At 34.5% G+C, this 123,327-nt stretch overlaps 5 protein-coding genes, 1 long non-coding RNA gene and 1 pseudogene across 10 annotated transcripts in view; 3 read left to right on the plus strand and 4 right to left on the minus strand.

The window, feature by feature from the left end:
• The window catches only part of LOC117217637 (SET domain-containing protein SmydA-8), a 6,843-nt gene extending 4,026 nt beyond the window's left edge, over window positions 1-2,817 (minus strand). The window contains exons 1-2 of the mRNA XM_076521799.1: window positions 2,076-2,817; window positions 1,374-1,625 (exon numbers count right to left, since the gene is read on the minus strand). Coding sequence (XP_076377914.1) covers window positions 1,374-1,625; window positions 2,076-2,273 — 450 coding nt within the window. The 5' untranslated portion in view covers window positions 2,274-2,817. The remainder of the gene's footprint in view (window positions 1-1,373; window positions 1,626-2,075) is intronic.
• Window positions 2,818-42,605: 39,788 nt separating this feature from the next.
• LOC143259462 (uncharacterized) lies at window positions 42,606-70,468 on the plus strand. Of its 2 annotated transcripts, XM_076521796.1 has the most exons (3): window positions 42,606-42,796; window positions 51,474-52,112; window positions 56,369-70,468. In XM_076521796.1, exon 3 carries the CDS (start codon window positions 56,555-56,557, stop codon window positions 69,548-69,550), a length of 12,996 nt encoding a protein of 4,331 aa, XP_076377911.1. In that variant the 5' UTR covers window positions 42,606-42,796; window positions 51,474-52,112; window positions 56,369-56,554; the 3' UTR covers window positions 69,551-70,468. The 2 variants fall into 2 exon arrangements, with proteins under 2 accessions (XP_076377911.1, XP_076377910.1); XM_076521795.1 differs by lacking the exon at window positions 51,474-52,112 and having other exon boundaries at window positions 42,607-42,796.
• Window positions 52,404-78,998, minus strand: LOC117228272 (uncharacterized). Its single transcript, XM_076521803.1, is given in 18 exon segments — window positions 52,404-53,340; window positions 53,805-55,998; window positions 71,100-72,292; window positions 72,866-73,017; window positions 73,096-73,472; window positions 73,557-73,797; window positions 74,203-74,286; window positions 74,348-74,392; window positions 74,476-74,768; window positions 74,839-75,246; window positions 75,318-75,453; window positions 75,533-75,907; window positions 75,985-76,408; window positions 76,519-76,720; window positions 76,786-77,216; window positions 77,291-77,912; window positions 78,021-78,525; window positions 78,849-78,998. Coding segments are annotated over 15 exon segments (4,338 nt in total). The 5' UTR covers window positions 78,849-78,998; the 3' UTR covers window positions 52,404-53,340; window positions 53,805-55,998; window positions 71,100-72,249.
• Window positions 78,999-81,408: 2,410 nt separating this feature from the next.
• Window positions 81,409-99,134, minus strand: LOC143259465 (SET domain-containing protein SmydA-8-like). Of its 2 annotated transcripts, XR_013033385.1 has the most exons (4): window positions 98,967-99,134; window positions 83,422-83,673; window positions 81,925-82,040; window positions 81,409-81,766 (listed from the first exon to the last, which is right to left on the minus strand). XR_013033385.1 is itself a non-coding variant. In XM_076521802.1 (3 exons), exons 1-3 carry the CDS (start codon window positions 98,985-98,987, stop codon window positions 81,993-81,995), a joined length of 321 nt encoding a protein of 106 aa, XP_076377917.1. In that variant the 5' UTR covers window positions 98,988-99,134; the 3' UTR covers window positions 81,409-81,992. The 2 variants fall into 2 exon arrangements, 1 of the variants encoding a protein (XP_076377917.1); XM_076521802.1 differs by having other exon boundaries at window positions 81,409-82,040.
• On the plus strand, window positions 86,549-92,040 carry LOC143259433 (uncharacterized; annotated as a pseudogene). The gene is made up of 12 exons (XR_013033339.1): window positions 86,549-87,535; window positions 87,644-87,954; window positions 88,042-88,416; window positions 88,496-88,631; window positions 88,703-89,105; window positions 89,179-89,430; window positions 89,938-90,063; window positions 90,471-90,712; window positions 90,797-91,173; window positions 91,252-91,403; window positions 91,714-91,840; window positions 91,905-92,040. The product of XR_013033339.1 is annotated as an uncharacterized LOC143259433 (transcript).
• Window positions 99,135-99,718: 584 nt separating the features above from the next.
• LOC143259463 (uncharacterized) lies at window positions 99,719-117,308 on the minus strand. Of its 2 annotated transcripts, none has more exons than XM_076521797.1 (2): window positions 117,110-117,308; window positions 99,719-107,909 (listed from the first exon to the last, which is right to left on the minus strand). In XM_076521797.1, the coding sequence occupies exon 2, from the start codon at window positions 107,721-107,723 to the stop codon at window positions 100,407-100,409; it is 7,317 nt and encodes a 2,438-aa protein (XP_076377912.1). In that variant the 5' UTR covers window positions 107,724-107,909; window positions 117,110-117,308; the 3' UTR covers window positions 99,719-100,406. The 2 variants fall into 2 exon arrangements, with proteins under 2 accessions (XP_076377912.1, XP_076377913.1); XM_076521798.1 differs by lacking the exon at window positions 117,110-117,308 and adding an exon at window positions 113,780-113,957.
• Window positions 117,309-117,678: 370 nt separating this feature from the next.
• On the plus strand, window positions 117,679-120,110 carry LOC143259507 (uncharacterized). Its single transcript, XR_013033464.1, has 2 exons — window positions 117,679-119,339; window positions 119,435-120,110. It is a non-coding gene; the product is annotated as an uncharacterized LOC143259507 (long non-coding RNA).
• The last annotated feature ends 3,217 nt before the right edge of the window (window positions 120,111-123,327 follow it).

The raw sequence follows: 123,327 nt of genomic DNA on the forward strand, positions 1-123,327 counted from the left end.
TGTAAATAATCTGATAAACACATGATAAATTTTGTTCTATTCTACTTCTAGAAAAAGTATTAGAGTAATTTCTTCTTAATATGTATATTCGCGCCCAGATTGCGCACAAAAATGAGCAATTTAGGAAGAGGAGATACGATTATTCGAGCCTTGCGGCTCGTTTTTATAGTTACTGGTTGCCAACAGCTATAAAAACGAGTCGCGCGAATTAGGAAGAAGTTACTGTATATACAAATTGCCGTACAGGTTTCTGTACAAGTTCTGTTAGTATACCAAATGAACCAAAATGCCAGAAAATCCATTAGAGCTTCGTTTAAAAGTTGTAACAAAAGTATCAAGTACGTATTTCTCGTTGTCTGATACAAAGTATATAAGACAGTATACTTACAAACGTACACTACTATTAATTACAAGAATTACAATTTTATGTAAGTAATTTAAACAAAACCGCGATAGAATCCGATTTAAAATAAATTCGATATTACGTCGATGTTGACGTTTGTGTAGATAATGGCCGATAACATTTCGAAATGTAAATATAATATGTGCTCTTATGTTTTTTATTTATAATTTTCTAATGTAGCATTTCTTATCTTTTATTATACAACATTTTGATCGTATTTTTGGCTATAGTTTCACAATTCCCTATGCTTCGAATTTACTAAATCTTTTGGTTATTTTTGACAAAAATGACTGGAAGAAGGAGTATTGGCGACTTGAACAAACACGTTTCACCATTTTAGCGTCACACCCTATGTAGGCAGATTTAAAGGATTAGATCTGATTGACGCCTGCTTTACTTATTCTATTGCATTGTGCTGGTACACCGGCTATCATTAGATTCAGTTTTACGAGCTCTACCGCTGTGCAAAATCTCAACAGAAAGTGAGAGTCGCTTCTAGGGTCCTCTGTTTTTTAGAAATCAAAATGCAAACGATGAAGCGTCATTGAATACGAGGAAGCCTATTCAATTAATCTATGAGTATCTAATTGTGAGATGTGGTTTTATTACAAAAACGAAAAAAAAACAGTTATTTAAAAGAAATCAATGTTTAACCAAAAAATGTCTAATCGTAAACAAAAGTTTTACTGGTTCATTCAATTCCATTACAGATATCCTATTTACAATTAGCTCGAAAATACAGGGAAAGTGGAAAATCGTCGATTTCATATCCATTCACATACCGAGCAGTTCAGAGTAAAACTTTTCAACATATTTGTTCTATCAGGCTTATCGTTTCAACCACTACACGCCTGGTTGGTAGCAATGGAAATCAATATTGATAAATAGGCTACTTGAAAAATCGCTACGAACTTTCGAAACAACCCGATAACAGTGTGCCAGGATTTTAATTTCTCAATATGATAGTCACCTCTCCAATCCTGCGAGAAGAAATGAAATCACATTCCGGTCCATGCTGCTTGCAGCTCAGACAAAGAAGACATCCGCATTTTGTGCAAGGTATAGCACTACCTTCATGTAGTGCCCTCAAGCATCCCAGACAGACGAGATCGGAATTATATAGGGAACCAGAAAACAGTGGTGCCTCTTTGATAAGGATTTCTCCAACCTTGATGTTCCTTGTTGCCACATAGTGACGGCCCAATATCGGATTCTCTGTTAACTTTGAAACCAAATTTTCTGGTTTTTCTAACAAGTTAATAGTTGATACCTAGGATTTGGTAAAGCAATGATTTCCAACGAAAAATATGTATCAAAAAATGTTACAGAAACTGTTATAAAAATAATCATTCTTATTGTGGGCTATTGTACGTCTTTATTTTAACGTCGAGTTCGCCGTCAGGCTCGCTACGTCGTCAACGACGGTCCTTTAATGATTGTTTATTCCTTTGACGGGTTGACGATTCACGATTATTTATGCCTTAGAATGGTAATATATTGTTAACATTCGAACTAAAAGTGGGATCTAGATTTTTGGTTTAAGAATTGAGTAAAATTACAGGAAACGAACTCTTATACTTGGAATAGAAAATTAACAATCGAGCCTTATAATTTTGATGCTGGTTAAATCTAGGATCAGTACTCTGAAATCCAATTTTTAATGATGTCTCACCTTGTATGGCCTGCAGATCTTAACGTGTTTGCTCCAATCCTTCTTCTGATGGTCTTTACAACAGTAATAAACACTTTTGCATGCAGAGCACGTAAGAGTCGTAACCTTACCACAAATCTCACAAACGGATTTAGATTCCATTGCTCGAGTCGCTGAAAACTCGTTTTCAGAGAAAGGAAAATTAAACAAAAGTTTCATATGTTCAATGTGAAGGATCGCATGTAACAGACTTTAATGGGAAAGACGATTAGTTATGTCAGCACGTAGTAGTGAGACCCTATTACTTATTACGGCGATAGAGGTATTAATTTTGAATTGCTTATGAATTTTGAGATTACCGGTTTTAACATATTTAATACAACAATGAAACCGAATGTAACAATAAAGTATAATACATAACTAGTGTAACGGATACTAAGTCGAATTCAGTGTTTCTTTGCGAGTTTTTTACAGATTGCGGTTAGTTCGGGCGCTGAACTGTAGTTCCTTGTTGTGTAAAAAAACGTAATGAGTTGCATTTTTCGATTGAATTTTATACCGTATAATCGACAAGTTTTAATCCAAGTTTTCGCTGTATCGACGATGAATAAGGCTAATTAGTAAGTTCAGTAAATTCTCCCCAATTGTCCTTCAGCTTGTAAACATGAATGAACAATTTAGCAAGAGGAGATACGATTATTCGAATCTTGCGCCTCGTTTTTATAATTGTTGACAATCGGCAACTATATAAGGTGCTCCAAAATTATTGTTCAAGCGGGAAGCGAGGGGTTCCTGAGGTCATTTGAAGTAACTTTTTCCTTAGCGAAAATTCAATCCGCGGCTTAGTTTACGAGTTATTAACACTTCCACGACCGCGCTAGAGACCTCGAAAATTTTCATAAAATTAAAACATTTTATTCTATTGAACAAAAATTACTAAGCAAACTTATATGGCGTCAATTACTTCTTCAGCATTCGTATCTCATACAAATCTTAATAAAATTAAGCAATCAGTTTTAATTTTTCATTAATCATCTCCCCATTCGGTTGGCTAAGTGTTAACGAAAAACTGTGATCATTGAAAGGCGAGATTAGCTGGCGCGAGGCGGCCGAGCCAATGAGCGGAACTGGACTTCGACCGCTCGTTGGCTCGGCCGCTTCGTGCCGATTGATCTCGCCTTTTCGTTAATAACTCGTAAACTAAGCCGTCGATTGCATTTTCACTAAGGAAAAAGTTACTTCAAATGATCTCAGGAACCCCTCATTTCTCGTTTGTATAATAATTTTAGGCACCTTGTTTATGCGAGGGTCGAATAGTCGTATCTCCTCTTCCGACATTGTCCATTTATGTGTACAAGTTGAAGGACAATTGAGGAGAATTTACTGTACGTAGAAAAGGCCATACCCCACCGATTTTTATGAATTTGGACTACACTATCAGGCATACGATTCTCTCTCTCTCTCTCTCTCTCTCTCTCTCTCTCTCTGATTAACCTTTCTTTTGTATGTTATAATCACTCGCGAAAAACTTTTACTACCGCTGCAATGAATCCCGCCTATACCTGTATCTTCATGTACGTGACGACGGCGTCAAAATGGGAACATTACTCGTCTTCCTTCACAGGTGATCCAAAACTGAAACCGAGCTAAATTGCTAAAAGATAAATTTCTTCCTACCGATGTTTATCAAACGTTTAGTGCTTTTTATATGTCCATCGCATTAGAAAATAATGATTGTAATCGTCACGGTTTTCCGATTAAAACAACACCAACCACGATGTAATTAGGGTTACAATTAGTCGTGTGACAACCGATTAGACAAAGATTTCCGACTTCAGCGTCTCACGTATTAGTACGGCATAAAAGTTTCATCGACAAAAGGTAACAAATAAGGATGATATTTATAAATGTAAATAATTCTATTTTTCAGATTAGCTATAAATTCAGTGAATCAAGACTTTTCTCATTTATAGTATGATTCCGTAGCACATTCGCGAACAGGAGGTTTCCAGAATAATGGTCTTGTTAATACATTTCAAGTTCAAAATAGAAGATGCGACACCTTTTCTATTTGTATAATTACCTTTGAAGAACGTACACCGGATTGTTGTTCGATCTACAGACAAATAATCGATTAGTGCAATGGTGTCCAATTTTATATTCCTGGAGTTATCTTTCCATATCTCATTTATCTAAACACACTCTGCGTAAACTCTTTTATTATAAACCCTTATAAACATAAGAGTATTATATTAAATAATGTTGCTGAGGCATCGTTCACATATATATATATATGTAAGAAATGTCGGACCTTGTCGGTAAACGATGACGACCCCATCTTCCAAGACACGGTGGGAGGTGGATAAATGTAGGAGATTATGATCTTCGACGCAAGCTTTCTGGAAAGTACCGCCTTTTGAAGTAACAATTACTTCGCAACCTTGGAATTCTCATCCCAAATCATTCCAGTGAATCAGCAGATAGCTACCGATAATATTCAGAATATTGTCTGACACATTTATCCACCTCCCACCATGTCTTGGAAGATGGGGTCGTCATCGTTTACCGACAAGGTCCGACATTTCTTACTGCAAATAACGGAAGAGCTTACAAACTCGAGTCGAAGTTACTTAATTATATCTCAAGTTTGTAACTGTACTGTCATAGAAGCCAGATCAAAGATTCAGATCATAGACCATAGATTGCCAACCCTTTCCAGCTATGCCAAAAATGAAATACTATCTGCCAGAAAAATTTCCAAGCACATATTACCACATTTAGATGTTCAATTCTGAGTTTGTGGATACACTAATGTAGAGAGTGAAGTGCATGCGCGTTGAGAATGCGCGTGCGCGTGTGTATGTGTGTGTGTCACGAGTGCTGAGCAAAGCGGGACAACGGCCCGAAAATATGTAGATATCGATTAAGAAGAAACAACTAAGTGCAGCGCCTTGTGCAAGAAAATAAAGAAGGAAGAAGGGCGAAAAGCAGTCAACGTCCAGTCTCGAAGCATTGTATGTACATTGAACTTTGCACTAGAATATATATTTCTTTTTTTTAATTTTTTAAAAAATGATTCTTTAATCGAGATATCCGTTCAGAAGACTCGCGATAAGGAATCCCACAGTAATGTCTCCCGGAAATGTCAAATTTCGGATTGCTGTGAATATCCCTGAGCTAGTCCTACACCTATGTAATTTATTGCTACGTCGATACTAAGGGTCAACGGAGTCGATCGAGTGTATTTTGTGTGCGAGTCAGATAAGAAAAACCGTGGAGCTGAAAGGTATGTGGTAGGTACGTGCATACTAGGTACGTGATCGTCGAATCTTGGCGTGTGATCTCGCAAATATCGTGATGGGATGGAAGTTTTTCTCAAGGTAATATTTTTTTTTCGAGACTTCAAGGTCATCGGAGTTTTTTCATATGCAACTTCGTATTTCCACTATCGCGGTGCGATATAACTGTTGTCAAGATGCATTCAGCCACCTATTATACCATGACATTCGCGTAACTTTGAGTACGAAAAATGAAAATAATCATAAACACTAGGTAATTGACGGAAATAGCAAAAGAAATCTGATAGAAAGACCAATGAGGATTTTATGGAGCTTCTACGACGGATCAGTTACTCCAGAACTCCAATTCACATCGTTATTTATTCCTGCCGCACTCATTCGCCCACCATATTCACTTTCGATATCTCGAAAAAGCACCATTGTGTCATTTTTATGAACAATATTTCTATTCTTTATCATACCTGATATGGACGTCTCCATTTGTTGAATGGGACCTTCGCGTGTTTTTTTCCATTTTTTGTTATTTTGCAAGGAAATGTTATTTATTTGAATAAGTAAAAAGATACATTTGATACTGAATAGGAGAAGTTGATCGTTTTAACATCTGCTATTGTCTTATTAAAACAATATACATGATATCTTGTTAATGTGACTCATTTAAGCTGACGGTGATCACACCAGACATGAACTTACGTCAACAAAATTATCTTCAAACATCAGCATGAACTAATCAATCGATTAAATACTTGTCCTTACTGAGAAATTTCTACAATTGTACTTTATAACTGTCGATAACATGTTTCGATAAAACAGATGTGCTTCTATCGATCAAGATCCGATCTATCTAGCGCATACTTTTGCCATTTCGCGTTTGCAAAAGTATTATTTCAATGTGAAATATGTCCATTCTCTTTTTGTTCAACAAAATAACTTCCTGGTATAGATTTTCTTGTTTGTTTATTAATTTATGCAAATACGCGGGCATGCAGGACGTATCAAAATTATTCTCACATTTAAATGGAGGAGAACGATTACTCGACACGTTGTTATCAACACGCAATACATATAATATGTGGACTAGGCAAGCATTGGTTTTCCTAAATGATATCATGAAAATTATTATAACGAAACGAAAGAAAAAATATACATATCGGGGTAGCACCAACATTACACTTTTTTGTTTGTTTTTTTTTTATGTGGGGGAAATCTGCTGGCCAGACACCCCTGCCCCGCCCGGGGGGTGCGGGACAGGGGTAGTGCGAGGTTTGACCCGCTAAAACCCCCACGGCGGCCCAGGGCGCTGGCGATTAACGGGGGAGCCACGGGAACTCTTAAGAACACTACCGCGAACATTACACTTCCTTATTTAATTAAGTTTACAAGGTGTCGTAATCCTGATTGGACATTTATAGTTATTTAAATGATTGTTATGTACAGAGTGTGAGAAAAGGTTATGTCATGGCTATTGTAGACGTATTCTACACCTCTAGAATGACGGAGATCTATTAACACGTTGGGCGCGAAACCGATTTTACTGGGTTTTCCGTTGAGGCGGCAGGCTGGTATTATTTGTAATCCTTAATACTTCCGGTCTCATGCGTCGATGCTGTCCAAACGATTGGTTCGCTGTCAGTCCGACCATACCACTCCCCCAAAAAGTACATTGTCTCTCTGTCCAAGAGAACTGAAACCGCCTAACGGAAACTCCACTGTCAGCTCCAGGAGGCTGACGTCGCGCTCAACGTGTTAAAACTTTCCGCAAAAGCGACCTTGACTATATTTTTCAAGATCAAATTTTGTTATGATTACATCCTATTCTACTCATCGAGAGGGGCAAACTTTCAAAAGGAACCGTATATCCCAAAGCAACCATTTTATTGTAAGTTAATGTTGAATAATTGCTGATTGAATTCCATTTATAGTAACTTATATAGTGTGTGGCACATAACTGCCGATAGATTTCACAATCACTTTCGACAGTCTAACAATTAGTATGTAGTCGGCTACATACTGAAAAATAACAAATTTCAAAAACTATTGCTTTTCTACTAAAAACCATGGTCACCTTGACTGTTTCAAACGACACCCTGTATTTTTGACTTTGTGAAGTTGTTGTTGATGAAAAAAATGATTTCCACGAACTGCTATACAGGTGCTGCTATACACGATCTTTAGATGACCCCGACTTGAGCAAATTCAGCGGCATAAGTTTTTGCTTACGCGGATGCGTCCTGGCGTCCGACCATGATGCTAGCCATCTGGAGTTTTGTATAATTATACTAAGTCTAATATTTTAGCTACACACGTACATATAATTTAATTAAGTAATAACAATAGTTGAATTAAAATCATTAACATAATTCATTCACTTACAAAAAATGTTTGGGAACTCGAAAATTCAAAATCCACAACGCATGTCTATACATATATATATTTTCCGTTCGTGCAATAATTCACTTTTAAGAGTGAGACATCCTATACACTTAAAACATGATATATTAGGATGTGCTTGAATATTTTGAAACAATTTGCAAGAGACAGACATAAATTTATACACATGCAATGAAACGCTTTATTTATTTATAAAAAGACATATAAAAAATAAACTATTTACAAAAATGAATAAGAGATACCGAAAAGTACTTCAACCTCAATTTTAAAAAATCAAAAAATCAAATTTAAGAAATGGTGAAAGGGGTAACTCGAAAGATATCGATTTTTTGAAAAATTTGTTTACACATTCTTGCAAAGATAAAAATAACATCCAACTTTTGTTTACACCTTTTTCAATATCTCAAACCGTTCTCGAGATATTCAATGAAAAAGATAATTTTGCATTCTCTTTGCGGAGCGAAATCACCACTTAAAAGTGAATTATGGTGAGAGAACTCTACTTGAATACGGAGTTTGATATTTTTTGAATTTCCGTGTTCCCGAACTTTCCTTGTTAATCAATATTAACAAATGTCGATAAAATCAGAAATGTTAGTTATCTATATCTGCTCTTAAAGGCGAAGCAGACCAGCAGGTTTATGTGCCACTTTGTTATTTGCATTGTATAGACATGTGATGGTTATTAATTTACATCTGCCACAGCTATTGAGCCAGGCATTCTCACATGGAAGTGGTGGCTGGGATGTCACATACATACCACTTGTAAAAAAATGCAGATACAGTAACCTCTCCCCAAACTACAAAATGTTGCTATGCCGTGAATGTTGCTGTGCTATTGTTACGGCCCTATGATTTATTGATACGTCGATGTTTAGGTTCGACAAAGTGGTTAGGTTCGACATCTCGTAATACAATGACACAACTTTCTTTAATTTTAACATTTTAAAACTGATTTTTTTTTACATATTGCTGATAATTTTCTATTAAAATGGGACCAAACACGATATAGTTTGGACAGACATTTCTGATTACAATAAAATCCAAGACGATATAATTTCGATTACATTTACTTACTTAATACTTAATATGTAATTAATTGTATTCTATTATCGCTGTGATTATGTAAGTAAAATACATTGTTATACATATTAATAATAACTGTACATTAAAAGACTACATTAATGTTATACATAATTATGCATATTTGAACTAATTAGATAAGTGAAGAGTTCTATTCTATATTAAATTGTTTTGTGCCGTGTCATCTTTGGAGTTATGTAGTATTATGGCGTGGCCTGCGGCGATGATTTCCCTCTATTTCGTAATAACAGATAGTGTAAAAAAAATTAATTTGTACTTATTTAATTCTCCCTGCCTAAGAAAAATATTTTTATTCCCTGCATCATGCATTGTACGAAAGCCGGTGCTTTTGCACTCTAAAATGTCAATCTCTCAAATATTACACATAATTCATTGTTCCCAATTTCGTTTTTGCTCCATTCATAAATTTCTTGCGGTTCTACTTGAAGTTCTGCCGTTTCTTCTTTTATTTCTGTCTCCGACCTCCTTTTCTGCTTTCTCACAATTTAATCAAAATTGTGTAACATTTGTTCTCCTGTGATCTCACTTATCATGCCTTGCCAATCAGGTTCAACCTCTCTTGTTTTCGACTGAATGGAACTACTAGTAGGATTTATAATTTTATTCGATGCATTTTTAATATCTCTTTGCGCAATTTTCGACCAGAATTCGGATAAAATGTTAATGCAGTCTGTTATTGTGTAGTCGGCATGAAATTCATTTATTCCACCATCATACGTTAAAACACGTTGCAGGAGTTTCTGGCAAAAAACTGTTTTTGTTTTCTCTATGATCCCTTGATCGATTGGTTGAAGAATAGATGTTGTATTGGGTGGCAAATATATGTATAATTTAATAATCTTCATCTTCTTGTAGCGTAACTTTATGGGCTTTACGATTATTTAACAATAAAATTACTTTCCCTGATATTTGTCTTTCCTCCTGATATTGTTTTACAGATGGTTTGGAATGGTTTTCAAACCAATCTAAAAATAATGGTTTGTCCATCCATGCATTTGTCTGTGATTTAAAAATTACAGGTAATGAAACTTCGTGTTTCAAAGCTCTTGGGTTTTTATATTTGTAAATTACAATAGGCATAATCTTATGTGTGCCTAACGCATTTGCATATAAGCCAATTGTAATTCTATCTTTTCTCGCCTTATGTCCGCTAAGATTTTTTCTTATTCTCCAGCCAGTGTTTTCGTCGAAAGAGCTTTCCATACAAGTCCACTTTCGTCCATATTGTAAACATTTTCCACACTTATATTTTCTTCTTCTGTTATTTTTTAAAAATTAACTACAAAAGCATCTGCTTCATCCTGATCAACACCAGCTTTCTCCTCGTACGTCTTTCCTAAGCGCATGCCATGACTTTTTCTTAATTTTGTTAACCAGCCACGACTCACTTTAAATTGCGAATATAACGGCAAATGTTCTTTTACTTCCGTCGCCTTTTGTAATATGAGATTATCATAGTAGAGAGATTATGAGATGAGATTATCAATATACGCTCATCAAGTGTTTTTCTTTGTACGAACCATGCCAATAATTGTTTATCTACTTCATTATATATATTATCATTATTATTATATATATTCAAACCAATAATTAATTTTGGTATTCAAACCAAACTCATTAATTTTTGTAGCATTTTTACGAATGTCTTGGATTGTTCTGATACCAACGCCATATTTATTTGCAATTTTTTAGAAGAACGATTATTAATAACGATATTAATTACCACAATTTATATGTCACTAATTATTAATATCATCACTTGACACTACAGATTAATAATAATAGTAATATAAATTAGAATAACACAAAATAATATCTGTTTCGGTGTGAGTCAGATCAGCGTATGTAATCAGTGTTGATGGTCAAATGCATGCATTTCTTTTTTGAGTCGCCTTTTTTACTGATTTGGTGGCCGAAGTACGCACCAACTAACGATGAACCGAGTCTGTAGTTTCCCCGGGAACTCGGGCAAGCGTCGCGTCGGATGGCAAAGTGCTACTCTTTATTTGATTCTTTACCTGTTTTCTATAGCCTATTGTCACATGTTTTCGTGGAATTTGGTGAATAAACTTGACTTTTACTTTGGTAATGTTTTCGTTGTTTTATGAATATTGCCATTGTTACGTCGTAAAAACGATTCGGTCAAGAGTGACGAGTCGCCTCTTGTCCGCACAGGAAAACATGGCTACGGTTCCAGCCCTTGTCCTTCGTCGCCACATCTGCAACCCATCCATCCAATTTCGAGGACCTCATATCGAAACTGTGTCGTTCTTCCTGAACATTCGACGACCCTTACTCCAAGAACTCTTAAAATTTCATGGTCGATGGAAAAAATAGCATAAACAATTCTCATACATTTTCCGTCAAACGCGTAGGCCCATTCCACCGAATCTCCGTCGAATCATGGCATAGAATTGTAGTTGAATCCTCACTGGCTCCCCAGAATTAGGATTGAATCGAAAGAGGCCCAAATAGAGTAACACCACTGATATTTTCTTTTGAACGACATATATACATACCTTCTTTGACGTTCCTTTAATATCTTTCTAATGCTTTTTTTGTTATAATAATGAAATGTAATAAGTTACTTGCTATGTGTATAGTCTAAAGCATGGCGTGTTTGGTGTCAATTTAATTGGAAAAATCTGACCAATATATTGAAAAAATATTTATGTATAAAAAAATTAGAAATAAGAAAGTTAAGAAGCCCGGTTGCCGCACACTATGACGACCCACACATAGAAGAAAAGCTATATACGTATATTAGTTTTAGAGGTTTATATCAAGTAAATCTGACGCTTTAATATCGAAATGTGCAGTTCGTAAGTGGAAAATTTAGATTCCCAAAAGACTAAACTGGGGTGCTTCGGATGTAGAAATATCCGTTTTGCAGTTATTGCGGAGATATTTGCAATATTCCGCCAGAGTGGTGTCAATTCACGAGCAAGACGACACAAGATGGCCGCCGCTAACAGTTTTTCGTAAATATCGAGAGATATAGAGCTCGAATCGAAAATTCGCATCCGAAGACCCCGAGATAAGGCATGTACAAAGGCAGTGGAGTGTATTTTCAGTAGATTACTTAGTTAATTAAGACACACGATTACTTGATGTGAATTGTGTATCGGAAACACCATCTCGAGCTTCCGACATTCTTCACTACTAGCGTCACAGTTCTCTTCCAACCAAAAGATGCACCACAGCGAGCTTGCCGGTAACTATAGTTACTTACAGTCGATAATACAGATCGACAAATTACATAGTTTTATACTTCCATCCAAAATATTTTGAATCAAAAGACGACTAAACATGGTTGCCACATTTCATTCCTCGCCGCAATGTTGCCATGTCGTCAAAACCGTTTCACAAACTGAGTTTCATGAAACTGATTCCTGCTTCATGAGCCCGTTCTGCCGCGCGCTAGGTTACTAGACCAGGGGAAGGTGGCGTGCGGAAGTAAAATAAATAACAGGAATGATAAAAATGATTTTTTATTTATTCAGTACCATTTAAAATTAACCCCAGAAACGTATTAACACGGGCGTGCAAAACCGGCCAAAATGTGCAGACCCGTATATATACGGTCGGCGTCGCAACTTATGTCGCTAAAATGTTCAGATTCGAATATATCCGGGCATTAAAAATAACTTAATAAAAACCAAGGAAAACATTCAATTTATTGATATTCATCGTGTAATTCTGTATTGTAAGCTGTAAAGTTTGTTTATTTGGGATTATAAAATATGGCCTTTTAGGGTGACACTTATAAGCATCTCTGACCTGGTAATTGTTTCTATCTATCTATATCCATTATTGCGTATCTAATTAGCGTTGGCACTTTTGTGAGTTTTGTTATGACTAATTTATTTATTACTCTCCACTTATCTCCGATCTCTTTCTATTTTTTGCTTATTCAGGAATAAAATATGCACTTTTAGGATGGCACTTATGAACATTTAGTGTATTATTCGTGAGCAAGTCGTGAAGTAAAGTAGACGTTATCAAAGTGAATTTATTCAAAGACAATTATTTTTTATTTTTTACAAATATTATTAGTGTCAACATATAAAAACGTTTTGTTTTATGTTATACGTAAAATAAATAACAGGAATGATAAAAATGATGTTTTATTTATTCAGTACCATTTAAAATTAATAAAAGTTAACAATATATTTGTTTCGATTCAGAAAAGTCTAAGCTGGGGGGCTTCGGATGTAGAAAGGACCATTTCTTTATTATTGTTCAGATATTTACAGTATTCGACGAGCGTTTTTGCTGCAACTGCCGCGCCGCTCACGACTGCCCCGCACGCCACCTTCCCCTGGTCAAGTAAAGTAGCGCGCGGCAGAATATCTTCGTGACAACTGTTCGGATCAAGTAAGATGGACGTGCCAATATTCGAGTGAGCAGTTCGGGAGTTGGATATTTCGATTCAGAAAAGTCTAAGCTGGGGGGCTTCGGTTGTAGAAATGTCCATTTCTTTATTATTGTTCAGATATTTACAGTATTCGACGAGCGTTCTTGCTGCAACTGCCGCGCCGCTCACGACTGCCCCGCACGCCACTTTCCCCTGGTCTAGTAACCTAGCGCGCGGCAGAACGGGCTCATGAAGCAGGAATCAGTTTCATGAAACTCAGTTTGTGAAACGGTTTTGACGACATGGCAACATTGCGGCGAGGAATGAAATGTGGCAACCATGTTTAGTCGCTATCCTTCTCTTTTAGCTTGCTTTCTCTCTTCCGTTACATTTTTACCGATACCCGTGATCACAGAAACATATGCGTGTGCCACCTGCCGGTCGAAAATATTTCTAATTTGGTTTGTCTAATGTCCGTTCGCACAACTGCAGCGCGACGATCCGCGTGATTTACTTGAATATACGTATATGGCTTTTCTTCTATGTGTGGGTCGTCATAGTGTGCGAAATCCCAGCCCCTTAAGTCATCGTTTTTATTCTAGCATTACAATGTATTCATAGTAATGTACACCGGCATGCTGGCCGCTACCTTAATTAACAGGTAGTTTCGTTCTCTCTCTCTCTCTCTCTCTCTCTCTCTCTCTCTCTCTCTCTCTCTCTCCCTCTCACGAGGTGTCGGAAACTATAAAGGGGAGCCGCGAGATTCGAGGTTCGAGAATCATGCTTTAGTATTCTCAGATCAGCGGATTTCGATTCCTACTAAAAATATTTCTGGGAGAAAATTACTGTATGTTTATAAACCCTAATATAATATAAGTAATAAGCCACACACACACACACACACAATATAATATAATACATATATAAACCCTAGAAATAAATAAAAGAATGTCTTTTTCAGAACCTCTTCATCTAGTCTAACGTATACAATAACGTTTATATTCATATTTGGTCTCTGAATCAGGTAGTTTGATTATGGATACATCTGATGTAGGAGAATATTTCCTTGGTGGCCGCTGTTAGATTTATCTAGCCGATATACAAAAATTCTTCTATATTACTATGTACTTTGTATTCGGAAGAGAAGGTTACTTTGTAATATCTATACTTCAACTGTTTATATTAGGACAGACAGGATCTGTAGACGCATAATGCGATTTCGTTTTAGACTCGTCACTCTGGATCTTCTAGTCATACAATAAAAACATGACTTACTCCTTCTTTATGTCGGGTAGAGATACATTTCTGTATTTTTCAATCGCTTCCCTCTCGCGTTATTTGAGGTCCCGCACAAACAAACTTTGGCTGCTGTACGGTGTTATGTCTTATGATCGCTGGCAGTAATCGATATTGATCGAAGATGGTGACAAAGATCAACGACGGATAGTAGCGAGACCGAGTGAGAGAGAATAATGACAGTATGTATACCAACGTTCGGCTTTTCGAGCTGTTCGGCATCGGCCGTGACCAAAATCCAAGTGATCATTGCGTTGACATGCTGCGCGGTATGGCCGATCGGCAAAACCCCAGGAAACGAGGCTTTAGATGGCTAAATTTACAGCGTCGCCAGCTTCTAAAAGTACATTGTTGCCGCATTATATTCCTACGAAAACTATCGATGCTTGCGATCAGTGTTGACAGGAAATGTATGGAGTCAAAGGATATATTTGTTTGCAATTGCATGGCACAGCGAAAGGGAAAGGACAAAGAGATTTACCCTCGCGGGATACACCTCCTGGCAATACTGCCTGCGATGATAGTAGCGTACAAGCGATTTATTCCCTGCTTGTCGGCGCTCGGCACAATCTTGGGACCAGAGCTATCAGATGACCAGTCTTCTTACGACCTTCTTTCAGGAAAGTAGTAGTGGGAGAATTACCCATATCTTCGCCCGGTACATGCATGAAAGCAAAGCGTGGCATCGGGGATTCTTAGGAGAAATCCATTGATATAAATTCATAACAGAAATTAATTAATTTAAATTTATAGTAAAAATAGGAATGTGCTATAAAACGGTAAAGGGGATGATCTCACAAATGGGATTAGATGATGCCAATGGATTTTATTGGAATCGTCCAATCCCATTTGTAAGGTTTTCCATTCCGCCTTACTATTTCGTGTCGCATCCAGCGTTACCGTTAGTTCATCCATTTAGTGCTGAATATTATTTGGAGGCAATAAGTATATACCGTGCGACATTTAAATGATGGAAATAGTATTTATGAAACATTTACTGTAGAAATATGATATGAAGTGTAATTATTTTTATAGACAGTCGAGCTATTATTTCTAATAATTATATAATTAGAGATGATATAACAGGAATAGTTTTATACATTTTTTCTTGCAGGGAGGTATTTACAACGTTAATAAATTTATGAACTTTGCAGTAATAGTATTCCTTTTAGTTTTTGATGAATATTAGTTCAAAATATTTTGTTTGATTTTTATTTTTACTTTTATGTATCTTTCATTTTATAATATCATCTTTCAATAGTGTTTGCGTTAAATTTGATCAGCATTTCTCTCGCAAACGGTAAGTGTATGAAAAAAACGAAAAGAGGGAAAGGTTTTAATATTTTTTCTTCGTAACAAGATGATTGATATTGATTTTTTATATATGCAATAATTCTCGAGAAACGTGTTACAAGCCAAAGGCCAGGCAGTTTGGGTGGCCGGAGGTTGCATGCAATTGGAATTTTTGGATGAGGTGCGTAGAACAGCCGATGTTTATTTAGACACGGGTGACTACCTTTGAGGTTAGGATGAGGTGCGTAGGCCAGCCGATGTTTATTTCGACACGGGTGGCTACCTTTAAAGTTAGGATAAGGTGCTTGGAGAAAATTGATATCAGGGTGCCTCGTAACTTTGTTAGAAAAGAAATAAAGATATACCTCGAGCGGTTAAGGTATATCTTGGTGGGTTATATCAACTATTGGTTAGAAACAGGAGATGGAAATGATTAAACTTGAAACCAAAGAAAACTGGTAAAAACTAATTTATTACGCATTGGGTTTTACAACTGCTCGAAGGAGAATTGAACTCGATCTTATTAACGTTTACGCGTCGACGAATGACTCGAAACTAGCCCGTTTCCCGGTCGCAATTGGGCCCTTTATATAGTCAGATTTCTGTGGGAAAATGGTAGTGGGGGTGTTCCTATGTGGTCCGATTCCAGAAACGTTCGTCGTCGTACCCCCTCGGAGGTACTTGACTCGCGATATACAAATGAACCCCCGGCCGGTTGGCGCCAGCCTGGCGAATGCCTTCAGAAAGGAATATAAAAAATTCGTGGGAAGATTCTCCGTACGTTACAAACGCAAGATCACGCATGGTCCAGAATGAAGCAAATAAATTAAAAAATATTGAATATTGTGCTTATTACTGTGTTGTATTGATTATATTGACAACTATTTTATTTTGTTTCTTTAAATGGAAATCTATAGCTTTATTTACAGCTATAGACTTCCATTTTTATTCTACGCGAAAAAAATAAACTTTTGTTTGCAACATTTTTTAATCAGATTTCATTTTCCAATGATATTTAATAAAATGAAAAATTTGTTGGTTTATTATTATGTCGCCACAACACAACGGAGGATCTTTCCCAAGAAGTGTAAGGGTTCTTTCTCTGATCGTAGAATTTACCAAGACTCGTTCTGGGTTAAACGTCCTCGACCCGAGTGTCGTTCTCTCTCTCTCTCTCTCTCTCTCTCTCTCTCTCTCTCTTTCTCTCTTTCACGCGGTGTTGGCAACTATAAATGCGAGCCGCGAGACTCCAAGAATGACAACCTCGGATTCTAGATCTGACAGCTTATAATTCAGCCCTGGCGATAATCGGAGAGATTTTACTGTGCATATTGTTACGAGCCGAGGGTCAGGCAGCTTGGGTGGCCGGAGGTTGCATGCAATTGGGATTTTTTCTAAGGGTGCGTAGACCAGTCGATGCTTATTTCGGCACAGGCTTTAAGGTAAGGATAGTATTTGGGGAAATTGGTATTAGGCTGCCTCGTAACTTTTTGCAAGAGAAGAGAAATAAAGATATACCTTGAGCGGTAAAGATATATCTTTGTGGGTTGTACCAGCTACTGCTTCGAAATAGGAAATTGGAAGTAATTGAACTTGTAACTAAATAAAACTAGTAAAAGCTAGTTTATTGCGCGTTTTGGTTTTTTACAAACGTATCTAAGTGTTCGCGGACTCTATCGCGCTCTCAGCTTTTCGCACTGAATCGGCGGGGGCTTCTGATCTGATATCTATTACCTACTAGATTGTTTGCTCGAAGGAGAATTAAGACTCGATCTCGCTAGAATTTCCACGTCGACGAATGACTCGAAATTAGCCCGATTTCTGGTCGCGTTTGGACCCTTCATATAGCCAGATTTTCTCTGGGAAAAATGGTAGTGAGGTCCTATGTGGTCCGATTCCAGAAACGTTCGTCGTCGTACCCCGTTGGAGGTACTTGACTCGCGATATACAAATGAACCCCCTGGCCAGCGCCAATCTGACGTATGCCTTCAGAAAGGAATATAAAAAATTCGTGGGGGAAGATTCTCCGTACGTTACAATATGTAGAAGAGGAATGATCGTGGGATATGGAGGAAAGAAGGGGATGGTCCCGGATTCGTCCTGGTCCCGCTAAATGACTCGTCGGTAAGGTTTTTCTAGCGGGCCTTGCCTTAGAGGCGGGGATGTCGGACGAAGGGACGAAGACAGTACATGCACAAACTGAGACGGATCCAGCTCATTGCGAGGAAGGAGAATCTACTTGGTGGTGAACGCCAGAGGTAACTCCCACAATTGTCATCCCTTACTGGAAGATATCCATCTGATGACGAGCGCAGGAGGCAGGAATGTCACAAAAGCCCTACTAACGAGTCCTCTAGGGAGACCAGGACGAAATGCTTCCCTTTTCCTCAATATTCCATGTTCATTCCATCTCTAGATATACATATACAACAGTAAATCATACAAGAGACAGTCTTCCGTATTGAGTAGTACGTGTGACAAATGCTTTTGATTATTAATTGAATATCAGCGAGAGTCTATCCTGCCACCATTCATCGCATTAGCAATCAATTTTTTAATAAACTCATTATACGTTCGACCTAACCATTTGCTCTGCTATTGCCTGTTTATATGAAATGTAACTCGATATGGTTTTCCTCACAGAAATCTAGAAATATTCCACTTGAAAATGAAGTTTCTTGATCTGAAAAAATACGATTTGGCATACCTAAAATGGAAATGGTTGATGTTGTTATAAGTTATAACAAATTAACGATCCCAAAAATCGCAGTTTTGTCATGATTTTGGATACTTTTGACCAAAAAATGTAAGAAATCTGCAGTTTTTGAAATCTCTCAACGCTTATCGCTTGACTCTGGATTAACAATTTTGGTGAAATTTTCAGCAGGCATATAAGTTATAGAGATCTACAAAGGGCATTTTTTATATTTTTGTTATAATCTCACATAAAAAAGTTAAAAACGAGAGTTTTTACCAACTTTCACCAACAAAAAAAACATTGCGTTTAATTTCATCATTAAAGAGGAACAGAAGGACCATACAATTTCATTAGCAAATAGATTTAGTACCGCAAAAGCCATTAAGAGCACGAAAAACTGCTATAGCTTTGTATCGATTTCCGATAAGCTGCAAAAATAGTATCTAATGACACAAATATTTTTATTTTTTGAAACAATTTTTTCAGATATGTATATCTTTCAAAATTAGCAAAAAACCTTTAATAGTTTCGGAAATATAAATTCAAACTCAAAGGCAGTTTTTGTAAAAATCGTCAAAAACTGGTAACTCTGAGGTCTCATGACTCTTAAAAAATTTTCAAATTAGAATGTTAATAATATTTGTTGATGCCCACAGGTGTCGACGTGCAAGATGCTACATATATGAAGATGACAATATAAGGTAGAGAATGTCAATGAAGTTGCAAGAGGAACAACCTTGGAAGTACACATTCCTTTTGAAATAAATCGAGTAAATTCTTAGTTGGAAAATGTCGAGATTCGATTCAGAAAAACAACGCTGCGACCGATGCACCTGTGAACGACGACGATCACGACGACGGCAACGACAACATCGACGTCAATGGACACGTGTACCGTACCGTACCGTACCGTAATGTACCGAGCGATGCGATCGCGTGCACGTGTGCAGCTATTTGCACGAGCTTATCGTGCGGTTCGAGTATCGATTGTGTGCGAAAACCAAATCGAATGACACGCGGAAAAAATGGTCCCGCTCGAGACTGGCTGAGCTACCACTACCACCATAGGCGACTTTTCTATGGAAACAACTCGTCCTGCGACGATACGGACGGACAGCTCTGACAGGAGGCGGACACGCGCACCTCTGGCTCTGGCGCAGCCGCCTTTCGCCTATTAGGCAGGCGCGCCTACTGCGACAACGGGAATATTACGAGTGTCGAGCAGCTTTTGTAAACAAACGGGTCGCGGAGGACACCGTCACTACGTTAGACCGTCGGACTGTTCTGACGATAGACCGTCGAACTGTTCGGACGTTAGATCGTTAGATCGTTACACCGTAAGACCACTAGACCATTTAACCTTTAGATCGATAGACCGCTAGATTGTTTAACCCTTAGACCGTTAGACTGTTAGGCTATTGGATCCTTAGACTGTTAGATTGTTAGGCTATTGGGCCGTTAGACTGTTAGATTCTTAGGCTGTTAGATTCTTAGGCTATTGTACTGTTAGACTGTTAGAATATTAAATTGTTAGGCTATTGGACTGTTAGATTGTTAGACTATTAGACTGTTGGACTCTTAGGCCGTTGGATTATTAGGCTGTTGGACTGTTAGGCTGTTGGACTATTAGACTGTTAGATTGTTAGACGGTTAGGCTATTGGACTGTTTGACTATTAGATTGTTAGGCTATTGAATTTTTAGACTGCTAGATTGTTAGGTTATTAGACTGTTAGGCTACTGAACTGTTAGGCTGTCAAACCGTTAGACCGTCAGATCATTCGAGCGTTGCTGTGTAGTCTAGGTGCTCCCTTTTTGTGGCCTAAATTACTTTAGGGTTGTTTCAAAGTTTATGTTTATAGCATACTAGGTCATTGAATTCGTTGCGGAATTTTGAATTTCGAGATCTTATAAAGTCCTTATTTTTTTAGAGAAAAAGATTTTATACATATATGAAAATCTCAAAGTTGAGTTTTCCTCTAAATTACCGCTTTCCAGAACATCGTACGGCTGGACGGTTAGACTATTAGACTGTTAGAATGTTTTACTATTATGCTCTCAGACCGTTAGACCGTTATGTCGTTAAACTGTTCGTCATTCAGACAAGTTTCGAATCGATTTTCAAATTCAACCATTCTCTAGGCAAATTGGTTAATCTTTTCATTAATTTTTAAATTTCTCGGACGACTTGTTAATTTTTAAATCAAATCGTCATTCCGTCAATATTTTGGGCAGTTGTACATTTTTGTTTGCGACTTTATTAATTTTTTGAACAATTTGCCAATTTTTTAATATAGGTGTCAATTTGTTTTAACGATTCATCAATTTGTCTGCGATTTTGTCAATTCGTCGATTCATCAACTTGTCGGTTCTTCGATTCGTTAATTTGTCAATTCATCATTTTAATAATTCATCTGTGTATGAAACTATCAATTCTTCATTTTCTCGATCTACCAAATCATCAACTCCTGAATTTATCAAACCATTAATTCCTAAATTGGCCCATTTATTAGGATTATTAGCACTTGCTTGTATGCACTTTTGCCAGCGTGTTTCTCAAAAATATATTTTATATACAATACATATGTAATAATACATAATAACATACATAATAATAATTTATAACAATATATAAAAATATCATAATATATTATAGTGTTACGGCGACTTGTTCAAATCAAGTCGCTGTAATGTGAAACTGCCCTGTTGTGAACAACTCCTTAAAGAATAATAGAAGAGAGGGGTGTGCCACGGAGGTGTGTTATCAACGGACAATCGAAGAATCGAGATCGGACCGTCGAACAATCAACATCCTACTTCTGAAAGATCTGAATTGTTATTGTATCGAATTGTGTTATAGTTAATATTCTTTATTGTAGATAATATGCCGCGACGCGAGAGAAATGGTGTAATTCGCACCAATAGTATATGTATATTATATTTTATTCCAATTCCTGTCATTTCCTGTGACACAATCCAATAGAATCATCAGTTGACTACTTCTACTATGATTTCAGAAGCATTTTATACAGAGTGGGTGAAAAATCGTGATATGTCCGACCAGGGGATACTTCTGAATGCAGAAATGAGTCCAGAAAAAGATGACATTTTTCCATTCAAGGCTCCGTTTTCGAGGAAAAATAGCTTGAAAAAATAATACTATTGAATCGGAATCAAGTGACGCGTCTGGTCATCACACACCAATTCTACTTCTCGTCATACTACAAGCAATACGAACCTGGCGAATCTTTAAATTTATTTTTCTCGAAAACGCAGTATGAAATAAAAAAATGTTACTCTACTTTTTCGTCTTATTTCTCCATGAAATGAAGAATGGAAATTCTCCCCTGGCCGGTTGCGCCACGATTTTTCACTCACCCTTTATAAGACGTGTTTAGAGCCAATATACACTGGTTTTGTTGTACAGTGAACGAATCTACGTAAAAAGAGATAAATTGAAAATGTAAAACAATAACCGTATTTGAAAATTCGTCGAGTGCGCGATGTACTGAATAGAAATCGGCTGACACGTTTGTTCATAAACTGCCAGTTCTACTTGCGAACACATTCGGTGCAGCCAGGGTGCTCGAAAACTTCAAATTGAAATATCTCGAAAATGTTACATTTAATTAAAATGTTAGATACAAAAGTTTCATTGTTTCAAAGTAGAAATATAACTGTCCTATTTATATATATATCGATTGTTAGGAATTTTCAAGGTTATCGAGAGGTTAACATTCTTTTCCCAAACAAAAACGAAGTTTTCTTCACACATTTTTTATTCTACAAGCTAGATAAGTGAAGCTATCGTACAAAATAGTATCTTTTATTAGACTTTATCTCCGATACTTATTTAATTAAATATAAATTTTGTTCTTTGTCACTTCTAAAACAAAGGATGGAATACTGACTGGTAGCAATGAAACTTATTTTACTATTGTGTTACTATTGTCAGATGATTAAAAGTGGAATTTCTTTATAGAACCTATCGTAAGCATATTAGAGCACTTAATTATGCAGTATGAACAGTGATGTAGAAAAGTATTCATACGCGAAATTAAAAATTATCCAATTGATTTTTCTTGCTCGTTTGATAACTTACTATGGTTACAGTAATATACCTAATCATCAAAGTTTCCGGCTAATTTTACTTCAGCCATATCTTATTTTAATCAAATCTTTGACCGTATAAAAATTGTAATGAAATACAATGTAATTAAACCAGTGTAAGCCAGTGTAGACGTGCAAAAATTTTGATCAGCTTTATCAGTAGAAATATTAAATGAATCGATAATTCTGGATAAAAGAATGAAATTCACCCTTTAATACGGGCGGTAAACTGACAAAACCGTTCTGTATGTTATTCTAGAAAATTTTGACTACGTAGAAGTATTCAGTCAATTTGACTTTGATGTTTGTTATCTTGTTAATTTTTTTTTTAATCATTTCGGCAATTTTTATCAAATCATCAATCCGTCAATTATTTAGACACTTTTCGAAATGACTTGTTAATGCGTAAATTTTGTAGTCAATTAGTAAATTTTTTTAATGACTTTTCAATTCGTCAAGACATCAATGTTTTTAGGCAATTCGTCAACCCGTCAATTATTTAGACACATTTTTCGATGACTTGCAATTTGTCAAATTTTTAGTCAACTTGTAAATTTTTTGAATGACTTTTCAATTCATCAAGCTGTCAATTTTTTAGACAATTCGTCAATCCGTTAATCTAAGAAATTTCTCAATCTGGGCAATTTGTCAATTTTTTTATGGAATCTGTCAATTTCATAGGAATACTTTTGTGGTCCTTTATTCATGTGTCAAATTTAAATCAGTTTATTCAGTAAATATTTCAAACGATTCGATAATTCTGAATAAAAGGGATGAATTCACCCCTTAATACAGACGTGTGCATCACGGTAACGTAAAATAAACTGTGCCCGTGATATCTCGATCTGGTGGGTTGGGATATTCGTATCAATCCCACAATATCAAACTACGATATCAAACAAGTATCGAAATAACATGTCATGTTTCTTGAATAGGTCGACATCGATAACGAAGAGTGTCGAGCACACGAGGAAATAGAAACTCGGGATTTAGGGGCTTATGCTTTTTCATACAGAAAGAGTGGACATTAGGCTCATCCGATTTAGTGTGGACTTAAACACCCACTTCAATAAATTAATTTATGGAAATTTAAATAAGAAAGCAATTGATACCTCTGCATAATAATAAATAAAAAATATATGTAAAGCATAATATGAAACTGAAAATGACTTTTTAATTTATTCCCAACTCAATTTCTAATACGTTTGAACGTTAAATTGACATCAGATTTAATTTTCAATACATTTAAATTTGCTTTTGAAGCGATAGAATTGCCTAAAAGACGATGTCAGACTTTATAACACTCTTTTGTATGCTGATTGTAACTTTTTTTTAAATAGAAAAGAAAAAACAAAATTGAAGAAAGGATTTAAGTTTGTCGTAAGTAAATCATATATGTTGGTTGTTATTTATAATTGTATATGTATCTGTTATTCGAAACTCATTCAATTTATTGCAATATCAATCATGTGTCTTTTGTAACACAGTTACATTAGAAAATTTCGTGATAATTTTTATACATAGTTTAAGCTTTGTGTATGAGTGTACGTACAGAATCTTTTTATTTTCTCAATAATTTAAATATGTTGAAAAAATGCAATAATATTTTTAAGTTCGTTAAATGTTTTCAATGTTTTGAAATTTTCGAATATTTCAAGCGAATAAAATTAACAATCTAATGATAAAAAAAAACGAATCAATTATTATCAGTATTTACAGAACATATTAGTAGTAACACGAAACTAGGAAAAATTTCTTAAAACTCCAATGGAATTTATGATTCAAATTCAAATGTGCAACTATGTGCAACAATAATACAAAACTGCTTTCACATGATTAATTTTCGAGATTCTAATAAAAACTGGACAAATTGCTTTTCCTTTTTCAAATATGCAACTATGTTAGTATCCAAGTTATTCAATCGAATTAAATGTTCTAATGCAACAATGATACAAAAGTGCTTTCAAATGATAAATTGTTGGAGGTTCTAGCCGAAAAGGAACGAATTACTTTTTCTTTTTCAAACATGCAACTATGTTAGTATCGAAATTATCCAATTGAATTAAACATTCTGATGCAACAATGATACAAAAATGATGGAGATTCTGCCCACAAAGGAATAAATTGTTTTTGCTCTTTCAAACATGCAACTATGTTAGTATTGACGCTATCAAATCGAATGAAACGTTCTGATGCAATAATCATACAAAAGTGCTTTGACATGATAAATTTTGGAGAGTCTACCCAAAAGGGTACAAATTGCTCTTTGTCTATCAATAACTAAATTCTTTCTTATGTCGCTGTTGGAACAAATGAACGATGTATCTTGAAGATCAACGATCTGAACAACTTTTCCAATATAAGAAATTATGGCTGACCTTCACTTCTAGTGAAAAAGACAGGCAAGAATATTTCCAGTATGTTTTATTATATTGTTTGACAGTTTAGAATTGATTTGAATTGGATCATTGATAGTGCATGGTTATACTATCAATTTTACAATAATAAATTGCTTTATCTATCCGTGGTATTATTTCCGCAGGTACATATGTCAACTGACTAAAGGTACAATCATTCAAAAAAATTCGCACGTATATCGGTAAAATGTAAAAACTTCGAAAATACTGCAAAGATTTTGGGCGTTTTATTGACGTCGATTCACTTGTCCAGTAGAATCTAGTTTAACATAAGTGAATGTTAATAAAAATGTGCAAAATTCTTGTTGTTTTATTCTTCTTTCCAGTAATAATAATTGGTAATTGTGAACGTAATGATAATTATATTTTTGTTAAACACACAATTAGATTATGGCAATTGTATTATATGAAACAGATTATAATAACTTACCGAGCTCTCTCTCTCTCTCTCTCTCTCTCTCTCAATTTATCACAAGAATTCACACAATTCAAGATGACAAACCAACGAGCACACTTAAAAGTAAATATATAAATCATTGTAATTTATATTGTAAATATATCATATTAGGAAAAAATATATTTATTTTCATCTTATTAAAATTACTGAGTGGTGAAAAAAAATTTTAATTTGAAAATATTTGGCCATTTAACATTGAACACCATGTATTCTTCGTTGGATAGAAATCCACAGAGACCAGAAGTTAAAATCACGATCCGAAGAAATTTCGGAACTTTTTCACAGGCTACATTGGAATTTATTGCATGCGGTACTTTCGGAAAAAGGTTCTCGTATTATAAATTTCAAAGGAAGCAGATATAGAAGACGTCTTGAGATGAACAATTTTGCTTTCACTGGAATTAATGAAATCTAAAAATACAACCTTTTCTCCTATAACAGGAACAGATATTTGTTAATTAATATAAAAAGAAATTCTCGAACTTTCTTACACGTGTCGAATATTACTTAATGAATAATATTACAACAATATTAAAATATTAAAAATATTACTACAATATTCTTGATGATAAACCAAAAATGATTCTCTTTGGAAAATAATTTTTTAGATTATTATTATATTGTAGATTTATATATCTTCACAAAAGAGAGTCCATACTTATTATTCATGGCTACTCTGTTTTATATACATATAAGCGTTGAACGTTTCAACACTGAAGTTTATACCGAATGATTATACAAATAATTTAATTTAATTTAATTTAATTTAATTTAATTCATAATTTCTTGTGAAATTTTTATTGACGTTTTTTATTCAATATTTCTAATAAAATTATAATGTATATACTTTGTTTTTTCTTACCGTTACTTTAATGTCCAAATCATATTAGTAATAAATTACTAATCATATTAGTAAAGTAAAAATTTACTAATCATATTAGTAAAGTAAAATAAATCGATAATTATTCGGAACAGAGTCCAGAAATACCGATTTCAGTGACCTTGAAATATATTGTCAAGGTCATCAATCTGAACAACTTTACATTCGTTTTGATCTTAGCTATCGTGGCATGATCTCGAGAAATATGACATTTTTAAGAAAAAAACTATTTCTACCGAAATATGTCTGTTTTATTTTAATTTTTAACAATATGATTTTTTTTAAATTTTAGTTTTTCTAATAAATTAGATTTTTATTTGAAAGAAATTAAAAAATATTATATAAGTTTATAAAGGTTATAGTTGTATGGCGGCTACCTCCAGACCCGCCAGCAGATGGCTCGTCTTCCCGCAAGTAACTGATCCGTCTCAATTTGTATATACAGGGTGTCCCACAATTATTTTAACAGCCGAAAATGAGGGGTAGCTGAGGTCATTTGAAGTAACTTTTTCCTTTGCGAAAATGCAATCCGCGGCTTTGTTTACGAGTTATTAACGAAAAACACTGGCCAATGAGAGGTGACGGTGCGAGAGAGAGGGTCCGCGAGAGAGTCCGCAGCACGAGACTTTGACAGAAGGTCGGGACGGACTCGAGCCGCGTTCGAAGTATTGAACAAGTCACGAAGCGAGAACTTTCCGGATTTTTTTAACTACATAACAGTGATATTTTTAAGAAAAACGCTGTTCACCTTTACTTTAGAACGTCTGAAGAATATTTACTAATTTTTCGGACCCGAAATAATATGAAGTTTAACCGTGACAGCAGTTTTAATTTTCTGGTGTGCATGACACCTCGTGTGTACCATATGAAATTTTTATGCAAGGTGTACAGTGAAGATTAACGAATGATTTGCAAAGCTGATTTAATAATAAATAAGGGACGTAAAGGATTTGTTTATTAGAGAGATATGAAAAATATTATCAGTAAGAAACTCACCCATTTAGTTGAGGATGCATTTGCTGGCTGAAATTCATGATGTCGAAGGGCACTGACCTTGTACAACGTACAGCTGATCTTTCACTGCACTGTCACTAAACACTGATCACTTAATTAATCACTGATAATCCGAATCACTTGTGGATATTTAAGAAAGATCACTGAGACTCGTTCGCGGATAATCGTTTATTCGACGCGTTCGTTCGGAAGTCGACGTTTCACTGCCAAAAAATCGAGGCCTCGACCGTGGGCCCTTGTCGTTCGTCTTTCGGCCGTCCGAGGAAATAACACCCGATACTATTTTCTTCGAAGCGCAGGGTAACGCCGAATGAAATAAACAAGATATGCCGAGACGTAAACTGTGTCCGACCCGCTGTCACCCTGCGCTCTTAGAACGTAATTAATGGCCGTGCGAAGAAAATGGTATCGAGTGTCATTTCCTCGGACGGCCGAACGAAGAACAACAAGGACCCACAGTCAAGGCCTGAATTTTTCGGCAGTGAAACGTCGACTTCCGAACGAACGCGTCGAATAAACGATTATCCGCGAACGAGTCTCAGTGATCTTTCTTAAATATCCACAAGTGATTCGGATTATCAGTGATTAAATAACTGATCAGTGTTTGGTGACAGTGCAGTGTAAGTGAACTTCGCAAATAACCATACCAGAGGTTCCACCGACAGTATCCCTCGAATGTTGCGGTCATCGACCTGGGATCAGCTGTTCGTTGTACGAGGTCAGTACGTACGAGTCAGCAAATGCATCCTCAACTAAATGGGTGAGTTTCTTATCGATAATATTTTTCATATTTCTCTAAAAAACAAATCCTTTACGTACCTTAACGCGATTATTTATTATTAAATCAGCTTTGCGAATCATTCGTTGAATTCTGTTCGTACACGGAATTATTTAAATTAAAATATCATTTACGAACTTTGTTAATCTTCACTGTACACCTTGCATAAAAATTTCATATGGTACACATAAGGTGTCATGCACACCAGAAAATTAAAACGACTGTCACGGTTAAACTACATATTATTTCGAGTCCGAAAAATTAGTGAATATTCTTCAGACGTTCTAAAGTAAAGGTGAACAGCGTTTTTCTTAAAAATATCACTGTTATGTAGTTAAAAAAATCCGGAAAGTTCTCGCTTCGTGACTTGTTCAATACTTCGAACGCGGCTCGTGTCCGTCCCGACCTTCTGTCAAAGTCTCGTGCTGCGGACTCTCTCGCGGACCCTCTCTCTCGCACCGTCACCTCTCATTGGCCAGTGTTTTTCGTTAATAACTCGTAAACAAAGCTGCAGATTGCATTTTCGCAAAGGAAAAAGTTACTTCAAATGACCTCAGCTACCCCTCATTTTCGGCTGTTAAAATAATTGTGGGACACCCTGTATACAGACTTCGTCCTTCCTACCGACATCCCAACGTCTAAGGCAAGGGCCCGCTAGGATAGCCATACTGATTAACACGGTCACATTCGCCACCGCCAAAGTTGATTACAAATAAATTCTAATTATTATTCGAATTTTATTAGTTTCAAAACTAAATAAAAATTTCAGTAAATGTTGCGTTATACTGTACAAATTAATAACAAAATCAAATCAATATACATCACAATCAAATATTTTCAAGAATATATTATAATATATCACACATTGTGTTTATACCATTATGTTATGTATAATTTGATTGGTTCCTTTCCATATGAACTATATCATTATGTTTGAATATTATAGCTATATTCGATTATATTATTTTATTTGGAACAATAAATTCTTTCAAATGATTGTTTGTTAATTTATTTGAAACAATGACTTCTTTCAAAATACTATTTGTTAATTTATTTGAAACAATGGTTTCTTTCGAACGATTATTTGTTAATTTATTGGAGCAATACATTCTTTCAAATGATTGTTTGTTAATTTATTTGAAACTATTGGGATTATGGCTTGGATTCTTTCTCAAAAAAATATGTTATTAATTCTTTTACTTGAAAAGGTTTATTTTACTTTTATTTGAGAGAAGGTATATGTGCGAAAATGACTGAGCAACCAAATTCAACTGAGAGACCGGCAACTGAAAATCGCCTGCTTATATATCCTTTTTGGTGTCGTCTTCTCCACCAATCATAGACGGTCATTCATCGCGTCTTACATTGTATACGCGGTACTGCGATCACTAACAGTCAGAGCGCGGTGTGTTCTCACGACACCGGCGGTGGTATATCGCGGTATCTTAGATATACAGTTTACATTACCGTCGGTGCGCGCTGACGGAACCGGCGGAAACGTAATCTGATATTTTCGAATTAATTTTTGTCCGAGGCTAAAGTTTCTTTTTCAACAGAAACAATGATTTCATTGAAATTATTATTTGTTAATTTATTGGAGCAATGCATTCCTTCAAATGATTATTTTTTATTTTATTTGGAACAATGAATTCTTCCAAATGATTATTCATTGCTTCATTTCAAATAATATACCTCCGAACTTTGCTAGAAAAAAATCAACACGAGAATAATCGACGCAATCAAGCTGCCCGCAACAGATTCTTCGCCGAACAAGTTTCCAACGTGTTCCGCGAATAGCTTATGAGCGAGGGCAAGCATTAGCCTCGCCGTAACACTACATATTTAGATCGGTCGCACGTACCGATAGCTTTTAAATTATCGATCGGCGACCGCGTGAACCAAAAACACGGACAGCGGCCCACTCACTGCACCTGCACGACCTCACTGACTCTGCAAGGGAAAACTTATGTTCCTGCAACGTCGCCCAGGGCACGAGAACTTTTGCCATGCGATCGCGGAGGTGCCAACGCCGGTGCAGCTATATATTTTAGAAAACAACGCGGCCAAAAGCGAGGAGGTATTTAACGAAATTGAAAAGAAACGGAGAACAAGGAATTTCGGAGGCAATTAGGACGGCTCAGAAAGAGCTGCAACGGAATATAAACTTCTATTAAAGAATAAACTAAATAAAGCAGTAGCTTTAATGAATATATATATATATTGGATTTCTCTCGTTCTCTCTCTCTCTCTCTCTCTCTCTCTCTCTCTCTCTCTCTCTCTTCTGTACAACGATCCGTCTTAGCCAACGGTCCGATTTTCTCTCCATCGGCCCGGCTCGTTCTTGCACAAGGCCAGCCTCCACTAAACAGCCAGCGCTTATCTCTAAACCTAAACATCTTGCGTTCTTCGAACCCGAATCGAACAAACCCCTCTCTGCGTTCCGTTACAGGAACAAACAGAAAATTAATTATCCGCTCGATTTATGGCCCGTTTCAATCGGCACGAATTTCCATGAATTTTATTCGAGCATGCGAAGAACTTTTGTTGGTATAACTAACTTTTTGTTGGTATATTTTTCGTTGACGATTATTTCAATTTATCCTTAAAAATTATTTTGAAAATCGTTTTAAACTGTTCAAATGGTGAATTAGAAACGGGCGGGTGTTTAAACAGTTTAAACAAATAAGAAAGCTATTAACTGAACATTTAAACAGTAAAGAAAACTGTTATGTGGATATTCAAACAGTTGACGAAATCTGTTAAGTGGCGATATCGAAACAATTAACAAAAATTGTTATGCGAATAGTCAAGTTTAATTGTTATGTTAAATAGTTACGAAAAATTGTTAAATAGAAATTTAAACAGTAAAGAATGATATTTAAACAATGGCGAAAGCTGTTAAGTGGATATTTAGGAAGTTAATAAAAATTTTTAACAGGACATACATATGAACAGTTAAGAAAACTATTAAATAGATATCTAAACATTTCACAATAATTATTAAGTGGACAGTTGAACAATGAATTGAAATGAAATGAAAATTTGAAAATTACTTATATTAAGAGCTGAAAATGAAAAATTTACAGTACGAATACTTTGGTAAAGTATTAAGTAAATACAACTAAATTTAGTTAATATTTTCGGAACATGTTGAATCTAAAAATCACTCGAATTTACAGGATAATAATGCATAATAATACTTTCACTAAAGAAACTTTGTTTATATAATAAATAGTATCTGTTAATTGCTAGTTAATCGAAAATCTGTAGAGAAGTGCAATGTGCCTACAACCGTCATTTAAAAAATCATCGTATCCATAAGTAATATAACAAAAATAATTTAAAAAGTCTCGTTTTTTAACTTTTTTATCTGAGTCTATAACAAGGCATTTTATTCATTGTCTAGTATACCAGTCCCTCTATCATTTAAAAAAAATTCAAGTCATTTAGTTGAGTTTTAAAAAAGTCATTACGTTTCAGAAGGTGTGCGAACATTTTTGTGGTCCACTGTATATTGTTCGAAGATTCGCTTGCGCGAAATATTCGAACCGATGGAATTGGTGCGCGCGAGGTGATATTTGACAGGATTGGTTTCAATTTCGTGCGAATGAAACAATAAATTATTTTATTGCACGAAGATACTGCTGGAGAAAGTGGACGCGATATGCCAGTCAACGACGATAAAAACTGCACGTCGATGGATCGATTTCGTGACTCACTACGACCGTAGCAAATTGCTGCTTTGTCATCTATTGAAAGTGGAGTAGCTTTGCTGGAATGCCGCTAAACTATTACCAAAATCCATTTCGAATACTAGATTGGCCCCCACACCAATTCTGACCGGTCTGAAGTACTTCAGACCGAAGACGGAATAATACCTGCAGAAGTACTATAATTACTAAACCCTTATCCGAAAGTTTATTTTTATAATATCCTGATACCGAAACATTCTGTTATCAAATAATTTCATCCAACTTTTCTATTAAGCTACAATGTATCTAAATAATGCAATAATTAGATAATAGAACATTTGGACACCGGACTATTGTCAAAATAAATATTCGGATAAGGGTGTCTCCACTGTAATATCTTCACTTTTCGTGAATTATTTGATAAACATTAGAAGGAAGATTAAATTCGAGTTATCAAGATTAGGGATGTGCCTAGCCATCTGAGATGCTTCTAAGAAGTCCGCTTTTTCTTAACGATAGTAATTGTCGTATCATAAAATTCTAGTATAAATGGATGTATACTAAACTATTTTTGTGTGCATTTTGACTTAAATATATTTTTCAAATATAAAAAAAAATATTTCTAAAACATTAAAACAGTATTTTTAAAATCACGCGAATAAACTATGTAATATGAAATTGGAAAAATATAAAGTGTGATTTATGGAAAAGAAATTCTCTCCAATGGGATTCGAACCCCAGCGGAGCATATAGTAGTCGGAAAACTTAACCATTCAACAAACACATTTAGGTATACAAGATGTCTCAAAACTGTCTTACAATCCGGAAATGAGGGGGGGGGATACTGGGATCATTTGAAGCAACTTTTTCCTTAGCGAAAATGCAATCTGCGACTTTGTTTACGAGTTATTCAGGAAAACGAGTGACCAATGAGAGGCGAGATCAGCTGGCGCGAGACAGCCGATCCGTCTGTCAATCAGACAGCAATATGTTTAATCGATTTCCTAAAGGAAATTTTTGTTTCGAAGATCGAGCACGTTCTAGAAGTCCAACTGACGATATATCTGAAATTTTGATTATCCTAAAATTTGCATTTATTGCAGCAATTGCAAGAATCAAGAGTCAAATTACTTTCCTTTTGTTTAATACGTCTGTTTAGTTGGAAAGAATATATTTATTTCCTTATACCGTTTCAATTACTCGACTTGGAGAAATGTTAACTCTCGCTTTTTATCATGAACGCATAAAACCAGGGCTCGGAATTAACCTGCACGCAACATGATGACCGCGACGGCTACGCTTTCCGAGTTCCGTCGCACGTCTTGCTTCCTGATAATCGCCTAAATAAATGAAATGATCGCCCGATAATCGCCTAAATAAAATGAGGTGATCCGTGCCGAAAGAGGCGACCACAATGGTGGGAGACGGAAGGCGTAGATGGGCGCGATGGGAGTCAGAAGGCGTAGCCCTCGCGACCTGAATGTTGCGTGCTGGTTAATTCCGAGTCCTGAAATAGACAATCTAATAGTTAGATAATATCGTGAAAGGTGTTTTGAAAGTTTGTGCGATCTTTACACGAAGATAGAAATTAGTTTGCAACAATCAACGTTCAAATTCTATCTACACTTGACAGTTTTAATAAATTGAAAATAATACGTTCATATTCTGTTACCCTTTTAATTGTTCTAGTTTTTACAATTCCATCTCCTGATTTCCATAATAACTGCATAAAAACTGCAGTCTAATAAGTAGCTAATGTTTTGAAAAGTTTTCAGTTTGAAATGAATGATCGAACGAATTCTTCGCTCTCTCATTGCTTTTTAACTCTTGCTTTTTTATCATAAATGCATAAAATGTGCAGTATCATAATTAGCTAGTATATTGCATAGCACAGTTATTGTGAACAACTACACTTGAACTATATATATTTCAACTTTTCTCGGACTACTAACTTAGAACAGACGTCACAGTAACTGTGGTGCTCAACAATAACGCATTTGCTAGTTGTTCGGCCAGTATTAATCTACGTTTACCTTGAAATGAGCCGTTTATTTTGAAAGTGGCATAAGTCACTTTTTCAAAAAAATCGAGTTAATGGTAACACTAATTACAATTGAACGGTATCTTTTCATTTTTTTTAAATTTGCAATCAAGTCGCTGTACTCAGGAAATTAATTGCGGGGCTTAGTGTAAAAGAAATAGAAACGTGTGATAAGTGTGTGTGAAGTATTGTTTTGAATTATCTTCAGTATTTTTAAAAAAGTTGTGATCACTGGACTTATTTTTATAAGTTAAAAACGAAAAAAATTTTATTTTATAGAATTTTAATTTTAGTTTTTTAATTTTTTAAATTTTATTTTTTCCAAAACGAAGTTAATTGGCTAAAAATTCAATGGATACGATTTTACCATGATATTCCCTATAGATGAAAAAGATGAATTTCTAACTTTGGATTTGTCACCAAAAAGAGGAAGACCTAGGCGTTATTCACAAATAGAAATAGATCCGTTATACGGTGGATCTCGTCCTGTTTCTTCAGCAAAATACAAAGACATGATGGACTTGCTTAATCATATACCCCCAATATACCACAGTTATTTTAAAAATTTGAAACAAAACACGATTTCCGAGGACTTAATCACTCCTATTGATGACGAAAATTAAATCGAACTGATGTATTTTCATATAAATTACTTATACTTATGTTTCAAAATGTACTAATTATTTTTGTATTTTATGAATATTAAAAAAGGAAATACTTCAATCAAACCTTTATATTAAATATATTCATGGTATAAATTATTACTATATGAGCCGTTTATTTTGAAAGTGGCATGAGTCACTTTTTCAAAAAAATCGTGTTAATGGTAACACTAATTACAATTGAAAGAAAGGTGACTTATGCCACTTTCAAAATAAACGGCACATATATGTGTAATTAATTCAACAATTTTAGTAAATCACTGTCCTTCCAAAACATCACTTCAGTAAAATACGAAATTATTTATACTAAGAAAAATATCAGTATCCTGAGATAACAAATATAAGTAAATCTTCTTGAAAGTTAGCATCCATATTTTTAAACGTGTTAAAACGCAAACCCTTAAATATATCGACTTAAAAACAAAGTGTCTTATACCACTTTCAAAATAAACGGCTCAAATATAACAAGTTCTAAAAATAAAAGTAGATTTGTCCTGTGCGTGATATGTTGTTATAAAAAGATAAAATAAAAAGATAAAAATAAAAAATATAACGTAATAATCAATTATTTGAAATTGCCGTTATCTCAAATGGCACGGTGTTATATTCATTTTTAAACAACCACATTGAAAATGACGGTTCAAAATGCATTATTTGAGATGCTTAATAAGTAGGTAGAAATTTCATTTGTTATAAAATGTATAATGGAATAACGATATTTATACTCCGGGTCAATATACTTCATCAATCTTAAGTTAATCCACTTCAACAATTTTAACCTTTGACAATGAGGCCAAGCTTATTTGTTGGTCGCAATACGATACTTTGTTCAAAAAGTAATTAGACTCACCCGAATTTACCCTAAATATACTCATCTACACAACAAATGTCCGCATTAGGTTCTAATAATTAAAATATGATCCTATTTGTATCACGCAAGCTTCTTAATAATATTACAAATAATGCAAATATTCAAGACGTACGTAGTTTTTGTCCCACCCTGTATATAATAGAAGATTAAATGAACAAATACTACATTAAATTTTACTGTAAACGAAATTGGTATTTTGGAAAAGATAACAAGATGTAAATATTTCAGGAATATCCTAATTTTTATATTTAATATTCAGTTGCCAGCAACTTAATTGGTTATTTTGGTTTTATTAATTTATTTAAGGTTGTTTCATCCTTTAGGTTATCAGCAACCAGATTATTTTATTATAATTTTCAAGCGACAATTTCAGGAAAATGATCAGTAATGTAAAATGTAACGAAATACTAAAATATTTAAACAGACTTTTGTTTGTTTTATTGAAGTCTCATTTAAATTCATTTTTTTTTAATGGAATGCCTATTTTTATTTTGTTATTCGTGTTATGAAATTCATTCATAAAGTTTCCTTATGAATACATATTTAACTTGTGAAATTACAAAAAGGAACAAATTCAAGTCCTTGAAATGATCTTGAAGCAACTAAATCTATGTCTAAAATGACGTATCTTCTTGAAATGTCCTCGAGGCAACTAATGAAATACGAGCTTGAAAAATTGAAGATGAAAAGATCTGTTTATCGCAGTGACATTTCACACAAAATTTTTGTCCTACCACTTATTGTTTAATAATTATAACAAATTGCACTTACTGTGCGAATGACATAATTGAAAGTTAATACATGAATAATTAATAATAATTATAAGCATTATTATTTTACACTGAATGCTAGTGTTAAAAACGACGCAACTCAGAATGATGAATAATATTCCTATCAAAAACGTGAAAATTCTTTGAAAAACAAAGCGCGACCATAACGGATCCGATCTGTGTCGATGTCAAGATCGCCGATGATAAAAATAGTGGCGTGTAATGCGATCGAATCGAGTTCTGCTGTCGAGATGCGAATTCGAGATAGTTCCGTGAGCGACGAATCATTTCTCGATAAAACAAAATCATCTGTGGCGATCTCGTCGCGCCCAACATGATCACCCGGAATCAATAAGGACCTTGAATATTAGTGGCGTGACTGAACAGAACTCCGTACGTTTCATATTGTATTATTTTTCTTTGAATTATTCCAAGAAAAATGTATACTTGTCGATCTGATTTTACATCGGTTCAATAAATAATGATATAATTCGCGACTTTGTCCAAAAGGAGCGCCGTAATTATTGACATTTACACGAAAATTGTAAATAATAAATCCCAAAATTATTTACAAATCTGTCTGGAAACCCCCAAATTTCTATTACTCCCAATACTACTAATTGTATGCGGTTACATTAATTTCCTCAAATTACGTATACAAAAGTCAACTTTCTAAAATTGAGATAAATACATCGGAAAGAATGCCAGAACAAAAACTAGTAAAAATAACTAACTTTATGGAAAGTATTTAAATTAATGTGTCAGTCACGGGGAGAAGCTTTTAGGTATCTTTAATTATAAAATACGACATATTAAATTGTATAATATTTTTTGCTTGAGTAAACTCGTATAAATATAAATATTTAAAGTCAAGAATAATGAAGGCTGTAATTTAAAAATATTTTGAGCTATAAAATATATAAAACAATATATAAAAATATATTTAAAATAAATTTGTAACGTAGGAAGATGTTACATTTAAATAAACATAATTATATGCGAATAAATATGAGCTTAATGGTAAAATAAATTTGTAACAAAATTTTTACAGTAATGCAAAAATTATTGGAGAATGAATTTAGTAACTAGCTAAAAGCTATTAATATCCTTCTTTATGTTTATTCCGAGAAAGCCAACTTTTAAAGAAGATATATTATAAAGCTAACCCCATCTGCTACAAATGGAATGTGAATGGTAACCCTTTGCCCATAAATATTTCCGAATGAGAAATTAAACGACTATAATGTAATCATTAATTATTTGAAACACAACTTACGCTCGCAAGTTTATTTCTTTATATTTTTTTAACTTTTAATATAACAATTCAGTCCTGCTTTACTTTCTATTGCAAAAGTTTCGAATACAATTAATATATAAGACAATTCGTCTTTTCTTGTTGTCTATTCTTCATGAATATACATACATTTAATAAATAAATTATATCTTTTTGATATAAACTTCCTTTCGGAATATTTTCATTTTTTGTGTATTAGTATATTCACAAACTTATGATCCGTACAGACATTGCATGCAATGCTTTTTCCTGGTTTCAGGGTCTGAATTACCGACTCTGTAGAAAATGCTATGGTACGATCGCACATCCGGTAGAACACGGGTAACGCGTGATTGGATTTGTAACGAGTGGGGTTTAATTGTGATTAAAAATGTAGAAACTATGTTGAATCGATTAAACTTGGGTATATGAGGTTAGGGATATTCCCTAAGCTCCCTATCATGAAAAAAGTAAACGCACGAAGCAGCCGGTAGAAGCCGAACAGACCGAGCATGGTAGTCCCTTCCGGGAGAGAATGAAACCCAGAGGTATGCTAGTACTGAACCGATCTGCGGAAAGAATGGTCGAAGACCAATCAGAGCTAGAACACAGAACAGGGAGACGTGCAACTATAGGAAATAATGGAAGGGCCAATAGAACGAACAGGAAGACAAACAAAAGGATAAGATTGAAGGAGGAACCTCAAGAGGGAGAAGAAGTAATAAAAATAATATGCAAGGGAAGGCCCTTAACGACTAACGATACTAGTACAAATATAGAAGAAGAAGAAAGTTTAGACGCGAAAACAATAGTAGATGTTGAAACGAACAAAGACAAAAAGATAAAACAGAAAGGGACCGAGACTACGAAGGGAGATAATAAATTGAAAATTGTGGATTGGGGTGGGCTCATCTCTTAGCTGGTGTATGACGTGAACCTGGCCAAAGGAACTTCGCAGTTGAAAGACTTACGAAAAGGGTTAAGAGACAGGAGGAATACGTGTGGGAAAAACACAGACAACCTCTTAATAAAGGTCGAGAGATATTCACTCCCAAAAAAACTACTTATTTGCCAAGGATTATTCGCATTAGATGTAAAGCCATATACAATAAAGACATCAATATATGCTAAAAATGCCTAAGATACGGTCATAGGCCCAGTGCAGGACGGAAAGCCAGCTACGCCTCGTATGTGGACAGACGTACCACAGTAAATGCGAAAAGAAGCCACACTGCATTAACTGCAGCAAGGACTATATGATAGCAAATAAAAAATACGTTAACTACCAGATAGAGTATACGATCAACAAAATAGTGGCCTATAAATACAAGTCCGTTATAGAGTCAAGAAAAATGGCCACTAACGAGTTGGATCTAGAAGGCAGGTTGGATAAAGATAAATTCCCAAAATTAGGATCACAGAAAAAAAGACGATCAAAGTGGAAAAGACTAACTAGACAGACGATGTCATGGAATACAAACAAAGAAGAAGAGTCATGGGAAGAGAATAGAAAACAGAGAAAGACAAAAAGAGCATAGAGAATGTCAATAGAGTAGGAGAAAGGGAAAGAAGAATACAATATAGATTGAATCCGCACTGAAAAAATATACAAGAAGAAGAGAAAGAAGTACAAGTTGAAGTAGGAAGAATAGGCAAAGGGAAGACAAAACATAAAATATTGAGAAGAAGAAGAAATATTGAGAACCGTAAAAGAGCATGACATCATGGAAAAACTAAAAAAGAAATTATAGTAAATTATAAGTATAAACAAGAATATATTGATAAAGAAGATAAAAGAACAAAGTCACAAAACAGAAATGGAGAACAGGAAGGGCAATAGAATCTGGATAAACAAACTGGAAGAAATAAAAAACAAAATCCAAGAAAGACCTATAGTTATGAGTTACATAAAAACCCTTCACCCTAAATATAATATAATAATATAATACGGGAAAGCCAAAAGAAAGAGATTACAGAAAGGGAACACAACTACCAGAAGCCGTTGGGATGAGGATGAAACAGAAATAAAAATAAATCAGAGGAATCATTGGCCATCTCATCGGATTGTGGAAGCAACAAATCATCACACAATAAAAATAGAACACAAAATAGTCTACCCAGTCAAGATAGAAAAGAAAAAATCAAAAATGCGGTAACACAAAGACTGGAAGGTATGGAAAGAACAAGGATGAACATATAAGAAGTAATACGGAAAGAAAAAGGAGAAATAATTTGGGAAAGGTGATTGGAGAAACAAGCAAGAGAGATGGACAATAAGCTAAGGAAATAAATTAGACAATGCGCTAATAGGAGAACACAAAAGGAAGAAAAGAGTAAAGAAAAAAGAAGGAAAATGAAAGCCAACACAGGAGCAATAAAACTAAAAGAACAGAAATACAAAAAGATACTAGGAACATGACGGAAGAAAAAACCAAGAACGTGAAAGAAGAAGGAAATGACGAAAGCGGAAATGAAAGCTTTACATCAATGGAGAACGTGGCCGCACGATACTGACACACGTGGCCATTAGTTTCTACCCCACAAATAATAAAAAAAGAATTAACTCGATTAAAAAAAAAAGAGGGGAAACGGGAACCTCTACGGTAATTTCTCCGGGAATTGCCGAATTTTAGTATTCTAAGATTTGCACTGTGATATTGCTACGACCCTGTAATTTATATATTCCAATTTAATTCCAATTTTATTTCCGATTCTAATTTATCAAATTCCCGGAAGCAGGTCATAATTCAATGACATAATTTTTTTAATTTTAAGGTTTTAAAAATGTTTTTTTTTAACATATTGCTGATAGTTTTCTTATTAAATTGGGACCAAACATGATATAGTTTGGACAAATATTTCTGATTTAAATAAAATCAAACACAATATAACTTCGATTACATTTATTTATTTAATATTTATTGTGAAAATTTATATTCTATATTGAATGTTTTATGGCGTATCATCCTTGGAATCGTGTAGTATCGTGGCCTACTGTGATGGTTTTCCTCTATTTCCTAATAACAAATACAAATGTAAAAAAGATTGATTTATAAATAATTCATATTCAAATCGGCTGCAAATTTTTACCGTTGTATGAATACGTACTTACTTATTTAATTTTCCTTGCCCAAGAAATACAATTTTAATGCCTTCACCATGTATTGCATGTGAGGTGATCCTCTTGCACTATGTGGCAATGTAACCATACGTAATTTATTGTTCTCATACGGTTCTTCCTGAAGTCTTTCCGTTTCTACTTCTGTCTCTTCATTTTCGTCCCTCCTTTCTTCTCCCTCGCAGTTCAATAAAAATTGTGTAAAACACAATTGCTAGAGTGTATTGCTCTCTTGTGATAACACTTACTATGTGTAGCTCAAATCTGGTTCAAGCACTGACATGTCTGACTGAATGGGAGGACTAGCAGGATCAGTAATTTTATTCCATGAAATTTTAATATTACTTTCTGTAATTTCCAACCAGGAATTCGGTAAAGTGTCAATGCAATGGAAAAAATACAATAAACTGTTTTTTCACACTCTCCGTCAAACGTATAGGCTCGTCGAATATACGTCGAATGGAGGTGTTACGCGATTTTGGAGTTTTGATAAGGGGGAAACGTGAACTAGCCGATGTAATGTAATGTAATGTCAACGCGGACCGTCGCTATAGGGATTGGGGGTTTAGTTGCCTTGTAACTTTTTACAAGAAAAATTAAAGATATACCTCGAGCGGTAAAGGTATATCTCTGTGGGTTTGTACCAACTACTGCTTCGAATCAGAAAATGGAATAAATGAATTTTACATTCAAATTGACTGGTAACAGATAATATATTACAAGCTTTTTAGTTCAATACAAGATCGCGGTTCCAGTTTATCGCACTGATAAGTCACGCTGGCGGGGGCTTATAACCTTGCAACGATATACGTATGCATTCGGTTGAAATGCTCGAAAGAGAATCAGACTCAATCTCGCTAACATTCCTCTTCGTCAGTAATTGACTTGAAACTGGGCCCAGTTTTAGTCGCGGTTGGGCCCTTTATATACCCAAATCTTCTTGAATAACAGTAGTGGAAATGTCCATACGTGTCCTAATCCCAGAAAAATTCGTCGTCGTATCCCTTTGAAGGTACATGACTCGAAATATATAGAGTGTCCCAAAAATGAATCGCAATTCGGAAAAGGGAGATTCCTGGGGCCATTTGAAATAACTTTCTCCTTAGCAAAAATGCGATCCGCGGCTTTGTTTACGAGTTATTAACGAAAAACAGTGACCAATGAATGACGAGATCAGCTGGTGAGAGACGGTCGAGCCAATGAGCGAAACTGGGCTTTGTGCGCTCGTTGGCTGGGCCGCTTCGCGCCAGCCGAGCTCGCCATTAAAATAATTATTTTTTTTATTATTTTTAGTGAAAATTTCATTGCAATATCTCCAATTGTTCAATTTGAATTGAGTTTCTTTTACATTCCTAATAGAAAACGCCGGTTATAATATCATTTTTGTAACGAAATCTGTACAGCAGATCCCGATCTGCTGAATCCGTAAAGTCACGCGACTATCCTAACCCCTTAATAGAATGTAAATATATTTGTTTTCTCATGTGTGTAGTTACATATTGTAATAGTATCGTGAAATAAGTATTTTATTAAAATATAGAATAATAATATTTCATCAAACAGTATTTAGAATAATGGTATTGCAATAGTATTGCAGACAAGAATTGTATCCTTCAGCTTTTTATAGTACCATGTACTAAAACACAACACAAGAACTGCATGTAAACATGTACTACACACCTGCAAGAAATATTTATTCGAATAGAAGATAGCGTGTGACAGTTGCGAAATATGTTTAATTTTTAAATTTTCGTGTCTAATTTTCAGTTCTTTATTTTCTACATTTGAATCTAAGTATAAGTATTAAATAGCATTTTCTGATGTTTTAAATATTTAACGAAATACATTCCAAATAGTATTTCATTTAAGCATTAAACGAAATAGTATTTACTTATGCAAATATTTCAATTTTACTACGTTTTGTCAAATTATTTCAAATCTTCACCACCCCTGATTCTGGCTCTAGAATCCAGAATTTGAATTACCGCTTCTAAACCGCCATATTGAATTTTAGTTCGTTCAAGTTCGCAGCTAATTCCAAGTGACAATCAAGACAGTGCTTGAAAAATTGACTGTAGAGTCGAGGCTCCCTGCTGCCATTCGAGCATAAGTCGCTGAACGACTCGTTACTTATTGTGTATCGTGAGCGAGAAGAGTAGTGAAGAGAAGCGTTTCAGAAAAGACCCGTGTATTATTGAAAGCTGACGATCTGCTGGATCCGTGGTAAGTCGCTCTTCGTTATTTTTTGTGATTTTCTTTTCGTGAGGTGGCTGGGAAAGTTGGTGTGAGCACGAACCGCTTCACGCTCTTGTTTGTCGCGTCCGGAAAGTTAGGAAATCGCGAGTACGCTTCAATGCGTACAGCGACTGTTCCTCCGCACGCGGAAGCAGTCTGTTCGCATTCGTGTCTTTAAAAGTAGTTTCTCGTGCAGTCAATTTTATTCGCGCCTTACATCGTACCTCACATACGTACTTAGCGATTTCGCGTGTATTTGAGGAAGAATATATTGTCATTATCACGCAAAAAAACTAACGCTATCCTACGCTTCTTGAATAAATCTGCAGTTTAGTGACTTTGCACTAAATGTTCTTATCTTTACCAGTTTTTTCAAAAAATGTGCTATTGCTATTTTTTTAACAAAAAAATTATAAAAACTACAGAATGCCTTAACCAACGACGATCATATTTCAGTATATTATAGAGGACGAGATTCTGAACAACTTTTATTTGAAAAATAATTGCCGATCGGCCTTAGTTTTTGAAATATTTGCTGAAATAATTGATACTACCACAATGAGTTCGCCTTATGTATACCGCAACGCGTTGCGGCTGCGAAGGATCGCCGCTCGTCTAGTGTTTCTATAAACATATGAGCCGTTCAGTGCACACATCGCTTAATTCCATAAAAAAAAAAGTTGAGAAACGCGATGAAACGATGTACATTGTTTTTTAAAATTCCTGTTATAATATAGATTCACACATATAATGTAGAATGCATAAATACAAATATAGCTTTCATCTGACGCTGTATAAAATTAATAAGAAAGAATAGCCAAAAAATAATCGTCAGTAATGTTACAGCTTTTATGTGACTGGTGGAGTTAATCAATTTGGCAACTGAAAAAAAGTAGTAAAGTTAAATCCAGTCTTTAAATTTTTAAGTTTTTTATTACAGAAAAAGTTAGTTATTATATATTTTTATTACAGCTTTTGCATAATAATGAATATTGACAGTTCTGTTATATTATATTATTTGTAATTAATCCATCAGAAATATTATAAATAATGTCTTCTTCATCAGCTGGATGTGAGGATTCGTCATTTCGATTTGTTGTCAAGTTTTCATAATAATCATGTTCAACAGGAGGAATGTATTTTAGCAGGTCCATCATGTCTCTCCATTTTTCCCTTGTCACAGTTCTGCCTTTAGGATATAATAAAGGCTGATATATATTTGTCAAACTTTGCGGTCTACCTGATACAAATTTTCTTAAATTAATGGCTTTAAATTCTGTATCTTCATTATAATCACATTTGAATTGTATGAGATGGGGTTTGGACCTTTCTAACTTCATCCAGCGTATTTTAAGCCAATTTACTGGAAAGCCTGTGACGGTTACTTTTCTGTTAATGATTGATTGTTCTAAAGCTTTTGTTGAAAAAAAATCTTGGTGGGTCATTTGGATTAAATGAAATGGAGCTTTCTTTTTACATGTTTTGTTTATATTGTACCAATCATCTGGTGAAAAAATGTTTTGATTTTTTTCGCACGTGACTCAATAATGGCAAAATCTGAGTCATTAGGCAAATAGCTGTGCCCAGTTACCAAAAATTTCATTTCAATTGACTCGGCTCTTATTTCCGTACTCTGAACAAGTTTCAATAAACTTAAGACAGTTTTAATATTTCTGTTTTGTCCGGTACACGAATCCGAATATGTTATTATTTTTTCAAAGTTTGTAGCGTAAGTCTTTATGTACTTTATTAGACAAGATGAAATTTCTTGAGACCCACGAGATCCTTCAGTGTCTGGCCAAACAAACATGTGGCTTATATTTTTACTGAATTCATGATATCCGAAATTATAAACATATAAATTACGCTTATAATAAGCTACGGATGTGGTCAGCTTGGGAAAGGCCAAAGCTTTTTCCAAGTCGAAAGAAAATACGAAAACTTTTTCTGATGTTGCCATTCGGTCGGCAGCCATTTGACTGCGAGCCCGTTTAGCCTCTTCTAAGTGAGTTTCCTTTTCACAATTTCTGCCATCTTCTTTCCCTCACCGTCTGAGGATTGAATTTTTATTTGCAAAGCATCACAATTTTGACACGTATCCTTTGATGGTTCTTTGAAATGTAAATTAAATTTTGTAGAGAACACATTATAGTAATACTTTTCTTTCACTGGTACTACATTTTCCTTTTCACATTCTGTGACGTATAGTTCATACATCTTCTTAATATTTAAGTCAGGATCTAAATATTGTCGTCTTGGATTATGAGCTCTAGTGTAGTGACTACGGTAGGCTGGAAATAACTTTATATGTTTTATAACACTTGTGTCATCTATTTTATTGCTTGCAACATGGCCTTTGCGCAGATCAACCAAAGATGTAACTTGTTCTTTAGAACAACATTTGTATATCCGCCCATCGCTCACCTGATAAGTGTCTCTAAAATATTTTTTGCAAACGGGAATATCACGTGTGTCTTTTCGAAAGTAATATGTAAAAGAATGTGATCTTCGTTCTTTAGTTTCATTCGTGAGGCGCCTTCTTTTTATATTTCGTTGACTTTAATACAACCTCTTAAGAAAATATTTTGGTCAAGCTGACTATGTAAACTATAAAATGCCTTCATGGCAGTCTCTCTCTCATTCGAAAAAATTTGTTGGTTGCACTTTTGTCGGCATCTGCATTTTATATAGACAAATGTTTTTGCAGGTATTAAATTTCCTCCCCTATTCCTATATGCCAAACCATTTATTCTGTTATGCTTTTGTAAAGTTCGTGTCCATTTATCAGGATTACAACTTCTTTTCCTCCCAATCAATGTGTTTGTTGCGAAATTTGTGTACTGTTGCAATCAGATGAATCCGAGGAAAACGATAAACGTCTTCTTGAACCACACTTTCTGTTAATAAATCGTATTGAAGAACCATCACTGTTTTTTCGTCATCCACGTTGTTATTAGTCTCACTCATCTTGGTTATAACAGTATAATATTTATTTCTTTAAAAACAATCTGGGAGTAATGATGAAAAGACCAAGAAAATATGTAGGTCGTGCAATATATATATATATACAGTAACATTCAGTGTGCGAGATCACTGTTATACTAACTACCGTTTGCGTTGCGCTTTTTTTTAATCTGTTTGTCGATGCGATTTTATTACCAATATTATTGAGAGGGGGGAAAGCATCTTCGGCTGTTTAAAACAAAGCGTTGATGCATGACAATAAAGCAACGATTACATTAGGGTATGGAGTTAATCAAAATGACTTCTGAAATAAATTACTTATTTTTCAATGGCCAAAAAAATGTTGCCGTTTAATGGTGTTAATTTTTATTATTCAGGGAAGTTATTATAAATATAAAAAGTTATGACTATAGCAAGTGCTTTGACACATAAATTTAAGATTTTTCAAAAAGTGGAGTTAATCGATGTGTGCACTGAACGGCTCATATGATAACCGCCAGTCGAGCATCGGTAGTTGGAAACGGTTGACGGGTAGAAAAGATTTAATTTCAATTATATTTGAATCTAAATATGTATATGCGGTGTGTCAAAGAACTAACGCTAACTCAAATCTATTAATTAACCCTGCAAGGACGACGCGCATTTCCCGTTTTCTTACCTTGCGACCATCGGTATTCTGCGTAAGATATGTACAGTAGCTCACGAAAGTATTCGAACGCCTTTTGAAAGGCAATAACTGTTTTAAAACTGGACTAAGGGACTTGAATTTTGTTCAGATAATAGCGGGACAAGTTTAGCAGACGATGACCAAAATGCTTTTTTAAATTTTGCTATTACTTGGAATGACAAAAAAAAAGGTAAAAAACTCTAGTTTTTTTAAGTTTTTTCTATCCGAGCCTATAACGAAAATTTAAAAAATGCCTCTCGTAGATCTCGATAACTTATATACGTGTTGAAAATTTTATCGAAATCGGTTAATCCAGAGTCGAGCTAGAAGCGTTGAAAGATGTAAGAAACTGCAGATTTTTTCCAGTTTTTGGTCAAAATCGTGATGAAACTGCGATTTTTGCCATCTTTAATTTCTTATAACTCATATCAACGTGAACCGATTTCGATAAAAATTTTCAGCACGCATATGTGTAAGTTACCGAGATCCACGAGAGGCATTTTTTAAATTTTCGTTATAGGCTCAGATACTAATAACAAAATTTAAAAAAAGCATTTTGGTCATCATCTGGTAAACTAATCCCGCTATCATCTGAAAAAATTCAAATCCCTTAGTCCAGTTTTAAAAAAGTTATTGCGTTTTAAAAGGCGTTCGAATACTTCCGTGAGCTATTCTGAATGTTTCCATACCATTTATTGATTATTGTAACTTTTTACATATCTGTCATAGCTACATTTAATTAATGAAATTACGTAAATCCTAATTTAAAAAAATACTAGTTTCTCACCATAATAATTTAATATCGTGTTATAAATTTTGAAACACTTTTCTAAACAAAGTCCTATGTGACAAACAAAGTAAAAATGTACAGTATCTTTTTTCTTTCGTGTTTTGAGGATACCACGCATCTTCTTTGTGGTCTTGCTTTATTATCCGAGGGAGGAACTTTCGAAATGAAGTCTCTGCCCGCAAGTCTTGAAACTGTACTATCCGGTGTTGTACTTGATTTATTTCTTTTTTTTTGCTGCTATATGTCACTAGTAGACTTTCGATCAACATATTCTACGGAATCGTAAATGATATAACTTTTGTAATTTGACTATTTCTTCTATATATAATTATACAATTTACTACTGTTGCATTCAACAGGCAGTGAAATAATTTTTGATACCATTTTGTGCAAACTTTTCCTTTCGATCATATGGCTATGAAACATTTGATCTTTCAAATCAACACTGCCCCGTGTGTTTGAAGTTCCTTATTCGGGTATCGAATAATTGAAAATATCTTAAATAATTTCGGTAGAGACCGTGGTAATTCTTTTCTTCTACTTGTTTGTAAACTGTGAAAAAAGCCTAACTGATTAACACGTTTATCGCCCGGCGCGATTCGGTTGAGTTTCTCGCAGGGCACAAATCCGACTGTCGGAGCGCCGAAACGTAAACATAGCGATAAGCGGGAATAGCAACGATGGAACTCAAGTAGGCCCGTGCGTTGTCGGTGCCCTAATGCCATAGAGCCTTCTCTCTCTTTCTCTCTCTCTCTCTCTCTCTCTCTCTCTCTCTCTCTCTCTCTCTCTCTCGATTCATTATAGACAATATAATTTTAGGTTCCTAAATGGGGAAAAGTTGCCCTTAGAGATTTTTTAATGATCGAATTGTAAGACGTAAGCTCTAGCATATGAAGATATCATTATTCGAGTTTCGCGGCTCGCTTTTATAGTTGCCGACACCTCGTGTGCGAGAGTGAGAGAGAGAATGAAACTCTGGTCGTGTGCACTACCCGGAAAAGCAGTGGCCGGCACCGGATGCAGCCGGTGTACATTACTATGATTATGTACACTGTAGTGCTAGAATAAAAACGATGATCTAACTTTTCTATTTCTAATTTTTTATACATGAAAATTTGTCCAACATATTGATGAAATTCTTCCAATTAAAATGATACCAAACACGACATGCTTTAGCCCATATTTATTCAATTATAAAACTCTCGACGCCGAGATATTGCCACGGCCCTATAATTTGAACACGTGTGCTGCGGCACGCGCCGTGGCTCTTTTGACTCGAATTCCTGGAAGACAACTCATATTGCAATGGCATAACTTTTTTTAATTTTAACATGTTAACACTGATTTCTTTTTTAATATCTTACTGTTAGTTTTCTGATTGAGATGAGATCAAACACGATATAGTTTGGACAGATATTTCTGTTGACAAAATCAAAGGCGATAGATGTTGCACGTAATTTACTGCCAAGATGCACGTGGTGTGCGGTAGAAAAGAGTTTAGGCAAAATTGTTGACTTTACTGATGCTGTAATAAATAATGTAAAAAAAATTAATTTGTAAATAATTCATATTCAAATTGACGAAAAGTCGAAAAAAGAATCAGTTTCGAATGTTTATACTGTTTCGTGGACAGAAGACTAGAAACTGATTGGCCAGTAACGCGATGGAAGGGGATGTAAAAATGACGTAGCACGCAGTGCCGCAGGTTAGCGTGCTGGCGACCCTGTCATAAAAAATGCTTTATTGCTGAAAAGAAGAATAAACTCAGAAACTGCAATGAAGAAGGTTATGGCTCCACGAAATTGAAAGTCTAACGAACGTGATCTTTTGTCGATTGCACGTCGTTCATTGAAGGACTGTAATTTGTCTCGCTGAGCCGAAGATTCCCCGTAAATAAAATTGTTTTTTAAGAGTAGAAAAAAATGTAATTCGACCCAGAGAAAATTGGGCGGACACAGCACGAAAATTCCGTTGAAGGACGGAACATCCTTCGTCGCCACATCTGCAATCCATTTGTTGCGCTATCCGCGCTTTTCAAGAATGCTAAATGTCGCGTTCTTTCTTGATGTTCGACATCTTAAAATTCCAAGGTTAATGGAAAATGTACAGAAAACAGTTCCTTTACACTCTCCACGCGTAGGCTTGTCCTCAAAATAATGTCGCTTCTCCCGTCCCAGCAAATTTCAAACATGGAATCTTCATTCTCGGCCGTCTTCGTTCTCTTCTGTCTCCCATCCTTGTAAAGCCTTTCTATTCCCGATGTCTAACGTAGGCTCGAATAGCGTAACTTTGGTGATATTTTCTTTCGAAAAACATATGTACATACCTTCTTTGGCCTTGCCTTTAATATTTCATATGTTAAAAATCGGTATTTGTAATGCTTTTTTCGCAAATAAAATAAGTTACTTATTACGTATAATAAATAAGAATGGTTTAAAGCATGTCGTGTTTGGTATCATTTTAATTGGAAAAATGTGACCAATATATTAAACAAATTTCCATGTATAAATAATAATATATAGTATAAAAATTTAGAAATAAAAAAGTTAAGTCATCGTTTTAATCTATCATTACAATATTGTACACCGGCTGTCTCCGATGCTGACCGCTGCCTTTCCAGGTACATACATACATAGTATACAACATAGTTTTGCTCGACTCGAGTTTCGTTCTATCTCTCTTCCTCTCACGAGGTGTCGGCAACAATAAAGGCGAGCCGCGAAGGCTCGAAGAAATCAATTCCTGCGTACTACTCTCGACACTTTAGAATCGGTCCTGGCAACAGATAGGGAGTTTTTACTGTACATCGTGATTGATTTTATTTTGAGCAATCAGAAATATTTGTCCAAACTTTATCATGTTTGATCTAATCTCAATCAGAAAGCTATCACACACACACACACACACACACACACACACACACACACACACACACACACACACACACACACACACACACACACACAGAGAGAGAGAGAGAGAGAGAGAGAGAGAGAGAGAGAGAGAGAGAGAGAGAGAGAGAGAGAGAGAGAGAGAGAGCAAGATATTAAAAAAGAAATCAGTTTTAAAATATTAAAATTAAAAAAGAGTTATGTCATTGATTATTTATATTTGATTGACATTGATTATATATATTATGAGTTGTCTGCCAGGAATTCGAGTCAAAGGAGCCGCGTCGCATGACGCATCATACGCTCGACCGACTCCGTCGAACCTTAGCATCGACCTAGCGAGAAAATCGATAAATTATAGGGTCGCGGCAATTATCGCGTGTCAGTGATGACATATTGAAATTACGCCGGGAAGAGAGACACTATTGTATATCGCAATGTGTACATCACAATTTCTTCTTTCTCTTAAATCACATTTTCTAGGTTAAAAAGTTGCTTATTTTAATGTAATGATGTTTAAAATTACTTAATTTACACTTGCGGTAAACCAAACAAGTAGCAACTTTCTTGCTCATAGCAAAAACGTCGACAAATTCGGTTTTCATGTTCTTTTCTTTTTTTGACAATGACCCAACCGGATGAAAAATTGCATGCACTGCTTGTGATAGTACCTCATCAGGAAATTAATATACAAAAATCACAATCCTTTGTTTTCGAGAAATCTTTAATTCTCCGATTTTTGTTTGGTTTTTTATTTTTGATAAGCACAGCTTGCAACCGAAAAATCTGATTAAAAAGCCACCAAAGGAGAGAAATAGGTGGAAAAGCGTGCTTTTCTTGGTTAGCTATCGAATGGTATAATATTCATTAAAAAACCTCTAAGGCCAATTTTGACCATCTCAATTAGCTAGGCCCTTTGCAAATAAGTAAAAATCATTATTTTCGGAAATATGACTTCTTTGATAGAAAAACATGATTTTATAGTAGGCTTATTTACTATCCCCATTGATAAAAGTAATGCCATATAGATGTCCTAGTTGTCTTAGTGGTGATATTTTATTATATAAATTTCACTCAACATGCCTATTTGTCTCATCCACAATAATTTTTACAAACTGCTCAATGAAAAATAATTGGAACATTGCTATTGGATCTGTTATATTTTCCGCATCGTTGCGAGGGCCGCTTCTTTTAGAGTAAACTTCCCGTTGTGCATTGTGTGTACCCATATCCTCCCAATGAAAAGATAAACACCGTTGCCTGTTTATTTGCGTTCTGCCTCATCGTTTTCACTAACATGCAATTTACTAATCACGTTAACGATTACCTGATCGTCAATTTTGTTCTCTACAGTTATATTCACCATCACTGATATTATCGCTAGACGACTGCTAGAATCGAACTGCATCTCGTGAAAGAAGTTCGAAAGATTGGGTCTCTGCATAGTGCAAATATTTCTACGAGATCACTCATCATGGAGAGACGTTAAAAGACACGATTTATAAACATAGGATCGACAGAAAAATAAGTACACAGGGTGTCCCAAAAATGTCTTGCAATTCGGAACTGGGGGATTCCTGAGGTCGTTTGAAGTAACCTTTTCCTTAGCGAAAATGCAATCCGCGGTTTTATTTACGGGTTATTAGCGAAAAACATTGACTAGTGAAAGACCAGATCAGCTGGCGTGAGACGGCCGACCCAATGAACGGAACTGAGCTTCGTACACCCATTTCCGGAATGCGAGACATTTTTGGAATACCCTGTATAACGTAATGGTATATCAAGTGGCCGCTCAATGCTCCGCACACTGCACAGACGTCGGCCGCTGGGAACGGCTCGAGAGTCCGTACAGTGGCACAGACGTCGTCCCTAAAGGGTTAAAACGCAATTCTGCGATTAGTTCGGGCAAGTACAGTAGGCCAGGAGTTGGTATTGGCTAACGACTTCCAGTTAATCCTTAACAGTGCTACGATGTTGCATTACAGTGTTGAGGTAAATACAAGCACGTATAGGTAAATTTTGATGTAGTTGTAGCACTCGTTCTATGCAAATATCTCCGAAACAAAGGCCGAGCGGCAATTATTGTTCCAATAAATGTTCGTTAAGAATCTCGTCCTTTATAACATATTCAAAAAACATCGGGATCGGCCCACGGTTTGTATAGTTTTTATAATTTTTGTTTTCTTTTCTTTTTTGTTAAAACGTAAACTTCTAAATAATTTACATTATTTATTGTAGAGCTCGTTCAGACAATAAGAATAATAGCTTAGAAGGAAGAATAAATGGTTTGAAAACTGTTTATATATACAAAAATAGTTTCTTAAATATATAATAAAATATACATGTGATCAAGTATAAAAATGTAGACGTAAAATATACGCATAATTAACTATGACTTAATACTAAGATTTTATTAAATATTAACTTTTCTATTTCATTTTTAATTCTCCTCTTCTATTGTAACCTGCTTAACTTTCCTTTCTTCTTCTTTTTGAATTTTTAATAGTTCTCGTTGCTTTTCCTTTTTTGCAATTTCTGTTTGCTTTCACTTTTTTTTTTGTTGTTGTGCAAATTTTTCTTGCTGCTACTGGTCTTATGTTATGGCAGTTTGTAAAATGTTCGCGTTTTTCCGTTTTTTATTTAAATCTGAACAAGTTAGTGTCTTGTCAAACGGTGACACTACATACATATATTGGACATTATACATATTTTCATTTAATCTGTCGTCTAACATTTGTTATCGTCCTTAATCATATTTGTTGCTGAGCGCTTATACTTAAATTAGTCTTTTTGATACTTGAGTCTACTATTTCGCCTTTACTTTCATCAGTTTACCGTTATATTTTTGGTACCGGTATTATACGAGCAAAGCTATTCCGAAATCGATTATTACCGTAATACCGATACCGTTATAATCCCAAAACCGATATACATATTATCGAAAACCGAAAAGAATACTGGTACCTCTTTGATATTCTGATTTTGGAAATGTAGTAACGTCTGACGAGTCGTTACGCCTTGTCGCCGAAATGGTAGATCTATCTTCATTTGTTTATATTCAATATTCCTTTTATCGCTGTTTACTATTTCATTCTACTCCAAGGTTGATCGAGACATTAAAAAACGTTCCATTGTTATTGTATTCTTCATCTCTTTTCCACTCATGATAGTGGTGGATTTAGCGAGAAGGATGCCTCTGGTGGTAAAATTTCCGAGACACCTAAACAAAATGAAAGGACACGCACAAAACATATGATTCGATTAATTTTATTTCTTTTCTTAATTATTATTACACTGTATTATTACACTGTATTATTACACTATATTTTATACGATTTTATAATTCTTTATAGCATGTATTTTTTTTTTGTTGCAACTTGTATGACCGAATCCACTCTATGGGGATGGACAATCATGAATAAGATACACGTGTAAATGTAATTTGTTGTCTTAATTTGTCAATGCATCTGAAGGAATTTGTAAAATTCGAATGCCCATTTATCCGTTAATATTGGTGTAACATGGCACACATCAACCAACAATGCATTCCAATTTTACAATATATGGCGTAGATGTCAACGTTATACTAGCGGTTGAATACTTTCATGTATGTGTGTATCCAAAGAAATATATAAAACAAGAACAGAACACTGGACTACTAAAAAAAATTCAAATATTATTTACACAAACTGCGTGCCCCATTGGATCCCTCCATCGGTGCTGATTACGCATAGCTTTGGCCCTGCCGAGTCGAGAGAAGCGAGCAGTGGAGCACATGGCGATAAAACGTCGTGCACGCGTTGCCTGTTTGCAATGTAAATCGTTCCGACACTACTACAGGACAGTTTCTTCTTCAGAAATGTCGACAGGATCCGATCCTGGGTAGAGTTTCCGTGTTAGACAAAGAATTTTTCGTAAAAATATAAAAATATTGCGGAGAAACTACGCAGATACTTTATATTCGGGAAACTCTTCTCTATCATCAAAACCAATTAGAGTTTTCTAACATTTTTACTTTTCATGTAATCCCTCATTTTTGTCGAAAATACTGGGTTTTTACAAAACTTCGTATTTTTTTAGAATTTCGGCTTTTGGATTGTTGTTTGGGGAGCGAAGCTCTACACTTAGCTGCTTCGATCTATTTTTAAGATCAATTTTGTACGCGTTTTTTATCGATCACACTGGATGCAGTTTCTTTCGGCAAGTTGTTCTAAAATTATTCTAAATTGTGCGAAATTTATGAATATGCTTTACAAGCATTTTAACCCAAATCGTAGGAGAAGTATTTTTGTTGTAAGATGCAAAATTGTCATTTCCTTATTACATGTAAACACGTCGTCCACAACTGAGAGGTTACAAGCAACTAACTCGTAAATGTACACTTTTGATAGGATGTAATATTAGTATATCATTAAGAATATCGGTATTCAAATGATATTAGTTACTCACTCAGTAAGTACAGTTACTCATGAAATTGAGCGTACACCTTTTAAAACCCAATAACTTTTTTAAAACTGGACTAGTGGCTTGAATTTTTTTTAGATGATGATTTTTTATATGATAGATAGATGAATGATCAACTAGTCCACTAGATTAGAAGAATACGAAATGATAGATGAACTATTCTACTAGACGATGACCGAAATGCTTCTTTTAAATTTTGCTATTACTTGGAATGACAAGAAGAAATAAAAAAAACGCTCGTCGTTTAACTTTTTTATCTGAGCCTGTAACAAAAATGTCAAAAATGCCTTTTTGTAGATATCGGTAACATGCACATATGCATGCTGAAAATTTTTGTCGAAATCGGTTCACGTTGTTATGAGTTGCGATAAATTAAAGATCGCAAAAATTGGAAGAAATCTGCAATTTTGTTTTAAATATTTAAACCGATTTTGATCAAATTTTCAGCACGCATATAATTTACGGAGATCTACGAAAGGCATTTTCTAAATTTTTGTTACAGGCTCAGATAATGAAGGTAAAATTTTTTTGTCATCCCAAGTAATAGCAAAATTAAAAAGAGGCAGTTTAGTCGTCGTCTAGTCTTCCATCTATCATCTAAAAAAAATTCAAGACACTTAGTCCAGTTTTAAATAAGTTATTGCGTTTTAAAAGGTGTACTTTCAATTTTGTGAGTAACTGTACATGTATACTGTTATGGTTCACGATAGGTATATTTACGAGCTCTTCGAGGTGTTCAGTTTTTCTCCAACTGCTCGCTTCTCTATTCCAGCAATGCCGTTTCTTTCGATTATTCGAATCCGTCCGAACAACTTGGTTTCATTTGAGTTTTATTCGAATCAGTTCGAAAACCGATAGGTATCTTTCAAACTGTTTCGTTAACTTTTCCATGATGTTATTAACGAACAATCATGACCAGAATCTAATATGAACGATACCGTCTTATCCGACTTGAAATTGACATGGCTCGTATCAATCCACTGCAAGACTCTGTTACTTTGGCTGCATTTCTTGGACATTAAGTTGTAATATGTTCACTTTCGTTACAAGCACAGCGTTTGACGTTAACCAGTTTATGAAATCGGCTCCTTGACATCAGCAGTCGACCAGTATTTTGATTTTGTTGCATTTTGGATCCCGCATTTCTCTCGACGATCTTTTCGATTTTTAATTTTACCCCGTGCCTCCGTGACGAGTGACCATTGCAACAATGGCCTCCATAAGCGAAACACTCATTATCTGGTCAATATACTCCATGGAGTGTTGCAAAGTTTCGTTCATAAATGGTTCAATTGCTTTGTAGTCGTCAATGTGTCAGTACCAAAGTACTCTACCCAAGCAGCCTGTAAAGCTGGCTATTTGTTTACTATTACTCGCAGGCGTCAACTTTTAATATACTACACCGCAAGCTTTCCTGTAAATAAGCGATCATACATACAAAAAAGCTCTCGTTTCGCAATAAAATTAAATTTTATCCATCGATCTCTATTGTATGCACCAAATATTTAGAGACAAGTTTTTTGTGTCTTTTTGGTTGAATGATTTTGGCAACATCTTCAGACGATTTTCGAAATAGCACTTTCGTGGCGATATTGGTGTTACATTAGAAGTTCTATTCTACTGAAGGTCCTTAATTTTGCTGTAACAACCCAAACATTGTCGAAAATGAAACATTTTGATTGCTCAAGTTACCGCATTCCTTCCATGTTTATTCCTACGTTTCTATGTTTTTGAAAAAATATCGCGTAGATCAAGATGATAATAATATTTATTCATGCCCACAGGTGCCGACGAGCAGGATACTACATCATATTATATGCCGATAAAGTTGCAAGAGTGGTAACTAGAAGCTCGGAAATACACATTCCTTGTGAAATAATCCAGTAAATCCTTAATGAGAAAATCAGGAACAACAATAAGAAGATTTAGCACAACATATACTAGTATATGAAAATATCGAGATTCTTAAAATGTATCCCGATAGTATAAGTAGTAGCGATGAAGATGAACAGTGGCTGAAGAATTATGAGTTATTTTCTATTATACGCAAAAAACTGCCACAAGAACAAATTATGCAAGACATTGGAAACTGTCTAAAGAATGGTGCAGAAATAAATGCTCTAAATGCACGAGGAAAAACAGTTTTAGATGTTGCACGTGATAAAAATTATGAGAATTTAGTTGAATTTCTTTCTGCACTAGGTGGTAAAACAGCATTAGATTTAGCAGATGGTAGCGATACTGATTCATATAAAACTCAACAGCATAGTGATATAAATAGAACTAAGTCACAGCAGCAAATTTGGCAACCAATAAATATGGATGCTGCTGACAATCAGAAAGTAAATTTACCATTACCGGTTGCCGCGGCACATGGAAATGTAAAAGATATAGCATCTGTAATTAATCTCCAATTACCTTTAAGAGAAACTACTCTTACAGAAGAACAACTCAAATTGTTAAAACAAATTAACGAAGAAGGTAATACACTACTATCAATAGCTGCTAAAAGTGGAAAAAAAGATAACGTAGATTTTTTTATTCGATGTGGAATTGATATCAATTGTCATAATAAATTAAAAAAGAGTGCTGTAGATTTAGCTTGGGAAAATCACCAATTTGATATTGTACTTGCATTATTAAAAGCTGATTCAGATTTTCCTAATCACTTTGATCTAACTGTGTTAAATGAAGGAAATGTTCAGAAGGAATTTAAAGAATTTGTTGGAAAGAGAAATTCTTTACATGAACAAATTAAAGAAAACCATTTAGAGGATATTAAAGTTTATACGGATACTATTAGCGAATCGAAGCTTTGCTTAAATAGTGAAAGTCAATCGGCAATGTTTACAGCTATTGAAAAAAAAAGATTCGAAATTTTTGCGTTTCTTAAGTCCGCTGGATTCATGTTTAAAAATGAAGATGAAAAAGAATGCATAAATAAACTCTCTCAAGGAGAAAAAGATACTCTAAAAACAGAAATGATTTCTAAATTTCCTCAAATTGATCAAGGACATATTCTTTACCTAACATCAAAATCAAGATCAGAGAAACCCGTCGACAAAGAGCTAATCGAGAAACTTTATAGGTCTTTGGATGCTATTCCTGAAGTTTCAATAATTCTAAAAGTGATACAATATATAGATTGTCTTGACATAATTTTTGATTTTGATAATAACAATATTAGCGATATTAATCCTACTGCTTCAGAAAGTACAAAAGGAACTACTGATTATAAAGACGGTAGAATTTACTTAGCAGCTAAGATAGAAGAAAATAAGCTATTGGGTACTTTAGCTCAAGAGTTAACGCATCTTGCAATCTATATCCTATATAAAAATGGTTGTAATCCATATGACAACAATTTAGAAAATTGTGAAAAGCGAGCTTTTGAAACAATAACGGCGAATATTAAAGATTATACAAAAGATATAGTTAAGGAGATACACAGTAATACTGAAGATAGTCCACTCATAACACTAGCAAGAGCATTTACATATCCGGAGGATGCGCAGCAATCTGAACTAATTGTAAGTATTCCACATATACTTGCACGATATCATGATGAAGGAAGAAGATGGTTGCTTAATACAAATAAAGAAATCAAGTCGCTTTTTGAGTACTACACCGATCAAGCAAAAGGAGGAATAGCATATCGATGTAAGGAATTCATTGAAAACAGTTTTTTAATTAAGCCAAGGAATAGTGTACAAGTTCTTAATGAATATTTAGGAGAAATGAACAATATAATAAAATATGAGATACATTTTGAAAATCCTATTGATCTTGATAACTTTCTAAGGTCAAACGAACAAGTTTTTCTTCTAAAAACAGAGAACACGTTGTTAAGCATTTTAAGTATTTATGAAAGCTTAACAATTGAGAATAGAAATTATCCTATACGAGATTGTCTTTTTTTAAAATTTAATTCTTATATGGAGAAGGGAGACAAAATCAACCACCTATACTATTCTGCAGCAGGAAAAATGCTATGCATAAGATATCCCTACGATTCAGATAAGGAAAGATTATCAGATGTTTTAAAAGCTTTAAATACACTTTTAGAAGAAAAATCAGATAGAAAAGTCGTATTCATAATACCAGAAAGTAAAATAGAGGAATTTCATGAAATGAAAAGGGTGTTCACCAACAAATGTTATAAAGAAGCAACAGACCGCAAATTCACATTAAATGACCTAACTGAAGAATCACAGCAGAAGCTCTTGGAACGAGAAGTAGTACTGCAAGGAGCAAAAATTAATTTGAAGAAATTAATTGGTAAGTGGGATAAAAATGCAAAACAAGTAATTGATGCCGAAACGTTAGAGGGACTTATTGTCAATAAAGTAATCAAGATAGGTAGTAGTCCATTAGGCACAACTGATTTAGAAGGAGCATATTCTGACTTAGTTGACGAAGTCAATATGAAAACTTTGGTTGATAAATTATTATCAGAAGAATCAAATGATATTTACATTATTAGTGGGATACCTAGCACAGTCAAAGAGAACAAGTTAATTGAATACCTAGTAAATGCAGATATAGATAATAACAAAATACCAAAAGTGAATGATCTCAAAAGTCGAATAGCAGTATTGAATCAAGATATTGACACAGCTATTGACAATAGAATACAAGTAGCTGGTGATCAATTTAAAAAAGAAGATTTTAAACAAATATGTCAGAACAATCGGGAAAGAAAGATTTATTGGATTAATGTAAAACATGAAGGTAGTGCATCTAAATTCATGCTAGAACAAATTTATAACCCTGACTTTTACTTAAAAAGTAACAGATTTAATACTGAAGTAATTATTGAGAAGAATGTAAAAGAACACTTAGCAAGTCCTACGCTTTCTGAAATATTTATCATCGGTGGTAAAAGGAAAGAGGAGGCCACAAGATGGCTTCAATTTGATGATAACAGAGAACAAATAGAATTTGAAAGAAATTATAAGGATCATAGGATTAAGTTCCTAAATTCTCAACATAATATGCTAACTATTTTTGAAGAACTAGTTGTACAAAATTACGCCAAAACAGTTCATTTGCTTAAGTTTGAACAAGAACAGCTTATTTGGTGTAAAACTTATGGTTCATTAAAGAATTTGAGTAAATACAGAGGTAAAGACCATAGAAATTCTAAACCTTTAATAGGAGAAGATGCTTTAATTATTGAAATTAAAGACGATAAGGTGGTAATTATCGCTGGTGATCCAGGAATTGGCAAAACTACTACTTTGGTTAAGTTATACGAGTTACAGTATGTATTACAATCTGGCGCAAGAGAGTCAATAATTAAATCGCATTGGTTGATTACAATTAATCTAAAAGATCACTTAGATGCAATAAGGGATATTGATTTTAATGTTCCAACAGAAATAGTACAAAAAATAACAGATTTTTTATTACAAGTTGATAAAAGTATAAGCAATGATTTTGCCAGAAGATTATTAGGTATGGCGCTGGTAAAGCAGGATTTTGGAATACCTTTATTAATAACATTTGATGGATTTGATGAAGTTTTAGATGAAGTGAATAGAGATAAAGTTATCACATTATTAAAACGTTTGAAAGATAAAACTAAAGCTAAATTATGGATTACTACTCGTCTCCATTGTGAGCATATTTTAGAGAGTGCAGTTTCAACATTTGCCATAAAGCTTGAACCAATTGGTGATGAAATAACGAGCGAATTAATTAAAAATTACTTAAAGAATCATCTAAGTCACATTTTAAGTCATGATGATTTTCAAAGTATCTTTGGCAGTAATGATGAAATAATAGAAAATACGAGGGTGCAAACATACACCATGACATTCTTAAGTAAAATGCACGAAGTATTTAAAGGCGATGTATCGAAGCTCATTGGAAGACCATTACAGCTTTATTTAATGTTAGAAGGCTCTATGAGATATTTTAAAGAATGGACGCGAGATATTAATGGTCAAAGCCCTGACTTTAGTTATGTGGGAAATGACATATGGGAATTATACGAAAATTTTGTTGATAGAAAGTATAGTATTTATTTTCAAAAAGCAAAAGTTAAAGAACAACTAAGACAGGAACAAGATAAAATAACTTATGATAATTATCATAAATCTCTAACTAAATCTTTCATCCTTAAATCTGCACCAAAACAATCTTTAAAAACATTTAGAGATACATTACTATCAGTTGGTATTATCAGATCTGATGGTAGCAATATTGAGTTTATACACTCAACTGTTAGAGACTACTTTGCTGCTAAAGTATTCGTAAATTGGATAGCAAAATGGAAAGCAGGGAATCAGTATGTACTAACAAAATCAAAAAAACAAGAATATTTATTAAAAGAGATTTTAGTAAAGACAGATTATCAAGTTATACGAATATTTTTAAACAGTAAACTCCTAAAAGAGAAACTGACAAATATACATCTACAAGAGGAATATTATGATAAGGACGTTCTATTTGTAGCAGCAAAGGAAAGTAATAAAGGAATCGGCCGTTTTGTCTTAGATAATTTAGATAATCCATATAACATTCTTAATGTTGAAGACAATAGTGGCATGACAGTTTTGCACACGGCTGCTAAGTATGGTAATTTGGAGATAGTTAAATTTCTGATAAATGAAAAAGAGGCCAATTTTAGTTCTAAAGACATTAATGGCATGACAGTTTTGCACACTCCTGCTAGGTATGGTAATTTGAAGATAGTTAAATTTCGGATAAATGAAAAAGAGACCAGTAGGAATTCTGAAGACATTAGTGGCATGACAGTTTTGCACACTGCTGCTAAGTATGGTTATTTGGAGATAGTTAAATTTCTGATAAATGAAAAAGGGGCCGATTTTAATGCTGAAGACATTGATGGCATGACAGTTTTGCACATGGCAGCTAAGTTTGGTAAGTGGGAGATAGTTAAATTTCTGATAAATGAAAAAGGGGCCAATTTTAATGACAAAGACAGTAATGGAAACACAATTTTGCACACTGTTGCTAGGTATGGTAATTTGGAGATAGTTAAATTTCTGATAAATGAAAAAGAGGCCAATTTTAGTTTTAAAGACATTAATGGCATGACAGTTTTGCACACGGCTGCTAAGTATGGTAATTTGGAGATAGTTAAATTTCTGATAAATGAAAAAGGGGCCGATTTTAATGCCAAAGACAATGGAGGAATGACAATTTTGCACACTGCTGCTAGGTATAGTAAATTGAAGATAGTTAAATTTCTGATAAATGAAAAAGGGGCCGATTTTAATGCCAAACACAATAATGGAATGACAATTTTGCACACTGCTGCTAAGTATGGTAATTTGGAGATAGTTAAATTGCTGATAAATGAAAAAAGGGCCGATTTTAATGCCAAAGACAATAATGGAATGACAATTTTGCACACTGCTGCTAGGTCTGGTAATTTGGAGATAGTTAAATTGCTGATAAATGAAAAAAGGGCCGATTTTAATGCTGAAAACATTGATGGCATGACATTTTTGCACGTGGCAGCTGATTTTGGTAAATGGGAGATAGTTAAATTTCTGATAAATGAAAAAGGGGCCGATTTTAATGCCAAACACAATAATGGAATGACAATTTTGCACACTGCTGCTAAGTATGGTAATTTGGAGATAGTTAAATTTCTGATAAATGAAAAAAGGGCCGATTTTAATGCCAAAGACAATAATGGAATGACAATTTTGCACACTGTTGCTAGTTATGGTAATTTGGAGATAGTTAAATTTCTGATAAATGAAAAAGAGGCCAATTTTAGTTTTAAAGACATTAATGGCATGACAGTTTTGCACACGGCTGCTAAGTATGGTAATTTGGAGATAGTTAAATTTCTGATAAATGAAAAAGGGGCCGATTTTAATGCCAAAGACAATGAAGGAATGACAATTTTGCACACTGCTGCTAGGTATGGTAATTTGGAGATAGTTAAATTTCTGATAAATGAAAAAAGGGCCGATTTTAATGCTGAAGACATTAATGGCTTGACAGTTTTGCACATGGCAGCTGAGTATGGTAACTGGGAGATAGTTAAATTTCTGATAAATGAAAAAGGGGCAGATTTTAATGTCAAAGACAATGAAGGAATGACAATTTTGCACACTGCTGCTAGGTATGGTAATTTGGAGATAGTTAAATTTCTGATAAATGAAAAGGGGGCCGATTTTAATGCCAAAGACAATAATGAAAAGACAATTTTGCACACTGCTGCTAGGTATGGTAATTTGGAGATAGTTAAATTTCTGATAAATGAAAAGGGGGCCGATTTTAATGCCAAAGACAATAATGAAAAGACAATTTTGCACACTGCTGCTAGGTATGGTAATTTGGAGATAGTTAAATTTCTGATAAATGAAAAAAGGGCCGATTTTAATGCTGAAGACATTAATGACATGACAGTTTTGCACACCGCTGCTAAGTATGGTAATTTGGAGATAGTTAAATTTCTGATAAATGAAAAAGGGGCCGATTTTAATGCCAAAGACAATGAAGGAATGACAATTTTGCACACTGCTGCTGGTTATGGTAATTTGGAGATAGTTAAATTTCTGATAAATGAAAAAGGGGCCGATTTTAATGCCAAAGACAATGGAGGAATGACAATTTTGCACACTGCTGCTAGGTATAGTAAATTGACGATAGTTAAATTTCTGATAAATGAAAAAAGGGCCGATTTTAATGCCAAAGACAATAATGGAATGACAATTTTGCACACTGCTGCTAGGTCTGGTAATTTGGAGATAGTTAAATTTCTGATAAATGAAAAAGGGGCCGATTTTAATGCCAAAGACAATGAAGGAATGACAATTTTGCACACTGCTGCTGGTTATGGTAATTTGGAGATAGTTAAATTTCTGATAAATGAAAAAGGGGCCGATTTTAATGCCAAAGACAATGGAGGAATGACAATTTTGCACACTGCTGCTAGGTATAGTAAATTGAAGATAGTTAAATTTCTGATAAATGAAAAAGGGGCCGATTTTAATGCCAAACACAATAATGGAATGACAATTTTGCACACTGCTGCTAAGTATGGTAATTTGGAGATAGTTAAATTGCTGATAAATGAAAAAAGGGCCGATTTTAATGCCAAAGACAATAATGGAATGACAATTTTGCACACTGCTGCTAGGTCTGGTAATTTGGAGATAGTTAAATTGCTGATAAATGAAAAAAGGGCCGATTTTAATGCCAAAGACAATAATGGAATGACAATTTTGCACACTGCTGCTAGGGCTGGTAATTTGGAGATAGTTAAATTGCTGATAAATGAAAAAAGGGCCGATTTTAATGCTGAAAACATTGATGGCATGACAGTTTTGCACGTGGCAGCTGATTTTGGTAAATGGGAGATAGTTAAATTTCTGATAAATGAAAAAGGGGCCGATTTTAATGCCAAAGACAATGAAGGAATGACAATTTTGCACACTGCTGCTAGGTATGGTAATTTGGAGATAGTTAAATTTCTGATAAATGAAAAAGAGGCCAATTTTAGTTCTAAAGACATTAATGGCATGACAGTTTTGCACACTCCTGCTAGGTATGGTAATTTAAAGATAGTTAAATTTCGGATAAATGAAAAAGAGACCAGTAGGAATTCTGAAGACATTAGTGGCATGACAGTTTTGCACACTGCTGCTAAGTATGGTTATTTGGAGATAGTTAAATTTCTGATAAATGAAAAAGGGGCCGATTTTAATGCTGAAGACATTGATGGCGTGACAGTTTTGCACATGGCAGCTAAGTTTGGTAAGTGGGAGATAGTTAAATTTCTGATAAATGAAAAAGGGGCCAATTTTAATGACAAAGACAGTAATGGAAACACAATTTTGCACACTGTTGCTAGGTATGGTAATTTGGAGATAGTTAAATTTCTGATAAATGAAAAAGAGGCCAATTTTAGTTTTAAAGACATTAATGGCATGACAGTTTTGCACACGGCTGCTAAGTATGGTAATTTGGAGATAGTTAAATTTCTGATAAATGAAAAAGGGGCCGATTTTAATGCCAAAGACAATGGAGGAATGACAATTTTGCACACTGCTGCTAGGTATAGTAAATTGAAGATAGTTAAATTTCTGATAAATGAAAAAGGGGCCGATTTTAATGCCAAACACAATAATGGAATGACAATTTTGCACACTGCTGCTAAGTATGGTAATTTGGAGATAGTTAAATTGCTGATAAATGAAAAAAGGGCCGATTTTAATGCCAAAGACAATAATGGAATGACAATTTTGCACACTGCTGCTAGGTCTGGTAATTTGGAGATAGTTAAATTTCTGATAACTGAAAAAGGGGCCGATTTTAATGCCAAAGACAATGGAGGAATGACAATTTTGCACACTGCTGCTAGGTATAGTAAATTGAAGATAGTTAAATTTCTGATAAATGAAAAAGGGGCCGATTTTAATGCCAAACACAATAATGGAATGACAATTTTGCACACTGCTGCTAAGTATGGTAATTTGGAGATAGTTAAATTTCTGATAAATGAAAAAAGGGCCGATTTTAATGCCAAAGACAATAATGGAATGACAATTTTGCACACTGTTGCTAGTTATGGTAATTTGGAGATAGTTAAATTTCTGATAAATGAAAAAGAGGCCAATTTTAGTTTTAAAGACATTAATGGCATGACAGTTTTGCACACGGCTGCTAAGTATGGTAATTTGGAGATAGTTAAATTTCTGATAAATGAAAAAGGGGCCGATTTTAATGCCAAAGACAATGAAGGAATGACAATTTTGCACACTGCTGCTAGGTATGGTAATTTGGAGATAGTTAAATTTCTGATAAATGAAAAAGGGGCCGATTTTAATGCCAAAGACAATGAAGGAATGACAATTTTGCACACTGCTGCTGGTTATGGTAATTTGGAGATAGTTAAATTTCTGATAAATGAAAAAGGGGCCGATTTTAATGCCAAAGACAATGGAGGAATGACAATTTTGCACACTGCTGCTAGGTATAGTAAATTGACGATAGTTAAATTTCTGATAAATGAAAAAAGGGCCGATTTTAATGCCAAAGACAATAATGGAATGACAATTTTGCACACTGCTGCTAGGTCTGGTAATTTGGAGATAGTTAAATTTCTGATAAATGAAAAAGGGGCCGATTTTAATGCCAAAGACAATGAAGGAATGACAATTTTGCACACTGCTGCTGGTTATGGTAATTTGGAGATAGTTAAATTTCTGATAAATGAAAAAGGGGCCGATTTTAATGCCAAAGACAATGGAGGAATGACAATTTTGCACACTGCTGCTAGGTATAGTAAATTGAAGATAGTTAAATTTCTGATAAATGAAAAAGGGGCCGATTTTAATGCCAAACACAATAATGGAATGACAATTTTGCACACTGCTGCTAAGTATGGTAATTTGGAGATAGTTAAATTGCTGATAAATGAAAAAAGGGCCGATTTTAATGCCAAAGACAATAATGGAATGACAATTTTGCACACTGCTGCTAGGTCTGGTAATTTGGAGATAGTTAAATTGCTGATAAATGAAAAAAGGGCCGATTTTAATGCCAAAGACAATAATGGAATGACAATTTTGCACACTGCTGCTAGGGCTGGTAATTTGGAGATAGTTAAATTGCTGATAAATGAAAAAAGGGCCGATTTTAATGCTGAAAACATTGATGGCATGACAGTTTTGCACGTGGCAGCTGATTTTGGTAAATGGGAGATAGTTAAATTTCTGATAAATGAAAAAGGGGCCGATTTTAATGCCAAAGACAATGAAGGAATGACAATTTTGCACACTGCTGCTAGGTATGGTAATTTGGAGATAGTTAAATTTCTGATAAATGAAAAAGGGGCCGATTTTAATGCTGAAAACATTGATGGCATGACAATTTTGCACACTGCTACTGGTTATGGTAATTTGGAGATAGTTAAATTTCTGATAAATGAAAAAAGGGCCGATTTTAATGCTGAAGACATTAATGGCTTGACAGTTTTGCACATGGCAGCTGAGTATGGTAACTGGGAGATAGTTAAATTTCTGATAAATGAAAAAGGGGCAGATTTTAATGTCAAAGACAATGAAGGAATGACAATTTTGCACACTGCTGCTAGGTATGGTAATTTGGAGATAGTTAAATTTCTGATAAATGAAAAGGGGGCCGATTTTAATGCCAAAGACAATAATGAAAAGACAATTTTGCACACTGCTGCTAGGTATGGTAATTTGGAGATAGTTAAATTGCTGATAAATGAAAAAAGGGCCGATTTTAATGCCAAAGACAATAATGGAATGACAATTTTGCACACTGCTGCTAGGTCTGGTAATTTGGAGATAGTTAAATTGCTGATAAATGAAAAAAGGGCCGATTTTAATGCCAAAGACAATAATGGAATGACAATTTTGCACACTGCTGCTAGGGCTGGTAATTTGGAGATAGTTAAATTGCTGATAAATGAAAAAAGGGCCGATTTTAATGCTGAAAACATTGATGGCATGACAGTTTTGCACGTGGCAGCTGATTTTGGTAAATGGGAGATAGTTAAATTTCTGATAAATGAAAAAGGGGCCGATTTTAATGCCAAAGACAATGAAGGAATGACAATTTTGCACACTGCTGCTAGGTATGGTAATTTGGAGATAGTTAAATTTCTGATAAATGAAAAAGAGGCCAATTTTAGTTCTAAAGACATTAATGGCATGACAGTTTTGCACACTCCTGCTAGGTATGGTAATTTGAAGATAGTTAAATTTCGGATAAATGAAAAAGAGACCAGTAGGAATTCTGAAGACATTAGTGGCATGACAGTTTTGCACACTGCTGCTAAGTATGGTTATTTGGAGATAGTTAAATTTCTGATAAATGAAAAAGGGGCCGATTTTAATGCTGAAGACATTGATGGCATGACAGTTTTGCACATGGCAGCTAAGTTTGGTAAGTGGGAGATAGTTAAATTTCTGATAAATGAAAAAAGGGCCGATTTTAATGCCAAAGACAATAATGGAATGACAATTTTGCACACTGTTGCTAGTTATGGTAATTTGGAGATAGTTAAATTTCTGATAAATGAAAAAGAGGCCAATTTTAGTTTTAAAGACATTAATGGCATGACAGTTTTGCACACGGCTGCTAAGTATGGTAATTTGGAGATAGTTAAATTTCTGATAAATGAAAAAGGGGCCGATTTTAATGCCAAAGACAATGAAGGAATGACAATTTTGCACACTGCTGCTAGGTATGGTAATTTGGAGATAGTTAAATTTCTGATAAATGAAAAAGGGGCCGATTTTAATGCCAAAGACAATGAAGGAATGACAATTTTGCACACTGCTGCTGGTTATGGTAATTTGGAGATAGTTAAATTTCTGATAAATGAAAAAGGGGCCGATTTTAATGCCAAAGACAATGGAGGAATGACAATTTTGCACACTGCTGCTAGGTATAGTAAATTGACGATAGTTAAATTTCTGATAAATGAAAAAAGGGCCGATTTTAATGCCAAAGACAATAATGGAATGACAATTTTGCACACTGCTGCTAGGTCTGGTAATTTGGAGATAGTTAAATTTCTGATAAATGAAAAAGGGGCCGATTTTAATGCCAAAGACAATGAAGGAATGACAATTTTGCACACTGCTGCTGGTTATGGTAATTTGGAGATAGTTAAATTTCTGATAAATGAAAAAGGGGCCGATTTTAATGCCAAAGACAATGGAGGAATGACAATTTTGCACACTGCTGCTAGGTATAGTAAATTGAAGATAGTTAAATTTCTGATAAATGAAAAAGGGGCCGATTTTAATGCCAAACACAATAATGGAATGACAATTTTGCACACTGCTGCTAAGTATGGTAATTTGGAGATAGTTAAATTGCTGATAAATGAAAAAAGGGCCGATTTTAATGCCAAAGACAATAATGGAATGACAATTTTGCACACTGCTGCTAGGTCTGGTAATTTGGAGATAGTTAAATTGCTGATAAATGAAAAAAGGGCCGATTTTAATGCCAAAGACAATAATGGAATGACAATTTTGCACACTGCTGCTAGGGCTGGTAATTTGGAGATAGTTAAATTGCTGATAAATGAAAAAAGGGCCGATTTTAATGCTGAAAACATTGATGGCATGACAGTTTTGCACGTGGCAGCTGATTTTGGTAAATGGGAGATAGTTAAATTTCTGATAAATGAAAAAGGGGCCGATTTTAATGCCAAAGACAATGAAGGAATGACAATTTTGCACACTGCTGCTAGGTATGGTAATTTGGAGATAGTTAAATTTCTGATAAATGAAAAAGGGGCCGATTTTAATGCTGAAAACATTGATGGCATGACAATTTTGCACACTGCTACTGGTTATGGTAATTTGGAGATAGTTAAATTTCTGATAAATGAAAAAAGGGCCGATTTTAATGCTGAAGACATTAATGGCTTGACAGTTTTGCACATGGCAGCTGAGTATGGTAACTGGGAGATAGTTAAATTTCTGATAAATGAAAAAGGGGCAGATTTTAATGTCAAAGACAATGAAGGAATGACAATTTTGCACACTGCTGCTAGGTATGGTAATTTGGAGATAGTTAAATTTCTGATAAATGAAAAGGGGGCCGATTTTAATGCCAAAGACAATAATGAAAAGACAATTTTGCACACTGCTGCTAGGTATGGTAATTTGGAGATAGTTAAATTTCTGATAAATGAAAAGGGGGCCGATTTTAATGCCAAAGACAATAATGAAAAGACAATTTTGCACACTGCTGCTAGGTATGGTAATTTGGAGATAGTTAAATTTCTGATAAATGAAAAAAGGGCCGATTTTAATGCTGAAGACATTAATGACATGACAGTTTTGCACACGGCTGCTAAGTATGGTAATTTGGAGATAGTTAAATTTCTGATAAATGAAAAAGGGGCCGATGTTAATGCTGAAGACAATCGAGGAATGGCAATTTTGTACACTGCTGCTATTTATGGTAAATTGAAGATAGTTTAATTTCTGATAAATGAAAAAAGTGCTTTCTGATAACTGAAGACATTGATGCACGACCTCTTTGCACATAGCTGTTATGTTTCAGCACTTAAAGGTTGTTAAATAACTGATAAATAAAGGTGCCAGTGTTGATGCCAGAAACAAATTTGGCGAGACAGTTTGGGCCGCGGCTATTACGTCCAGAAACGATAATATTATTAAATGTGTATCCGTATTCTATGCATATTCGCATAAGTGAATCTATCTATCACTCTATAAGTCTATCTATAAGTCTATCTATCACTCGCATTAGTGATAATAGGAATGAAGCGATTATTCCCTCTTTCGTTGTTTATTTATTCATATAATTGGAGTTTAGTTTTATATAACTGGGTTTTGTTACAAATTGCTTTCAATACAAGTGCAAGTATATACATCCAACTGGAGTCGGATAATAGGAGCATCGTTCTTGTCGGTATACAGGGTTGTATGTCGGTTAAACAGAATTCAAATAAACGGAGTTCTAGTGTATTATTATTAAATTTGGTGAGACAATTTTGCCCGCGGCAGTTATCTCTGTTAACTTGGATATAGTTAAATTTCCGGCGTATGAAAAAGAAGTCGATGTGACTGCTAAAAAGAATGTTGGCATGTCACTTCTGAACATAGCTGATGCAAATTCCCGGAAAATAAAGATACTGTTTGCCCCCCCCCCCCCCGAAGAAGCCTTGGCATCATTATTTAATTCAGCAAGTATTTGTAAGCTGAGTAGCAGTACTATCCCACACTCTAGTTAGGAGCAAGTAATTTGATATTGTGTCAGAATGAAAAAGAAATTGTGAAGATGCGAAAGAGGCATGTACATTGTAAGAAAATATGAATTTTTTTAATATGGTTGTGTAATTATAATGAATTAATGATTAAATATGTTGTCTTAAGCGATATATGATATACAAAGTGCATTCTTTCAAAGTAACCATCATCTCTAAGATATTTTCAAAAATCTATCAATGAACTGTTTTGTATAGAAATTAAGTATTCTTCAGTATTCTTGACTTTCTATAATTGATTTCATAATACAATAACGTCAATTTTTTGTTTCAATGTGAAGATTTATGCAACAAATTTTAAATATGAAAGCTTTAAAATTATTTTTGTTTGTTCGACAACAACAACGAAATTAACTCGTTCAAATATTTCGAAGAATGAGACATTAATGTCAAGCACACTACGAAAGTGACATTAAGATTTTTAAGTGGAAGCTTGAAGTTTTGTTATACAGGGAGAGTCACGAAAAACAGAACACTTGAATTTCTTTGTTCGTATGAAGCATAAAGGAACGTTTTGAAAATAGTTTTGGTTTTGACACATGCTATCAAGGAAATTGGTCTCAACTGATTTGGAATTGATTGAGTTTAAGGTCAGGAGGAAGCAGAAAGGACTGCGGGGTCAGGCTGGTCCGACTACGTCCTCAGTATTCACATTTTGCATGAATTTATGTATATACGATCTTGATATATGTTGTTAAAATCACCCACTCGAGTGACTTGTTATCATTCAATTTGGGTCTTACCTCATTTCTTCAAAGTTGTGCCATAAGTAATGGGCTCACAATTTTTTATTGTGGGCTTCACGTGGGATCGATCTTTTCCGAAGAGGCGTTTCATACAACTATGATAGATGCCCACTTACAGGTAAGTTCGTTTAATTATTCAATTGTGTTCCTGGTCTCTTCCCTGAGATCACTAGTAGATGTTAAAGTCATCCGACTTTGATAAAAAGGTTTCGCCAAGTCCACCTTATAATTTTTCTAGGTTTTCCATATATCCGTTATATGTGAATCCGTTTAAAATATTAATACTTTATCGTGTTCTTCTAATTTGCTGGTTGCGGAGCAAAAACTGCACAAACGGAGCAACTGCTTTTGATTTTAGTAATTTCTTCAAATTTAAATCAAATATAAAATGAACAACTACTTCTGATTTTAATACTTTCTTCAAATGATCCAATGGGGCACCCACTTAGCGTGTGGGGCGTGCCATTTTTTTTTAGTACTTCAATGTGCTGTCTTCTTTTACATATTTTTATGGATAATAATCGCCAAACTGTGAATCATAAATTAAAAATGGAGAAATAATAAAAGAAAAATAATGAACAAAAAATATTCATTTTATTCTGAATTTGTTCGAATTACAAGTATATCATGTATACATTTATCATTAAAATTATAACGATAATTTATATTTAAATTATAAAAATAAAAAAATATATAAATAAAAAAAAATAATAAATAATCATTTTCAAAACGTTGAATTTCTTGAAACATATCGTTAAATATATATTTAAATATTTATTTACTTATATGGCGTAGAAGTCAAAATTATGCTAGTGTTAGAATACTTTCGTTACCAACTCCAAATACTCTGGTGTGATTTTTTGTGTGAAATATATCACAGTTTGGTGATTATTATTCACAGAAATATGTAAAAAAAAACAAAACATTAAAATACTAAAAAAAATTCAAATATTATTTACGAAAAGTGGGTGCCCCATTGGATCCCTCCATCGGTGTTGATTACGCATAGCTTCGACCCTGCCGGACAGAGAGAAGCGAGCAGCGAAGGACATGGCGGCAAAACGTCGTGCACATGTTGCCGACGAACATTTTCTCGATCCACTCGAAATGTACATCGTTCCGACACTTTTACCGGGCCGTTCCTTCTTCAAAAATGTCTACAGAATCCGATCCTGGGTAGAGTTTTCGTGCTGAACAAAAAACTTTTCGTAAAAATACAAAAATATTGCGCAGAAACTGCTCACGTCGACACTTTTTTAAACTTTCACATTAATTTATTGCTATTTAGGATCAAAAACAATTAATAAATTGCATGCCACTATATTCGGGAAACTCTCCTCTATATTTTAACACCAATTAGAACCTTCTAACGTTTATACTTTTCATGCAATACCTCATTTTTGTCGAAAATTTTGGGTTTGTACAAAAGTTCGTTTATTTAAAAAACTGAGGGTGATGGAGCAATTCGGTTTTCGGATTCTTGTTCAGGAAGTGAAGCTCTACAAGAATTTCATAATGGCTATAGAAACCCAGAAAAAAAGTTTGATTTTGTCGGACAGTGTTATTTGTCCTTTTTGATTCATTCTGTTAAGAAGAAGAACGGCAAGGTGATGGAAGATCAAAACGAGCAAGTAGTAATAAAAATTAAAATCTAGTATAGGTATGTTTACAAAATAAATAAAATGGACCCTAGAGATAAATAAAAGAATATCAAAACTTTCTCATCTAGTCTAATCTATACAATAACGTGTTTAAGTTTATACTTGGTCCCTGAATTAGGTAGCTCGATGACGGATACATCTGATGTAGGAGAATATTTCCTTGGTGGCCGCCATGTCCTACGTTCTTTTGTTATCACTTCATCCTCTGAAGCGTTTTCACAATAGACTTTTTCTTTAGAATGATGCACAGTTGCCTATAAAAGAAGTATCATAATGAACAATTTGTTCCTAAGCCTTCAACTTCATTAAACAATTTAGTAAGGAAGTGCTACTTGTTTTTGTTTCTCTAATTCCTCTTGTTGATTCCTTACTAGCGCCTCATATTTGGTGACCATCTCATCTCTGTTTTTCATAAATGCTTCCATCTCCCGTTCCTTCTCATTCAAACTATTTTTTAGTTCTTGATTCATGTTCCGTAACCTGTCATTTTCTGTTTGCCTTTCTTGAGCACTTTGTTGGAGAAGATCCAAAATTTTAGCATTCTGTTCGTTTGCTTCAACCTGTGACTCTAAGTTTTCAATATATTTCTCATTTTGAGAAAGTTTATTTTTTGTATCTGCCAATTCTTTTATTGTATTTTTTATCTCTGCCTGCATCAGCTTGCCGTCTCTGTCAGCAAGATCCGTTTTTTAAAGTAGCGACTTTACTTCTGGAAGCATGACGAATTTTGTTTTTCTTCACTACGGAAGTAATATTTGTAATGCTTTATACAATAACAAATTGTATATCCGACCTTGTTGAAGCGACATTATTTCAGCATCTTTTTCCTGTTCTATATCTTTCGCACTTTCCAAACAATCCTCAAAATCCAAGAGTTTATCATTATTTTCATCCAACAACTTTTGCAGATATTCTTTCTCATCTTGACATATTTCTAACTTCTTATTTAATTCTTCAATTTCTTGCTGAAATTCCGTTACGGTATCAAGTTTGTGTTCCAGTTCTATGATTTTCGCAGCATGTACGTCTAAGCACTGGAAACAAGGATATAGTGTGACAGAATAAATTATCACGTTTTAAATAATTTATTCTATGTTAACGACAAAACGTTTTAAAGAATTACAAATTCTTAGATAAAGAAAATGATCTCTTTCCTAATTTCATAAAACAAAAGTTTTCTCAATTCAAATGCTATTACAAAATTTAGAATATACTTTGAAATAAAATCAACACAAATTTGGACGATCTTTTGGTGCATAAAAGCCCGAATAAATAAATGCTTATCCAAAAATATTGCGATCCTTCTTCACTTAGTTATAATATTAACCTTTTAACTAAATCGTTTCTCACGAGTTCTAACATTAATCGACAATCTTTTAGCTAAGATTTAGTGATTCATTAATTTTTATCGTTTTTATTGTCCTATTACATCCAAATACCTTTGTCTTCATATCACTTTTCTCTATTGCTGTATGCAGATCAATCTCCAATTGACTTATACTTTCTATATGTTCATCTTTGCACTGAAATCGTAATCATTAAATATGTGTGCATAAACGATTTTATGTTTAAACCTATACTTACCTTTGAAATGAGATTGTCGAAATTAGCTTGTAAAGTATTTAATTTCTGTAATTGCAGAATAAATGTTAAAGAAGTAAAAGCGGTTAAAATTTGTGATACCAATTGTAAGATTATGAAATACTACGTACTTCCATGCATTGATTATGATCATGCTTAGTATGTACAAGTTCTTTTTCAACTTCATTAATAAGTCGCTCATAATCCCCAATCTTTATATCTAGTGTAGCCTTAGAATGATCACTATCTTCTAATAATTCTTGATGATGCATTTCATCATCCACACCTTGAGACAGCTGCTTTTTCAACAATTCAATCGAGTTTTTATATTCTTCTAAAACAAGCTTATTTGCTATATTTTCTTCTGTCAGACTTTCTAGTTTTTGCGTCAAAGATGATACTTCTTGCTTAGACTCAACCAACACTTTAAATTGTATAGTGGTCCTATTAGAAATCTGCTAAAAACTGATATGAATATATTTCTATTAATCTACATACTTGACACTTTTCCATAAGAAGTGATTTCGTATCATCGTATTTTACCATTAGTTTGGATAATTCGTTCAAAATAAGTTCACATTCATCAAATTCGCCACTAAAACTTGTTTGAGTATCTCCTTCTTTTCTAATAGGTTGACTGCAATCACTTTGAATTTCATTTTCATTCACTTGACTTTTGCATTCAACAGAACCTTCAATCCCAAGTTTAGTATTTCTGCTATTCATTTGCAAATTGCTTATTTGATCAGATATAACCTTCAATTTCACTTTAGCTAAATCTAGTTCGTCTCTCAGGCTCTGTATCTCGGTCTTACTTTGAGTTAATTTCTCTTTTAGAGTAGAATTCTCTATTTCTACAGCAAGTGTCTTTTCTCTCATTTGGGGATCAACCTCTTCATTTCCTATTAAATTGACAATTAATTGTATGATAACTATTGTTGTTAAACACCATAAGTCAAGATCTTATACCTACCTGTTTTTCGGTCATAGTTACCAGGCTCAGTAGACTTATCTAACGATTCTACCTTGTAATCGATAGAAATTTCTTTTTTGATAATAATCTCTTGATGTTCGTCATCTTTTGGAGAATCATGAGATGTTTCTGAAACCTATTATGTAACAATTTACAATGTAAGTTTTGATTCATAAAATTATTTATATATTATATAAAGTTAAAATTTGGCATACATCATTTTTACATGTTGAGTCTTGAGTGGAATCTTTAATCAAAACTGCTTTTTTCAACATTTGCTCTTCATTTAATAGTTCTAATTTCTCACATCCCAATTTATTTATTATCTGGAGCATATTTTGCATTTTGCGCTCGTAATCCAGCAATTTCTTATTTTGATTTTCTAATTCTTCATCTAATGCCTCTTTTTCTTTACACTCCTTTGTGAGGCAAATATTAATATTTACAAGATCAGCTTCTAAGTCATCTATTGTCTCCTGCTTTTCTAATAATTCTACTTCCTGCTCCTTAATAGTATATTCTTTCTCCCTTATTTCCGTAGTAATACTAATATACTCTTCCTTTGCTTCATTTAAAAATAGTTTTAATTTCTGAAATAACGTCAATAGAATATAAAATGGAGTATTTATTTACAATCATAAAAAATAATAAATAATCATGTATGCACCTTCACTTGATCCTCTTTAGCAAACAGTTGAGGCTTTAATTCTTCTATGTAACATGTTGCCTCTTCACCAGTACAAACATCTTTCTGTGCTGTACTCAACAAATCTTTCATATTGTTCAAATCTTTTTTTATTAAGTCTAGTTCGAAAGATAACTTATTCTTTTCGATTGCCAAAGTTTGATTCGATTCTTTAACTTGCTTCACGTTACTTTTAAGTAGCACAAGCTTTGATGTTAATTGTGAGTTTTGAATCTCCAACTCTTCAATATTTTTTCTATCATCAGCATTGTCGTCTAGAATAGACGAACGTTTTCTCTTGTCACAGTTAAGTTCATCCAATCTTTGTTTATAGAAATCTTCAATTTGTTTCACAGACCATTGAAGAATATCTTCATGTCGTTCCTCTACATCGTTTATATGACTCCTGGATCACAATTGATGGTGTAATTTTTAAAATACAATGATTATACTAATGAATTATACAACTTAACAAGACAAATTATTCTCGATGAATTGTTAAAACTAGTAACATACTTCCATTCAGTTTCAAGGTTTTTCATCATAGCCGTATAAGTATCCGCCATTTCTTGACGAATCTCTAGATCGCGACTTAATGCAGAACTTTTCAATAATTTTATTTCGTCTTTTAGATTTTTATTTTCACAAAGTAACTCATCGTAATCTTCAACGTGAACATAATCAGGTATAGCATGATTATCTCCACCATTATGCAACTCTGCCAAGATATGTAAAAGTATAAATCAATTGGAAACATATAAGCAATTTTTAAAAATGCTGTACCTTCACTTTCTAATTCTGTAGTATCCCAATCAATTACTGTTTTTATACTTTCTCTAACTATTTGTGAAAATCTCGACTTTTTCTTATGTACTTTTTGTTTCTGTTCTAAAACTATTTTCTTTGCAATAGCAGCAAAATTCAAAACATTTCGTGTTTCTGTATACAAATTTGGTAAAGGATTGATATTCACTATCAATGCCATACGTTCTCTACCAGAAAGTGCTTTTTGAAACAGTCTTGTTAGTTTTGACTCCCTGAATGGACCAACATGTTCTGGTTTTTGTTTAAATAGCTGCCCGTCATGAATTGTTTTTAAACATTTTCCTAATACCAACAGACTTGTATTGATATTTTGTGCTTCTTTCAATCTATCCCCAATATTCAATGTTTTTTTCAAGCGTTCCGAACCAGCCAAATCGCAGAAAGCAAATCTATAATATTTATAAAAATTATTAGATATACTCTTGGCTAAACATTATATTTAATAAGAAATACTATTGCTTACGTGCTAACTTCAACAGCATTTGGTTCATTCTCAACATAATACTTCAATAATTTGATAGTAAATATGCAATGTGATCTAGAACTTCTTGCATTTAGAGCTGTTGCAGCTACTTTTAAATTATACTGACCAGCCATTAAAACCTGGTAAGCCTCAGAACCAGAATTGACACATACAGTTTTCAGTCCTTTGATAAAAGCTGTACCTTGTGTATCAGTAACTAATTTCAACGGAGTTCTCCTTTTCTGAGTCTCATTCGACAAAAGATCGTAGACAATTTCATTATAAATTTCTGCAAAAGACACCCAAACTGAGTAATGTGCGTCAATGCATTGACTTGGTCTGATTGGTGACTCCTCTTGTAATAAATTTTGCATTTCTGTGTAAGCATTAATATAGTGTTGTTTATCCATCGAAGCAAACGTTAGCAATTTCGTTTTCATTTCTAATTCTTGAGCACGTTCGAGAGGACCCAAACTAACAACATCACAATGATTCACTGGTTTGTAAGGAGGAGACGGTTTTGAAGTAATATTAGAGAAAACAAATTCTAAGCATCTGGGTATAATACCAGGAGACGTAATACTCCCTTGTAGAGTAAATGATTTCCCTGAACTTGTTGTGCCTATAAAAGTTATAATACTTGTGTAATAATCAATAATAGAAGTAATCAAGATGTTGGTTTCATTTCTTGAAATATAAACAATATTTATAAGATATCTTATATCTTTACCATAAGTCATGATAGTTGAATTCTGACCAGCTAAAAAATCTACCATTTGCTGTTTAACAGCTTGTTCAAACAGTTCCAATTGATTAATCTCTGGTCCGAATGTACGAGTAAATGTAAATTTTCTTTGTACAATATCATTACTATTAGATCTTTTCAAAAAACTACTAGTATTATCCAGAGTAGGTAGTTTTGTCAGCAGTGTAGTGGAATTCAGAATTTTATATGACTGCTCTAGCTCCTGTGTTAATTTCATCTGTTTGGGAAATGGTTTCAATCGTAAATAGACTTTAATAGTCTGAAAACTCTTTGACTCTGAATTTGTCTCTTCTATAGAGTTACATTCTTCGATATCATAAACAGACATCAAATTCTTTTTTGTATCTTCTGAAATATATGGTCTTTGTCCATAGGCCAAGATGCTAGGGTCTCTTCCAAATAAATATGATACTTCAGCTTGTGAATTTAGATCACAAGATGGACTAATGGGATCTAATGTATCATTCATCTATGATTAAAAAAATTATTAATTTGTGATTAACTGACGTTAGTATTTTATTGTTGATGGAATAAAATTAAATTAATTGTTTAAACATTAATTGAATGAATAATTATCTACTATAATACTCTCCATTGAACCTAGTCGATTAAATTTTTCAAGATGTTAGACTTTTTTAATCAATTGTATGTAATGTAACTTTCTGTAACTTTTTTTAATGGATTAATATTCAAAAATAGTGCAAAAATAATTTATAATTTGTTTCTAAGTAAGAGTTGTAATGTAAATAATTAACCATTTAATAGTATACTTTGTATAATACTTATTCTTACAATTATAAAATCACAAAAACGTTCTTAAAATTATACAAAATCTTTAACAATTAATACAAAATAGTAATTCACACACGCTTCTTTGTTAATTTGCTCACGATTCGCACAAACAGTTAATGTTTCATTTTGAAATTTTCAATAGATATATATATATGAACACATGTGGCGTCACCATTTACGGTGGGCCCAGAACGAAATGCTCCATTCTTTTCCCTCATGCTCTTCTTTATCTACAGAACCAGCATATGGTACATATGGTAACAAAAAACGAGTAGACTATCTGAAATATTATTAAGGTTATTAATTGATATTTTTGTAATGTCTACAAACTTAGTTGGGGACGGATCTATAGATAAAGAAGATCGGGGAGGAAAAGAAAGGAGCATTTCGTTCTGGGCAAGCCGGACGTGGTGACGCCACATGTATAAATATAATGTACATTAAAAATCTCAAAGCGGAACACTAATCGTTTGTGCGAATCAAAATCATAACGAGAAAAAACCGTATGTGAATTATTTTATTTTATATTAATAGTTAAAGAGTTTGTATAATTTTATAAGCATTTGTGTAATTTTATAATCGTAACTGGCACAAATGTGTACGTATGATTAAGAATAAGTATTATATAAAAAGTACTATTAAACGGTTAATTATTTACATTGGAACTTTTACTTAGAAACAAATTATAAATTATTCTTGTTCTAGGTTGGAACATTGATTGATTAAAAAAGTGAATCATCGAAAATCATGAACATTTTAATTCATTAGAAGATTGAAGAAAATTATAGTAGTTGAAATAAGGGAATTATAGTTTATTCAATTGATATTTAAACAATTAATTTAATTTGATTCAGTTAACAATTGTTTGAAATTCAAATCGTTCTTTTAAAAACGTAATCGCGATCGATCACTCAGTTTTTGCTCGTGTTACCTGGGTCGGTAATATACACAAAACAGCCGCCTGTTTATATATCATTTATTTAATTCATTTCAAATAATAGCAAAATTAAAAAAAAGCATTTTAGTCGTTGTGTAGTATATTAGCCCCTCTATCATGTAAACAAAATTCAAGTCATTTAGTGCAGTTTTAAAAAAGTTATTGCGTTTCAAAAAGTATGCGAATACTTTTTTTACCCACTGTATGTACCAGTCTGAAGGTCGACAATACTAACTTGATAACTGGGATCTCTTTAACTCTCCATCCTTCTCTTTTGAACGTTTTTTGAACGCGATCGAGATACCAACTTCCTAATTATTAGGCATCTCATGAATAAGTAGCTTTATTAATGCTTATGATTATTAATGGCTTTTAGCATTTGTCTAAAAATTACGTAAACTTTGCTTTTAATAGAAGTGTCGATTTTTCCCGATTCCTTTTAGAGAATATCGATTATAGAAATTCGATATTTTTAACTCTGATAATTTGGTAATTATTTAGATTAGGAAATATGCATATTTTATGTCAATTATATTTTTGCACATGCAGTAAATTCACACTAATGGCAGCTTACTTTGTCCATATGCTATTCCTATGCCTCTACAGGGTGTTCCACAATTATTTTAACAGCCAAAGATGAGGGGTAGCTGAGGTCATTTGAAGTAACTTTTTCCTTTGCGAAAATGCAATCCGCGGCTTTGTTTACGAGTTATTAACGAAAAACACTGACCAATGAGAGGTGACGGCGCGAAGTTCGAGAGCCTGCAGCACGAGGCTTTGACAGATGGTCGGGACGGACTCACCTCTACTTTAGAACGTCTGAAGAATATTTACTAATTTTTCGGACCCGAAATAATATGTAGTTTAACCGTGACAGCCGTTTTAATTTTCTGGTGTGCATGACACCTCATATGTACCATATGAAATTTTTATGCAAGGTGTACAGTGGAGATTAACAAAGTTCGTAAATGATATTTTAATTTAAATAATTCCGTGTCCGAACAGAATTCAACGAATGATTCGCAAAGCTGATTTAATAATAAATAATCGCGTTAAGGGACTTAAAGGATTTGTTTATTAGAGAAATATGAAAAATATTATCAATAAGAAATATCGTATACACACGAGGTGTCATGCATACTAGAAAATTAAAACGGCTGTCATGGTTAAATTACTTATTATTTCAAGTTTGAAAAAATAGTAAATATCCTTCAGACATCCTGAAATAAGAATGAATATGATCGACGATTAATATGGAAAATAAATCTTAAAAACAGTTTTTGATTTTGTTACGTGCTGAGAGCCAGGCAGCTTTGCGAGGCCGGAGGTTGGATACCATCTTGGAATTTTGATAAGGAACTTGTGTGGACTAGTCGATGCTTCTTTCATCAACGGGTCGCCACTAGGTAATCAGGATATGTTTCGTGGATTAGCCGAAGCTTCTTTCATCAATGGGTTACCACTAGGTAAGAGGAATGGATTGATGGAAATTAGAGTTTGGGTGCTCCGTTTCTTTTACAAAGAAGAAATGAAGATACACCTTGAGCGGTAAAGGGTCTCCGTGGGTTTGTACCAACTACTACTTTGAATCAGGAAATGGAATAATTGAATTTGACAACTTGATTGACTGGTAAAAGATAGTATATTACAAACTCTCAGTCTAATACAATTGTATGTGTATGTGTGTATCGCAGATTCTAGATCGTGATCCCAGTTTGTCGCACTGGTTAGGCGAAGGTTTATACCTTGTAACGATGTACGTACTCGGTTGAAATATTCAGAAGAGAATCAGACTCAATCTCGCTAGCGTTTCTTCGCCATTAACTGACTCGAAACTAATTTTCTTGAAAAACAGTAGTGGGGGTGTCCATATATGCCCCGTTTCCAAAAGGTTCGTCATCGCACCCCTTGGAAGGTACTTGACTCACGATATAGTACATACAAAGCGGAGCCCGTCGGTTGGCGCCAGCCTGGCGTACGCCTTCAGGAAGGAGTAAGAAAAGACGCGTCGGAAAATTCTCCGTACGTTACAATTTAATTGTCAAAATTTTATTAAGGTATAAGAAATCATGATTTTCGCGAACGTTTTTACGTACTTTGTATATCACTAATATCCATGGGTAGATGATGTCAACATACCTGATTTTCAAAAGTTTTGCGCTTCGAATGTTCTCAATGTTCGAATCAAGCTATTTCTGCGAATGTTCCTATTCAAAGATGCGCTTGGTCAAGTCAAAGCAGCGCACATCGCTGAGCTATATGGAAAAAATTGATTAAAAGTTCTTACTCCGAAATGAGATCGTTATGAGAATGGGTATGAAATTGGTAATTTGTTCTACTTTCCCGATATCTCTGAGCTAATTGTAATTAGTAGACTCCAGATTTTTATGCAAAATAAGAATTCCATCCATTAATTGCATGGTGGAAGAGTAACGTAAAATTTCCATTACTTTCCTTAATAACTTCAATGAGCTAAGAATAATGCAACGATGTTTCGAAATTTTTTAAATGTTTTTTTCTATTTTGCAATTGATCCATTCATTTTTAACAAAAAAGCATAAAATCCGTCTATGTATAAAATCCACAAAGTAAAACGCCGAATGAAAATTCCGTCTACGATTGGACAATTTTTGGTCAGACATTAGTTTCTTTTAAACAACTATTATCCATTTTTTTATATAGGTTAAATCATCGAAAAATGAATACGTAACCTCATCTTACAATTAGACAAATTGAAAAGTTATTTTAAATGACTTCAGGAACCCCTTATTTGCCAATTTTGAATAACCTTTAGGACACCCTGTATACTTTCTCTAGAAGTAGAATATAATAGGAATTTAATACAATATAAATATAAATAATAATACAAATAATATAAATATATAAATATATGTATATGTAAAATATAATAAAAATTTACATAATATCCAATATCAGAATCATCCGTCATTTAAATACTTTTCACCTGTAATCGGCTCAATCAAAGTCGAATCATACACAAAACGATTTATTGTACAAATCAATAAAGTTGATATCTGGCACTTTATCTAAGTAACTGTTCTATTATCCGAACATTTACGTCACTCTGCTTAGCTCGGATAATCGAGGTTCTACTGTATTCAGAAGTCACTTAATTATTGTCACTTCGTCGATGCTGCAGGATTCGATCGCCGAGCTCTGCTACATACCCGATACTTATCAATGTATGGATGTTATAAGAATATATTCTATGAAAAAAGCCAAACCCAGCACATATAAAAAGTTCATGAAGCTCCAGAGTCATAGCGATCAAGAAATAATAAAGAATTTGTCCTCATTTTAGTTTACTTTTATTGTGTCGATTATTTATCATTGAATAATAGATTACTATTATATTATTATTATTATTATTATATTATTATATAATAATATATAATATATATATATATATATATTATTATACATTTATTTATATATTATATAATTAATATTATATTATATTACTACTATTATATTATTACTATTATATTTAATTAGTATTATTATTATTATTATTCCAATCTATTGATAAATGGGTCACTTGAAGAACCGCTACAAACTTTCGGAACAATCCAATAACAGTGTGCCAGAATTTGAGTTCTTTAATATAATAGTCACCTTTCCATAACATCGAGTAGCAATGAAATGGCATTCCGGTCCATGGTCTATGCAGGTGGCACAAAGAGGCCATGAGCATCTCGCGCAAGGTACAGCAGTTTCTTCCTTCAGCGCCAAGTTGCACCCCAGACATATGGGAACGGGAGTCCAACCGGAGCCAGAGAACAATGGTGGCTCTCTGATAATGGTTTCTCCAACAGCGAGGTCCCTTGTGGCGATATAGTGACGGCCCACGACCTCGTCCTCTACTACCTTTGAAATCAAATTTTCTGATCGATTACCAAGCATCGACAACACTTTCGATTTATGGGGGCAGAACGACTTGACGCGTCGAAAATCTTATCGATACGTTGGAGGACAATAAAACAATGACTACATATTTCATTTGATCATAAGTTTTTGTGGTTTATTTCACTGCATTTTTAAGTAAAAAGAAAATCAATAGTAGAAAATGAAAAGAAAATTAAAGAGCTCTCATTGTATTTTCCGACAGCATTCTTGTACATGAATTTTTGTTGCAGTGCTTGTCGGTGTGGACGATTCAGGCCAAACCGAACTAGCTGTAATCAAAAAAGGAACAAGATTTTGAAAATGCATGGAATTATTTAGGGATTGACGATTACAAGGTTTCAATTTTTTTGAAAATTATAAGAACGACAACTATTTGTTGCTGAATTATCGAATTTTTATCAAAAACTTTCGACGATTTTTATTTCTACTTTTCGAAATTGTTAACAATTGAAACAAATGAGTTCGTCGATCTTTAATAAATGTTATACTAAAGATACATACCAAGTGACAGAGTACGATACGTTATTTTTCATATGTATCTTTTACTTACCATTAGACAACCATTCCTGCTTCGTGCATATGATCATTTGCTTTAATTTAAGGCAGTTTTACACTTTATAATACTGCTTGTAAAGAGCGGCACAAGTCCAATTATTTTGTATCCATCGCTCGCACTCATAGTTGGTAACGAAAGTATTCCACTAGTATAACTTTGACTTCTACGTCATGTGTTTAAAATAAATATACAATGAAGGGAAAAGATCCTTTACGGTATATTACAGTAGAGCTTACAAATAACAAAATACGAAAAACTTTCGACTTAGTATAAAACGTTGCCTACATAATTTAAACAAAATATAAAAAAAAAACATAGAATTTTCACGGCGCACAAGTATTTGAATGCCCTATAAAATTAAGTTGAAAAGTTACAAAAATAATTTTTCTAAAATTCTTGTTACGAATTTTATACCTCAATTATTTAACGATACGTTTCCAAGAAGTTTGACATTTCAAAAATTATTACTTATTTACAATCGATGTCGTTACATATCTCTTTTTTTCACGATTTTATGATTTGTTTATAATATGTATGTTCTGTTGTTACTACTTGTACGATCGAATTCACATTCTGGGGATGAGCAGACACGTGTAAGTATGATTTGTTATCTTAATTCGTTAATACATCCGAAGAAATTTGTAAAATTGGAGCAGCAGATACGATGCTACAGTCTGCGACCAAAAAATAGCACACGTTAAAATTAACCCTCGGACGACAGACCATTTTCACAACTGTACTATCAACGATGTTTATAACAATTCTGAGAGCTCCGTTCAGCAACTTTTCACAACATATTTTCGAAAATATTTCTTACAGATTTATTGGCCTTCCTGTTGTTCATAATGCAACAGCAATTTATTTAATTTAATTGTCGAAGATTGAGCTAGCCACCATTATGCGAGGGTTAATGTAAATTTTATTTATTTAAGATTACAACCATGGTTCTCTTTCTAGGCAAACTTGCAAAATACCGTTATAAACATACATAAATAAAATAAAAATTGAATTTCGTCGGTCTAAACAATTTTATTTGAAAAAAAAGAAAATCTTTGTGGACATATAGTTCGACAAAATAATTGCACGTTTAACTAAAAATTATGTATGACAATAAATCGGCGAATGTTATGTGAAGGGATCAATGACCGGAGCAAGCTGATCATATGGTCGAAGCAGGTCATTTTCGAAAAACCTGAAACGTAAACACACCGAATAGGAGCAATGAACTGGGAAGGCCAAAGCCTTCCGAATTGTTGTCAAGACGGAAGGTGCGTATAAAAATGACGAACGTTGAACTGCGACAAAGAGTTTTTAACGTCTTTTACGAAATAGCGATACGATGCACCCATAAAAACGATCTAGCGATTTGTGCGACCATAAAGTGTTTGCAATTCTTATCCATTTTCAGTAATACATTTTTATTGAAATATTACCAGTTGTGCATCACGCTCCCGCACCCTACTCCTACAGATATTTAATGCTTAACACTCGAACTGCGAGGCCCGGATCCATTTGGACCCGGAGTAAATATTGTTATTTGACAAGTTTATATTGTTTACAAGTTTATATTTATATATATATATAAAGTTTTATTTAATAGTTTCTGGAAATTGTTTGACATTTTCACGTAGTTTATTACGATTCATAGGTACAGTAACGTTTCTGGAAGAGGTGCCTTGAAAAACATGATGACAGAAATTCGTGAATAATATTATAAATAATCCTATAAAATGATAGTTATATTTTTGTCAATCATCTACGTCAGCAAATAAATAGTGTGCACTCGATCGTAATGAAACTATTTCATTGTCTCAATGATAATCACTTCTACTTTTTAAAGAAATACTCTACAATTAAAAATCTACTTCGAAAATATAGTACCGAAATTTCGAATATATAATACCGAAATTCCTAAAATACGTCAACAATATTTATTCAAAGATAGCAGTTTTGAAATTATTCTTCTATGATGTTTTCAGTTATTTACCCAGAAAATAAACGTCTTACGTTAACGATACTATTATCGGTCACTTATAAACAAAATGAATTTACATTGTCGGTAAAGGTAGGTACATGGTACATTGAAAAGTTAAAGGATAAAAAAGTCTTATTTGCAATACTTTATTATCTAAAAACACACAATTCGAGTCATTTAGTTTAGTTTTAAAATAGTTATGGCGTTTTAAAGGTGTACGATCACTTTATTGGCCACCGTACTTGTCGCCTAGGCCGTCCTTTCAATAATCCCAATATCAAATCCGTTATCTATTTTCCAGTGTCTCTCGTTCACTATATCGAACGTTCGACGCTGCCTAGTCTTCCCAATATTAAAAAATCTCATTCCTTGTTCCTACTTGATGGTCCATGATATAATTTGTAATACCCCTCTGCGCTTGCAACTGTCGTTATAGCTTTGCAATTTTGGTAGATCGCTCAATCATACCATCAGAGCGCTTCACGATACATATTCTTCGGTTCATTTCTACATTATGCTATTCTCATCTTTATCGGCTTGTTATTTCTTCACGTGTATTTCTCCTCTGTTTACTTAAAGATATTTCGTTATCTCATTTTTCATATAGTCCACTTTACCACTCTATCGATCCTTTCCTTAACAACAATAAAACGTTAACGTAAGTTAATTACAAATTAATATAATGAATTATTTAATGTATAATATTAATTATTACCCGCATTAAGTATTATCAAACTATGTTCTGAAGTATTATAGATTAATATGATAATGATCATAACTAATATTTTTTTAATCATTATACATAGATGGGTGATACATTAGATTCCATTAGACCATCTTGTAATCTAAATCCACAAGATGAAGAGACCCAAGTATCTTAGTCTGTGGACAAAGACCATGTATTTCAGAAGACACAAAAAAGAATTTGATGTCTGTTTATGAGATTGAAGAATCTAATTTTTTAGAAGAGACAAATTCAGAGTCAAAGAGTTTTCAGACCATTAAAGGCTATTTACGATTGAAACCATTTCCCAAACAGATGAAACTAACACAGGAGCTAGAGCAGTCATATAAAATTCTGAATTCCAGTACACTGCTGACAAAACTCCCTACTCTGGATAATACTAGTAGTTTTTTGAAAAGATCTAATAGTAATGATATTGTGCAAAGAAAATTTACATTTACTCGTACATTTGGACCAGAGATTAATCAATTGGAACTGTTTGAACAAGCTGTTAAACAGCAAATGGTGGATTTTTTAGCTGGTCAGTATTCAACTATCATGACTTATGGTAAAGATATAAGATATCTTATAAATATTGTTTATATTTCAAGAAATGAAACCAACATCTTGATTACTTCTATTATTGATTATTACACAAGTATTATAACTTTTATAGGCACAACAAGTTCAGGGAAATCATTTACTCTACAAGGGAGTATTACGTCTCCTGGTATTATACCCAGATGCTTAGAATTTGTTTTCTCTAATATTACTTCAAAACCGTCTCCTCCTTACAAACCAGTGAATCATTGTGATGTTGTTAGTTTGGGTCCTCTCGAACGTGCTCAAGAATTAGAAATGAAAACGAAATTGTTAACGTTTGCTTTGTTGAGTGCAGCTCAGAAAGATGTTTGCACTGGTAAGGAAGCAACATTTTACGTAGAAGAATTAAAGTCTCAACTGTTTGCTAAAGAAGATCAAGTGAAGGTGCATGCATCATTATTTATAATTATTTAATGTCGTTTATGATCGTAAATACATATTCCATTTTATATTCTAATGATGTTATTTCAGAAATTGAAAGTATTTTTAAATGAAGCAAAGGAAGAGTATATTACTATTACCACGGAAATAAGGGAGAAAGAATATACCATTAAGGAGCAGGAAGAAGAATTATTAGAAAAACAGGAGACAATTGATGATTTAGAAGCTGATCTTGTAAATATTAATATTTGCCTCACAAAGGAGTATAAAGGAAAAGAGGCATTAGATGAAGAATTAGAAAATCAAAATAAGAAATTGCTGGATTACGAGCGCAAAATGCAAAATATGCTCCAGATAATAAATAAATTGGAATGTGAGAAATTAGAACTATTAAATGAAGCGTAAATGTTGAAGAAAGCAGTATCGATTAGAAATTCCACTCAAGACTCAACGTGTAAAAATTATGTATGCCATATTTTAACTTTATATAATATATAAATAATTTTATGAATCAAAACTTACATTGTAAATTGTTACATAATAGGTTTCAGAAACATCTCATGATTCTCCAAAAGATGACGAACATCAAGAGATTATTATCAAAAAAGAAATTTCTATCGATTACAAGGTAGAATCGTTAGATAAGTCTACTGAGCCTGGTAACTATGACAAAAAAACAGGTAGGTATAAGATCTTGATTTATGGTGTTTAACAACAATAGTTATCATACAATTAATTGCCAATTTAATAGGAAATGAAGAGGTTGATCTCCAAATGAGAGAAAAGACACTTGCTGTAGAAATAGAGAATTCTACTCTAAAAGAGAAATTAACTCAAAGTAAGACCGAGATGCAGAGCCTGAGAGATGAACTAGACTTAACTAAAGTGAAATTGAAAGTTATATCTGATCAAATAAGCAATTTGCAAATGAATAGCAGAAATACTAAATTTGGAATTGAAGGTTCTGTTGAATGCAAAAGTCAAGTGAATGAAAATGAAATTCAAAGTGATTGCAGTCAACCTAAAAAAAAGAAGAAGATACTCAAACAAGTTTTAGTGGCGAATTTGATGAATATGAACTTATTTTAAACGAATTATCCAAACTAATGGTAAAATACGATGATACGAAATCACTTCTTATGGAAAAGTGTCAAGTACGTAGATTAATAAAAATATATTCATATTAGTTTTTGGTAGATTTCTAATAGGACCACTATACAATTTAAGGTGTTGGTTGAGTCTAAGCAAGAAGTATCATCTTTGACGCAAAAACTAGAAAGTCTGACAAAAGAAAATATAGCAAATAAGCTTGTTTTAGAAGAATATAAAAACTCGATTGAATTGTGGAAAAAGCAGCTGTCTCAAGGTGTGGATGATGAAATGCATCATCAAGAATTATTAGAAGATTATGGGCGACTTATTAATGAAGTTGAAAAAGAACTTGTACATACTAAGCATGATCATAATCAATGCATGGAAGTATGTAGTATTTCATAATCTTACAATTGGTATCACAAATTTTAACCGCTTCTTTAACATTTATTCTGCAATTACAGAAATTAAATACTTTACATGCTGATATTTCTCGACAATCTCATTTCAAAGGTAAGTATAGGTTTAAACATAAAATCGTTTATGCACACATATTTAATGATTACGATTTCAGTGCAAAGATGTGTGGCGGCGACAAGCCGGCGCCACGTCTCCGCCATGTGTTTAGTTTTAAGGCGTAAGAATGTTTGGACGAATGGGCCGGGCTGCATGCTGTGCGTTAGCGTCGAGCGAATGTCTAGACGATTGGTTTGAGTGTCGCGTAGAATGAATGCGTCTAGCCAGGAAAGAGTGAAAGCGAACCGTGAGAATGAGAAAGAATGATCTGGATGGGATGCATCGGTGAGCGAATGGTTAGTTCAGTAAGAACCCTCGTCGGGAACGGTACGCGAGCGTCGCGAGTTTAGTTCCGATTGTAAATAAAGATAGTCTAATTGTAACCGGGTTCAATTCTCTCTTCCCGTCGCCGATCCCACCTCCTCAGATGAATATATAGAAAGTATAAGTCAATTGGAGATTGATCTGCATACGGCAATAGAGAAAAGTGATATGAAGACAAAGGTATTTGGATGTAATAGGACACTCTAAAAACGATAAAAATTAATGAATCTCTAAATCTTAGCTAAAAGATTGTCGATTAATGTTAGAACTCGAGAGAAACGATTTAGTTAAAAGATTAATATTATAACTAAGTGAAGAAGGATCGCAATATTTTTGGGTAACCATTTATTTATTCGGGCTTTTATGCACCAAAAGATCGTCCAAATTTGTGTTGATTTTATTACAAAGTATGTTCTAAATTTTGTAATAGCATTTGATTTGAGAAAACTTTTGTTTTATGAAATTAGGAAAGAGATCATTTTCTTTGTCTAAGAATTTGTAATTCTTTAAAACGTTTTGTCGTTAACATAGAATAAATTATTTAAAACGTGATAATTTATTCTGTCACACTATATTCTTGTTTCCAGTGCTTAGACGTACATGCTGCGAAAATCATAGAACTGGAACACAAACTTGATACCGTAACGGAACTTCAGCAAGAAATTGAAGAATTAATAAGAAGTTAGAAATATGTCAAGATGAGAAAGAATATCTGCAAAAGTTGTTGTGGATGAAAATAATGATAAACTCTTGGATTTTGAGGATTGTTTGGAAAGTGCGAAAGATATAGAACAGGAAAAAGATGCTGAAATAGTGTCGCTTCAACAAGGTCGGATATACAATTTGTTATTGTATAAAGCATTACAAATATTACTTCCGTAGTGAAGAAAAACAAAATTCGTCATGATTCCAGAAGCATAGTCGCTACTTAAAAAAACGGATCTTGCTGACAGTGACGGCAAGCCGATGCAGGCAGAGATAAAAAATACAATAAAAGAATTGGCAGATACAAAAAATAAACTTTCTCAAAATGAAAAATATATTGAAAACTTAGAGTCACAGGTTAAAGCAAACGAACAGAATGCTAAAATTTTGGAACTTCTCCAACAAAGTGCTCAAGAAAGGCAAACAGAAAATGACAGGATACAGAACATGAATCAAGAACTAAAAAATAGTTTGAATGAGAAGGAACGGGAGATGGAAGCATTTATGAAAAACAGAGATGAGATGGTCACCAAATATGAAGCGCTAGTAAGGAATCAACAAGAGGAATTAGAGAAACAAAAACAAGTAGCACTTCCTTATTAAATTGTTTAATGAAGTTGAAGGCTTAGGAACAAATTGTTCATTATGATACTTTTTTTATAGGCAACTGTGCATCATTCTAAAGAAAAAGTCTATTGTGAAGACGCTTCAGGGGATGAAGTGATAACAAAAGAACGTAGGACATGGCGGCCACCAAGGAAATATTCTCCTACATCAGATGTATCCGTCATCGAGCTACCTAGTTCAGAGACCAAGTATAAACTTAAACGTTATTGTATAGATTAGACTAGATGAGGAAGTTTTGAAAAGGATATTCTTTTATTTATCTCTAGGGTCCATTTTATTTATTTTGTAAACATACCTATACTAGATTTTCATTTTTATTACTACTTGCTCGTTTTGATCTTCCATCACCTTGCCGTTCTTCTTCTTAACAGAATGAATCAAAAGGGGCAAATAATTATAAGAAAATGCTTCGTTTTATTATTGAAAATCCATGGGCCCTTTGCACTGTAGTTCGAACAATAAAATTGAGTATTGTAAAATGTTATTGCTTAATTTTAGACCGACTGGTAAACTTACTGTGCTTCCACCTCCTATTGTATCTCTTTCGGAGAGAAGACAAAATACTCGTAAAAAGAAATTATATGTAGCAGAAGATGAATCTTTTCATGATATTGAACCAGTCAAGGTAATGTTGTGTAAAATAATTTTAATAATTCTATAGATTATTAATATTTCTTTATTTTTTTTAGTGTGCAGTAACAGATAAACCTACGGAAGTGAAAATTCGCAGTTTAAGATCTAGGCGAAAATGATAAATTGTATATCGATTAAGAATGAGTTATCATAACTGATCACTATTAAAAATAAAGGAACGGAGTAATTACAGCTCCGATATTTTTATGTAAAAAATTACGTTACAATGCAAGATATGCAATCTGTAAGAATTCTTTTTTATTATCTGTAGTTTAAGGCATACTGTGAGATGAATAATTAAAACCAGTATTTTTGTATCGTTAAGTTATTGTCTATATTAAAATAGTATATTTTTTTAAGTACCGCATGGCTTTTGTTGTTTATTCTACTAAGTTCTGGAGTGACTTTAACCAGTGACGTTGTAACTTCAGCTTCGTGGCGTTACTTGAAAAGTTTATGCACAAGAAAGTACAGCATCAACAGTTACCATATAATTAATACGTTACAAAATTATTAATGATCAGTAGAACAACTTACTGTTGAAAGCCTACACCACCTACACTATCTCGAAATATATGGGTTATATAGATTATATAGATTTTATTCATTGGTCTAAATACTTGATTAAAAGTTTATAAAATTATCTGAAATAGCGCTAATTATGAATTTATTTATTTACGACGTTTTTCGAGTTTTACAAAATTTTTGCTTTCCAGTTAAAAGCAGACGTAAATATGAACATTAAAGTAACAAGAAAATGTCACTCTTTGCTACCATCAAGAACGAATCTTTGACACATTTCAGGAAGTTTCTAGATTCGCAAGGGAACAGTATTCTTCCTTGGGCGAATGTCGACCATTTTCTGCATCCATTTCTCTCGGCCATTTGGAAAATGTGTTTCTTCTCTCTTTTATATAACTCAAAAATTGGCGGAGAATCCTCACACAGCTTCTGACCCGTGAAATCAGATTAGGGTAATTGCTAGTCACCAGTATAATCATTTGCTTGCAATAGAGGTTGCAATTAGGTTGGATCATGTTCGTCACGTCCGCGACTTTTCCCCGACTAATCGACAGTGGGAGGTTTGTGGAAGATTTTGGGGAGCGTGCAGACTTTACAATTTTTATTTCTATAAAAGATCATTTTTTTTTTCAAATGAGATTGCTTAGAGACGAAATTTAATTCTATTTCATTTGTGTGTGTTGATAGTAGTATTTTACAAATTTGTATAAAAACGAAACCAAGAGAGTAGTTTCGTAAGCAACAGATAATTTCGCAATTATTGAAGTTATGAACGAAACTAGGAATATAATGAAACGTTGTTCGTGGGTCTTTGGGTAACATAGAAAATGGTATTTTACTATCGCATCGACATTATCATTTCTGGAATGAATTTGAGACCTTGAAAAGGGCTGTTATTATTAAATACAAGTGCCTGTGTAACACAGGAGGTTGTTGTTGCTTCTATGGTTCGATCGTAGCCCGTAATTCTGGAGTTTGAACCTCGTGCCATACTTCAATGTTCAGCCAAAATCCCATCACCACCCCCATCCTACGCAGATGGTGGCCCGTACCTTGACTATGTTCAACCATTGCGATGACGACGGAGCAAATCGGTCGAGAAGGCCCCACCTAGAACCACTTGACCTAGCAAGCCCGAGACATAGTTCGAAATTATTCGAATTGTTCCAAATAAATATTACAATAATATAATTGTCCGAATAAATTCTTGTCTGTCGAATATTTTATTAGGATAATGATTACTTATTGTCCCAACAAATTATTCCATCCACTTATTCAAACAATTTGTTCCATCTATTTATTCAAGAAAGCTATTCTGTCCATTTATCCGAACAAACTATTCCGGTATTGTCTATTCGGTTGAATCATAAATAATTTCCGTTTCCTTTTTTATCAGGTATCTGTTTTGTCTTTTCTTTTATTTATTTCCTTCCGTTTTTCTTTTTTATTATTTCATTTACTTTGAACCTTTGTCTATTTAGTGAAAGCAAAAACCTCGTTCGACCCGGTGGGTGGATATACTCGATGAGAAAGTGTGAATCGCGCAGCATTTTTGCGCTCGAGGGCCTCATTTGCGGATATGTGAATTGCCGGATGCTACTGGCAACAGCCGTGTCTGGATATTGACGGATGTTTCTACCTAATGTAAATATTGACTTTGCCATCGTATAGCACCGGCCATCGGTCTTCGTTTCAAAATCGCGGTAGAAATTCAAATGCAATCCGCGTCCCTTTTTCATTTCATCGTTCCCATGGTCTGGACCAGAAACGAAGAGAAAAATGCTAAACGAAATTTTGGTTGCACAAAGTGCCGTGTGTGTTTTCTCTCTTTCCTTTTTGCCTCTGTAAATAACCCAATCGCTATATAGGTCAGACTATTACATGAGTTGCTTTTTGAATTCACGTGAAACCGAGGACAGCGGAGGATCGAAGGAGACAGGGCCAAAGCCCATGGTATGCCACGAAGTCGACCGAAGTTTCTCCATAACAAATACAGCGGGCAGATATCGTCGCTTCGGTTTGGCGGATCTTTTTACAAAGCATTCTTTCTCCGAGAAATGATAAAGAATGATCACGCAATCGTCGGATCTATTAACTTGAATGATACGAAATATGTGATCCCGGCGTTTTGGGATTCTCCTGTTCGTCATTCGTATCGGCCCACTTTTCGCCTCGTTCCGTCGCGATTTAAATACGAACAAATTTAAATCTCCGCGCTTCGTGATTAATTATTTTCATAAGAACTGCGCTCTCTCTCTCTCTCTCTCTCTTGGCGCATCTGATATTTAAGGTATTCTATTATTATCGGGTCTTAATCATTTCTTCAACGTTGGGAGGATGTTGCGAGTTGGCTGGCCGAATGATCCGGATTTTTTGACTGTCTGGATAATCCGGATATTTGAGTATTCGGAGTACATATATAGTCGTAGAATAATTCGATTAGTTAAAAATATCCCGATAATTCAGACAATAATAAAAAAAAAGAGAAAGTAAGCAAATCCATTACTATGTTACGCTTTAGAGACTAAAAATAAGCCTTAGATAAAAAGAATATTTTTTGAAGACAAGAATATAACGGGGGTTATGTTGTAATATAGTACGGGTTATGTTGTTGAATAAAATTTATACGGTTATATATCTGCGTAAAGATGTAATTATGTGAATCCAAACGATATCCAGATATCCGGATATTTACGAGAAATAGTAGTTACTAATTATGGCCACAACACTGTTAAAATATATGTGAGACTTGAATTGTATTTGATAGTTTGCAAAATTTCTATTTGAATTCAAAAAGTTGTTGGCGGAAAAGGATATTATAAACAAAGAAAAAATATTTTTTCCAGAGTTAGCAGGTCGATATCTCCTGCACTATTTTCATTATAGGAACAGTATTACCAACAGATGGTGAAGATTGTGACATGTTTGTGTAAGGTATTTCATGCAAACGAACACGAGTGTCATCAGTGTATGTATATAATTTTTCTCATCAGAAGATCAAGAGCATTTTACAAGATTTACTTGTATTGTAGCACAGAGTTATGTTTGATCCGACAGTAACGTCATCTGTCTTTGAAATTTTTGAAAATTTTTATTTTACATAAAATTAAATAAAGAACCAGAATATACACCAGCTAGTGATACTTAAAAAAATGGGAACATAAAAACGTTGACATGACCTTGAAATTATAAATTCTTTACAATTGTGAGATCTCCTCACCCCTTTTGACCATATGGGGTCTTCTCAGAAGTTATTTTGTATTTAAATTGAAATAGTTAAGTATTAAAATTAAATCCAGAGATTTAATGATTTGACAATAATGTACATATATAAAGTAAATGCGGAGATAAATCAACCAAGTATTGTATTTGTTGCTGCAACAATTCTTGTTTCGCAGAAAACATTTTAAATTTAATTGGAAAAGCTGGAACCTTTTTGTACAGAATATTATTTGCGAAGGATCTATGAAAACTGTTTCGCACTTATCCGGCTCGAGGGACTCGAATGTGTCGCGGAAAATGTGTGCGAAGCGAGTCGAGCTTTTTCGACCCACGATTGCGTTCGCTCGTTGGCGAAGTAATGCCGCGGATGAGGATTCTACGGAATGTCTCGTGAACTCGAGAGAGTGTCCGATTGTACTGTATGTTAGAGCTAGAGCTCGGGCGAGAAAGAGAGCGCGTGTAAGTGTTTTCGACTGTGACTTCTGACTGTTTGACTCCGACTGGTTGACTGCGTTAGACTATGTTTTTCTGCGTTTTAACTGTACGCGCCCCGACTGGTCGCGTTATTTTATATCGGTCACCCCCTGTTACGGCCAAGTGGCCAGGATTTATGGCAGGGGCCATGTGTTTGGGTACCCGGACGGTATGGGTCTGTCCCGGGCCGTTCCCGGGCACATGTGGCACCGTCATAACGTCTCCTGGTCCTTGAGTACGGTCCAGTCAACTACGGTTGGGTCTGGCATTGTTCGGGCACGTAGGCCCATCAGCGCGGGAGGTCTCGCAGGAGTCATTTTACCACTCTCCCGCCACTCCCGGCCCACCGTTTTGGGGCAGTCTCACTTGATTTGGGATTGCCGTGATTGGACCGTAATTCCTTGCCGCCCACCCTAGGTTAAGTAAAGGTAGGGATAACCGAGGTGACCTCGTGAATGCCACACGGTTATTCCACCAGTCCTGAGCTGTCCATCCACCCGGATACATCTTGAGTCGTCAGTGGATACAGAGGTCTCCCGGGAAGCTAATCGTTGGAGCACCCGGTTAGCAAAGTAGAGTTTTTTGTCGGCACACCACGTGCAAGATACTACAAGGCTCGAAGCTCACAAGGAGCACCACGAGCAATAACACCCCCGTTTGAGATCCCTGAAGGAACCTCCATCTCCACGCCGGGACGCACTGATTGGTTTTTCTCGAAGATTGCGATTTTCCAATCAGTGTCCTCTAAGCTTTTCGTCACCACCCTCTCGTATCGTCCTACACGAGCCTTTTTTTTTTTTTGTTTAACGTGGGGGAAATCTGCTGGTCAGACACCCCCGTCCCGCCCGAAGGGCGGGGCGGGGGTAGTGCGGGGTTCGACCCGCTAAAACCCCCACGGCGGCCTAGGGCGCTGGCGAGTAGCGGGGGAGCCACGGGAACTCTCAAAGAACACAACCGCGGCTCCCCCTCGCCTGGCCGGCCACCAGGATGGAATGGCGGTGGCCGGCCGCGTCCCGGGGGGGAGATTTATACTCCCCCCATGAATCATCTTGCTTCGGCGGTGCGGGGGACCGCACCCCACACCGCCTCGTCTCTCCCAATATGGGGAGGACAGCTTCAGTTGGGGGGGGGGGTGGCGGGCAATTAAACCAGTAATCTGGTACACCCGCCGCCCGCCTATTCTCATCTGCTCGGGGGGGGGGGGGGGCTCTAGGCGTGGGCGCACACGCCGCACCCCCCGCTCACGGCGACCCCGCTCGGCAGCCTCCTTCTGCAGCATCACCTCTTCGCAGAAGGCGATGGCTGCCGCCCATTTTCTCGGTCCTACACGAGCCTTGTCTAGGAGAGGGGGGTGTTGCGTAGTTGCGTGGTCGGGAGGTCCCCTGGGGCCTGAGATATCGTCCCCGCGACGGTTGGGACTAAACTTTCTCAAGACCCGTTAAATTCTCAAATTTACGACGGGGTTGTTTTTTCGGGCCTTTCGTGCCTACGACGCGTCGCGGTCATTAAAGAGACGGAAGACCCTGCACCGATGTTCTGCAGATGGAATAAAGGTTCCCGTCTCTTTATGATCCTCGCTGGTCCACGCCATAAACTTTCGCGAAAGCGGCCTACGGGAGGTCCTACAGAACGGAACAAAAACCGTAAGCGACAAAACTGAGACAGCAGAAACATGATCATCGAATGCTACCCCACTCCACACCCAAAAAAAATATTTACAGTATAATGTGAAAACACCAAGTATGTAGTCGGGTTTGGTACCCACAAAAATGTCCAACAAATTAATTCACAAAACATCTCCACATCAATGAATTCACTCAAACAAGCATCCAGATGATATTAATGGAAAATGATGAATTCGTCCAAAGAAGTATTCAAAAGTTATTAAATAAATCGTTCAAAAAACCTTCAAGAAATGTTACCCCCTCCCCCCCGACCGCCAATGCTTTCAAATACAAAAAATGAAATATTAATCTATAATTTATTACCATTTAATTTCATTTGAAGAGAAAGTATTAAAATCAGAAGTAGTTGTTCATTTTATATTTGATTTAAATTTGAAGAAATTACTAAAATCAAAAGCAGTTGCTCCGTTTATGCAGTTTTTGCTCCGCAACCAGCAAATTAGAAGTATTGGAAATGGGTAGATAAATAAAAGTAAAACGCAGTGAATTAAACTTATCCCTTTTAGTTTCTTAATTTGATGTACGAGGAAGGACCGTCTTTACTCTCCTGATTGCTCCAGCAGACTGAAGACTATTCACAAAGACGAAACCAAAAACGTCACCTAAAGACAAAGAGCACTCTGTTCTATATACATATGAAATCATTGTTTATCTAATGGTACTCTGGCGAGACTCTCGGCGTCGATTCGTTTTTGTAACTTGTATGCTAGAAGGAAAAACTTCTGAGTATTCAAAAGAGAGAAAATAATCCAATACGCCTCCTCAAAAATGAATCGACTCTGCTTTCAATGAATGTGTATTAACTGTGTAAAATCTAAATTTAACATTAATTATCAGTAATATATTTATAGTTGATCTTATCAACTAAATTTTCGACTGACCTCCCTCGCACTGACTCTACTTCTGGGGCAAATACAAATGGTCCAACATTTGTTGCAATGAATTGGGAAAACCCAGAAAACCCAATCAGACCATATCAAGTACATACAGTATTAATAAGACAAAGTAATTATTATTATTATTTTTTTTTTTAAACCCCCTTTTTTTTGTAGAAATATATATATATATATCAATGGAGTCACTCCAGGAATTTCTGGCCTGACAGTGGCTTTGTCAGTATATCTGCAATTTGATTTTCTGTGGGAATGAATTAACATCTACTAGTGATCTCGGGGAAGAGACGAGGAACACAATTGAATAATTAAACGAACTTACCTGTAAGTGGGCATCTATCATAGTTGTATGAAACGCCTCTTCGGAAAAGATCGATCCCACGTGAAGCCCACAATAAAAAATTGTGAGCCCATTACTTATGGCACAACTTTGAAGAAATGAGGTAAGACCCAAATTGAATGATAACAAGTCACTCGAGTGGGTGATTTTAACAACATATATCAAGATCGTATATACATAAATTCATGCAAAATGTGAATACTGAGGACGTAGTCGGACCAGCCTGACCCCGCAGTCCTTTCTGCTTCCTCCTGACCTTAAACTCAATCAATTCCAAATCAGTTGAGACCAATTTCCTTGATAGCATGTGTCAAAACCAAAACTATTTTCAAAACGTTCCTTTATGCTTCATACGAACAAAGAAATTCAAGTGTTCTGTTTTTCGTGACTCTCCCTGTATAACAAAACTTCAAGCTTCCACTTAAAAATCTTAATGTCACTTTCGTAGTGTGCTTGACATTAATGTCTCATTCTTCGAAATATTTGAACGAGTTAATTTCGTTGTTGTTGTCGAACAAACAAAAATAATTTTAAAGCTTTCATATTTAAAATTTGTTGCATAAATCTTCACATTGAAACAAAAAATTGACGTTATTGTATTATGAAATCAATTATAGAAAGTCAAGAATACTGAAGAATACTTAATTTCTATACAAAACAGTTCATTGATAGATTTTTGAAAATATCTTAGAGATGATGGTTACTTTGAAAGAATACACTTTGTATATCATATATCGCTTAAGACAACATATTTAATCATTAATTCATTATAATTACACAACCATATTAAAAAAATTCATATTTTCTTACAATGTACATGCCTCTTTCGCATCTTCACAATTTCTTTTTCATTCTGACACAATATCAAATTACTTGCTCCTAACTAGAGTGTGGGATAGTACTGCTACTCAGCTTACAAATACTTGCTGAATTAAATAATGATGCCAAGGCTTCTTCGGGGGGGGGGGGGGGGGGGCAAACAGTATCTTTATTTTCCGGGAATTTGCATCAGCTATGTTCAGAAGTGACATGCCAACATTCTTTTTAGCAGTCACATCGACTTCTTTTTCATACGACGGAAATTTAACTATATCCAAGTTAACAGAGATAACTGCCGCGGGCAAAATTGTCTCACCAAATTTAATAATAATACACTAGAACTCCGTTTATTTGAATTCTGTTTAACCGACATACAACCCTGTATACCGACAAGAACGATGCTCCTATTGTCCGACTCCAGTTGGATGTATATACTTGCACTTGTATTGAAAGCAATTTGTAACAAAACCCAGTTATATAAAACTAAACTCCAATTATATGAATAAATAAACAACGAAAGAGGGAATAATCGCTTAATTCCTATTATCACTTATGCGAGTGATAGATAGACTTATAGATAGACTTATAGAGTGATAGATAGATTCACTTATGCGAATATGCATAGAATACGGATACACATTTAATGATATCATCGTTTCTGGACCTAATAGCCGCGGCCCGAACTGTCTCGCCAAATTTGTTTCTGGCATCAACACTGAAACCTTTATTTATCAGATATTTAACAACCTCTAAGTGATGAAACTTAACAGCTATGTGCAAAGCTGTCATGCCATTAATGTCTTCAGCATTAAAATCGGCCCTTTTTTCATTTATCAGCAATTTAACTATCTCCAAATTACCAGACCTAGCAGCAGTGTGCAAAATTGTCATTCCTTCATTGTCTTTGGCATTAAAATCGGCCCCTCTTTCATTTATCAGAAATTTAACTATCTCCCATTTACCATACTTAGCAGCCGTGTGCAAAACTGTCATGCCATTAATGTCTTTAAAACTAAAATTGGCCTCTTTTTCATTTATCAGAAATTTAACTATCTCCAAATTACCATACCTAGCAACAGTGTGCAAAATTGTGTTTCCATTATTGTCTGTGTCATTAAAATTGGCCCCTTTTTCATTTATCATAAATTTAACTATCTCCCAGTTACCAAACTCAGCAGCCACGTGCAAAACTGTCATGCCATCAATGTCTTCAGCATTAAAATCGGCCCTTTTTTCATTTATCAACAATTTAACTATCTCCAAATTATCAGACCTAGCAGCAGTGTGCAAAATTGTCATTCCATTATTGTCTTTGGCATTAAAATCGGCCCTTTTTTCATTTATCAGCAATTTAACTATCTCCAAATTACCATACCTAGCAGCAGTGTGCAAAATTGTTATTCCATTATTGTCTTTGGCATTAAAATCGGCCCCTTTTTCATTTATCAGAAATTTAACTATCTCCCATTTACCAAAATCAGCTGCCACGTGCAAAACTGTCATGCCATCAATGTTTTCAGCATTAAAATCGGCCCTTTTTTCATTTATCAGCAATTTAACTATCTTCAAATTACCAGACCTAGCAGCAGTGTGCAAAATTGTCATTCCATTATTGTCTTTGGCATTAAAATCGGCCCTTTTTTCATTTATCAGCAATTTAACTATCTCCAAATTACCATACTTAGCAGCAGTGTGCAAAATTGTCATTCCATTATTGTGTTTGGCATTAAAATCGGCCCCTTTTTCATTTATCAGAAATTTAACTTTCTCCAAATTACCATACTTAACAGCAGTGTGCAAAATTGTCATTCCTTCATTGTCTTTGGCATTAAAATCGGCCCCTTTTTCATTTATCAGAAATTTAACTATCTCCAAATTACCATAACCAGGAGCAGTGTGCAAAATTGTCATTCCTTTATTGTCTTTGGCATTAAAATCGGCCCCTTTTTCATTTATCAGAAATTTAACTATCTCCAAATTACCATACTTAGCAGCCGTGTGCAAAACTGTCCTGCCATTATTGTCTTTGGCATTAAAATCGGCCCCCTTTTCATTTATCAGAAATTTAACTATCTCCAAATTACCATTCTCAGCAGCCGTGTGCAAAACTGTCATGCCATTATTGTCTTTGGCATTAAAATCGGCCCCCTTTTCATTTATCAGAAATTTAACTATCTCCAATTTACCATACCTAGCAGCAGTGTGCAAAATTTTCATTCTGTTAATGTCTTTGGCATTAAAATCGTCCCCTTTTTTATTTATCAGAAATTTAACTATCTCCCAGTTACCAAACTTAGCTGCCATCTGCAAAACTGTCATGCCATCAATGTCTTCAGCATTAAAATCGGCCCCTTTTTCATTTATCAGAAATTTAACTATCTCCAAATTACCATACCTAGCAGCAGTGTGCAAAATTGTCATTCCATTATTGTCTTTGGCATTAAAATCGGCCCTTTTTTCATTTATCAGCAATTTAACTATCTCCAAATTACCATTCTCAGCAGCCGTGTGCAAAACTGTCATGCCATTATTGTCTTTGGCATTAAAATCGGCCCCCTTTTCATTTATCAGAAATTTAACTATCTCCAAATTACCATACATAGCAGCAATGTGCAAAATTGTCGTTCCTTCATAGCCTTTGACAGTAAAATCTGCCCCTTTTTCATTTATCAGAAATTTAACTATCTCCCAGTTACCAGACACAGCTGCCATTCGCAAAACTGTCATGCCAGCAATGTCTTCAGCATTAAAATCGGCCCTTTTTTCATTTATCAGAAATTTAACTATCTCCAAATTACCATACATAGCAGCAGTGTGCAAAATTGTCATTCCATTCATGTCTTGGACATTACAATCGGCCCCTTTTTCATTTATCAGAAATTTTACTATCTCCCAGTTAACAGACTCAGCTGCCGCGTGCAAAACTGTCATGCCATTAATGTCTTCAGCATCAAAATCGGCCCTTTTTTCATTTATCAGAAATTTAACTATCTCCAATTTACCATACCTAGCAGCAGTGTGCAAAATTTTCATTCTGTTAATGTCTTTGGCATTAAAATCGTCCCCTTTTTTATTTATCAGAAATTTAACTATCTCCAAATTACCATACTTAACAGCAGTGTGCAAAATTGTCATTCCTTCATTGTCTTTGGCATTAAAATCGGCCCCTTTTTCATTTATCAGAAATTTAACTATCTCCAAATTACCATAACCAGCAGCAGTGTGCAAAATTGTCATTCCTTCATTGTCTTTGGCATTAAAATCGGCCCCTTTTTCATTTATCAGAAATTTAACTATCTCCAAATTACCATACTTAGCAGCCGTGTGCAAAACTGTCATGCCACTATTGTCGTCAACATTAAGAATTTTATATGGATTATATAAATTATCGAAGACAAAACGGCAGATTCCTTTATTACTTTCCTTTGCTGCTACAAATAGAACGTCCTTATCATAATATTCCTCTTGTAGATGTATATTTGTCAGTTTCTCTTTTAGGAGTTGACTGTTTAAAAATATTCGTATAACTTGATAATCTGTCTTTACTAAAATCTCTTTTAATAAATATTCTTGTTTTTTTGATTTTCTTAGTACATACTGATTCCCTGCTTTCCATTTTGCTATCCAATTTACGAATACTTTAGCAGCAAAGTAGTCTCTAACAGTTGAGTGTATAAATTCAATATTGCTACCATCAGATCTGATAATACCAACTGATAGTAATGTATCTCTAAATGTTTTTAAAGATTGTTTTGGTGCAGATTTAAGGATGAAATATTTAGTTAGAGATGTATGATAATTATCATAAGTTATTTTATCTTGTTCCTGTCTTAGTCGTTCTTTAACTTTTGCTTTTTGAAAATAAATACTATACTTTCTATCAACAAAATTTTCGTATAATTCCCATATGTCATTTCCCACATAACTAAAGTCAGGGCTTTGACCATTAATATCTCGCGTCCATTCTTTAAAATATCTCGTAGAGCCTTCTAACATTAAAAAAAGCTGTAATGGTCTTCCAATGAGCTTCGATACATCGCCTTTAAATACTTCGTGCATTTTACTTAAGAATGCCTTGGCGTATGCCTGCATGCTCGTATTTTCTGTCATTTCATCACTACTGCCAAAGATACTTTGAAACTGCTCACGACTGAAAATTAGACTTAGGCGATTTTTTAAATACTTTTTAATGAATTCGCTTGTTGTTTTATCACAAATTGGGTCAATTTCTATAGCAAATGTTGATGCTACACTCTCTAAAGTCTGCTGATAATGGAGACGAGTAGTAATCCAAAATTTAGCTTTAGTTTTATCTTTCAAACGTTGTAATAATGTGATAACTTTATCTCTATTCACTTCATCTAAAACTTCATCAAATCCATCAAATGTTATTAATAAAGGTATTCCAAAATCCTGCTTTACCAGCGCCATACCTAATAATCTTCTGGCAAAATCATTGCTTATACTTTTATCAACTTGTAATAAAAAATCTGTTATTTTTTGTACTATTTCTGTTGGAACATTAAAATCAATATCCCTTATTGCATCTAAGTGATCTTTTAGATTGATTGTAATCAACCAATGCGATTTAATTATTGACTCTCTTGCGCCAGATTGTAATACATACTGTAACTCGTATAACTTAACCAAAGTAGTAGTTTTGCCAATTCCTGGATCACCAGCGATAATTACCACCTTATCGTCTTTAATTTCAATAATTAAAGCATCTTCTCCTATTAAAGGTTTAGAATTTCTATGGTCTTTACCTCTGTATTTACTCAAATTCTTTAATGAACCATAAGTTTTACACCAAATAAGCTGTTCTTGTTCAAACTTAAGCAAATGAACTGTTTTGGCGTAATTTTGTACAACTAGTTCTTCAAAAATAGTTAGCATATTATGTTGAGAATTTAGGAACTTAATCCTATGATCCCTATAATTTCTTTCAAATTCTATTTGTTCTCTGTTATCACCAAATTGAAGCCATCTTGTGGCCTCCTGTTTGCTTTTGCCACCGATGATAAATATTTCAGAAAGCGTAGGACTTGCTAACTGTTCTTTTACATTTTTCACAATAATTACTTCATTATTAAATCTGTTACCTTTTAAGTAAAAATCAGGATTATAAATTTGTTCTAGCATGAATTTAGATGCACTACCTTCATGTTTTACATTAATCCAATAAATCTTTCTTTCCCGATTGTTCTGACATATTTGTTTAAAATCTTCTTTTTTAAATTGATCACCAGCTACTTGTATTCTATTGTCAATAGCTGTGTCAATATCTTGATTCAATACTGCTATTCGACTTTTGAGATCATTCACTTTTGGTATTTTGCTATTATCTATATCTGCATTTACTAGGTATTCAATTAACTTGTTCTCTTTGACTGTGCTAGGTATCCCACTAATAATGTAAATATCATTTGATTCTTCTGATAATAATTTATCAACCAAAGTTTTCATATTGACTTCGTCAACTAAGTCAGAATATGCTCCTTCTAAATCAGTTGTGCCTAATGGACTACTACCTATCTTGATTACTTTATTGACAATAAGTCCCTCTAACGTTTCGGCATCAATTACTTGTTTTGCATTTTTATCCCACTTACCAATTAATTTCTTCAAATTAATTTTTGCTCCTTGCAGTACTACTTCTCGTTCCAAGAGCTTCTGCTGTGATTCTTCAGTTAGGTCATTTAATGTGAATTTGCGGTCTGTTGCTTCTTTATAACATTTGTTGGTGAACACCCTTTTCATTTCATGAAATTCCTCTATTTTACTTTCTGGTATTATGAATACGACTTTTCTATCTGATTTTTCTTCTAAAAGTGTATTTAAAGCTTTTAAAACATCTGATAATCTTTCCTTATCTGAATCGTAGGGATATCTTATGCATAGCATTTTTCCTGCTGCAGAATAGTATAGGTGGTTGATTTTGTCTCCCTTCTCCATATAAGAATTAAATTTTAAAAAAAGACAATCTCGTATAGGATAATTTCTATTCTCAATTGTTAAGCTTTCATAAATACTTAAAATGCTTAACAACGTGTTCTCTGTTTTTAGAAGAAAAACTTGTTCGTTTGACCTTAGAAAGTTATCAAGATCAATAGGATTTTCAAAATGTATCTCATATTTTATTATATTGTTCATTTCTCCTAAATATTCATTAAGAACTTGTACACTATTCCTTGGCTTAATTAAAAAACTGTTTTCAATGAATTCCTTACATCGATATGCTATTCCTCCTTTTGCTTGATCGGTGTAGTACTCAAAAAGCGACTTGATTTCTTTATTTGTATTAAGCAACCATCTTCTTCCTTCATCATGATATCGTGCAAGTATATGTGGAATACTTACAATTAGTTCAGATTGCTGCTCATCCTCCGGATATGTAAATGCTCTTGCTAGAGTTATGAGCGGACTATCTTCAGTATTACTGTGCATCTCCTTAACTATATCTTTTGTATAATCTTTAATATTCGCCGTTATTGTTTCAAAAGCTCGCTTTTCACAATTTTCTAAATTATTGTCATATGGATTACAATCATTTTTATATAGGATATAGATTGCAAGATGCGTTAACTCTTGAGCTAAAGTACCCAATAGCTTATTTTCTTCTATCTTAGCTGCTAAGTAAATTCTACCGTCTTTATAATCAGTAGTTCCTTTTGTACTTTCTGAAGCAGTAGGATTAATATTGCTAATATTGTCATTATCAAAATCAAAAATTATGTCAAGACAATCTATATATTGTATCACTTTTAGAATTATTGAAACTTCAGGAATAGCATCCAAAGACCTATAAAGTTTCTCGATTAGTTCTTTGTCGACGGGTTTCTCTGATCTTGATTTTGATGTTAGGTAAAGAATATGTCCTTGATCAATTTGAGGAAATTTAGAAATCATTTCTGTTTTTAGAGTATCTTTTTCTCCTTGAGAGAGTTTATTTATGCATTCTTTTTCATCTTCATTTTTAAACATGAATCCAGCGGACTTAAGAAACGCAAAAATTTCGAATCTTTTTTTTTCAATAGCTGTAAACATTGCCGATTGACTTTCACTATTTAAGCAAAGCTTCGATTCGCTAATAGTATCCGTATAAACTTTAATATCCTCTAAATGGTTTTCTTTAATTTGTTCATGTAAAGAATTTCTCTTTCCAACAAATTCTTTAAATTCCTTCTGAACATTTCCTTCATTTAACACAGTTAGATCAAAGTGATTAGGAAAATCTGAATCAGCTTTTAATAATGCAAGTACAATATCAAATTGGTGATTTTCCCAAGCTAAATCTACAGCACTCTTTTTTAATTTATTATGACAATTGATATCAATTCCACATCGAATAAAAAAATCTACGTTATCTTTTTTTCCACTTTTAGCAGCTATTGATAGTAGTGTATTACCTTCTTCGTTAATTTGTTTTAACAATTTGAGTTGTTCTCCTGTAAGAGTAGTTTCTCTTAAAGGTAATTGGAGATTAATTACAGATGCTATATCTTTTACATTTCCATGTGCCGCGGCAACCGGTAATGGTAAATTTACTTTCTGATTGTCAGCAGCATCCATATTTATTGGTTGCCAAATTTGCTGCTGTGACTTAGTTCTATTTATATCACTATGCTGTTGAGTTTTATATGAATCAGTATCGCTACCATCTGCTAAATCCAATGCTGTTTTACCACCTAGTGCAGAAAGAAATTCAACTAAATTCTCATAATTTTTATCACGTGCAACATCTAAAACTGTTTTTCCTCGTGCATTTAGAGCATTTATTTCTGCACCATTCTTTAGACAGTTTCCAATGTCTTGCATAATTTGTTCTTGTGGCAGTTTTTTGCGTATAATAGAAAATAACTCATAATTCTTCAGCCACTGTTCATCTTCATCGCTACTACTTATACTATCGGGATACATTTTAAGAATCTCGATATTTTCATATACTAGTATATGTTGTGCTAAATCTTCTTATTGTTGTTCCTGATTTTCTCATTAAGGATTTACTGGATTATTTCACAAGGAATGTGTATTTCCGAGCTTCTAGTTACCACTCTTGCAACTTTATCGGCATATAATATGATGTAGTATCCTGCTCGTCGGCACCTGTGGGCATGAATAAATATTATTATCATCTTGATCTACGCGATATTTTTTCAAAAACATAGAAACGTAGGAATAAACATGGAAGGAATGCGGTAACTTGAGCAATCAAAATGTTTCATTTTCGACAATGTTTGGGTTGTTACAGCAAAATTAAGGACCTTCAGTAGAATAGAACTTCTAATGTAACACCAATATCGCCACGAAAGTGCTATTTCGAAAATCGTCTGAAGATGTTGCCAAAATCATTCAACCAAAAAGACACAAAAAACTTGTCTCTAAATATTTGGTGCATACAATAGAGATCGATGGATAAAATTTAATTTTATTGCGAAACGAGAGCTTTTTTGTATGTATGATCGCTTATTTACAGGAAAGCTTGCGGTGTAGTATATTAAAAGTTGACGCCTGCGAGTAATAGTAAACAAATAGCCAGCTTTACAGGCTGCTTGGGTAGAGTACTTTGGTACTGACACATTGACGACTACAAAGCAATTGAACCATTTATGAACGAAACTTTGCAACACTCCATGGAGTATATTGACCAGATAATGAGTGTTTCGCTTATGGAGGCCATTGTTGCAATGGTCACTCGTCACGGAGGCACGGGGTAAAATTAAAAATCGAAAAGATCGTCGAGAGAAATGCGGGATCCAAAATGCAACAAAATCAAAATACTGGTCGACTGCTGATGTCAAGGAGCCGATTTCATAAACTGGTTAACGTCAAACGCTGTGCTTGTAACGAAAGTGAACATATTACAACTTAATGTCCAAGAAATGCAGCCAAAGTAACAGAGTCTTGCAGTGGATTGATACGAGCCATGTCAATTTCAAGTCGGATAAGACGGTATCGTTCATATTAGATTCTGGTCATGATTGTTCGTTAATAACATCATGGAAAAGTTAACGAAACAGTTTGAAAGATACCTATCGGTTTTCGAACTGATTCGAATAAAACTCAAATGAAACCAAGTTGTTCGGACGGATTCGAATAATCGAAAGAAACGGCATTGCTGGAATAGAGAAGCGAGCAGTTGGAGAAAAACTGAACACCTCGAAGAGCTCGTAAATATACCTATCGTGAACCATAACAGTATACATGTACAGTTACTCACAAAATTGAAAGTACACCTTTTAAAACGCAATAACTTATTTAAAACTGGACTAAGTGTCTTGAATTTTTTTTAGATGATGGATGGAAGACTAGACGACGACTAAACTGCCTCTTTTTAATTTTGCTATTACTTGGGATGACAAAAAAATTTTACCTTCATTATCTGAGCCTGTAACAAAAATTTAGAAAATGCCTTTCGTAGATCTCCGTAAATTATATGCGTGCTGAAAATTTGATCAAAATCGGTTTAAATATTTAAAACAAAATTGCAGATTTCTTTCAATTTTTGTGATCTTTAATTTGTCGTAACTCATAACAACGTGAACCGATTTCGACAAAAATTTTCAGCATGCATATGTGTAAGTTACCGATATCTACAAAAAGGCATTTTTGACATTTTTGTTACAGGCTCAGATAAAAAAGTTAAACGACGAGAGTTTTTTTTTATTTCTTCTTGCCATTCCAAGTAATAGTAAAATTTAAAAGAAGCATTTCGGTCATCGTCTAGTAGAATAGTTCATCTATCATTTCGTATTCTTCTAATCTAGTGGACTAGTTGATCATTCATCTATCTATCATATAAAAAATCATCATCTAAAAAAAATTCAAGCCACTAGTCCAGTTTTAAAAAAGTTATTGGGTTTTAAAAGGTGTACGCTCAATTTCATGAGTAACTGTACTTACTGAGTGAGTAACTAATATCATTTGAATACCGATATTCTTAATGATATACTAATATTACATCCTATCAAAAGTGTACATTTACGAGTTAGTTGCTTGTAACCTCTCAGTTGTGGACGACGTGTTTACATGTAATAAGGAAATGACAATTTTGCATCTTACAACAAAAATACTTCTCCTACGATTTGGGTTAAAATGCTTGTAAAGCATATTCATAAATTTCGCACAATTTAGAATAATTTTAGAACAACTTGCCGAAAGAAACTGCATCCAGTGTGATCGATAAAAAACGCGTACAAAATTGATCTTAAAAATAGATCGAAGCAGCTTCGCTCCCCAAACAACAATCCAAAAGCCGAAATTCTAAAAAAATACGAAGTTTTGTAAAAACCCAGTATTTTCGACAAAAATGAGGTATTACATGAAAAGTAAAAATGTTAGAAAACTCTAATTGGTTTTGATGATAGAGAAGAGTTTCCCGAATATAAAGTATCTGCGTAGTTTCTCCGCAATATTTTTATATTTTTACGAAAAATTCTTTGTCTAACACGGAAACTCTACCCAGGATCGGCTCCTGTAGACATTTCTGAAGAAGAAACTGCCCTGTAGTAGTGTCGGAACGATTTACATTGCAAACAGGCAACGCGTGCACGACGTTTTATCGCCATGTGCTCCACTGCTCGCTTCTCTCGACTCGGCAGGGCCAAAGCTATGCGTAATCAGCACCGATGGAGGGATCCAATGGGGCACGCAGTTTGTGTAAATAATATTTGAATATTTTTTAGTAGTCCAGTGTTCTGTTCTTGTTTTATATATTTCTTTGGATACACACATACATGAAAGTATTCAACCGCTAGTATAACGTTGACATCTACGCCATATATTGTAAAATTGGAATGCATTGTTGGTTGATGTGTGCCATATTACACCAATATTAACGGATAAATGGGCATTCGAATTTTACAAATTCCTTCAGATGCATTGACAAATTAAGACAACAAATTACATTTACACGTGTATCTTATTCATGATTGTCCATCCCCATAGAGTGGATTCGGTCATACAAGTTGCAACAAAAAAAAAATACATGCTATAAAGAATTATAAAATCGTATAAAATATAGTGTAATAATACAGTGTAATAATAATTAAGAAAAGAAATAAAATTAATCGAATCATATGTTTTGTGCGTGTCCTTTCATTTTGTTTAGGTGTCTCGGAAATTTTACCACCAGAGGCATCCTTCTCGCTAAATCCATCACTATCATGAGTGGAAAAGAGATGAAGAATACAATAACAATGGAACGTTTTTTAATGTCTCGATCAACCTTGGAGTAGAATGAAATAGTAAACAGCGATAAAAGGAATATTGAATATAAACAAATGAAGATAGATCTACCATTTCGGCGACAAGGCGTAACGACTCGTCAGACGTTACTACATTTCCAAAATCAGAATATCAAAGAGGTACCAGTATTCTTTTCGGTTTTCGATAATATGTATATCGGTTTTGGGATTATAACGGTATCGGTATTACGGTAATAATCGATTTCGGAATAGCTTTGCTCGTATAATACCGGTACCAAAAATATAACGGTAAACTGATGAAAGTAAAGGCGAAATAGTAGACTCAAGTATCAAAAAGACTAATTTAAGTATAAGCGCTCAGCAACAAATATGATTAAGGACGATAACAAATGTTAGACGACAGATTAAATGAAAATATGTATAATGTCCAATATATGTATGTAGTGTCACCGTTTGACAAGACACTAACTTGTTCAGATTTAAATAAAAAACGGAAAAACGCGAACATTTTACAAACTGCCATAACATAAGACTAGTAGCAGCAAGAAAAATTTGCACAACAACAAAAGAAAAAGTGAAAGCAAACAGAAATTGCAGAAAAGGAAAAGCAACGAGAACTATTAAAAATTCAAAAAGAAGAAGAAAAGAAAGTTAATTAATAAGTTTGAGTTAGCGTTAGTTCTTTGACACCGCATACATATTTAGATTCGAATATAATTGAGATTAGATCTTTTCTACCCGTCAACCGTTTCTAACTACCGATGCTCGACTGGCGGTTATCATATGTTTATAGAAACACTAGACGAGCGACAAACCCTCGCAGCCGCAACGCGTTGCGGTACACGTACAGGCGAACTCATTGTGGTAGTATCAATTATTTCAGCAAATATTTCAAAAACTAAGGCCGATCGGCAATTATTTTTCAAATAAAAGTTGTTCAGAATCTCGTCCTCTATAATATACTTGTTGGAATTTCAACGATGACCCATCGAACTGTTTTATGGCCCTTTGTGAGGGTGAGCCGTTGGCGACAGAGGCCCAGGTCGGCTCAGACGATAGTCAGTTCAAAAGTAGAAACCAAACCGTGAGGTTGCCACCTCGGGATTTCACCAACACCATATTTTCTGTATCTCTGTAGTTTTGTAATATATCACCATCATTTATATTACTGGATACGCGAATGTTCTGGAGTAGAATTTGTAATTCTGAATAAAGTGCTTTTAAGTATCATTTCATTTTACAACAGGTTATGGGCCCAGAACCCAGTGAATAGTGATTTGAGTGACTCAAGACAGTGCAGAACATTAAGGCTAATACAGAGAAGTTTACAGTTAAAGGAAAGGTAAAGTGAGTCAAAATGGCAAACGGGGTGGAAATAGTTATTTCGGAATTAAAAAGTTAAATGCTGACAATTATTCAGTGTGGTGCTACAAGTTAGAACTCTTGCTGGTTAAAGAAAAACTATTGGATGTGATAAAGAAGGAAAAACCTAATCCAGTGACTATACCGCATGGACTGAAAAGGACGATGAAGCACGTGCTACGATTGGATTACTAGTAGAAGATAGTCAATTACAGCATATAAAGGGTGCAAGTTCAGCGAAGGAAGCATGGCATTCGTTAAAGGAACATCACCAGAAGGCTACATTAACAAGCAAGGTACTGTTGCTAAAGCGGTTATGTAGAACACTGTTGAAAGACAATGGTGATATGGAGGAACACATCACTACAATGGTAAATTACTTCGATGAATTAGCAGCTCTCGGACAAGTATTACCGGACAATGTTATGGCAGCAATGTTACTCGGAAGCCTTCCGGAATCCTATGACAATCTTGTGACAGCGTTGGAAAGTAGGCCCGAAGCTGATCTTACGCTAAAGCTCATGAAAAGTAAATTGATAGAAGAGTACAAGAGGCAAATGGGGCTTAAAGATACAAGACAGGATTCTCAAGATAAGGAAGCAGCGATGAAAACGAAATTTCACCACAGAAATAGTGTATCCCAGAAAACGTGTTATTTTTGTAAGAAATCTGGACATTTTAAAAGTGATTGCATAAAGTATAAGTCATGGAAGCATAAAAGTGAGAAAGCCAATAAAGCTACAGAGAATAAATCTTCCAATGATTACAGTTTTTATGCAATAGCCTCGGATGAAATTTCTGGAAAAGCTTGTCTAGGTGCAAAGGTTAATAAGAAGAATAACTCGTGGATCGTCGATTCCGGCGCAACAAGCTATATGGTGACATCGAAGGTTTTTTTCGACGAACTCGACTCAGGAAGAAAAGGCCACGTGTATCTTGCAGATGAAGGAAAGACAGCGGAGGTGCAAGGGATCGGTTCAGGGGTCATAAAGTGTAGAATAGGCTCAGGCGAGGTTGCCGAAATGAAAATAAGCAACGTGCTGTACGTTCCGACCTTTGGATCTAATTTATTGTCAGTAAAGAAATTAGTCAGAGAAGGATACAAGCTAACCTTCGAAGATGATAACTGTAAGATTGTAAAAAACGGGAAACTACAGGCGACGGCGAAACTTTCACCAGAACTGTACGAAGTAAAAACGGTCGAAAGGGCTTGTGCGGCGAACGGAGTCATAAATACGGGACACACAGAAGATTGTCTGCATACCTGGCATTGACATTTCGGACATCGGGACCCTTCTGCAATTAAGGATTTGGCTGTAAAAGGATTAGCCACAGGCATCAGGATAAAGGACTGTGGACAACGAATAACTTGCGAATGGTGCGTCAAAGGAAAAATGGCACGCATACCTTTTCCAAAGGAATCAAGTACCAAAAGCAATTCAATTCTGGATCTCGTTCACACAGATGTTTGCGGGCCCATGCAGACGGTAACGCCCGGAAATAAAAGGTATATTCTTACAATTATTGACGACTTTTCTAGGTATACACAGATTTATCTCATGAGCCACAAAAATGAAGTAACTGCATGTATTAAGGAGTTTGTGGAAATGATGAAAACACAATATCAAAAGAAGTCAAAAATGATAAGGTCAGACCGAGGAAGGGAATATGTGAATTCAGTTTTACAGAGTTATTTAAAAAAGGAAAGGATAAAGCTACAGTACACAGCTCCCTATTCTCCGCAGCATAACGGAGTTGCAGAGCGAAAAAATAGATCGCTAATCGAAATGGCAAGATGCATGTTGCTCGATGCAAATATGGAGAAGAAGTATTGGGAAGAAGCAGTGAATACCGCAAATTATTTGCAAAATAGACTTCCTACAAAAGCGATTGGAAAAATTCCACATGAGTTATGGTATTCAGAAAGACCAAATGTCGGACATTTGCACACTTTCGGATGTGATGCATATGCACATATCCATAAGGAGCAGAGAAGAAAATTAGACGATAAGGCTGAAAAATTCATGTTTGTCGGATATTCTGAAGAGTCGAAAGCGTTTCGATTGTTAGATATAAAAACAGATCGAATAAAAGTTAGTCGTGATGTAATTTTCTTAGATAAGAGTAATGAAAATAAATTAACTCATGAAGTGCATGATGATGAAGTCATAGTCTTTAATACCGAGAAACACGATGACTAAAATCTAGAAAGCGTGGAAGATGATAGATCTGACAACGAGGAACAATCCAGTACAAATGCGAGTGAAGACAGCGAACACGGAACCCCTTTAAGAAATGAAGAAACGAGACCCGAACAATGCAGACGATCTGAAAGGTCAAATAAAGGTGTGCCACCGGACAGGTACATGGTTTTTTCACACATGGTTATGGATGAAGGAAGGGAACCCAGAAACATAAGGGAAACGTTATCAGGACCCGATAAAGACAACTGGAAGATAGCTATGGACGAAGAAATAGACTCTTTGAAAGAAAACTGCACGTGGGACATTGTACCCAAACCAAAGGATAGAGACGTGGTCACTTGTAAGTGGGTCTTTAAATTAAAACGAAATGCGGATGGTAGCATTGGGAGATACAAAGCTAGGCTTGTCGCTCGAGATTTTTCTCAAAAGTATGGGATGGACTATGACGAAGTTTTTGCACCCGTAGTACGGCAAACGACTTTTAGAACCTTCTTAGCGCTGGCAGGTCAGAAAGGTATGTCCGTGAAGCATTTCGATGCGAAAACAGCGTTTCTCAATGGGACACTCAAGGAGACCATTTATATGCAGCAACCCGAAGGATACATCATACCAGGTAAAGAAGATCATGCTTGCAAATTGAAAAAGGGCATTTATGGTTTGAAGCAAGTTGCTAGAGTTTGGAATGATAAGATAAACGAATTACTAAAGAAATATGGTTTTGAACAAAGTTCAACAGATCCGTGTTTATATATAAAGATTGCTGAAGGGAAACAAATTTATCTCATTATTTATGTAGATGATATTTTAATTGCTGCAAAGGACATAGATAAAATTGATAAAGTGGCTGATTTTTTGAAGAAACATTTTCAGCTTAGTGATCTTGGACTATTAAAGCAATATTTAGGTATGGAAATCAGAAAAAATGAAGATGGTTTTTTCTGTATAAAGCAAGAAGAGTACATCAAGAAAATTGTATGCAGATTTGGATTACAAGATGCAAAACCTTCTAGTATACCATTAAATCAAGGCTATGGAAAATATAGAGATGACGGATTGCCAATGCCAGAAAATTCCAAATATCAACAGTTGATCGGTGCATTATTATATCTAGCTGTAAATACAAGACCAGATATATCAGCAAGCATTGCAATTTTAAGTCAACATAATAAGCGACCTACAACAGTTGATTGGGTGGAAGCGAAAAGTGTTGTCCGTTAACTGAAAGGAACAATAGGTCATGAATTAAGACTTGGTAAAAGAAATAGCAAAAAGGAATTGATTGGCTTTGCAGATGCTGATTGGGCACAAAACAAAGTTGATAGGAAATCCAACAGCAGGTATTTATTCCAATTTTGCAGAGCATCAATATGTTGGAGTTGCAGAAAGCAAACGAGTGTCGCATTATCTTCGACAGAGGCGGAGTATGTTGCTCTAGCTGAGGCGACACAGGAAGGAGTGTGGCTAAATCGACTGCTGGAAGATTTTGGAGAAAACATCCAGGAGAAAATGATTATTTATGAAGATAATCAGAGTTGTCTTACACTCGTGGACAACAATAAATTCAGTAACAGGACAAAACACATAGACACAAAGTTTCACTATATAAAGGATTTAAAGGATCAAGGGATGGTGGATTATAGATACTGTCCTACGGATCAAATGTCGGCTGACATGTTTACAAAACCATTGGGAAAAATAAAGTTAAAATGTATGGCCGAGAAGTGTGGATTGACTAATAAATAAATTAGTTTCAGTGTCATCATCGTTGAGGAAGGGTTTTGGAATTTCAACGATGACCCATCGAACTGTTTTATGGCCCTTTGTGAGGGTGAGCCGTTGGCGACAGAGGCCCAGAGGTCGGCTCAGACGATAGTCAGTTCAAAAGTAGAAACCAAACCGTGAGGTTGCCACCTCGGGATTTCACCAACACCATATTTTCTGTATCTCTGTAGTTTTGTAATATATCACCATCATTTATTTTACTGGATACGCGAATGTTCTGGAGTAGAATTTGTAATTCTGAATAAAGTGCTTTTAAGTATCATTTCATTTTACAACAATACTGAAATATGATCGTCGTTGGTTAAGGCATTCTGTAGTTTTTATAATTTTTTTTGTTAAAAAAATAGCAATAGCACATTTTTTGAAAAAACTGGTAAAAATAAGAACATTTAGGGCAAAGTCACTAAACTGCAGATTTATCCAAAAAGCGTAGGATAGCGTTAGTTTTTTTGCGTGATATTGACAATATATTCTTCCTCAAATACACGCGCGAAATCGCTAAGTACGTATGTGAGGTACGATGTAAGGCGCGAATAAAATTGACTGCACGAGAAACTACTTTTAAAGACACGAATGCGAACAGACTGCTTCCGCGTGCGGAGGAACAGTCGCTGTACGCATTGAAGCGTACTCGCGATTTCCTAACTTTCCGGACGCGACAAACAAGAGCGTGAAGCGGTTCGTGCTCACACCAACTTTCCCAGCCACCTCACGAAAAGAAAATCACAAAAAATAACGAAGAGCGACTTACCACGGATCCAGCAGATCGTCAGCTTTCAATAATACACGGGTTTTTTCTGAAACGCTTCTCTTCACTACTCTTCTCGCTCACGATACACAATAAGTAACGAGTCGTTCAGCGACTTATGCTCGAATGACAGCAGGGAGCCTCGACTCTACAGTCAATTTTTCAAGCACTGTCTTGATTGTCACTTGGAATTAGCTGCGAACTTGAACGAACTAAAATTCAATATGGCGGTTTAGAAGCGGTAATTCAAATTCTGGATTCTAGAGCCAGAATCAGGGGTGGTGAAGATTTGAAATAATTTGACAAAACGTAGTAAAATTGAAATATTTGCATAAGTAAATACTATTTCGTTTAATGCTTAAATGAAATACTATTTGGAATGAATTTCGTTAAATATTTAAAACATCAGAAAATGCTATTTAATACTTATACTTAGATTCAAATGTAGAAAATAAAGAACTGAAAATTAGACACGAAAATTTAAAAATTAAACATATTTCGCAACTGTCACACGCTATCTTCTATTCGAATAAATAAATAAATTTCTTGCAGGTGTGTAGTACATGTTTACATGCAGTTCTTGTGTTGTGTTTTAGTACATGGTACTATAAAAAGCTGAAGGATACAATTCTTGTCTGCAATACTATTGCAATACCATTATTCTAAATACTGTTTGATGAAATATTATTTTTCTATATTTTAATAAAATACTTATTTCACGATACTATTACAATATGTAACTACACACATGAGAAAACAAATATATTTACATTTTATTAAGGGGTTAGGATAGTCACGTGACTTTACGGATTCAGCAGATCGGGATCTGCTGTACAGATTTCGTTACAAAAATGATATTATAACCGGCGTTTTCTATTAGGAATGTAAAAGAAACTCAAATCAAATTGAACAATTGGAGATATTGCAATGAAATTTTCACTAAAAATAATAAAAAAAATAATTATTTTAATGGCGAGTTCGGCTGGCGCGAAGCGGCCCAGCCAACGAGCGCACAAAGCCCAGTTTCGCTCATTGGCTCGACCGTCTCTCACCAGCTGATCTCGTCATTCATTGGTCACTGTTTTTCGTTAATAACTCGTAAACAAAGCCGCGGATCGCATTTTTGCTAAGGAGAAAGTTATTTCAAATGGCCCCAGGAATCTCCCTTTTCCGAATTGCGATTCATTTTTGGGACACTCTATATATTTCGAGTCATGTATCTTCAAAGGGATACGACGACGAATTTTTCTGGGATTAGGACACGTATGGACATTTCCACTACTGTTATTCAAGAAGATTTGGGTATATAAAGAGCCCAACCGCGACTAAAACTGGGCCCAGTTTCAAGTCAATTACTGACGAAGAGGAATGTTAGCGAGATTGAGTCTGATTCTCTTTCGAGCATTTCAACCGAATGCATACGTATATCGTTGCAAGGTTATAAGCCCCCGCCAGCGTGACTTATCAGTGCGATAAACTGGAACCGCGATCTTGTATTGAACTAAAAAGCTTGTAATATATTATCTGTTACCAGTCAATTTGAATGTAAAATTCATTTATTCCATTTTCTGATTCGAAGCAGTAGTTGGTACAAACCCACAGAGATATACCTTTACCGCTCGAGGTATATCTTTAATTTTTCTTGTAAAAAGATACAAGGCAACTAAACCCCCAATCCCTATAGCGACGATCCGCGTTGACATTACATTACATCGGCTAGTTCACGTTTCCCCCTTATCAAAACTCCAAAATCGCGTAACACCTCCATTCGACGTATATTCGACGAGCCTATACGTTTGACGGAGAGTGTGAAAAAACAGTTTATTGTATTTTTTCCATTGCATTGACACTTTACCGAATTCCTGGTTGGAAATTACAGAAAGTAATATTAAAATTTCATGGAATAAAATTACTGATCCTGCTAGTCCTCCCATTCAGTCAGACATGTCAGTGCTTGAACCAGATTTGAGCTACACATAGTAAGTGTTATCACAAGAGAGCAATACACCCTAGCAATTGTGTTTTACACAATTTTTATTGAACTGCGAGGGAGAAGAAAGGAGGGACGAAAATGAAGAGACAGAAGTAGAAACGGAAAGACTTCAGGAAGAACCGTATGAGAACAATAAATTACGTATGGTTACATTGCCACATAGTGCAAGAGAATCACCTCACATGCAATACATGGTGAAGGCATTAAAATTGTATTTCTTGGGCAAGGAAAATTAAATAAGTAAGTACGTATTCATACAACGGTAAAAATTTGCAGCCGATTTGAATATGAATTATTTATAAATCAATCTTTTTTACATTTGTATTTGTTATTAGGAAATAGAGGAAAACCATCACAGTAGGCCACGATACTACACGATTCCAAGGATGATACGCCATAAAACATTCAATATAGAATATAAATTTTCACAATAAATATTAAATAAATAAATGTAATCGAAGTTATATTGTGTTTGATTTTATTTAAATCAGAAATATTTGTCCAAACTATATCATGTTTGGTCCCAATTTAATAAGAAAACTATCAGCAATATGTTAAAAAAAAACATTTTTAAAACCTTAAAATTAAAAAAATTATGTCATTGAATTATGACCTGCTTCCGGGAATTTGATAAATTAGAATCGGAAATTAAATTGGAATTAAATTGGAATCGATATGTGGCGGCTACCTCCAGACCTGCCAGCAGAGGGCTCCTCTTCCCGCTAGTAGGCGATCCGCCTCGATCCGTATATATACACCGAGACTTCGTCCTACCCTTACGTCTAAGGCAAGGGCCCGCTAGGATAGCCTTACTGATGAGTCCTCTATAGCGGGCCCCGGACGAAACGTCTCCCCACTCCTTTCCCTTCACGACCAAAAACACGAACACTCGAACCGCCGCCAAAGATAAATTACAGGGTCGTAGCAATATCACAGTGCAAATCTCAGAGTACTAAAATTCGGCAATTCCCGGAGAAATTACCGTCGAGATTCCCGTTTCCCCTATTTTTTTTTTAATCGAGTTAATTTTTTTTTATTATTTGTGGGGTAGAAACTAATGGCCACGTGTGTCAGTATCGTGCGGCCACGTTCTCCATTGATGTAAAGCTTTCATTTCCGCTTTCGTCATTTCCTTCTTCTTTCACGTTCTCTGTTTTTTCTTCCGTCATGTTCCTAGTATCTTTTTGTATTTCTGTTCTTTTAGTTGTATTGCTTCTGTGTTGGCTTTCATTTTCCTTCTTTTTTCTTTACTCTTTTCTTCCTTTTGTGTTCTCCTATTAGCGCATTGTCTAATTTATTTCCTTAGCTTATTGTCCATCTCTCTTGCTTGTTTCTCCAGTCACCTTTCCCAAATTATTTCTCCTTTTTCTTTCCGTATTACTTCTTATATGTTCATCCTTGTTCTTTCCATACCTTCCAGTCTTTGTGTTACCGCATTCTTGATTTTTTCTTTTCTATCTTGACTGGGTAGACTATTTTGTGTTCTATTTTTATTGTGTGATGATTTGTTGCTTCCACAATCCGATGAGATGGCCAATGATTCCTCTGATTTATTTTTATTTCTGTTTCATCCTCATCCCAACGGCTTCTGGTAGTTGTGTTCCCTTTCTGTAATCTCTTTCTTTTGGTTTTCCTGTATTTTATTATTATATTATATTTAGGTTGAAGGGTTTTTATGTAAAACTCATAACTATAGGTCTTTCTTGGATTTTGTTTTTTATTTCTTCCAGTTTGTTTATCCAGGTTCTATTGCCCTTCCTGTTCTCCATTTCTGTTTTGTGACTTTGTTCTTTTATCTTCTTTATCAATATATTCTTGTTTATACTTATAATTTACTATAATTTCTTTTTTAGTTTTTCCATGATGTCATGCTCTTTTACGGTTCTCAATATTTCTTCTTCTTCTCAATATTTTATCTTTTGTCTTCCCTTTGCCTATTCTTGCTACTTCAACTTGTACTTCTTTCTCTTCTTCTTGTATATTTTTTCAGTGCGGATTCAATCTATATTGTACTCGTCTTTCCCTTTCTCCTACTCTATTGACATTCTCTATGCTCTTTTCGTCTTTCTCTGTTTTCTATTTTCTTTCCATGACTCTTCTTCTTTGTTTGTATTCCATGACATCGTCTGTCTAGTTAGTCTTTTCCACTTTGATCGTCTTTTTTTCTGTGATCCTAATTTTGGGAATTTATCTTTATCCAACCTGCCTTCTAGAGCCAACTCGTTAGTGGCCATTTTTCTTGACTCTATAACGGACTTGTATTTATAGGCCACTATTTTGTTGATCGTATACTCTATCTGGTAGATAACGCTGGGCTTATGACCGTATCTTAGGCATTTGTAGCATATATTGATGTCTTTATTGTATATGGCTTTACATCTAATGCGAATAATCCTTGGCAAATAAGTAGTTTTTTTGGGAGTGAATATCTCTCGACCTTTATTAAGAGTTTGTACATGTTTTTCCCACACGTATTCCTCCTGTCTCTTAATCCTTTTCGTAAGTCTTTCAACCGCGAAGTTCCTTTGGCCAGGTTTCATGTCATCCACCAGCTAAGAGATGAGCCCATTCCAATCCACAATTTTCTGTTTATTATCTCCCCTCGTAGTCTCGGTCCCTTCCTGTTTTATCTTTTTGTCTTTGTTCGTTTCAACTTCTACTATTGTTTCCGCGGCTAAAGTTTCTTCTTCTTCTATATTTGTACTAGTATCGTTAGTCGTTAAGGGCCTCTCTCCCCTTGCATATTCTTGTTATTACTTCTTCTCCCTCTTGAGGTTCCTCCTCCAATCTCATCCTTTTGTTTGTCTTCCTGTTCGTTCTATTGGCCCTTCCATTATTTCCTATAGTTGCACGTCTCCCTGTTCTGTGTTCTAGCTCTGATTGGTCTTCGACCATTCTTTCCGCAGATTTGGTTCAGTACTAGCATACCTCTGGGTTTCATTCTCTCCCGGTAGGGGCTACCATGCTCGGTCTGTTCGGCTTCTACCGGCTGCTTCATGCGTTTACTTTTTTCATGATAGTGAGCTTAGGGAATATCCCTAACCTCATATACCCAAGTTTAATCGATTCAACATAGTTTCTACATTTTTAATCACAATTAAACCCCACTCGTTACAAATCCAATCACGCGTTACCCGTGTTCTACCGGATGTGCTATCGTACCATAACATTTTCTACAGAGTCGGTAATTCAGACCCTGAAACCAGAAAAAAGCATGGCATGCAATGTCTGTACGGATCATAAGTTTGTGAATATACTAATACACAAAAAATGAAAATATTCCGGAAGGAAGTTTATATCAAAAAGATATAATTTATTTATTAAATGTATGTATATTCATGAAGAATAGACAACAAGAAAAGACGAATTGTCTTATATATTAATTGTATTCGAAACTTTTGCAATAGAAAGTAAAGCAGGACTGAATTGTTATATTAAAAGTTAAAAAAATATAAAGAAATAAACTTGCAAGCGTAAGATGTGTTTCAAATAATTAAAGATTATATTATAGTCGTTTAATTTTTCATTCGGAAATATTTATGGGCAAAGGGTTACCATTCACATTCCATTTGTAGCAGATGGTTAGCTTTATAAGCGTATAGAGAGCGTCACTTGACTGTTCTATCTTCTTTAAAAGTTGGCTTATCTTTTCTTCCATTTTTCTCGGAATAAACATAAAGAAGGATATCAATAGCTTTTAGCTAGTTACTAAATTCATTCTCCAATCATTTTTGCATTACTGTAAAAATTTCGTTACAAATTTATTTTACCATTAAGCTCATATTTATTCGCGTATAATTATGTTTATTTAAATGTAACATCTTCCTACGTTACAAATTTATTTTAAATATATTTTTATATATTGTTTTATATGTTTTATAGCTCAAAATATTTTTAAATTACAGCCTTCATTATTCTTGACTTTAAATATTTATATTTATACGAGTTTACTCAAGCAAAAAATATTATACAATTGAATATGCCGTATTTTATAATTAAAGATACCTAAAAGCTTCTCCCCGTGACTGACATATTAATTTAAATACTTTCCATAAAGTTAGTTATTTTTACTAGTTTTTGTTCTGGTATTCTTTCCGAAGTATTTATCTCAATTTCAGAAAGTTGTCTTTTATATACGTAATTTGAGGAAATTAATGTAACCGCATACAATTAGTAGTATTGGGAGTAATAGAAATTTGGGGGTTTCCAGACAGATTTGTAAATAATT

Source organism: Megalopta genalis, chromosome 5 (genome assembly GCF_051020955.1).
Source record: "Megalopta genalis isolate 19385.01 chromosome 5, iyMegGena1_principal, whole genome shotgun sequence".
Lineage (NCBI taxonomy): Eukaryota > Metazoa > Arthropoda > Insecta > Hymenoptera > Halictidae > Megalopta > Megalopta genalis.

Bases quoted from the DNA above. Each gene is read 5' to 3' on its own strand.
- LOC143259465 (XM_076521802.1), bottom strand. From the start codon at position 98,987: ATGATAGATGCCCACTTACAG. The intron at 83,674-98,966 runs GTAAGTTCGTTT...TTGATTTCAAAG, and splicing joins TGATAGATGCCCACTTACAG to GTAGTAGAGGACGAGGTCGT. The intron at 82,041-83,421 runs GTGACTATTATA...TTTTCCATATAG, and splicing joins CTACTCGATGTTATGGAAAG to CTCAGCGATGTGCGCTGCTT.
- LOC143259463 (XM_076521797.1), bottom strand. From the start codon at position 107,723: ATGTATCCCGATAGTATAAGTAGTAGCGATGAAGATGAACAGTGGCTG.
- LOC143259462 (XM_076521796.1), top strand. From the start codon at position 56,555: ATGTATCCCGATAGTATAAGTAGTAGCGATGAAGATGAACAGTGGCTG.